The 119374-nt window shown below is 42.3% G+C and overlaps 3 protein-coding genes across 13 annotated transcripts; 2 read left to right on the forward strand and 1 right to left on the reverse strand.

The window, feature by feature from the left end:
- The first annotated feature begins 2681 nt into the window (after positions 1–2681).
- On the forward strand, positions 2682–50961 carry GOLGA3 (golgin A3). 7 transcript variants are annotated; one of them, XM_061602659.1, is made up of 25 exons: positions 2682–2703; positions 8608–8957; positions 11221–11493; positions 13759–13871; positions 14480–15174; positions 18198–18309; positions 19871–20177; positions 21466–21668; positions 22289–22426; positions 24486–24647; positions 27075–27443; positions 27617–27694; positions 27986–28249; positions 29160–29254; positions 32483–32699; positions 33274–33417; positions 36008–36205; positions 36821–36937; positions 37266–37405; positions 38186–38318; positions 39603–39725; positions 40331–40495; positions 41609–41772; positions 44076–50572; positions 50827–50961. In XM_061602659.1, the coding sequence occupies exons 2-24, from the start codon at positions 8825–8827 to the stop codon at positions 44281–44283; spliced, it is 4551 nt and encodes a 1516-aa protein (XP_061458643.1). In that variant the 5' UTR covers positions 2682–2703; positions 8608–8824; the 3' UTR covers positions 44284–50572; positions 50827–50961. The 7 variants fall into 7 exon arrangements, with proteins under 7 accessions (XP_061458643.1, XP_061458642.1, XP_061458644.1 ...); XM_061602658.1 differs by lacking the exon at positions 2682–2703 and adding an exon at positions 2718–2797; XM_061602660.1 differs by lacking the exon at positions 2682–2703 and adding an exon at positions 2882–2902.
- A 1205-nt stretch (positions 50962–52166) lies between these two features.
- ANKLE2 (ankyrin repeat and LEM domain containing 2) lies at positions 52167–80310 on the forward strand. Of its 3 annotated transcripts, none has more exons than XM_061603203.1 (13): positions 52167–52285; positions 60390–60836; positions 63733–63927; positions 64265–64458; positions 65894–66082; positions 67451–67573; positions 67811–67877; positions 68214–68395; positions 70188–70294; positions 71881–72074; positions 73593–74337; positions 75735–75866; positions 77858–80310. In XM_061603203.1, exons 2-13 carry the CDS (start codon positions 60401–60403, stop codon positions 78096–78098), a joined length of 2805 nt encoding a protein of 934 aa, XP_061459187.1. In that variant the 5' UTR covers positions 52167–52285; positions 60390–60400; the 3' UTR covers positions 78099–80310. The 3 variants fall into 3 exon arrangements, with proteins under 3 accessions (XP_061459187.1, XP_061459185.1, XP_061459186.1); XM_061603201.1 differs by lacking the exon at positions 52167–52285 and adding an exon at positions 52646–53610; XM_061603202.1 differs by lacking the exon at positions 52167–52285 and adding an exon at positions 52646–53260.
- A 1663-nt stretch (positions 80311–81973) lies between these two features.
- PGAM5 (PGAM family member 5, mitochondrial serine/threonine protein phosphatase) lies at positions 81974–104085 on the reverse strand. Of its 3 annotated transcripts, XM_061603207.1 has the most exons (7): positions 103589–104085; positions 95750–95928; positions 93512–93637; positions 89214–89302; positions 87967–88100; positions 84426–84525; positions 83219–83331 (listed from the first exon to the last, which is right to left on the reverse strand). In XM_061603207.1, the coding sequence occupies exons 1-7, from the start codon at positions 103858–103860 to the stop codon at positions 83311–83313; spliced, it is 921 nt and encodes a 306-aa protein (XP_061459191.1). In that variant the 5' UTR covers positions 103861–104085; the 3' UTR covers positions 83219–83310. The 3 variants fall into 3 exon arrangements, with proteins under 3 accessions (XP_061459188.1, XP_061459189.1, XP_061459191.1); XM_061603204.1 differs by lacking the exon at positions 84426–84525 and having other exon boundaries at positions 81974–83331; positions 103589–104083; XM_061603205.1 differs by lacking the exon at positions 84426–84525 and having other exon boundaries at positions 81974–83331; positions 87967–88097; positions 103589–104082.
- Between the last annotated feature and the right edge of the window lie 15289 nt (positions 104086–119374).

Raw genomic sequence — 119374 nt, forward strand, 5'->3', positions numbered from 1 at the left:
GCTTTTGGGACTTCTGGGGAGGCTTAATATTCTTCTGTTTTAAATGCCTCCTATTATGTATTGTTTGCTCTTATAATTTATATATTTCACTGTATTTTTGTATTGTATTCTGCCATATTTATTGTATGTACGTCGCCTAGAGTGGCCACTGGCCAGATAGGCGACACATAAATTAAATTTATTATTATTATTATAATAAATTTTTTGTATTGTAATGCAATGAGTTTCAAGCATTTGCTCTTCGTCAGAGGCAATGATATCCTCTAATTTTCAATATGAAATATGGTCATATTGAAAAGAGGTGCTTTCAGGGTAAAAGAACCTCCCATATTTAAAATGAGAAGATAATATTGCCTCTGATGCACAACAGTTATTCAAAATGGGTCATGCAGTACAACACATTTGCTGGAGTGTTTTTCAAATAAAACTAGTGTTCAGCATTTGAGGTTCTCTTCTTCTTCTTCTTTGGTGCCATGTTTCCCAGAAAAGAAAAGAAAAAGTCTGCAGGAGTTATAAACTCTAAAGCAATTTTTTGTATTAGTTTTCACTGTGCCCTTCAAAAGTTCAGGACACAAATTCAAGACATGCTGTCAGTTTTCTGTGCTGCCCTTGACAAAGGTTGCAATCCACTACATGTCCACGCAGAAGTAAGCTCCATTGGGTTCAACAGGACTTCTCCCAGGTTAAGTATGTATTGGATTGCAGCCAAAATCAGGATCTCCCCTAATAAACCTGCATGTCATTCATGGCTCTGTTGTGGTTTAGTTTTGCTTTGGCCTCTGAACTGCATCCCTAACTTGAAGCAGTCTCAGAACTTGAGGAAAGTTGCTTTGGGAAATATGGGTGAGGCTTATTGACTCTGCCTTCTCTCAGACAACATCACTTCAGCTATTTACATTACTATAGGAGGAAATGTAAAATTGGAACTGCTGTTAAATTACTTTTACATTGTGAGACATAGGAACAGAGGGAACTGCCTTACACCAGGTTTGACCATTGTTTCATCTAATTCAATACACTGACCAGTAGCAGCTTTCCATAAGTTCAGAGCTGGTTCCTCCCACCTGGAGATGTCAGTGATTCAATCACGGGTAGGGGTGGAACGTTCTGCCAGTTTTGGTTCTCTCAGTTTCCAGTCTTAAAATCAGTTTTCTGCATTTCTGCAGCAATTCATGATTTAAAAAAAAAACCCATGAAAATTATCCAGGATTATAGTGCAAATTTATCCTAATAAACACATTTTTGTAGGCAGTTTTGACTAATGCACACATTTTTGCAAGCAATTTCTCATCACGTAATGCATTTTTGCATGTTGTTTTCACTCATATATTCATTTTTATGCACTTTTCCCAACATATACATTTTTTGTAAACATTGGTTGGTGAATTGCATTGCAAAATTCGGGTAAGTGTGAATTTCAAAGGATGGCTGTTTCAGTTCTCATCGTTTCGGAAAGTGTAAATTTGATAGATACAGCTTGAAATGCAAACAAACTAATTCTCTCCCATCCCTAACCAGGGGCTGTCTGCATGCAAACCAGATGATCGATCACTGAGCTGTATGTTTCATCCTTCCTTCTTTGGGCACTCCTTTGTAGGCATACATCGATCTGAAACAAACTCCTACACACAGATTTCTAAGGACTCATGATGATACAGCTCTCTATAAATCTTTTTATTTGAAATGTTTATACTTCCTTTACTAGGGCTTACATTTAAAGCACGTCATTCCCCCAAGAATCCTGGGAACTGTAGTTTACCCTCACAGTGCTGCAATTCCCAGCACCTTTATTAACTGCAATTCCCAGAATTCTTTGGGGAAGTCATTCATTTTAAATGTATAGATTCCACTCTTCTCTATAGAAATCTCAGAGTACCTTGCCTTTCATCCAGATACCAATCAGATCCACTCCGGCTTTCAACAGTACACCAGCATTGAGTATGGAGGCCAGGTGTTTTTTTTAAAAAAAGGACGTGGCTCTTTCATCTTTAATAGTTGCGCAGAGGGAATTGTTATGTGCCTTCAAGTCGATTACGACTTATAGCGACCCTATGAATCAGTGACCTCCAAGAGCATCTGTCGTGAACCGCCCTGTTCAGATCTTTGTAAGTTCATGTCTGTAGCTTCCTTTATGGAATCAATCCATCTCGTTTGGCCTTCCTCTTTTTCTATTCCCTTCTGTTTTTCCCAGCACTATTGTCTTTTCTAGTGAATCATGTCTTCTCATGATGTGGAATACTAGTCATTCAAACTACACGTACTGAAATTCCCTTTTATACGCAACCATTAAAGACGCAGCAACCCTGTCCTATTTTGCATCTAAGTGCTTCCACGCTGCGATCCTAAAAAGTTTCATGAGCAATTATTTGGTTCCAGAGTGATAACAGTTAAATCCTAGAATGGAGGGGGGGGAGAGAAAAAAAACACGTCACAAAACCACCCAAAACAACTTCCCTCTCAGCAGGTCCTATTAAATAAACCGTCCGTTGAGAGGGAAACACCAATTCCCTTCTCTCGTTCCGCTCCCTGGACGGCCCCACACCTTGTTTTGTTCCTAGCTCACCCCACCCCCATCTTCTCCTCCAAGCTTAGTGCAGGGAGGGGTGGGGAGTGGGGAAGGGGTGGACAAGGGGTGGACATTCCCCCTCCCCGGAGGAGTGACGGTCAGACCCGGGAGACTTTTCCGACGGGGGAAGAAAAAAGGTGTTGCACCGCTTCGGCTTGGCTGAAGAAGCTGTAGCAGCGCCACGTCTCGGGCAGGAGGGAGGGGGGGAGAGAGAGTGTCAAGCTCGGACAGGTCAGTAGGGAGGGAATGGGGCCTGGCTGGGGAGGGGGCGAGGACTGGTGGGGTGGTTCCTTTGGCTGGTCGGTTCTGCCAGGAGAAGGGCAGTGACTGCTAGAGGTGGAAAGCTGGTGTTTGTTTTGATATGAAGGGGGGGTGGGGAGCGATCAGCTGAGTTGTAGAGGGAGGGTGTCCGTCTCCCTCTGTGGGTATATGTAGTGTGTGTATATCTGACCTGGGGTGGAGGAGAATGGATTACATATAATACAACATAATAGTGAACACAGTGTGCTTAAGGAGTTCACTGTATGATTATATTTTGGAGCCCAAGGTACTGATTAGCAGCCCAATCCTATGTGTGTCTCTGTGCATATATGTAGTGTGTGTGTATGTGTCTATGAGAGAGAATTTAATAGCGAAAACAGTGTATTTAAGGAAATATTTGGAATATTCAGTGGGATGATTATGTTTAGAATTCTGAGAAAATTACAGGACAATGCTGTGTGTGCCTACTCAGAAATAAGTCCTACTGAATTCATTGAGGCTTTCTCTGAGGTAGGTGGGCATAGGGTTGCAGCCTAAGAGCTATGTATCCTGGAACTTACATGTTTTCAAGGTTTTCTTAAATTTTTATATAAAAATCAATCAAATGCATAACACGTGTGTGTGTGAGAGAGAAGCATCCAGCTGAGTTAAAAAAAGGAGGATGGAGACTTGAGGAATGAGGGGGATATGGAGATCTATTTACCTCATTATTTATTAGTTTCCTGTCTCCTGTTTAGGAGTTCGGGACACTGAACATGGTCCTCCTCCCTTTTATCCTCACTGCAACCCTGTGAGGTAGGCGAGGTTGAAAGATAGTAGCTGGCCCAAGACCGCTCCGTTAGAAGGATTTGAACCCAGTCCTAATCCAACACTGTAACCACTACACTGAATTAACTGGGTTCTTAGGAGGAAGATGATTTTGGCTGAGTTTTGATCCTAGCTGGGGCATGGAGGCAGGTGGGAGGAATCCTGAATTCTTGGGGTGGAGGGGGATTGAATGTTTGGAGGTCTCTGTGTGTGGGAGGTGCATATATGTTGCTGGTTGTTCATAAGGCTTCTCTCCCAACTTTAATCATTCATGGAGCTCAAGGCAGTATTCATCAGGGTTCTTTGGTAATCCCCGATCTAGGAAAACTGCTCAGGTCTAGACCTGCTGCAGTTCAGACCAGAGCCTTAGGGTAGAGTGGATTATTGGGAGTCAGCAGTTGAGTAAAAGTTGAAGACGTATTCCTGTAGATTAAGGTTGTGAACACACCATAATTTAAAGCCCATGGCTTCCCCCAAAGCAAACTGGAACCTGTGGTTTACCTCTTGTTGTTATGTGCCTTCAAGTCGATTACGACGTATGGCGACCCTAGGAATCAGTCACCTCCAGTAGCATCTGTCATTAACCACCCTGTTCAGATCTTGTAAGTTCAGGTCTGTGGCTTCCTTTATGGAATCAATCCATCTCTTGTTTGGCCTTCCTCTTTTTCTATTCCCTTCTGTTTTCCCCAGCATTATTGTCTTCTCTAGTGAATCATGTCTTCTCATTATGTGTCCAAAATATGATAACCTCAGTTTCATCATTGTAGCTTCTAATGATAGTTCTGGTTTAATTTGTTCTAACACCCAGTTATTTGTCTTTTTCACAGTCCATGGTGTAATCTATATGAAGCACATGTTAATTATTATCTTGTTGCAATCCTTACAATAGCCCTGTGAGGTAGATTGGTATTGTTTCCTTATTACAGCTAAGGAATGGAGGGTGGGGAAGCTGAGTGTGTTAGGAAATGGGTTGTGTGAGGCTACCTAGTGACTTCATGGCAAAACCTAGATTCTTACTGGGGATTTCTGAAGGACCTAGGTTCAGTCCCCAGCAGCTCCAGGTAGGGCTGGGAATGTCCCCTGCCTGGTGAAACCCTGGTGAGCTGCTGCCAGTCAGTGTACAACTCCCAGCATCCCTCGTCATTGGCCACCTTTACTGGGGCTGATGGGAGTTGTAATTTAGCAACATTTGGAGGGCCAAATGTTCCCCATTCCAAAAATACTGAGCTAGAGGGACCAATGGTCTGTCCTTGTATAAGGCAGCTTCCAATGATTTTCAGCTTTATTCTGCCTATTAATTCTTATCCAAGCCATTTGAAAATGATGTACTGTTCTGCAGGATTCTCCCTGCCCCCCCCCACGATGTTAATCAAGATGATTAATTAACATGCGTTTGCTTACTTTGAAATAATTCTTAATTAACAATTCAAAGAAGCAATGATTTTGCTTATTTCTCTGGCTGCCTGGTTTGCACAGCATGATGACAGGCTCCTCTTGATACTACACGTGGGATAAGTAAACCTTGCGTTCTGGGGATTGCTCTTTTATCAGAAACATATTTATTTATTGGGAATATTATGTTACTAAATACAAGTGTAACAGCTGGTATAGCACAGTGGGGAGGAGAGCCTGGCTGGGAGTCCAGAGTCTGTGAGTTCAAATCCCCGCTCGTGTCTCCTGGGTGTCAAGGGCCAGCTAAAGATCACTCCCCCACAGTGAGTGGCTCAAGGGTTACATGCCCTGCCACCTGTACAGCCATGGGCAAGCTGCATAGTCCCAAGGAGCCCAGCTGCCCCCCAGCTGACAGTTGTGGACAAGGAAGGGGCTGACTTGTGCATCTGTGGCAAGCTGAGCAGGCCCTCACCAGCTGGGGAGGACTAGCCTCAGAGGGAGGCAATGGTAAACCCCCTCTGAATACCACTTTCCATGAAATCTCTATTCACAGAGTCACCATAAGTTGGGATCGACTTGAAGGTAGTCCATTTCCATTTCAAATACTAGTGTGCAAGCTATGACGTATTTGACATCCCCCAAAATTGGGGTTGGTTCTCTTTTTCTCATGGAGGAATTCTTTCTCAGTAGTAGAGTGCATGCTTTGCATTCAGAAAGTCCCAAGTTTGATCCCTAGCATCTCCGCTTAAAAAAGCCAGGTTGCACGTGATGGGCAAGAGTTCACCTTAAGACTCTGGAGAGCCACTACCAGTCAGATGAGGCTATGCTGGGTTAGATTTGTTCCTGTGGGGTGAGTTTTGGTTTATGAGGCCTTCGGATGTGGACAAGACACTTATCCATTGTGGCTTATCTAAGGTAGCCAGATGGGTTGACTGGATGGGTCTAGCGAGTGGTGAAGGCATTATTATGCCAGACGCTATTAAAAAAGTGGTTGTGTGAACACTTCTAAAGAAGGCTTCCCTGGACCCAGAGGTTTATAGTAACAATCACCCAGTCACAAATACTCTTCTTGGACCGAGATAGCCTAGCAATTGTGACATATGCACAATAACCTTACTGGTAACCCCATGACTGGATTACTGTAATGCACTCTATGTGGGTCTATCCTTGAGTTTGGTTTGGAAGCTGCAGCTAGCTTGCTCAGTTGGGTCTCTGCCGTGCATATACAACACCAATACACACTTACCTGGAAGTAAGTCCCATTGAACCTAATGGAGCTTACTTCTGAGTAGACATGTATTGGATTGCAGTATAAGTCAAGTTCAAGGTGTGGTGCTGTTGATTCTGGCTGCTGTACTTGCTGCAACAATGTTCTGCGATTATCTGGGTGTTACTGTTACATATTGTTTTTTATGGTTTTTGTGTGTATTGTGAACTGCTTTGAAAATCTGTAAATGAAAAGTGGTATACACAGTGTTTTAAACGCACACACAAGACAGTCCGACCTGGTATAAGACAGCTTCCTGCAATCTCATCCTGTTGACGTGTTGTGACCTAATACTGGGAAATTTGGATTGCAAGATTTAAGGTTAACAAGGAAAATGCCTGTTGTCATGTTGGGTTCCGTGGCTGGAGGGAAGGAAGACTTGTATATTGTAATGACCCCTGAAGTGCATCATATTTATTCTTTCCCCATGTGAGTGAATTCCCTTCCTCAAGAGGTAGTGATGGCTACCAGCTTTAAAAGAGGATTAAACAACGTTATGTAGTTATGTAGGATAAGGCTATCAATGGCTGCTAGCCACGATGGCTGGGTACGATCTATCCACTGTCTGAGGCAGTATGCCTGTGAATGCCAGTTGCTAAGAATCACACATGGGGAAAGTGTCATTATGCTCACGTTCTGCTTATAGGCTTCCCATGGGTATCCAGCTGGCCACTATGAGAACAGGATGGTAGACTAGATGGGCCACTGGCCTGATCCAGCAGGGCCGTTCTTATGAATGGCAGCTATTCACTTACAGGTGAGAAAGTAAAGTGTTGCACTGGGAGATATCACCAGCTTCCTGCTGATTTGGGTGTGGGCAAAGCAGCCTGGCTTTTAACGTTTGCACTTCTTTGGAGGGCCAGTGTGTGGTGTTGTGGCTGAAGTGTCAAACCTGGAATCGAGGAGATCTGGGTTTAAATCTCCGCTCAGCCTTCAGATTCACTGACTGACCTTGAGCCAGTCACTGTGTTTCAGCTCAGCCTACCTCACTGGCTGGTTGTGAAGACAACACAGGGTGGGGAGAGAGTGCCAGATATGCAGCCCTGAACTGCTTGGAGGGGTGGGGGCAGTATATAAAAGTAATAAATAAAATACATATCCATTTTAAGAATGTAAAAAGCGCCCTGGTGGATCAAATAAAAGGTCCAGCTAGTCCAGCATTGCCTATTCCACTGGCTCCCAAGCTTTTTTCTCCCATGGACCACTTGAAATTTACCCAGGCTATTGGCGGGCCACTTAATGATTTTTCCGCCTGTTGTAGCAATTGGGTCGTGCTGTGCTAGATGCTGTATGACTTTAATTGTATTTCTGTTGCTTCCTTTATTTCTTTTATATTCTGTTGAATTCTTATTTCCATAGAATTAAAATTGTACTACAATAAAATGCAATATAAGAAATAAAAGAAGCGACAGAAATACAATTAAAAGTTAGTATGAATAGCTAATGCGATTGATGTGCCACCTCCTGTCTTCAGCCACAAATCCACAGACTTGCTGCGGACCATCTGAATGAAGCTGGTGATCCATGGACCACAGTTTTGGAACCCCTGCCCTATCCCACAGTAGCAACAGCCTTCTCCTGTTGCTTTGCGAGTACCGCTTGCTGCGGACATATTCCTGTTGAAACATGAAGGCCCCACTTTGCTCTTGTAATTAATGGCCTTTGTTTGACCTCTCCTTTTCTGTGAATTTGTCGAATTCCCTCTTAAAGCCAATGGCCATCTCATCACCTTGCAGCAATGAATCCCAAATCTCCCTGCCTTTTCATTTGCATGTAGCCCTGCTGTGGATTCTGTCCCTTGGGCATGCTGGAGTGTGACAAGGAATGTTTGGAATTGAGTTTTCAGTGTAAAACAAGTGAGATCTGCAGCAGAACATTGCCGTGTGGAGTGCTCCTGTTCAGGGAGCCAGCCCGCCCATGCCCTTTTCAATGATGCTCCATTCCATTCCTCTTCCCTCTCCCAATATTTTTTCCCCTCATCCCCCCACAAACCAAACATGTTCTGTGGCTGCTATGCTCAGTCCCTCATTTGAGGTGTTGGGTTATCCTCTTCACCTTAGTTTTTTTCCCTAAAGTATTTTTTGTATTTCTGGACACATTTGGGTTCCCACAAGCCTGCTGAGACCTCCCTCCTGCACACCGATGGTGCCATTTTCCCTACAAAAGGATCCACATTCAAAGAATCAATTACTTATTGTGTGTGTGCCACCAATACATGTGATTGCTCCAACAAAACAGGGATAGTTTAAAAAACTAAAACTCCCTTTTGTCTCTAGAGAGTGATGCAACTTGGTAATTGCTTTTTCCCCTGCAGGCTGCTATAATGATCTCCAGGAAGTCCTGAGTTGCCTGCTGACTGGTCTTGGACTGAACTGAATTGCCTGCTGTAAAACTTCAGATGAGAGGCTTAGCATTGTGTGTTCTTGCGTTGCCTCCTTGCTGGCTGCCCTTCTGATGGATAGAACCAGGACTTGGTAGCTCTCTTGAAAAGTTGAGTTGTACAACTGGGGAAATATTTTCCCTGCATTCTAATGACATCCACCATGGACTCTTCAGTGATCCTGCTGGAGAAGCAAGCCAGCAATGGGCCCCCCTACAGTTCCCAGCAGAGTGTGGCGCTCAAGGCTGAATTGGAGCAGCCGGTGGAAGGGGACTGCATCAACGGTAAGCAATTTCTTCCAATCGGATCTTTTGTTGTTGTGAGGAATCATTTTGAAGGTAGCGCAGGCAGGTTAAAAACAAAAGAGCCGTGGTAGGATTATTTATTTATCTTATTTATATTCTGCCCTTCCTCCCTGTAGGAGGAGCTCAAATTGCTGGCTGGTACAGCATCCTGTTTCCCATGGTGGCTTAAGGAGAGAGGATGCAGCATGGGGATCGTTCCAAGGGTCAGATAGAGAGGCCAGGAGGGCAAAATTTGGCCCCAGGCCTGTGGTTCCCCACCCTGCTGCATCATGTCCCCTCTTATTTGTCTTATTTCTTTTTTGAAAACACACTTTAGCTTTTCCTCATAGGGAAGGTGCTCCATCTTCTTTGATAATTTTGGTTGCACTTTTATCCATCTTTTCCAGCTCCACAAATACTCTTTCAGGATCTCTTTGTGTTCCATATTTTGTTTTAAAGATTTTTATGCTGCTCTTCAGTTGAGAAAAGCTCCCAGAGTGACTTACAATGATCAGTAATAACATAGTCTTTGTGTCCTGGCATACTATCTAAAAGACAGCACAAAAGGAAAGGGTTTGGGAGGGAGAAGAAAAAGAGTAAACTCAGACACTATAGTTCTTAGTTGCAGAGTTCTGATAAGAGTTCTTTCTGGGTAGGACAGGCAGGCAAGCTCCCTGCAACTGCTCCTTTGGCTAATGAATGGGGTCAGGTTGGGCTCCCCCCACCCCAGCTGCCGTTATGTTCTTCTTGGAAGGCAGAGGATACAGTCTCCCAGTGGCCATTAGACCTCTGCCCAGTAGCACCTGCCCAGGGGAAGAAACCAGAATGTGCTGCCCTTCAGCTCTGCCCTCCTTGGGCAATAATATGATGTAGCAAGGTTAAGGCTTCAGAGGTTTGGAACAAGCTGATGATGGAGACTGTGGATTGACCTTCCTTAACGTTTTTTCAAGAAAAAGTTGCTGTCACAAGAGAGAGGTAGGTTGAGCGAGCGAATGGGTGGGCGGCCTGAAAGCTCCCTCCCTGCGATCCGCAGCAGAGGAACACTACTCTCCCACCCTAATGAGGGGCCCTTCAGGGGCCCCTTTGGGCCACAGGGTCCTCAGCCAGTGCCCGACCTGGCTGTCCTTTGGCGCTGGCCCTGGTGGGCAGGGCCAGAGGCAAAAGAGGACAGAGCAACAAATGTGAATTTGTACAGTAGGCTAGCTTCTACACACAGTCTCACACACTCCTCTCTATCCTCCATCCAGGCAAGCAAGAGGCATTATCAAACTTCAAGAACACATTCCAGCCAGGCAAAAACACTCAAGGAGGGTGTGAATCAGGGCCAGGGAGGGGTGTGGCCTGGGGAGAAGGGGTGTGGCCTAGGGAAAGTCTGGAAAGCCAGATAGGCCTGGAGGAACACATTTGTTCCCTGAGCCTGAGGTTTCCCATCTTTGGCCAGTTAAAAGGATCAGAGAGCAGACAATGTGAAAGATTTGTGCTTGAGACCCTGCAGAGCCACTGCCAGTCAAGAGGAGACAATAATGTCCTTGATGGGCTTGGTATAAGGGAGCTTCCTATGCTTTCTGTGCCCTACTACTGAACATCCAGAGGGACCACGCAAGCTTGGCTTAGTTGGACCTTGGTCTGATTCAGCTAAGCCCATTCTTACAGCAAGGATGGTTTCTAGCAAGTGTGGGGAACCAATAGCCCTCCTGATGTTGCTGAACAGTAATTCTTGTCATCCCAGGAACGATGGGAGTTAAAGCGCAGCAACATCTGAAGGGCCAAAGGTCCCCCACAACTGCTTTATACACTTAAGAGATGCTGTTACAGTAGGGCCCCGCTTTTCGGCACCCCACTTTTTGGCGTTCCGCTAATATCAGCTGTAGTGTGGGGTGCTCCAGCCGCCGTGCTGCAGCTGACAGTGATCAGCTGTAGCGCTGTGGCTGGAGCTCCCTCTGCTACAGCTGATCGTGCGCTACAGCTAATGAGCTGTAGTGCAGGGCGCTCATGCACTCCAACTGATTGCTGGAGCTTCCCACGCTGCAGCTGGTTGCGCGCTCCAGCTGATTGCTGTCAGCTGGAGCGCGGCAGCTGGAATACAGTAGGGCCCCACTTTCCAGCGGTTTTTGCTTTTTGGCAGGGGCCTGGAATGTAACCTGCTGTATGAGTGGGGCCCTACTGCATATTGGAAGGGGAACAGACTGGAGGCCCAGCATTTCATCCCTGCGTTTGCAACCGATGTTTTCCTAGTGCAACCCAATGTTCTGTTCTTTTCCAGTTACTAGTGTAAATGACAGCAAAGTGCCAACAGAAGGCGACTGCCTGGTGCCAAATAGCGGCGAGATCCCTTGTGTGAATGGGCCAGCATCTCACTACCCTGCCTCTTTTGACCACAACGGCAGTCCACGTGGGGAAGTGCCAGCTCCAGGTGTGCCCGGTTTCCATGACAGCCTAAAGTCGTCTCAGGGAGCTAGTGTGGAGGGCATAGTTCTTAGGAAGGAAGCGTTGCAGTCCCTCAAACTAAGCCTTCCCATGAAAGAAACTGAATTGTGTAAGCATCTTTATGGTAGAGCCCCCTGTTTTATCTCTTGCTCCAAAAACAAAAGGCTTCCCCCCCCTTCTATTACTGTCCAGGTCTTTGCAAACTCTCTCTCTCTCTTCTTCCAAAAAGCACTTTAAAAGCTTGAACTGATATGATTGTGCTCTGTGGCAATTGATGCTTGACTCTGTGTTTAACACACTTACTTACTCTACTTACCATTGTAGGATTGAATAGATGTTGCTGTTACAATTCTGTTAGAAACAAAGGATCCTTTATTTTTTGCATTCCTGTTAACAGATGTGTAGATGTAAAATAATTATAGTGTAGTTATCCAGCTTTGTAACAGCTTGCCAAAGGTGACCAGGAATGCCATGCAGGAGAGTGAACGTGTTGACAGAGCAGGGATGGATTGCCCTGTCACCAATCTGCTTGATAGAAACTTATCTTCTCCTTTGCCAGCCTGAAAAAACAGACTTCTTAACAGGCTAATATAATAACTTTTGTGGCACTTATTTACAAGGCTGTAACAAGCACAACATTGCTTTTTTAGATTAGCAACCAAAATACTTGTTGTTTAGCTATTTAATTATCTGTGGATATTTGTGTCTTGCTCTTAAAAAATGTTCCCAAAATACTAAAACTTAATACAATAAAACAACAATGAAACTAAAACCACCAGATAACAAGCAGAATTAAAAAAAACCCAGTAGGGATAAAAACTCACAATTAAAATGCCTGGGCTTGGAAATTATTTGCCTAGCATCGGGCAAGGCTTCCTTGGGGAGAGCTTTCCACAAATTGGATGCCACTACCGAGAGCGATTTTCCTTATAATCCATTTCCCAATGTGATAGCAAAACCATTGTTCAGTTAATTTGCCCTGTGGCCTTTTGCCAGTGCAAATATGGAAATTGGGCTTCTGCAATAGGTAGCACCCATAAAATGGAGGGAGCTGTTGACTTGTTGCTTGAAAGAGCCGTGGACCTTCAATTCCAAGTGAGTGAACTGTGTGCTCTAATATCAATGCTTACACAAGGTGTTGGGGTTTGGGGACACCCTTTGCAGCTGCATGTTTGCTTGGCCAAAACTGCATGTTTTGCTTATTTGCATGAATAATGTACGGAGTTCTGAGGGAGGGGTTAGGACAGGGATAGCCAATGTAGTTGCCTCTAGACGTTATTGGACTCTAGTGCCCATTGTCCAGACCATTGGCCATGGTGGCTGGAGCTGATGGAAGTTGGAGTCCAACAACATCTGGGACGCATCACATTGGTTGACTCCTGGATTATGGAAATGAGGCTGCCATTGCCCATCTCAGTTCCTGAAAACCTACACTGAGAGATAATGCATTTTGGTGGATAGTGGGTTGGACCAGGAGCCGGAGAATCTGCATCCAAACCTCTGCTCATCTCACAGTGGTCTGAGATTGTTGATGTATCAGTTCCTCATTTGTAAAGAGAGACGCTGGTGTGGGGAAAAACACTGGAGGATTTTATGTTGCCTTGCAGCTCGAGAGTACAAAATAAAGTAAGCAGAGTCTTCAGAGGTAACCAAATTATATGTAGAGATGGAACTTACTTGCTGGCTAGTTGAACCAATGCGTGGGAATTGTCATTGTTCCCTTGAGCTGCACCTTTTCAACAACTAATTGCTAATAGTTTCTCAGTGCATTGCAAAGTTCCTGTGTCTGCTTTTTGCTAGCCCACATCCGCACCATACACTTAAAGCACTGTTATCCCACTTTAACAGTCATGGCTTCCCTCAAAGCATCCAGGGAACTGTAGTTTGTTAAGGGAGCTGAGAGTTGCTAGTTGCTATTCCCTTCACAGAGCTGCAATTCCCAGAATGGTTTAACAATCAATCCCTCTTCCCATGGAAACCTGGGAATCGTAGCTCTGTGCAGGCTTCCCCAACAACCCTCAGCACCCTTAGCAAACTGCACCTTCCCAGGATGCTTTGGAGGAAGCTATGACTGTTAAAGTGGTATCATAGTGCTTCAAGTGTATGGTGTGAATGTGGCCTCAGAACTACTGGATCCCATTTTGAGCAGGGTAGAGGATGGGATCTGGCAATCCTTGGTAGATCCTACCCTCCATGGATGCTCCCCCCCACGCTAGTTTTAAGTCTAGTAACAAACTGTAGAACTTCCACTCTTCAGTCTCTCTTCTTTTTATCTCATCCCTAATTTTTTGCTAAGATGTAATATCCACTGTGTGTATCTATCAATTTCAATGATACACGTCGAAAAATGTAACATCTGTCTTTCCTCCTGCAGGTTCAGCAGATTCTTCTCTCCCATTGGAGAAGGAAGAACAAATCAGACTTCAGGCAAGAAGGCGCCTTGAAGAACAGCTCAAACAGTACCGTGTAAAAAGACAGCAGGAGAGAGTAAGAGCCAAGCAAGTGGTTTCTCGGGTGTTGTGACCTGAGTTCTAATGACTTGGGAAATCCTGTAAATCTGCTCCTTGATGGTGCAAATCAAAGGTTTGAGGTGATGCAAGTCAATCCATTATATTGATTCAGAAGCAGAATAACTGGGGAGGATTCACTCTCCTGTGCTAAGCTAAACCACGGTTTGACTTAGCATGACGTGCAAACCAAGCCAGTGTGAATCCATAGATCTTTCGCAAAACTGATGAGCCTTAAACTTACTTGTTCTTGTAGAACCATTTTCTAACTGTGTTACCTTTTATGATGTATTGGGGATGTTAGCTATCACTAAATCCAGTGAAGAAGGAAAAATAAGCTGAACTTTAAATGTTAAATTTGAAGTTCTCACACTGAAAGAGGGAGACTGACCTTTTCATTCAAAAGCTTCAGAAAGGAGCCTTGGTTGCTGTTCTTTGATTATTTTAATTTATTTATATGATCAGTGAAAAGTCAGGCAGTTAGTTGATAAAAAAAAAGTACTTTTGATTGGTTTCCTTTCCTGGGTTTTAAATGATCAGGAATTGAATTCCATTTATACTACATCTAGTCATCTTCTTTTTTTCTAGTCCAAGCAGTCTACAACTAAAAACCGCCCCTCCAGTACCCTCGATCCTGAGCTAATGTTAAATCCAGAAACCTTGCCAAGGGCCAGCACCGTAGCCATGACAAAAGAATACTCCTTCTTGCGAACCAGCATCCCGCGGGGTCCAAAAGTGGGAAGCCTGGGACTTCTAACACATTCGAAAGAAAGGAAAAGTTCCAAATCTAACAGGTCAAGTAGGATCCGGTCTCTGGCCGACTATAGAACTGAAGATGTAGAGGGAAACAGTGGCAGAAGTGTTCCAGCTGCCGATTCACCTGGTGGGTCGCTGAAGGAGAATCGAAGCAGCCTGACCTCGGTTGTGTCTGAGATCAGGCTAACCCCTGATCCGGAAGACCGGCTGGAGAATTCCTCCCTGGCTGGAGACAGCATATCTGATATTGACGGAAGTGAAGTAGGACTGAGGCTGGACGGCAACGAGAGTGATAGTTCTACCTACAGTAGTTTATCGGGGAGGGGACCCTATGGTGCATTACTTAGTGTGGATCGCAGGCAGGGTATTCCCTTTACTGTAAATGGCCAGGAGGTCCCTTTGGATGCGGTTGGACAGTTTCCTTCCATCAGGGAAGTGCTGCAGGCTGCTGCTGCAACAGAACATCATCCTGAAGATCAGGAAGTCAATGGGGAAGTGAGAAGCAGGAGGGACAGCATCTCCAGCAGGTAAGTACTGAGGCCATGTTGCAATGGCTTTTGAACCTTCAGGGAAAATGCTCCTGCCTTGACGTGTCTGATAAGGACCTCTTCTGGCTCTGTGGCAGAAGGTGCTGTGGTGTGATGCCCAGTCTGTAGCTCATAAAGAGCATTGGCTTGATCTGTTAGATGGAAGTGCCTTGCGCTGCATCGGTTTATTATTGGTCCATCAGGCTTAGTCCTGTCTACTCCAGGGATGGGGAATGTGTAGCCCTCCATCATAGGGACACAGGAAGCTGCCTTTATATCGAGTCAGACGCTCGGTCCTTCTAGCTCAGTGTTGTCTACACTGACTGGCAGCAGCTCTCCAGGATTTCAGACAGGATTCTCTCCTGGCCCTACCCAGAGATGCCGGGGATGGAACTTGGGACCTTCTGAGCAGTGGCCCTTCACCCTTGACAGATGCCCATGGGGCTGATGAGTTTTGGAGTCCAACAACATCTGGCGGGCCAAAGGCTCCCCCATCCCTTAGAGAGCAGTAGCTTTCTCAGTTAGAGCTGGAAAGACTGGGAAAAGCTGAGATGAAAGCACAAACAATAATTAGCCTCTGTCTGGCTCTGTCTTTCTCTCTCTTGGTGGTTGTTGTTGATTAAATGAGAAGCTTCAAGCAGAGGTGAGGTCTTCATGTTAAGAAGAACAGAACAGACCAAAAGGCCCATCTAGTTCCCATAGCAGCCAGTCAGGTGCCTCTTGGGAAGCCCAAAAGCTGGGCACGGGCACAATAGCTCTCTCTTGCTGTTACTCCCCAGTGACTGGTATTCAGAGGCATGCTGCATTTGATCCTGGAGGTAACGCATGGCTGTCATGACTGGTAGTCAGCAGCCTGGACTGGGAATGTAGGAGCATAGGAAGTTGCCTTCTACTGACTCAGACTATTGGTCCATGTAGCACAGTATTGTCCACCTTGACTTGGGACCGCCTCTCCATGGTTCCAGGCAGGGAGTCTTTCCCAGCCCTACCTGGAGATGCCGGGGACTGAACTTGGGACCTTCTGCATGCAAGGCAGATGCTCTCCCATTGCGCTTACAGTCCTCCCCAAAGCTACAGGACCCTCATGTACACTCCTTTGAGTTCCATCGTGAAAGAAAGGTGGGATATACATGTAATATCAAACTGCCTCAATGAGAGAGATGAGAAGCAGGGCTTGTTCTCCGTCAGCTGCATGGAAAGACCAGCTTCATCAGGCAGGGACCTTCTATCTCTGCATTGTTTCTATGCCAGCTGGTCATAAGAATGACTTGGTGCCGTAGTTTGCTTCCCCCCCCCCTTCCTTCCTTGTTTCTTTTTCCTTGTGTGATGTGTTTGTTTAGACAGTAAGTCTGCAGGCAGAGACTGCCTTGTTTTAATCAATTATAGGTAAGCCGCTTTAGGAGCCTTTTTGGCTGAAGAGTTGGGTACAAATCCTCAAAATAATAATAGTTGCCTGCACTATGACTTGACTACTTTCTGCATCAGATAATCCATTGAATCCCTTCCAGCTTTACGTTATGGTAGAGGACCTTCAGTGTGTTTTGCTGTCTCTCAACCTTCTGCTATCCTCCTCACAACCATTAAGCATTTAATCCACACACAGATCTTTCCAGCTTTTAGCACTTAATGAGATGTAAGGGTTCTTGCCCTAGTCGCTCTTTATCCACTTTAACCATTTAAGAATGGGATTATATGTTGGTTCTCAAAAGCTTACTTGTCCATGATAGTATAAGGAGATTTTGATGCCTATCTCTTTCAAACCAAGTATAGAATTAGCAAGTAGGCAATTGGTCAATATCATGGTGCTGGTTATTACAGCTGTTCTAACCTTTCTGTCTTCCTTATACATTGATCACCAGTTTTATTTACTTATTTATTGACATATTTTTAGTCTGCACTTGGATAACAATATATCAAGGTGGCATACATAATACAGAGTTAGAATAAAATCAGCAAAAGCATCCATAAAAACAGGGCTGTGGAGTCGGTACGCCAGACCTTCGACTCCAACTCCTCTATTTTTCTACTGTCCAACTCCGACTCCTTCATAAATGGCAAATGTATATTAACTAGTAATAAAAAATTTACTGTGGTAAAACGGTAGCACAAGGCATTTCATCACCACCACGTGAATCCAGAGCTTGGAAAAGTTACTTTTTTGAACTACAACTCCCATCACTGACGGCAGCAGCTCTCCAGGGTATCAGGCAGGAGTTCCTTCTAACCCTGCCTGGAAATGCCTTGGATTGAACCTGGAGCCTTCCGCGTGCAAAGCAGATTCTCAACTACTGAGCTATGGCTCTTCCCCTGTGAAAAGAGGGTAGCAGTACAGCCAGATTGCCTTGGCACTTAAGCTGCGAATATGAAGAGTGTATTGGGAAGGAGAACCCATTCTATGAGCTCTGCTGGAAGTCCAACTCCGTCACCCTTTTTCTGCCTCTGTACTGTTTCCATTCTAGCTGGGACGATTTCCATGAGAACTGCTATTTGCTTTAAGCAGTGTAGTGGTTAGAGAGTTGGACCTAGGACCTGGGAGACCAGGGTTCAGATCCCCGCTGAGCCATGAAGCTTGCTGGGTGATCTTGGGACAGTCACTGCCTCTCAGCCTAACCTACCCTATGGGGTTGTTGTGTGGATTAAATGAGGATACAGAGAACCACATACACCACATTGAGCTCTTTGGAGAAAAGGTGGGCTATAAATGTGGTGCGTCAATAAATGAATAAGAATTGGTGCCTGAGTTGGCTTTTCTTTTTTTCACCCTTCTTCTCTCCCTTCTCCTTTTTCCTTTTGTGTCGTGTCTTTTGGATTGTAAGTCTGTGGGCAGGGATATCTTGTTGTAATTTGCTATGTAAAGCTGCTCTGGGAGCCTTTTTGGATGAACAGCGGGGTCCAAATGCTCTAAATAATAGGGACCATGTCCTGGGCTGGCTGTTTCACCGGTAGAACGAATGCGAAATAGGGATGTCTGGAACTGGCACAATAGGCATATTAATAAAGTGGCTGTGTGCTTTTCTTTTCAGCATATCGATGGAGAGTTCTGTGGCAGGCACGCATGACGAAATGTTGCAGGTCCTCAAAGAGAAGATGCGGCTTGAAGGACAGCTGGAAGCACTGTTGTTGGAAGCCAGCGAGGTACAAATGATGTTGGACCTTCTCTGTTGAATACTGTTGAGGTTTCGTGAAGCAAGAGTGGGGAACCTCAGGGCCGGGGGCCAAATGCAGCCTTCCAAGCTGTTCTGTCTGGCCCTTGAGACTCTTCTTGGGCCTCACCTGTCACTGGCCCTGCATCACACCCTCTTTGAGTGCTTTTACCTGGTTGGTATGTGCCCTTGAACTCTGACAATGCCTCTTGTTTGCTTGCACAGAGCATAGAGAGGGGTATGTGTAGAAACTACCCTTCTGTACAAAGGTAAAACTTACGCTCCTTGCTCTACTTCCATTTGCCTCTGGTCCTGGCCGTTCCTGGTTTGTGGCCCCTGGAAGGCTGCTCTAGCCAACGACAGGGAGACTGAGGTGCTGAAACAGCAAACAGCCGAGTGTGAAAAATGAGGAATGTTTATTGAAGCCATTGGGCTGCAATAAACATTCCTCATTTTTACTCTCGGCTGTTTGCTGTTTTGGCACCTTGAGGGTCTCCCTCTCTTTGGAGCATCCACGGGTGCTTCCGACTTTGCTTTGTTGCTGCCCTGGAAGGTTGACCAGAAAGAAATCTGTCCTGTGAGGCTGAAAAAGGTTCCCTGCTCCTGCACAGTTACTTCTGCATGACCAGCACTTTTGGGCAGTTACCATGGCCCCAGTACCATGGTAGGGCCCTCTCTTCGTGCTTACCCTGGTCCTCTTTAATTCCCCCCCCCTGAGCTGTGAGAAGCAGCTGGATCTAGTTAATCTTTTTAATTTTCCCACAATGCCTCCAACCTAGTATCATTCTGAGGGCTTGCTGGAAATTTAAAGGGCAGCCACTCAGCACTACCTCCACAGACAGGTATGCTTGACGTGATCCACTGACTGTGGGAGGGGTCCACCAGAGTTTATTTTGGCAAGGGCCGGCTCAAAGCTGGAGCTAGACCTCACCATTTCACACAACCTGGTTGTATGGTTGACTTGGAGTTGCAGGTAGCATTTCATTCTGATGACTCTGTGTGAGATACATACATGTCCAAATTTGTCACATTCATATTGCACATTTTTAGATGTATGCTTCTGACATGTTACATGTGAGCTCCTACCGTGACGAAGGGCAGGATATAAATATAATTAATAATAATAATACAGCATTTACTTGCTGTAGTACCACATCACTATCCCTCTGGAATTTCTTAGAAACTTTTTGCTGTTTTTTAAAATTATTTGCTTATATTGCATCATGGGCGTATGTGGCACTTTGCAGCTTAAGCAAAATACAGGTCCCTGCCCCAAGTAGGTTACAAGCTATAGTTTATCCGTTATGATCTATGGTTTATAGTTTGTCAGTTACAATCTATGGTTTGACAGTGGGGGAAATAGAGGTTGTGGAGTGATCGGGGTAGGGGTTTTTTTTGCTGTTGTGGGTGGGTTGAAGAAGATGATGTAAAAAAAAGATGACTTAAGGAGGGATTTGGAGAACCATCTAAGCCTCAACGGATTTTCCCATGGTTCCTAATGCCATCGTTTAAAAATATTTTTCTTTCCTTAAAAAAATGTTGCTTTTGTTCAGGCTCTCAAGGAAAAGACAGAATTGCAAGCCCAGCTTGCTGCTTTGAACATGAAGCTTCAGTCCCAAATGGAGCATAGTCACAGCAGCCAGCAGAAACAGGACTCCCTGAACTCGGAGGTGGCCACTCTAAAGCAGTCTTGTTGGGACCTGGAACGAGCTATGGCGGAACTGCAGGCTGCCTTGGAGGCCAAGAATGCCAGCCTGGCTGCTTCCAACAATGACCTGCAGGTGGCAGAAGAGCAATACCAAAGACTGATGGGGAAAGTGGAGGAAATGCAGAAAAGTGTCCTTAGCAAGGATAGCACGGGTGCGTAGACGTCGCTTTTAAAAATAAAATAATTGTTACTTACTGATTTATTTTAAATATTTATAAACTTCGTGATCCGAATATGATCCTCTCTTCTTGTGAATGTAATTTGTTTTAAACTGGGTTTTAATAATGTGGTTTATATTGTGGTGGCCCGCTCTGGGACCTATTGGTGAAGGGCGCATCATAAATTTAGTAGTAGTAATAATAATGCATAAAACAGCTAAAATTCACAAACCAATCTAAAAAGAAATATAGAGAAAGCCATCATCGTTAAAGCCAGAGCTGGGGAACCTTTGGCTAGGCAGATGTTGCTGGGCTGCAACTCCCATCAGCCCCAGCAAGCATGGCCAATGGTCGGGGATGATGGGAGTTGTAGTCTAGTAATATCTGGGGGGGGGGGCGAGCAAAAGGTTCCCCACCCCTAGTTAAAACAAAGATAACATCGGTTAAAAAAAAGTTTAAAAACAAATATAGGTAACTAAATTATATGTCTGGGTAGGCTAAGAAGTTTTCAGCAGACATCTAAAACAATATAGTAAAGGCACCCATCTCTGTCATCTCTAAATCTATCACTGTTTCAGACCATAAGTCCTGTTCAGAAGCCCCATTTAAAGCACTAGTCCTGTGCTCTGAAAGCGGCTTTTCAGGCATCAAGGATAAGCAGAGCCTGTAAGGTCCTTTCAGCCAAGCCCTGCCCTCCCCTCCCCTCCACAGTTTTGGCTGAAATGGCCTCACAGGCCAAATGGGGAGGCTTGGAAGGCCTAATTAAGCCCATAGGCCAGAGGTTCCCATCCTACACCATTTATCTGATGCACCTCTCATGCCCTACTCAAGCCCTAAGATGGACAGAAAAAGCCTCTGCTCGGGCCCATCATTTACTAGGATTACATTGACAGACACTTGGGGCAGGGCCTTCTTAATGGTGGCACAGTATTTTTGTAACTATCTCTCTGGGGAAATCTGCCACCACCACTCTTTTTGATAGATAGGATTTGGAAACCATTAGTTGGGGTTTTAAAAATGATTTTAAATATATGTAAATTTATATTTGCTGGCACTTGAGTTTAGTTTTTTATGTTGATGTATATTTATATTTTTTGATAGCTGTCTAGTTTTCAAAAGTCGCTTGGATTATTCTGCTTCTGCTTTTTGTGTTAGCTTCCCTGGGGGTGGGTGGGTTGTTTTTAAAAGTGAGATTAAAAGTAAGATACTGGTTGCTTATTGTTGCTACAGGCAGAATCACATAATCTGACTTCCTTTTAAAACATTTCCTTGGGTTTTTTAGTTCATGGTCTCCGGCAGCAACTTTCCTCTTTACAAAGCCAGCTCCAGCAGGTGCAGCTGGACCGCACAACGTTAACCAATAAACTGAAGTCGTCTCAAGCAGAGATTGCATCGCTGCAGAAAGTGCGGCACTGGTACCAGCAGCAGCTGGCTGTGGCACAGGAGGCAAGGGTTAGGCTGCAGAGTGAGATGGCAAATATACAGGTAAACAGGACTTCCCTCTGTTTCTTTACAACTTTGGTAGCACTTTTCAGTGTATACTGTAGTGTCTTGTTGTATGTTAGGCCGAGAGAACAAGACTCATTTGTTGAGCTTTTAATCGCTGAGCAGCCCATCTGCACTATACATTTAAAGCACTATTATAGCACTTTAACCAGTCATGCCTTCTCCCACAGAATCCTGAGGACTGTATTTTGTTAATGAGTGTGCTGGGAGTTGTTAGGGAACCTCTGTTCCCCTCACAGAACTACAATTCCCAGAGTTGTTTAACAGTCAATCCATCTTCCCAGGGAAGTGTTTTCAGTTCCTGGGAAAAGACATTCGGAGAGGAAGCCTTGGTCAGGAGGGTATTCCAAGGCTGTGGAACCACCACAAAGAAAGCCCTGCCTCTCATTTCCATCTTTCAAAAATCTTGAGACGGCTCAAAGTAGGACCTTCAAAGTATGTCCAGTAAAATGAGATATCTGTACATTTCTTCAAAATGGAGGACATGAATCATAATCCCAGTGGTTGAGATATTTCCCTCCTTTTTGAATAACTGTTAACAAGCATTTTGAATATTTGTAGTAGTATGACTTTTTCCTCCCCTTTCCTTTCTTCTGAAGGCTGGTCAGATGACCCAGGTAGGCCTGTTGGAGCACCTCAAGTTGGAGAACGTAACTCTGTGCCATCAGTTAACGGAGACTCAGCACAGATCCATCAAAGAGAAGGAACGTATAGCTACACAGTTGCAAAATATTGAGGTAAAGTTTATAGGCATTTTTGGTGGACTCTGTTAGGACTTCCTGTGAGTGTAGGGAACCCCAAAACTTCTCAAAATGTTAATAGATTACCTCTTGAGATGGCTTAACCTATTATTTGTCTCTGTGTGTGCACATAAACCTAAAATACGAGCAAGTAAGAAGTGCTTGTTTGCATTCAATTATGTTGGTAAACACAGTGGAGAACTATGCCCACATATGGCAGCAAATCATAGAATAGTAGAGTTGGAAGGGGTCTACAAGGCCATCGAGTCCAACCGCCTGCTCAATGCAGATCTGATGCCAAAAAATGTGACAAATGGTCATACAATTTGTATTACAAATGGTCATACAAATTGCATCTGGGGACATAGGGGATTCTGAATACCAGTTGCAGGAGAAGCACACGTGCGGGGAGCACTGTTGTACTCGCGTCCTGCTTTCCATCTTCCCATGGGCTTTTGGCTGGCCATTGTGAGAACAGGATGCTGGGCTACATGGGCCTTTAGCTGGGATCTTCTGAGTTGCTGGGCCTTTTGGACCCAGTTTGGGTCTGCTGGCAGCTGATGTGGTAGTGTGGGGAGCCAAGTGCTAGTGCTACTCATCAACTATGTGGTGGAGGAGGCACCTCTTAAACTCCTAAGCCAAAGGCAAGTGGGCAGTTTTGCTGAGCTGATGCTGCCACTGCTGTGCACCATGTGCTGAACTGCAAGCTGAAACTGCAAATGCCCTTGAGAAGAAGGGAAACAACATTGTTTTTCTGCTTCCCAACGGCATTTGCGATCTCAGTGTGCAGTACAGCGTGTGGTGAGCCGCAATGGCAGCTCAGCTGCTGCCTTGACCTTTTGCTTAAATAAGTTTAAAGTGAAGGTGGGGGGGAAGACAACCTTTTTTAAAAAAAGGTCCTCCACACCACCCAGAAGGAATTGCAGTGTGTATTTGCTGTTAATTGAATTTAGAGTGAGGGGTAATGATGTGGTGGTAAATGAATGGCAATAATGGAAGAGAAATTTACTTTTGGGTGGAAAATTAACTTGGGGCAATGGGTAGATCAATTGAACTGGTCTGTATGATCTGGGGTGGGGTACAAATTAATTGGGGAAAACATTTGGGGTGATTTGGATGGGAAATCAGCATTCTTTTTGTGAAATGTAAATTCTAGTAATCATTTCCAAGTTTGCATAACATGTATATGCAAATTTTATGCAACTTTGGATCAAGCTGTCTGTGACCTGAATTTTTTAAGGTTTGGTAGGCCTTCACCTGGGACCGAGCCTTTAGTGTGTCAGGCCCTACCCTGTGGAACTTCCTACCTGTAGAAGTCCAGCAGAAACAATCTCTCCTTTCATATGTCTTTTGAAAACTATATTGATTAGGCAGGCCTTTGCAATTTCAATTTTCTTTTTTTTATCAGTCTGTATTTATTGACATTATTAATGTTTTTATTTTTGCTGGTTTTATTTTTATATGTTGTATACCATCATAATATATTCTTACGAAAGTGTGGATTATAAATACATAAATAAGTACATAAATATCTAGGAATGCCTCTCGTTGCATCCAAAGGTGTCTGCTGCAACCAGAAAAGCACTATCCCCTTAAATTCTAGCAATCCTCCTTCTTGATGCAGCTGCCTGTGCTCCATTCCAAGGCTTTTCCTGAGGATCCCTCTTTAGGATGCTCTTTTTTCAAGTGTGTGCGAGATCTTTCTCACACTTTTTTTTTTGGCAATGGCAAGGAAAGATGGATACGTGTGTGTATGTTTTCCATATTTACAACAAATGGACAGCTTGATCCTGTACATGTTTAGTAGGAAACAAGCCCCATCTGAGAACTGGAAGTATGCATGGGATTGCATATGAAGAGTAATAATTGGAATATCTACCATGTATAGGCTAAAGACTGCCCTAAACGGGCATTTCTTCAGACCTCTTGATAAGAGATGGATAACTTATTAAGATAAGAGTAATGGGCCAGATTGTTTGATTTCCAAAACTTCTACCTATATTGTATTGGCAGGTTCCTCTTTCACTCATCAAAATTGTCTGCTTCCTTCGAACAGGCCGACATGTTAGACCAGGAATCAGCCTTTCTGCAGATCCAAGAAGCTAAGACCATGGTGGAAGACGACTTGCAGAGAAAACTGGAGGAGTTTGAGGATGAGAAGGAACAACTTCAGAAAATGGCTGATTCTGCAGCGACACTGGAGCAGGAGCTGGAACAGGTAGATGCAATTGGTAGATCTCAGGACTTTAAAAAAATCTAATATTTCTTTATTGAGTTTAAAAGGAAACACATGAAAAACAGTAGAAGGGGACAAACAAGGACAGCATCAACCATGTACACTGGAATTGAAAAGACAAAAATCAGCCTTCAGAAAAATAAATAAACATTATCAATTCAAGATACAAATAAACACGTTAAAAATTCTCCCAACAGTACCAGTCATCTTAGGTGCCAATCAAGTCCCTCCAAAAATTAGTTTGTGGTGCAAGAGGTTGAATTGTGGAAAGCCCTTGACCTATAAACGCTATCAGAGGCCACCATATACCATCAAAACTATCTGGATCTGGTGTGTGAGTCATTCCATCAGCACCTGATACCATACCTTGCTTCACCAACCCACCATTGTAAAGGAAGACTTGGAGTGCTAGTGGTGAGCGATTTCTAATTCGGCTGCAACCAGTTAATACAAAATGAGATCTTTATAAGCCACCTTATGCATTCCAACTGGAAATAGAGCTATTAGTGCTAATTGGGGTCAGGGGAAATATGCTGTGACAGTATAGCTGAGATTTCCTGGAAAATACGAGTCCAGAAATCTGAGATCACAAATCTCAGGACTTTTCATAGAAAGTTTAATAAAATCTGCTCATCAGTTCATAGTTTGCATCTTATATTCCAAATGATTGGAGGGAATTAAAACCAGAAAGCTTGAGATGCAGTCATCTGAACAGCAGCTCTTTAAAATACACTTTTGGAAATTCTGGTGGATGTAAAATAATGAGAACGAGGACGCGGGTATGAGGGCAAGGTACAGGGCTGGCACCAAAGGGCGGCTAGGTCGAGCCCTGGCCAAGGGCCCCTGCAGCCCAGAGGGGCCCCTGAAGGGCCCCTCATTAGGGTGGAAGAGTATTGCTCTCCTTCTGCAATCTGTGGCAGGGTCGGAGCTTCTAGACCGTCCAGCCATTCACTCGCTCCACGCGCCTCTCTCCTGTTTGGTGCTGCTGCACGCATGGGGCTTCCATCAACCAAGATGGCGGTAGAGGCTTCTTTAAGGGGCTCATGCCCCTACCGTCATCTTGGTTGATGGCTGGCATGTGCATGCACATAGCATACCCTGCATGCGTGCCATCAATCAAGATGGCGGCAGGGGCATCAGACAAGCCTCTGCTGCCATCTTGGTTGATGGAAGCCCTGTACACGCAGTGCGCACAGCAGCAAAAGACAGGAGAGAGGCAGGTGGAATAGGCAGGAGCTGCAGGCTTGGGGTAGGCTGGTGCCCAAGGGCCCAGTTATGCCTGGTGCCAGCCCTGGTAAAGTGGCTGCCTCCGATCTTGATATTTTTATTTAAATACAGTTTTTCTCCCTACTTTTTCATGCCCACCCTGCTGCTGTCTAGAGTCCCCCATCCACTATACCTCTTGTTATTTGCCAACTATCAGCATTTAAACTCTCTGACCAAACGTATGGTGCAGGCAAATGTGTGGCATTCACACTGATGAAGGAATGTTTTTAACTGTGACTGTGTGTTAGAATGTTTTCAACTGATTTTAGAATGCTTTTCTTTTTCTTGTTCAGTTGTTTTTGTTTTGTTGTTTTTGCTCCTCTGGGCCGGTTATCAATTGTGAATAAATAAGATTATAGGAAGCTGCCTGACGTTGAATCAGACCATTGTCCCACCTTGCTTAGTATCGGGTACAGTGAACGGCAGCAGAACTGCAGAGTCTCTGGCACAGGCCATTGTAGTTTCTGTTCACCAGATGTCTGTTTAAAACAATGAGCATAATGCCTTTTGTATTTCAGCGAAGATACATGCAATTCCATACACCCCCCAGAAGCTTTTTCTAGAGCAGTGTTCTTCAACCTTGGGTCCCCAGATGTTGTTGGACTATAACTCCCATCAACCCTAGCCAGGCTCACCACTGGTCAGGGATGATGGGGTTTGTAGTCCAACAACATCTGGGAACCCAAGGCTGAAAAACAGTTTTCTAGAGCCTTGGGCAACCCCAGAAAAGGCTCGGTTACTTTCTGCCACTAACCTCATCCCTTGAGTCAGGGGAAACCAATATGATGTCTTCCAGTTATGCTGTTGGACTCCAACTCACATCAGCCCGTCAGCATGGCCAACAGTTGTGGATGATGGGAGCTGCAGTCTAGCAACATCTGGGGACACCAAGTTGGCTTCTCCTGCTGTAGGTGAGAATCCTCAGAGCAAAGCGCTGTCTATAGCTCAGGGATGGGAAACCTGTGCTCTCTAGATGATGTTGAATTCCAAATCCTTGCAGCTCCAGCCAGTATGGCTAAAGCTCAAGGATGATGGGGGCTGTAGTCTAGCAATATCGGGGGGAACACAGGTTCCCCACTCCTCCTATATAGACCTTAACGTGTGTGTGTGTGATCCTAATGTGTTTTTTCTCTCTCAATTCAGCTGAAATTGACTTTGCATCAGCGAGATCTTCAGGTTGAGGCTTTGCAGCAGGAGCAGCTGGATCTCATGAAGCAGTTGACTTCCACTCAAGAGACTTTACAGACCCGAGAGCAGTCGCTGGGTGACCTTCAGATGCGTTACGATGAGCTGGAGGCCAGGCTGACGGAGTTGCAGGGGGAAGCCACCTCAATGGACGACACCATCCAATATTTGCAGAACGAGAAGATTGTCTTGGAGGTAGCTCTGCAGGTAGCAAAAGCGGGCAAAGAAGGACTCAAAGAAGGAGTCCAATATTTAGGAGAGAGCACTGAGGTGGCATCAGAAGTTTTGAAGCAACTGAGACAAGAAATCATTATAAAGTCAAGTCAGGTAATACGCTCATTAATTCCTTTCCCTCTCTTTTATGCATTTACCATCAATACACCTGCTGTCAAGGGCCACCTATATTGAAAATGTTTATGAACCGTACAGGGGTATGATGCCCTCTAGATGTTGTTGGACTATATATAGTAATCTTGGGATTATTATTTTTCCCCCAATAGGTAGAAAATCTGCAACTTGAGAGTGCCAGTCTCAAAAAGCAGACACAGAAGGTCAAGGAACAGTTCCTTCAGCAAAAGGTGTGTATGCTTTCTATCCCTGGGATGACTATCCCCTAGTTTGGGGGGGGCTGATCTGGGCTCCCAAACCAATTTTTTCTGACACCAATTTTGGCAGCAGTGGCAAAAAGAGGAAAAGATAAAGTAGTGTCTTAATGGAGATGGAAAACACTCCTTTCTTGGTCATCAGATCAATTTTTGGATAAGCAGGCAGAGCTGCAACGGGTTCATCAATCCTGCTCTAGTGATATATGCTGTTACGGCTTTTAAAAAAAATGAACCAAAACCTGAGCATATCTATTTCTTATTTAGGTGATGGTGGAAGCTTACCGGAGAGATGCAAATTCAAAAGACCAGCTTATCAGTGAGCTAAAGTCTACCAAGAAGAGGCTGGACTCTGAAGTGAAAGAGTTAAGACGGGAGCTGATCCAGCTTCAGGGCGAAAAGAAATCGGTGGAGGCTGAAAACTCAAGACTGGGGAAAGCAGTGTGTCAAGTTCAGCAGCAGATGGAGGAACTGGATAACCAGTTGCAAGCAGTGCAGAAAGAGCGAGATGACATGGAGAGAGAGCTGCAGGTGTGGAGGAAGCGTAGCTCATTCTCAACTTTCATGATAATACTTCAGATCAGTCTGTTGGAAAGAGTAGCCTTCCACTCCAGCCTCCTGGAGACAGAAGCTATGTTTTGGACCTCATGATAAACTGTGATGGGATGAGTCTAGCCTCCCTACAAATTTTCATGATCTCCCACTTTCCCTGCAGCACTGCCACAAGGAGGAGATGAGAAGCTTTCACTTCCATTTTTGATTAATCATTGTTTCGTGTTTCTAACCTTAAACTCTGGTTTAAACTCTGGTTTAAGTATTAACAATGACTTATTTGAAGCAAGCCAACTTCATAAACTATGGCTTGAAGTTGGCTTATTTCAAATAAACCATGGTTAAGTTTAACCACAGTTTGTTAGATTCGGATGACGCAACAAGCTGTGGTTAATCAAAAATGGAAGTAAAACTTTTCTAATTCCTTGTGACTGCGCTGGAGCAGGAGGGAGGGGAAGGGTCGACCTTGTGAACCTGAGAAGGAGGCTAGGCTCATATCCATCACAATAAACTATGGTTTATAATGGCATTAACAGAGCCAGAACTTTGAACTGGATAGATGTTGGGATGATCAAGAAAATGTACTTTTCTTTTAGTGTGGTAGTTCCTACACTTAGGAACTCCCTCTTTATTGTCATCAGGTAGATGTAATTCTTGTCGGTGCCTGCTTAAAACGTTGTTTAGATAAGCTTATCCAGACACACAGATACTGATGCATTTTCATCCCTGTTTAATCTGTTTTTACGATTTAATTACTTGCTTTTAACTGTTTTTGTTGATAATTTTAATGTTTTTGTAAACGGCTTAGTATTACAGAATGATTACCTTATGTTCATTCTTTGTTCACTCTCTCTTTCCCCCACCCCAATGGCTCCCCCATGCGTTTCAGACTTTGCAGTTTGACAGAGAGCAAATGTCTGCCCTTGCTGAGATGAACGAAGCCTTAAAACAGCAGGTTGATGAAATGCAACAGGAAACCAAAGTGTGAGTATGATGGAGCAGGACTTGTCTAGCATAGCCACAGTAACTAGCATTCACTGCCTTTGTGTTCATCAGTGGGCTATAGGAAAACCAAACAAACTGCAATCCGCTGCTGGGGGGCATCTTGGAAGGAACCCTAGGGGCAGCCGCCAAAAAGGCCCTATCTCGCGTCCCCACCAATCGCACTTGTGACGGTGGTGGGACTGAGAGGAGGGCCTCTCCCGAAGATCTCAGGGCCCGGGTAGGTTCATATAGGGAGATACAGTCTGACAAATAGCCTGGGCCTAAGCTGTGTAGGGCTTTATAGGTCAAAACCAGCACTTTGGATTGTGCCTGGAAACAAACTGGCAGCCAGTGGAGCTGTTGCAACAAGAGAGTTGTATGATCCCTGTAGCCAGCACCAGTTAGTATCCCAGCTGCTGCTCGTTGTACTAATTGAAGTTTCCGAACAGTCTTCAAAGGCAGCCCCACGTAGAGCGCGTTACATCCCGTTTAGATTACTGTAACTAAGGCATGTATCACCATAGCCAGATCAGGCATCTCCAGGAACGGGCGCATTTGGCAAACTAGTCTTAACTGAGCAAAGGCACTCCTGGCCACCGCAGAAACCTGGGCCTCCAAGTTTAAAGCTGAGTCCAGGAGCACACCCAAACTGCGAACCTGTGTCTTCAGGGGGAGTGTAACTCCATCCGCACAGGCTGAATCCCTATTCCCTGATCTGCCCTTTGACTGACCAGGAGCACCTCTGTCTTGTCTGGATTGAGCTTCAATTTGTTCGCCCTCATCCAGCCCATCACTGATGCCAGGCACTGGTTCAGAACCAAGACAGTTTCCTTGGCATTAGGTGGAAAGGAGAAATAGAGTTGGGTGTCATCAGCATACTGATAGCACCGAACCCCAAACCCCCGGACAACCTCTCCCAGCGGTTTCATGTAGATGTTAAATAGCATGGGGGACAAAACTGAACCCTGAGGGACCTCACAGGCCAATAGCCAAGGAGTCGAGCAGGTCCCCCAGCGCCACCTTCTGGGTTCACCCCTCCAGGAAGGAACGGAGCCACTGTAAAACAGTGCCCCCAAGACCCATCCCAGCAAGGTGGCCCAGAAGGATACCATGGTCGATGATATCGAAAGCCACTGAGAGGTCCAGTAGAACCAACAGGGACACACTCCCCCTGTCCAGTTCTCTGCGTAGGTCATCCACCAAGGCGACCAAAGCCGTCTCTGTCCCATAGCCAGGCCTGAAACCAGACTGAAATGGGTCCAGATAATCCATTTCATCCAGGAATCTCTGGAGCTGGGAGGCCACCACACACTATTACCTTGCCCAGCAATGGAATATTAGACACTGGCCGATAATTACCCATTATAGAGGGATCCAGGGAGGGCTTTTTCAACAAAGGCCTTACAAGTGCCTCCTTCAGGCACCGTGGAACTCTGCCTTGATGTAAGGAGGCATTAACCACTCCCCTCACCCAATCAGCCATTCCCCCTCTCACACTTTTAATCAGCCAGGAAGGGCAAGGGTCTAGCAGACATGTGGTGGCTCTCACTTCTCCAAGGATCCTGTCTACATCCTGTGGCTGGATTAAATTTGAATTAAATTTTAATGCTCATGCTATCTGAGTTCTAGCCAATTTTTTAAGTAGGCATCTTTTCTCCTATTCCTAGGGGGCTAGCTCTATTTTAACATCTTCAAAGCAAAATGCATCCAGCTTTGGATTGATATTAAGCTAGCAGTTTGGAATTCAGACTGGTCTGACATAGGGGGTGTTAGTTCAGTGGGAAGTTCTGCTGGGCAAGAGCACTAGGACTTAACCCAGTTGTGCTTTAAATGAGGCTTGAGCAAGAGAACTTCCAGGTAGATTATTCCTCATCTTAAAACTTTTTTTTAATATCTTATGGCAGTAGTTCCCAAACTTTTTTCCCCACGGACCACTTGAAATTTGATGAGGGTCTTGGTGGACCATTTAATGATTTTTTTCTCCCTATTGTAGCAATTGTAATGCACTGTGCTAGCTGCTGTGTGATTTTTAATTGCATTTATTGCTTTTATTTCTCTTATTGAATTACAATTTGAATTTCATAAAATTCTATAGAATTAAAGCTATTAGTGTTCTTCAGACTCACTGCAGACCTCTTGAAGGAAGCTCGTGGACCATTGGTGGTCTGCAGAACAGAGTTTGGGACCCTTGTCTTACGGTTTTTCTTTTTAATAATAATAATAATAATAACTACTACTACTACTAGTAATGCTGGGAAAAACAGAAGGGAGTAGAAAAAGAGGAAGACCAAACAAGAGATGGATTGATTCCATAAAAGAAGCCACAAACCTGAACTTACAAGATCTGAACAGGGTGGTTCATGACAGATGCTGTTGGAGGTCGCTGATTCATAGGGTCTCCATAAGTCGTAATCGACTTGAAGGCACATAACAACAAAAACTACTAATAGTGCTAAAGTATCCCACTCTGGGATGCCTTCTTGGTCATGATGAGCAGGCTATAAATATTTTACATTATTGAATTTATTTTAAATTTTAAGTATTATAAATGGGTGAGAAGATGTGCCTTTCTTAGATTTTTTTTTACCTCTGGTGCTGAAATGTCCTGACGTCATTTGTAAATAAAATAAAGCAGTTTATCTGACATGATGATCTTCTGCTGGATGTACAGCTACGAAAGTGTCAGCAATTTCCTTATCGTGGGTAGCACTTTCCTTAGCTCTTAAGCTACAAATAGCACTCTTCAAATGTTGATTGAGGAGGGACTCTTTATCATAACTGAAGAGTAGACATTTGTGGGTTGATCTTGAAATTATTAAACAGTGAAGAGAATTGTTATTTATTTTTATGAAGCAGTTGGCTTTATTTATTTAATGGGATTTATGTACTGCTTAATCATCCATAACCTCTGTGGGGGCACAGTTTCCTCCCCACCCCTGCTGTAAACAAATAATGCAATGAAGACTGAGCATGCTCACCAGCCACGAAATCTTGCATTTCAGTTGGGAAGGAAAAAATGGGAAAGGCGGCGGGGGGGGATGGAATGGAGTATCCTGGAAGAGGGTATGACTGGCTGGAACTTTGAACAGGAAAACTTTAAGAACGTTTAGATATGATGCAATGCTTTGTTGCAGGTTTTGCTGGTTCATCTTAATGTGTAGCTTTTTCTGAGATTGTTCTGGTGTAACTTAATATATGTGTGTGTGTGTGTGTGTGTGTGTGTTTTAGGGCCTTTACTGAACAGAAGCAAAAAATGAAGCGGCTGGGCTCGGACTTGAACACTGCACAGAAGGAGATGAAAGCAAAACACAAAGCCTACGAGAACGCAGTTGGGATCCTTAGTCGCCGGCTGCAGGAAGCCCTTACCGCAAAGGAATCATTTGAAGCAGAGCTGACCACATTGAAAGCGCAAATCTCTGACAGTGGAAATAGCCAGGCTGGCCTAGTAAGCAAAATACCTGAGCAGACCTAACTTCATTCACTTAAAAACAGAGGAAGGGAACTAGATCTGGCTGGAGAGCCAGATTGTTACCTCTTCAGCCCCCACAGGCTAAATTTCACAGGTGGGCATGGGTACCAAGCCTTCAGTCACCTGATGCCATTGTGACATCAGTTGACACTTTTTTGCTTGCAAAGTTTTGAAATCAAACTGTGCGGCCAAATGCACAAACTGTAGTTTTGCAGCTGATGGTTGGGTTTAGCAGAGCCCTTTCTCTGGTCTTCTGGAGCCCATTGCAAGCTGCTAATTGTTGGGTCTTGCAGAACACTTCGCATGAGGAGATTGACAGTGCCTACAAACCCCTTTAAGCTGAGCCAAATTTTTATCTGCTCCACACCTGAAATTAGGTATAGAGGAGTTTGGTGTGACTTGGCCAAAAGTTGCCTTATGGGCCAAATGAGGAGGCCTGGTGGGCATCATTAGGCCCACAGGTCAGAAGTTCCCACCCCTGCTTTAAAACAATTGAGTTCCTGCTGTAAGTGAGATTACTAACTAGACTTACTATGTATTATACCTTCAGGAAAGGATTCGAGCTCTAGAGACGGAGCTGGAGGCTGTTGGCCACAGTAAGATGGTGCTAGAAAAGGAATTGCAAGAAGTGATCTCGCTCACCAGTCAGGAGCTGGAAGAGTACAGAGAGAAAGTCCTTGAACTAGAAGATGAGGTAACTGCATGGGCTTCTCATTATTGCATATCTGCTTGACGTGATGTTGCCCCAGCAGGCTGGATGCATGTAACCTATGGGGGACCTTTTTCAGGCCAGGGCCACAATTCCTTTCTGGGCAGCCTTCTGGGACCGCATGCCAGTGGTAGGTGGAGCCAGAGACAAAAGTAAGTGGAGCAACTAATGTATATTTAACCTATGTACAGCTAGTTTCTGTGCACACTCTCATGCCCCTGTCTGTCCTCCGTCCAGGCAAGCAAGAGGCATTATCAGAACTCAAGTGCACATTCCAAACACATTCCAAAAGCAGGGCCAATAGGAGCTGTGGCCTGGGGAGAGTCCTCAGGGCCAGAGAGAGAAAATTGGAAGGCCGCATTTGGCCCCTGGGCCTGAGGTTCCCCACCAGAGTGTTCCTGTTTCAAATGCCACCTCTGCTGTGGACTCACCAGGCCATGGCTGGCACCGGAGGTCTGCATGGTTGGGCACCTGCTAAGGCCCATGCCTCTCTAAGGGCCCCACTGCTGTTTCCTGGCTATGCTGGTGCTCTTTGTTTGCTGCTGTCAGTCTCACCTGCCCTCTCTGAGAGAGAGTGAGAGGAGCGATCAGAAAGAGCAGGAACCCTGTGTGCCTTATCCTCTCCCTTTGGGAGGAGGTGAGTATGCCCAAAGGAACTGGTACTGCCTTAGACAAACCGTAATCTGTAGGCTTTAAAACTCCCCATCTGCAGTACAGGGATGATGTTTTTCTATCTTCCACCAGTTAAATTAAAGCAAGTTAATGTATGTGAAGTGTTTTGAACACTCAAAAAAAGCTATCTAAGTGCTTGTCGTCGTTATGCCATGTGCGATGCTTATGATCAAGGCCTACCAGCTGATTCCTGGTTAAAACTGGACAACCTGCGCAACTTGAAGCAATACGACAGGACCCTTCTCTAGACTAGGCACTGACTTGTAGGTTTTGTCATGCAGAAAGCTCAACCGTGCACTGTGGAAGAACATAGGGTGCTATTCAGTGCTAGTACTACTCAGAGTAGACCCATTGAAGTTAATAGATATGACTAACGTAGGTTCATTCATTTCAGTGGGTCCACTCTGGGTAGGACTTAGTTGAATTCATGGAAATGAATGCAGATGACGTAAGGTGAGTGTGGGGAACCTTTGCCTCTCCAGATATTGCTGCACAACAATTCCCATCAACCTCAGCAAGCATGGCCAGTGGTGCACAGATGATATAAGGACATCATCCTAAGGTCCTCTGTAAGGTCCAGACAGAATTAGATTTGTGAGTGTACCAGCTGAAGTAAATCTGATGCAACAGCTGTACCTTACTTGTTTTGATCAGGATGCCTCCAGGGTTTACAGTTGTACACAACCCTTCTCAACTCCGCAGCTATGCAAATACACTAGTCATCTCACTTTCCTCCCTTCAGGGAGAAATGATTTCCTCCAACGCATGATCATTTTTGAGTTGAAAATACTCCCAGTTTCTGAAAGATCAGTGGTACTGGATATTTCCCCAGTCTATTAAAAAGTAGGGAATAGACCTCCGCAGATTTTGGACAATCCCCAAATCATCATTCAAATTTGTATTCACTCAAGCTTAAAACTTTGGTTGAAAAATCCAGTTAACTCTCTCTAAGTAGCTATGTGTATCTGGGAAAACAGGGCAATAGTGTTCTAAAGTGATACAAGGATGGTGCGGAAATACAGTTTGTTTCTTAGCTAGTTACAACAGGTTGTATCCAGTGTAGCACTGATTTAAAGTCACTTAGCGCTACACTTGTTCAGCTGGAAAATGTTTTGCACCGACAGAACGTTGTTACACAAGCAAATGCATAAGCAGGTTGCTGATAACTTTGTGCCATCTATGAGTTTCTGCTAGTGCAACTCTTGTATTGAATTCATTGTTGTGCAACATTAAAACTCACCTTGCTAGTGCAAGAGGTAGCGGACAGAGAATGTTGGATACAGCCCAGCATTTCTAAACCACCCTTTAGCCAAAAAAGTTCTCTGGACAGCTCACAAACAAAAGGCAAAACAATGAAGTATAAACCTAGAATGTAGACATGAGATTTGAAAGCAGAAAGCAGCATAAATAAATAAAACTAGCAAAAGAAATCAAGCAAATAACTTAAGTCCTTAAAACAGAAAGAAAAAAAGATTTTCATCTGGCACCGGGAAGATACTAAGTGATACTCTCCAGAGCAGCCTTTCCCAACCAGTGTGCCTCCAGATGTTGTTGGACTACAATTCCCATCTTTCCTGACCATTGGCAATGCTGGCTGAGGCTGATGGGAGTTGTGGTCCAACAACATCTGGAGGCACACTGGTTGGGAAAGGCTGCTCTAGACAGTGTATTTCACAACTAGGTGCCACCACTGAAAAGGTCCTCTTCTTAGTGGCCGTACATGGAGAAAGACCTCAGAAGATTATTTCAGAGTCTGGGCAGTTAAAACCAGTAATCCTCTGGTTTAGAAGCATTTGCTGCAAAAGGGTACTTTTCTGCCTTCTTCATTGTCTGTTACTCAGTAACTTTTAGTGAGCTAATTTAGTGGGATTGGTGACAGTACTTGTTCCCTTTGGTCGTTTAGCTTCAAGAAGCAAGGGGCTTCCGGAGAAAGATAAAGCGACTGGAAGAAATGAACAAGAAGCTTTCTCTTGAACTAGAACATGAACGTGGGAAGCTCACTGGTCTTGGCCAGTCCAACGCAGCTCTGCGAGAACACAATCGTATCCTTGAAGCAGCACTGGCCAAGAGAGAGGCAGATTTGGTGCAGCTGAATCTTCAGGTACTCAAACTTTCTTGCCTGGGTTGGTGCTAATAAACTGGTTCTGTTTCATGTGGTCAGCAGCCTATGCGTACTGTATGTGTTGCAGGAGGGATGCATGTGAGCACATGATCCGGTCTTCTCAGTCAAACTGCCTGACGTAAGATTGTGCCTCCTAATTGGCTGCAATCCTCTCCTAGGACTCAGGCAAAGGTCTGAGTCACGAGACCTTTTTACTGTAGCTCCCAAGGATTTAACCTGGGAGATGGGTACATTAAGTTGGGCCCCATCTGCACTATACATTTAAAGCAGTATTATACCACTTTAAATAGTCATGGCTTGCCCCCAAAGAATCTTGGAAACTGTAGTTTGTTAAGGGTGCAGAGTGTTGTTAGGAAGACACACACACCCAGTTTCCTCACAGAGCTACAAGTCCCAGAGTGATTTAACAATCAGTCCCTCTTCCCAGGGAGCTCTGAACAAGCCTGATGACACTAGCTTAACTGCTTTATGTCCTGAAGTTGGAGGGGTCCATAAAGCTCAGCTGAAGTAGAAAAGCTTCCCGATTTCACTACAGCGTCTGGCCTGGCTTAACCCATTCACTTGGTGTGTCTGTGTGCTTTTGTGATGCCCCAGGTCCAGGCAGTTCTGAAACGCAAAGAGGAAGAGGATCAGCAAATGAAACAACTAATTCAAGCCTTGCAGATGGCCTTAGAAAAAGAAAAGACAAAAGTCAATGACCTTAAAGAGCAGGTAAGAGCTTGGCTGCTGCTTGTCATCCTGAGCATGTATTTACTGCTGCTGCCCTGGTTCCATCAAGCATCCCATTGGCAATGACTCTGCATTAATTGTGTGGTACTTACAATAATTATAGTAATGTTGTCCAGAGAGAGAGAGAGAGAGAGAGAGAGAGAGAGAGAGAGAGCCCACGGGTGCCCACAAGAGATGAAGAATGGGCAGTCTCCAGCTGTTGGCTTGCAGTCTACGGAGAGATGCAACACACATGGGGAGAGGGGCAGGGAAATGTAAGACGTAGGATGATTGAGAGGTGGTAATACACTGACACAGCTTGCTGTTCCAGGTCACAACAGCCAAAGCTGAGGCAGCGCATAATCGCCGTCATTATAAAGCTGCTGCCCTTGAACTCGGCGAGGTTAAGCGAGAACTCCAGGCCAAAGAAGTCCTCATCCAAGCCCTTCAGGCTGAAGTGGACAAACTGCAGTGAGTATCACAATGAAAGCGAAACCTTGCATTTTGGGGGGGAAATATGCATAGTTCAGCTGTTTTTGATGAGGTTCCATGATTGCTTTTTAATACATCTTTTTAGGAGAGAAAGCAAGTCTATTCATAGGCTAACCACGAATGAAGGACAAATCCATGAATAAGGGGACTTCAGGCCACGCCACTGGCTCTGCCCCCAACATCCCATCTGGTTCCACCACCACCCCGATCTCCAAGAATTTGGGAGCCTTTATTAAGCAGGGAGGAGCACAGAGGAGCCTATGCACAAGTGCAGCTCACTCCCCCTTGAGAACTTCACCCAGCATGTGGGGAAGTCGGGGTGGAGCCATGTGGACGTGCAGAGGGCTGGCAACTGAAGGAAGCTGCGTGGATGGCTTTTTCTGCCTTTATCCTCAGGAGTGATTTCTTTGTCCTCTGTGAAGCGAGCTCTGAGTAAATTCTACCTGCTGATTGCTCTGTGCCACATTTTGCAAGAAACACTGCTGTTTTCCTATTTTGTAATCCTCTGGCTCCCCACTAGGTGGTGATACTGTCCCTCTTTCATTCTAGCATCACTGAATCTTGCTTGATAATGGGTTAGACTAAAACCACCTCTGAATACCACTTACCATGAAAACCCTATTCATAGGGTCGCCATAAGTCGGGATTGACTTGAAGGCAGTGCATTTCCATTTTCCAACTTTTGCGGGTGCTGTCTTTTTTTTATGCTCCTCAGTCTGAGAACTGTAGTATTCTCAAAGTCCCTTTTTGTTGTTTTAGAGTTGAAGATGGGAAGCATTCAACAGAAGTGTCCCAGTTCCAGCAAGAGCTGGCAGAAGCCCGGTCCCAGCTTCAGCTCCTGCAGAAGCAGTTGGATGAGCAGCTTAGCAAGCTGCCTGCAGAAAATCAAGAGGTGAAAAGACAACATCGTTTATTCACTACTTTCTTACTGAACATAGATCGGGGGCATTGTTAGTGGCCCCGTGTGATGTGGACCTTGAATCTTTCTTTTTTCTAAATTCCTTGGGTGTTTTTGAGCGGATAATGAATTGGTGGATGACTTGGGTTACTAGGTAAGGCACTAATTTGGGGTACAAATTTAATATAAGATAAGTGTTGTGGGGGAGAAATGAATGGGAGCAATTGAAGGGGAACTGAATTGATTTGGAACAGTTGGGAAATTAATTGAAGGGAAAAGGAATTTAAAATAACTGATTTGGAGTGATCTAGGGTGGGGTGCTGATTAATAATTTATCTGGAGTGAACCAGATGGGAATTAGCTGGTTTGCATCTATATGTATAAATTAGTACATGCAGATTTTATGCAAAATTGTTTCTATGGGCCCATGCCCTGAATCTTGTTAAGTGCCTGGCAATGCCCCTGCTGTAAATCATGGCTTCGGCAAGCTTCAGGGCCTCCCCCTGTATAACACTTTCGTGTGTGCATGTGCTAGTGGAAAGGGATTGAAATAGCACAGTGGTAGAGCACGTGTTTTGAATGTGGAAGGTCCCAGGTTCAATCCCTGGTATTGCCAATTGGGGGTGGGGGAAATCAGATACAGTTGATAAGAAAGATAGCCTGTCTAAGACCCCGAAGAGCTGCTGCTAGTCAGAGTAGACCATACTGGCCTAGGTGGACAAATAATCTGATCTGGTACAGGAACATGCTGCCTAAGATATTAGGCAGCTAGTATCTTAATTCTTCTATATAAATCATAGAATAGTAGAATTGGAAGGGCCTATAAGGCCATCTAGTCCAACTCCCTGCTCAGTGCAGTATCCAAATTAAAGCATATCCAGCAGGTGGCTGCCCAGCTGCCTCTTGAATGCCTCCAGTGTTGGAGAGCCCACCACCTCCTTAGGGAATTGGTTCCATTGTCATATGGCTCTAACAGTTAGGAAGTTTTTCCTGATGTTCAATCGAAATCTGGCTTCCTGCAGCTTGAGCCCATCGTTCTGTATTCTGCATTCTGGGAGGATTGAGAAGAGATCCTGGTCCTCCTCTGTATGGCAAACTTTCAGGTACTTGAAGAGTGCTATCATATCTCTCCTCAGTCTCCTCTTCTCCAGGCTAAACATGCCCAGTTCTTTCAATCTCTCTTCATAGGGCTTTGTTTCCTGTCCAGTTGCCTGCAGGATTGCACCTTAACATTTTTTTTAACGTGATCAGATTTTGAAACACTTTTTCTGTTTGTAGGTTGAAGACCTCAAGTGGGAAGTAGAGCAGAAAGAGCGAGAAATCCAAGCCCTGAAGCAGCAGTTGGACCTGACGGAGCAACGCAGCCAGAAAGAATGGGAAGGAGTGCAAGTTGTTTTGCAGGTATTTCACTTGACTATAGGCTAGTTATCTTAAGACCTCACCTATTAGGAGACTAAATAAGATGATGAAATAGAATTTTTCAGTGGCAGCTGGTGGCTGCATGTCAGAGGGGCAGTGGAATCTGGTTTGGGTTTTAGTCTGAACTTTCAAGGAAGCACCTTGGACAGCTCCCCACAGACATGAAGCCACCAGCAGCTGCTAGAATTTTATGAATGTTCCAAGCCTCTGTCCGATTTCGAATTGTGTAAGACGACAATGGGTTCTTTCCAGCATAGCACTAAGGAGGGTGTTCTGTCAGTGCAAGCATTTCTGCTTGTGTGATGGAACTATCTCTCCCCCCCCTCCCCAGGAGTTTTCTCAATCCTGGTGTGCTAATGGGAATCCTTGTGCTGGCTTCCACTTGCACAAGTTAGTTGAAAACAGCCCTAAGGCTGCAATCCTGTAACTGCATCTGGGAGTTACCCCCATTGAACTCAGTGGGACTTGTTCCTGAGACTAGATCTGTATAGGATTGCAACATAAAAGTAGTGACTTCTTTCCTTTTTGGAATGATCTTTGGCTACTGCAAAAGGTTTAATGTCTCTGATCATCTTTCCTCATTCTAGAATATCAAGACAGAGTTGGAGGTGGTACGGGATGATTTGTCCTTAACCCAAAAAGATAAATTCATGCTTCAGGCGAAAGTGACTGAACTCAAGAATAGCATGAAGACTCTACTACAGCAAAACCAGCAGCTGAAGCTAGATTTGAAGCATGGAAAAATGAAAAAGGTACTTTGTTTTATTTTTAGCAGAGCAAAAGGGATTTTCTTTTAGAATAAGTGGGCATAGAATAACTGGGCTCAAGAATATGTTTTTTTCTCATGCTAGTCCTACTTGGAGTAGACCCATTGAAATTAATGGACATGTTATTAATGTCTATTTAATTTCAGTGGGTCTACTCTGAATATGACTAGCATGGCATACAACACTTTGTGTTCTGCGCTGTTGGAACTGCACATAGAAATGGGTATTGAAGCATCTTGTGTCTAAGAGTACATCAAGATTATACTCAAGGTGGACCCTTTGAAATGAATGGACCTATGTTAGCCTTATCCACTAATTTCAATGGGTCTACTCTGAGTAAGCGGAACATTAGATACAACCCTATGCTTTTCATTTGAAAACATGTTGACTTTTGACTGTTGACTTTTCGCCGAGCCTTGAAGACCTGGCTCTTCAGGCAGGCCTATGGGATCTCTGGGTTGGGTTAGGTTTTACACTGTATTAATGTAAGATGGTCTTCAGATGCGATGTTATGATATTAATAATGTGATGATTATGTATATGAGCAGATTGTATTTTATATTGTATTTTATATTGTACGTCGCCCAGAGTGTCCGTTCAGTCGGACAGATGGGCGTCTGCTAAATAAAATTTTATTATTATTATTATTATTATGAACATTCTGGCCTTTATGGTTGTTAAATTTAGGCTTAAATGCCTGGTGAACTGTTAGAAACAGGCAACCGTGCTCAGTGCTGCCGTCCCTTTGTTAAAGAGGAAACAACATGAACTGAAACATGCTTTGTCGTATATCAGTCACAGACAGCAGCTTTTCTTGGTTCCTATAATTCTAATATGTTGGGTGCAAGGGCATTGTACACACAGGACAGGACACAGAGGTAAAGACAGGGTCGTGCCATTTTGCCTGGTTAAATCTTTGAATCTAATCTTTGGTCTAATGAGAGAGCAGTCAGTTAAAGCTATTCCTTTGGCTTCCCAAAATCTTTCGTTCTGCATTTTTTTCCCCGGTGGAAAGCATGACAAGAATTGTGTTTCACGTTTGAACACGATAAGCTGCTGCTTATTGTGCATGGATTTTGTTCTTGTTTGTTCAAAAAGAGAAAATCACTGAAGGGGGAGTCAAATTCTTCAAATCCTGTGACTCCAGTGAAGATTCCAGACTGCCCTGTGCCTGCAGCTTTGCTGGAAGAGCTGCTGAAACCTCCAACAGCTGTGAATAAAGAGCCTCTGAAAAACCTGAACAGCTGTCTCCAGCAACTCAAGTGAGTAAAATCCTGCTGGGTGTTTTTTAAACTGCATATTACTACTAATTAATGTTTTAGCAGTTTTATGAATGGTGACATTGACAGATAATGTTTGCTTTGCTGACTGAAATACCAAGGTCTTCTGCGTAGGAAATTGTATGCATTTTATACTTTTTATACCGTTCTCTTGGTGTACAAAATACCAACAAGATTGTGTGTCAAGGGAATAATTCTTTCCAGTCCAAAGCAGACAATAGGGGAGAGGGCATGGGGAACCTGTTGCCTTCCAGATGCTGCTGGCCTACAACTCCCATCATCCCTGACTGCTGGCCATGCTGGCTGGGGCTGATGGGAGTTAAGAGTCCAACAACATCTAGAGGGCAACAGGTTCCCCTATTCTCCTGCAATAGAGTGCTTTGTCTGTTGCATTTATATCCCACCTTTTCCAAAGAACTCAAGGTGGTTCTCTCCTCTGATTTTATCCTTGCAACACATTTGTGAGGTGGGTTAGGTTGGGTGAAAGTGACTGACCCAGGCTCACCCAGAGACCTTTGTGACAGCACTGACCACTATACCACACTGCTTCTCTAAAGTTGGTTTCCTCCCCGTGTTAATGCTGCCTGTAAAGTGATGTAGGCATGTTACCATTGTGGATTGTGTTACCTATATCCTTTGTTATAATACAGAAAAGGGCTATGTGGTATCTGGTGGTATTTCCACAAAGGGATAGGTTTTTAGTTCACATGAATTCACATTTGTCAAAGCTTTAGGAAGATGGCTGTATTGCTGTCACAGTGCAGAGTTAAGAGAGATTATAGATGATAAAGATCTATAATCTCTCAACTCTGCATTGTGACAGTCAGACCCGTCTTCTTGAAGCCTTGGCAAATGTGAACTCCAAATCTATTCTTGTGGAAATACTGACAGCTACCACTTAGCCTTCATTTGACTTGATTCTTTCATCCAAAGAAATTGATTGGCGGTAGGTTCAGGACAAACTAAGTAACACTCTCCTTCACACAACACATAACTTAAATGCTGCCTTACGTGTGATGATGGACACCATCTTAGATTGCTTTCCAGTGAGGATTGGACAAAGTCATAGAGGGTAGGTCTGTCAATGGCTGCCAGTGAAGACAAGAGAAACCCGTAACAACTGTGGAGTGTTCCTGTTCAGTGTTCCTGCTAGCCAGCTATGCCTTCTTCCAGAATACTCCATTTAATTCCCTCTTTTCTTGGTTTTCTGTCCCCCCCCCTGCCAAAAAATGGCATTCTGTGCTAATTGAACATGCTCAGTCCTCATTAGACAGTTTTGTTCCTCCCACCCCACCAAAGGTGCTTTATGCCGCTGCAAACTGTAATGTTCCCTGAAGCCTGCTGATACTTTTCTTGTGTGGATGGTTTCATTTTGGCTACATGAAAAGCAGTGCCACTTTGAGAGTTGCTATTGGTGTATATGATGATCACAAAATGGAACCATGTTCAGAGTCAGTATGCCAGAGTCCCGGTTGCTAAGGAGCAAGAGCAGGTGAGGGAGGCCGTCTTCATGTCCTGCTTCAGGGGGTCTGGGAGGCATCTGGTTGGCCACTGTGAGAAACAGGATGCTGCACTAGATGGAACTCTGGGCCACATCTACACCTTTCATTTAAAGCAGTATTTTACCACTTTAAACATTCATGGCTTCCCCCAAAGATCCTGGGAACTGTTGTTTGTTTTGGGTGCTGAGATTTGTTAGGAGACCCCTATTCCCCTCACAGAGCTACAATTCCCACAGTAGGTAGATTGATTGTTAAACCACTCTGGGGATTGCAGCTCTTGAAGGGAATAGGAGTCTCCTAACAAGATCCTCCGTGGCGCAGAGTGGTAAGCGGCGGTAACGCAGCCGATCACGGCCGGAGTTCAATTCCAATGGAAGGAGGAAGTCGAATCTCCGGAAAAAGGGGTCGAGGTCCACTCAGCCTTCCATCCATCCATGATCGGGAAAATGAGTACCTGGCATATGCTGGGGGGTAAAGAAAGGCCGGGGAAGGAACTGGCAATCCCACCCCATATATACGGTCTGCCTAGTAAACGTCGCAAGACGTCGCCCTAAGAGTTGGAAACGACTCGCACTATAAGTGCGGGAACACCTTTACCTTTAACAGATTTGAGCACCCGTAACAAACTGTAGTTCCCAGGATTCTTTGGGGGAAGCCACACCTGTTTAAAGTGACAGAATGAAATGTTTTAAATGTAAGGTGCAGGTGTGGCCTTGGTCTGATCTAGCAGGGCTCGTCTAACATTCTTATTCCCTCCACTTTGTTCCGTTCTGTTTTCCAAAGGCAAGAGATGGACAGCCTTCAGCGTCAGATGGAAGAGCACACAATAACCGTCCACGAATCAATGTCTTCATGGACTCAGATAGAAGGGCAGTTAGTGGACTTTACATCTAACTTCACTGCAACTGCATCAGGCAACCAGAACCTTTCCATTGTAGACCTAAAGGATAGTGGTCTAAGCGCTGGTGAAAACGAAGAGTTGATGCAGTGACCTCATAGCCTGTTGCTTCACTTCATGACTGCTTTAAGTATGTATCGCATCTTCATCAACACCGTTTGGTAACAGGTTTTAGAATGGGTGGAGATCTTCCTTCGAATGGGGGGGGGAATGTCGGAAGCAAAACATATGAAGATAACTAATGCTGTATTAAAATAATTTCTAATCTGTCTGCCTTACTTGAGGGGAGACAGCGATATGAGGGTAGAGCAGGGTAAAGAGGTGTGATGCACCAAGAAGTCTCTGAGAAGACTAAAGCCTTCTCATCCATTCATTCATAGCTTCAAAGGAAAACTGACTTCGTTATGCCATTTCCCACCATTGTTTTGATTAGACAGACAAGTTTAAGAGAGTCTATTTGGACATTCTGCTCACAGGTAAAACCTATACATGAGCAGGGTGAGCACACGAAGCTCCTCATCCCCACACCCCAGAGGAAAGGTCTGAAACGAGGAGTCTCCTCTACTTGTGGATTGCATAATCGGCACCAAAGTTTGGGGGTCTAAATTGAGTAGAGGAGGCTCACCGCTTCAGACTTTCACCCTTTATGAGTTGAAGGACAACGGGGGTAGGCAGAGCTTAACACACTCTCCCCTGCTTTCTGTGCTCACATGATACACTTTGCAAGCAAGCAGAGTGCTTAGATAGCGGAAGTGACTTAGTCTGCTGTAAACCTGGGAATGTGAACTAGAATTTTCACACCCACTAAACTGGTGACTGAATCTTTTTGTTTGTTTTGTTTGAGAGATGCCCTTGATTGATAGAGATGATCAGTGCAAACCAATAACTTCTCCGTGACCATGAATCTCAAAACCACCCACTCTGAAGTAGCTCTGTTGCATCAATTGGGTCTACTTCAAAGGAAATAGATTGAGGATCCACAACCAAAGGCCAGTGGAGAGCTTTGATTTCATGTTGGCAGATGCCTTTTGCACCTTTTTTGTTGTCGCTGTTCCATAGTCTTTGAGGACCTCTCCAGTGCAGGGTGTGTATAAATATTTCAACTCTGTTCTTGACCTGGAGCATCGGTTTTTTTAAACAGACTTATATTCTGCAGGTTCCGAATTTCCATGGTTTTGTTTTTGTTTTGTTAAATCTTGTTGCATCCTAAATTCTGGTTCGAAAATGTTGTTTATATGGGGCCGAGGAAAGCTAGCCCCTAAAAGCTGAGCTTTTTAGAAATGTAAATTCGTTTACTTATTCTGTCTTTCAAAGATGGATGTTATACTGTCTGTAAACATTTGTTTGGCTTTAACTCCCCCCCCCAATGCAGGGATGGGGAACCTGTGGTCCTCCAGATGCTGTTGGACTCCAGTGCCCACTCTCCCTGACTATTGGCCATGCTAGCTGGGGCTGATGGGAGTTAGAGTTCAATCCCATCTGGTGCAGGGCGCCACAGATTCCCCAACCCTGTTATGATACCAAGTTAGCCTTTGCAGATACACCCTGCTAAGCTTTAATTAGCAGGCAGAAACAACATGCCTTAGGGTTTTTTTTTCTTGTGTTGACAACCAAAAGCCATCATTGCTATATTTTAAAGCACAGGGACTTGGCTTAGCCTACTTTCTATTTTGAAGATTGCCCAGGATGTCTTACAGAAGAAGAGAATTAATGGACTGTCAGGTATGTAGGATGTACAATGCTCTTAGTTGAAAGATAGACAAGTCTGGGATGTAATAATCAGATTGCAGAGTCAAGAACTAGATGTTAAGGTGTACAGAAAGCTGTTATGAAAATGATAGCTATTTGTCTTGTCCCCACCACTGTTACCCTAGTCTTCTCCAACATCACGTTACGGTGTACACCTAGCTGCTGCTGAAAATGGAAGCTATAGATCTACCCCACACCCTAAGTTCCTGCAGAGTTGAGTACAACTCACCAGTGATACGTTGGTATGTTTTATTGACCATTGGTCTTCAGTGAGTGCGTTGGGAGCCGCCCACTGATCATGCCAATATCTTAAGGTGGGTCACAGCAGTGGTTGTCTTAAGGGGAGGCACAGAAAAGGCAAAATGGAGAAAAAGAAGGACATGCATGGTGATTGTGTTTTTTAAAAAACGTCCTATGATGCAAGCTGGGGTTAAAGGTGGGCCCCAGCTCTGAAAAAGTTGAAGACTACTGCTTTAGATGTTACAGTGGGGAAACACGGTACTAGATATATAGCTGCCACTTCCATAGGATTGTATCCAACTAAATCCTACTGAGGGTAGACCCACTGAAATCAATGGACCTATATTCCTCTGTTAATTTCAATGGGTCTTCTCTGAGTAGGACTTAGGTGGATACAACCCATAATATTTAGTTCTGACATGGCTTCAGGGTAGATCGGTAGCAAGTAAGAAAACTCTGGAGTAAGTGACTTTTGAGGGTCTTGGCCTTTGTGTTCTTAATCTGTATGTTAGGCTGGAGTTTAAACAGACTTATTGTAGGGAAGCAATAGCTTTTTTTTTATAAGGGTTCTTTTAATGTGGGTCTCCCCCCAGATAATATACAGAAGTGTTACTCTAATTTTGCGCTCTGGTCAAAGACCATTTTCCCTCAAGGGACAGGGTATGATGGCCCCATGCAACTTTGTTTTAAAAAACACACAAACCTTTATTTTGAAGATTTGATTTTCCATGGGTTGCATCCAGTGTTAATCATATTCAGAGTAGACCCATTGAAAGTAATGGACATAACTAAGGTCCATTTAATTTCAATAGGTCTATTCCTCCTAGAATTCACTTGGATACAAACCATAGTCTTTTTTTAATACTATGAACCATGATTTTGAAACTCCAGTAAGACATTTTAATCTTTGCATATAGTATATGAAGGAAAGGTACTTTTTAAATGTAAAGGTTTTTTCTGTTTCAGTTAATGTGATACTGACTGTCTATTTCATAAGACTAATCAAATTGTTTATTGAGACAAGGCATTGAAAGCTTTATTGATTAACCCAGATATGCTGATGGCTTTTACTAGTAAGTCTATTTTGCGGAGTAAATAGTAATGAGTGATTTTTTTTTGCTGCTGTTCACAATCCTGAAGCTTGTATACTTGCTAACTTAAACAGGAAGAAATACTGTAGTATTTAAACACCAAAGGTAATACTATGTAATGAATTAATATATATTCGGCTCCCAAATTTGCACCAGTGGGATGTTCATATTGCTGTTCTACTTAGTACATTGTGTTATTTACAGGAAAGATTCTGATATTTATAGATTTTGACAACTTTTATTTACCCATGTTTTAAAATACTAAATTTAAATAATGCACCTCTTTCAGGCCTTTACCAATTCCTTATCAGCTCTTTAAACCAGAACTAGACTGTATATTCACAAAGCAAGTATGTAGCCTTAAGTGCGTGTCTTTCTCCTTGGGGGAAAGGAAATCTTATTTACCCAGCTGAATATGCTTTTTTCCTTTCCATTATATTTCCCCCTTCTAGTTTTATCTACTGTTATCTTGACATTTTGACTAGAAAGGAAATGAGAGGTCTAAACTTGGGAGAAAGAGAGCGCACTTAACCAGCAACAAACTTCATTTAACTATCTACAAGTTTCATTTTACAGAACTTCCATCACTTTCTCCCTCTTTGGAGGCTTTGCTTTTTTAAAAAGGTGCTGTGTTTTAATCTGTAGTTCAAGGAATGGCTTTTTCTGAAATCTCCGATTAGCCAAGCGGACAGGTGTCTCAATTTTATTTTGGCATGCTCTTAGAGAGCAGAAGAATAATCTCAAGGAGATCTGCTGTGTATGGTTATTGGAAGGTACTTTTATGTCTGTTTGTTCATCCCCAGAGGTTAATACCTATTCAGGTATGTTTTAATGATAAAAGTGGGGGGAGAAAGCCCAAGAATGCTCTGTCTGAATATTGCAGAGAGATCTTAATGAAGAAAAGCATCAGTATTCCTTTATGAATTTAGAGGATTGTTTGAGGGCTTTTCTGCCATCTTGCACAGTGTTACAGTAAAAACAAAACAAAAGCCTTTGCTTGGGCAGATGCTTCTGTAAACTGAGTGTCTGCAGGATATGGGTGTTAATTCCACTGTCTTCCAAGTTGTTTGGAGACTTCGGTACTCTTGTTAACTCAGTTCTTCCTTTTCCTTGTATGCAGGCAGTTACATCCTACACATTGGCCAAGTTTTTTTTTTCCTTTCAGGAAAATGCTATTGTTGTTTTGAGAAAGGCAACTCGTTTTCCAGAATGATACATGCGTGCTGGGTGTTGTGTGCATTACTGCTGCTTTTGTATGTCAAATTCAGTACGGTGGGAGTTTCTGTAAGCAGCTGTATATTGATCAGCATGGGATCATTAAAGGTAGATAATTCTGATCATCATAGACCAAAATGTGTCAAACCATCTCTTGGTGTGACAGATGCACAATTAAAAATGGGGAATTCCTGTCATTCTGCATGCAAGAAGGATCTGTTCTAGCTTTTGTCAATCTGGTACCCTCCAGATGCTTTAGACCACAACTCCCATAAGCCTCAGCCAGCGTGTGTTTGAAACTTCTGGAGGGCACCAAGTTGACAAAGGCTGATCTATTTTATAATGGCATTTGTCTGATATAATTAAATGGTTTACCTCCCAGCAGCAGGTATCATTCTAGTCACTGGGATTCTTTTCTATGAAAACTTGCCTTGCCCTGAGTAGAGCTGCACAGAGTTATTTGACGAAATAATATCCAAATGTTCTCATGCATATTATGTCACATTTAAATATGTTTGCAACCAGTTGATTAGGAAAAGCATCACCTCCATAACATTTTTTTTTCATTTGGGAGTTCAGACAAGGGAAGAGTTATGAGGTATTTAAGGATTAGTGACTGTGACCTTTTAAAAAAGCATGTTAATTAAAAAAAGATTAAGACATTCTTGGTTTTGTGCAATAAACTATTTTTCATAAAAAAAGGTTTCCATTGTAAAATTCTGGGGCTTGTGGCTAATTCAAGACAAAAGCAAATTTGGAATGAAGAAGACTAGAAAAAATCTTAAAAGTGCATTTAAAGAAGAAAAAATGGGAAAGAAAACGTGCTGATCTTTATCATCTTTCACAAATGGGACAAGTGAAGAATGAAGAGTTGTCCAAGATCGAGCTGCAGATTGAAATGCAAGACTGAGAAGTTTGCCCTTTTCACTTTTTTTAAGAAGGAAAATGTTCAGTAGAAGCATGTTAATTGCATCCATCCTAGTTTTAGAAGCAGTATGTATTAAAAAAAACATGGTAGGCTGCAACTTCAACTTTCAATTCAAAAGTTCCCTTTTTAAAACAAGCCTTCCACATCATGTCACTGTGCGGTGGTTGCTCTTTTACCTTTTCCTTCTGTTGTAATGACTTTATGGCCTTTTCTTTCTTCGGGTCTGGTTGAGCCCAGTACCTATTCATGTATTGCTACCCTCTGTAGGATTGTACACTTTTATTGTACGTGTGTGTGTCTGTTGACTATTGTCACCAAACATAGTGAGATATTAAGGGAAGACAGCTTGGAAAAAATATTTACCAAGGCTTTCTGGGCTCAATTCAGTATTCAGATGATTTTAAAAGCCTTAGTTCCTTATTTAAAACTATGGATTCTTCCACACTTGTCAATTTGTGGGTGACTAGCAGCCTTCGGAATCAGTCTTCATCCACATATCGTTACTTTAAGCAATCCTCAATTTAAACAGCAAAGGGAAATCGATCGATTGCTCTAAACTTAGACCTAAACTTAGACCACAGGCCTTCAACCTATGGGTCGCAACCCCAAGGTGGGTCATGAGGCCATGCTAAGAGGGCCGCACAAAGCCTTACTTTCACCTCCTCCCCACCCCAAAGCTTCCCTGGCTCATCGCAGCAGTGGAGGAAGGAGGCAGCAGGGGTGGTGCAGGCAAGCAGTGGAGGAAAACTCATGAAGAGGCAGGGGCAGCTCCACAGCAACTGCCCTGCTCTGCTGCACTGCCACTGCCTGCTTCACTGATGCTGTTGCAGACTGTGGCAGAGGACGAGGAAGGAAGTGTCAGGTGGCAGGACTGTTGCTCAGGAGCTGCCCCGGCCTGTCCTGAGTTTTTCCTTGCGACTCACCTGGGCTATCCACCTCTGTCTCCCTCCTCTTCACGGGGTTGAGGGGGGGGCTTAGTGTGGTCTAAAGGTGGGGAAAACGGAGGCAGACTTAGCCAGGTCTAACCCCACTGCTAACATTTTTTGCTCCCACCCTGTGGTCCAGCTTTGATAGGTAGATGGTTCCTGTCAATCATGTGACATCACATCAAAAGTGAAAATGTAAAAGTGGGTCCCATGTTGCACGTTGGGAGTCAGAGGTGAGTCTCAGGTCTGGAACAGTGCTCTAAACAGAGTTGTTTTCAAAGGCATTTTCTCTTTTGGGGACTGCCTTCTGCTTCTGTTACTGTGAGTGATGTCTCAAAAGTAGTTTTAGAAATTGCCTTTGTGTAAGACTCAGGTTGAAGAACGTATTTTGGGTATCCTAAAAGGCATTGGATTGCTTAGGGCTGGGACTGTAGTTTTTTGTTTCATTCGTTTGCTATTTTAAATAAATTTATTCCTTTTGAAACAGAGTGGAGGAGGAAGCCAAATAAATATATTCAACAAGAGGCAGAATGGCATACCTTAGTTCCCAGCCTATCCCAAGCTGGGGAAGAAACTGGACAGACAGCATCTGTTTTCCTCTAAATCAGTGGTTCTTTGGTTCGCGGCGCACTGTAAAACATACAAAAATGTTCTGGTGCACTTCGTGTACAAAATTAAAAATATATTAATATATTTTAAACTATGAATAAAAATAACAAACTATAGAAAACTATTACCCTATACAAATGGGTTTCTTCTCATTTTTAAAATATACTTTCATAATATTTGAGGTACACCTAGCCACCTCTTAGGGCACACCAGTGTGCCTGGGCACACCGTTTGAGAATCACTGCTCTCTATATATACAAGTTTATGAAATTTGAAAATCTGTAAGATGTACTAGCGTGCTCTGAATATCTAGTGCCACCTAGCCATTTTTCACAGCAAATGATGCTCGAACAAGCTAGCAAAATTATTTGTGAATCGCCTTCCACATGTATGTCCCAAGGCAATTTAGAGTTTTCTTTAAAAGCAGCTGAACTAATTTTTAATTCTACAAGAACAATTGAGTATAGGTTTAAAAATAACAGAATGGGCACCTAGAAAGACCTTTTCATGTAGCTTGATGAAACACTTATAGTTAAAGCTTACAGAAAGTGTTTGGTAAAACATTGCAGTGAACTACTGTTTATTGTTTCATAGTAAAGGGTAAGAGAAAAACTACTTTTTAGAAAACCATCTGCATTTGCAGAGTTGGATATGCTTTAAATAGGGGTTCCCAAAGTGTGGTCTATGGACTCTCAGAGGTATACCAACTTCATTCAGATAGTCTGCAGAAGACTTACAGTGAATTCTCTAGAATTGCAATACAATGCAAGAAATAAAATGCAAAAATGCAATTAAAACCATGCATCATCTAGCCTAAGTGCATTACAGCTGCTAAAACGCAGAGAGAGAAAATCATGAAGTGCTCCATCAAGACCCTCAGCAGTTTTCAAGTGGTCCGTGGAGGGGAAAAATGGGAACCGCTGCTTTAAACTACACAATTGGGTCGGGGTTTTTTTGAGGGGTGTGTGTTATGGAATAAAGGCTGCAATCTTGAATTCACATTCTAAGGGCTACTGCACGCAGCGGGGCTGACTTCTGAGTAAGCACCCAAAAGATTGCAGTGTCTAACTGCAAGTAACTGGGTTTTGTTCTTTAAATAGAGCAGAATGGCAGCCCTAAGGGCAGGTTCCACCCATGTAGTTCCTCCTACGCATAGTCTAAATGCGGATTCCCCAATATAGCGGATGGATAATGGGTGTTGTAGTCCAGAAAATCTGGAGTACGCAAGATTCCACCTCCCTCTGCGCAACGTTTATTTCCGGTATTCGTTTGAACGCCGCTTATGCGGGTGTTTAGTAAAACGTTGCAGTGAACTGTTTATTGTTTCACAGTAAAAGGTAAGAAAAAAAGCTACTTTTTAGGTTTATGCTCTGTTCTCTCTTCCCCACCCTCTAATCTCTATGCGGCCTTTAGCCTGTTCAGTTGTGCTGTATGGGTTTTCCCTTCAGTATTTCAGTCCGGGGCCGGAAGTGTGGTTCCGATTTCCTTGAGCCCTTTGGGGAGCCTGCCTTCTGGTGCCGTAACCATAGCAACCAGGGGACTCGCGTTGCTCCCTGCTCACCTTCCCCCCCCATCACGCAGTTCGAGCCTTTCCTTTACTCCTCTCCCCACCTTTGGGTAACGGGGCGGGGCCTCGCTGTCGGCCGCTTTCAAATTCCTGAAAGAAATCTCCTTTCCTATCATGCAACGCGGCAATCTCCTGAAGTGACGCGTCATGCTGCGATTTGACAGCTCTCCTATTAAGCCCCTCTGTATCTATTTTCGTTTCGATTAAAAATTCCTGTCAGGAAACCCGGGTCGGCAAAGGAAACGACATGACATCGACCTCTTTCTACCTGCTCGCCAAACCCCTTACTTTTTTTTTTTAATCCTAGTTTAGTGTGCTTTTTGCCGCCGCCCCCCGTCTCCAGTCAAGTCACAAGAAGAGACAGCCTCCAAAAAAACCTGCGAGTGCCGTTCTAGGGTGTGCTAACAGTCGCGAAAGACGCTTGAGATTGGACTATAAGGCCTCGAAGCTGCTTGTGTCCAATCCCCCTCACGCTCCTTTTGAAAGCGTTTGTGTGTATATGTGGAGCGTTGGGTCTTGAATTTCTGTCAGGCACTACACTAGAGAGCCCTCCGCGGTGGGTTGGGACGGGAGGGGGACACTGCTCTGGTGGTGCAGCTGCCGCTGTTGCAGGGGTCCTCACGCGGGGAGTCTGCGCACTGTGGTGCTGCCGCCACACCGCCGCCACCGGGGAAGCGAGAGAGGTTGGAAAGAGGGAGGGACGAGGAAAAAAAAAAGAGACGGAAGCCGGGAGGCCGTTCCTGAGGTACTTAGTGTTGTCCCTAAAGGGCGTTTTTCACCCCTGTGGTATTCTACACGCGCGACCTGCTTCTCTGCGTCTGGTCGAAGGGACGGGAATGGAGCGTTGGGCGGCGGCCGCAGCGGCGGCGGCTGGCTGGTCGGGCTGGGGTGGGTTGTCGACGGCCGCCTGGGCCCGCTGGCCGGCCTGGGAGCTGTTGGCCGCCTGTGCGGTGATTGGCGCCTTGGGCTGGCTGCTGCGCTTGCTGGAGAGGAGACCGGGCGGACGCAGAGGACCTGGAGCGAGAGGGGCTGCTGTCTCGCCGCCGCCTCCTCTTGCCGGGGAGAAGCAGCGCTGCCGTGGGAGCCTCAGCCAAGGTGAGAGACAGAGACACAGATAGTGGCAGCACAGAGAGACCTCCTGACTTCCGTTTATATCTTGGCTATTTGTCATTATGATTCCATCAAGGAAGCCACAGACCTGAACTGACAAGATCTGAGCAGGGTGGTTCATGACAGATGCTCTTGGAGGTCGCTGATTCATAGGGTCGCCATAAGTCGTAGTCGACTTGAAGGCACATAACAACAACAATTTGTCATTAAGCGTCAAGTTTGGGAAGGATTTTTGGAATGGCACGATATATTTTGGCAAGCATTTTGGCTTTCCATCTTTTTTAATAAGCTGGTCCCTGGTATCTGACCTTTGTAGTAGCTAGTAACAAATACACTTATTTGTTTTTCTGTCCAGGGCTGTCCTAGATCTGCCTCCCTCTCCCCCTGGTTTTTTAAATAGAAAATTAAAATTAGTATGTTGTAAAAGCATAAGCATTGTTCTTAATATAGGATAGTGTGTGTGTGTGTATATATCTATCTTTATTTTTATTATTGAGCTATAGGATTGGGGGGGTTATTTAATTTGTAGGAAATGGAACCCTGGGTAAGTGCTGGAACCCCTGGAGTCTCTCTCTGCTCAGAGATTGGGGTGCACACATCATTTGATTAATTAAATGTATATCCTGCCCTTCATCCCAAAGGAGCCCAGGGCTCTTTTATGAAATACCTATAGACTGCCTTTTGACCTTAAGGCCTTGAAGCCGGTGTACAAAAGTATAAATATAGTTTGTGCCTGCAAAAAAGGCAAATGCTATTTTAGGTTGCATTAACAGAAATATAGTTTCCAAATCATGTGATGTACTAGTTCCCTTCTATTGGGTGCTGGTTAGGCCTCATCTTGAGTACTGTGTCCAGTTCTAAATGCCGCACTTTAAGAATGATGCACACAAACTGGAACAGGTTCAGAGGAGGGCAATGAGGATAGTCAGGGGAGCGGAAATAAAGCTATGAGGAGAGACTGGAAGAACTGGGCATGTTTAGCTTTTAGAAGAGAAGACTGAGGGGAATATGATAGCACTCTTCAAGTATTTGAAAGGTTACCACACAGCGGAGGGCCAGGATCTCTTCTCGATCATCCCAGAGTGGAGGACATGGAATGCTCAATTTGACAGGAAGCCAAATTTTGGCTGAACATCAGGAAAAACATCTTAACTGTTAGTGCAGTACGACAATTACCTAGAGTGGTGGTGGGCTCTCATACTGGAGGCATTCAAGAGGCAATTGGACAGCCACCTATTGGGTATGCTTTAAGTTGGTTTCCTGCATTGAGCAGGGGTTGGATTCAGTGGCCTTGTAGGCCCTTTCAAACTCTACTAATCTATATATATATATTTGGTTTGTTAGTCGTGTTGAATTCATTTTTGAAAATATAAATTGCTGTCTGATAAAGACATACAGAGTAGATCCATTGAAATCAATGAATTTAACTTACCCATCATTTACAATTGATTTCAATAGGTTTACTGCCAGTATGACATACTTAAATACAACCTGATAATAATGTCATGACGGAAGTAATCATGTAGGAGATCATTGTTGTTGTTTTTATGCACTGTTTGGCCAAGGTTGGATCCTAAAGCAGCGAACCAGTCTGGTGTAGTGGTTAGACTGTTGAACTAGGACTGGGAGATCAGGGTTCATATCCCCGGTCTTTCACAGGCTTTCAGCCTAACCTATCTCGCAGTTTTGTTCTGAGGATAAAATGGAGAGGGAAGGGAAAACTATGGATGCCACCTTGAACTCCTGGAAGGAAGGGTGGGATATAAATGTAGTAATAATAAATTATGTTCCCCCCCCCATTGCAGGGGTTCCTATACTGTGCTCCGTGGGACCACCAGGGATCTGCATGGTTCGCAGTATGTCTGCGAAGAACATTACAATTTTTATTATTTGGAACTCTATATGGAATTCAAATTGTAATACAGTAAAATACAATATATAAGAAATAAAAGAAACAATAAAAATACAATTACAAATCATACAGCATCTAGTACAGTGCATTACAATTGCTAAAACAGCGAGAAAATCATTATGGTCTGTCAAGAACCTCAGCAATTTTCAAGTGGTCTACAGGGGGAAGTTTGGGAACCACCTCCTTATAGTGCTGCCAAAAAGGAGGTTAAATGTGCAGGGGCATTTGACCATGCATATCCTACGCTCACCCTGCTGATGGCACTGAGAATTCAGAACTCGTTGAAGAGTGAGAGAGATAGAATAGAGAGAAGAGGAATATCCTCCTCATTCTGATCTAACAACTTGAAATCTCAAACTGTTTGGAGTTTCCCTCACTAAATTAGATGGGCATGTATAACTTGTTTTATAACAGCATGTATTCTTATCTTGATGTTCCATTTGATTTCTTTTTTTTCCAATCAAAATTGGTTTTTCGATGTTCCATTTGAATCTGACGTTCCATTTGACTTGCAGATATACATAGCGTAGTATATTTTAGGCACTTTTATAAATAAGCATTAATGATTCTTCCCCAAAATTGATGTTCGTTGATATGTAAAGAAGCCTGTAGTTATAAGCACACCTCTGTTAATACATCAGAACTGTCTCTACAAGCCTGCCTACTCCTGGAAACTTTGTGGAGAAATTGCGTACTCATTAAGGCAGTTATTAAGATAAATTCTAACTACCAGCACCGAGTTGCAATTTGGGAGTCTTTTCTATTGTACATGGAGCTCTTATTGTATCAGAGAATGACATGACTACATTCATGAAAACCTTGCTATGTAAACTGGGTGATCACAACATTATGAGAACCAGAAATGTTAGCTTAGATCTGAGCCTTCTCCTTTTTACCATATTTTTTCCCTGTGCATTGTAAAAAGTTTTTTTTTCTTGTATGGGGTATGCCATTTACCCTGTTTCAGTCAAATGCTGTCTTTAATTGACTCTCCCATAATACTTTATACTATTATAAAGGTGGCTATCTGCCAGATAGGCGACACACAAATTAAATATTATTATTATTATTATTATTATAGGGTCGCCATAAGTCGTAATCGACTTGAAGGCATATAACAACAAAGTGGGTGGCAAGTGAACAAAAGGCTCTTTTTAGCTCTCCCCCCCCCCCCGGAATACTTTCCCTAGGGGATTTGCCTGGCACTGAATCTTGAGATTTGCTAAAGCCTTTTTGCTTTTATTACATTGATGCTTATGAAACATTTTTACCACATTTTCTGCTGTTTTGCTTCTGTTTGAAATTTCATAAGGTTGTTTGAATTCGTTTAATTGTAAGCTCCACCAGAAGTTCATGGAAGCAAGGGTAGGGTGTTAAATTTGTTGCACACATATAGCCACTGTGCTTGCAGATTGGGGCAAGGCATCCTAGGGCACACTCAGGGTCATGTAAGGTGGCAGCCAGGCCTGTTGGACTTCAACATTGCCCAGAATGCAATGCTTGGAAATTCCCCGTGGCTTTGAATTTTTGAGGAAAGTTATCTGTCATGGAAGAAAGTCTACTGTGTGATTTTCCTCTCATCAGTGATAAACTTACAAGGATCCCAAGAGTTCCTCAAAATACATGTTGAGAGAATGACTGTTCTAAGATTATCCTATAAACACAACTTTTCTCTTGCCTTTCAAACTGTCTCACTGTCTTAGGCACTTCTTATCTCTAATCCACAGGGCTTTGATATGTCATAATAGCCAAGATTTTAGTTACTTTACTCTTTCAAGAACATTTTTAGACACTATTAGGAAACACTAAGTAAAAGTTGAACTTGCTTCTTGAAAGTTCCCAGAAACAATCTTATGCCAGGAGATCCAGTATACTTTGAATTTTAATATGTAACTAATCTGCTTGAAATTATTAACTGTGTTGAGAATGTGGGCGGTAAGTTTGTTGTGTCCTAAAAACGGGGGCAATAGGTTAAATTGTTGAGTATATTTGGTGTTCTTATTCCACTGAAATGTTTTATTTTTTCCATCTATTTAAAATCTTCTGTTCCAGTTTTCCTTTTATGGTCGAATTCTTGCATCTGATTCATTCTCATTTTAAACAGGGAAGCAGAAGTGGATCTAAAGTTTCCTTCCAGATGCTTAATGACTAAGAACTGAAATGGCACTCTGTATTCATGCTGCTAACACTAGTTGCTGTGCTAAGCTGGAAAGGGATTGGGGACATCAGTTATTGAGCTTGTCCAGTTTACTGTTTCATATAGCAGATAGAGGAAATTTGGTGTGTTAACTTGCTGCAGTGTGCATGTAAAATGAATCCTTTTGCTTTTCTCAGAAAGAGACTTTTCTTTGTGTCCAAATAGCTGAGTTCCTTCTTCAATACGTTAACATTTACTTAACAAATGCCTTGGGTTTTCTTGGTAGCTCAGATGCAGTCTTGACATTTGTTTAGGGAATATGGTTAAAGAAGTGTAGAAAGTGAACTTTCCCCCTTAGTTATGATTGCCTTGAAATAAAAATGTTTATACAGACTTGATCCCAAAGTGTCTTGTGTGTTGCCAAGAGGGTAACTTTTTTGGGCTCGAATCTTAAATCCACTTGCTTCCATGGAAGCATTCATATGACTGCATGGTTGTGCCTTTTATTTTTGAAGATAAGTTTTCTAAGAAGCTCTTGCTGAATCATAGATTTGAATTTTGTAGCTCATTCATAGAAGCTGTGTCAGAAAATACTTGAAATATGTAAATATTACTACTTAAAATATTTCACAGTATAATTTGAAATTATTAGAAAATACCACAAAAATGGGCAAGGGGTGCTAAACTTGGAACTAGTCCCATTAATACTGGGTTTTTCATCTTAGTGCTGTACTAAATTACTGTTAATCAGATGTTGGCCTTGTGATTAATTAATATTTCTAAACTTGAGAGCATACAATTTTAACATTACATATCGTGTTTAAATTTAGTTGTGCTGTGCAGATCTTCTTTCATACCCAGTATGTGATTAAAATTGATGTGTTTCAAAGTCATTTTCGTAATCTGAATCTTTGCACTCAGAATAGAATTACTAGTGCTTTGGCATGCTGAAAAATAATTATATTTATGGGTGCACTGTGTAGTCTTTGAGCCATATCTTTACTTACAGTCATATCACTGAGAGTATGAGATGACTGTAACTAGAGATGAGATATTAAGTGTAACTGAGTTGCATTCGTGGAGTAAGGGAGTGGTGCTCAGCAATTGATTTTGCATTCATGACTTTTATAAATCTGTTCAGAAAGATTGCTGATCTTAGAGGTTGAACTTTGTTTTGAATTTCTGGATTTATTGTTAAACTTCTTTTGTTGTATATGCATCTCTGATATGGTAACCCTTGCTCACTTCAGCACTCAGCCCATTAAAATAAGATTAATCATTTTGGTGATGGAGGTTGAAACTTGAAAATGCAGATGTTCTGGTCCTTATAGTAAAATGGTATGTGTGAATGTGATTTTCATGAAGAAAACACAAGTTACGACCAGAAGCAATTGCATGCAATAGCTCCCCATCACATAATATTTTTGTGACTTCTAATAGATAAATAAGCATGAATTGGTTCCCAGTAAGGAACTGTATTAAGTTATGCGTCTTGGCAACTGGTGCAGTTTTTTTTTTTACTTCATGACTTATAGATGACAAAAAATATTCTGAAGAATTGCTTTTAGCAATGCTTGTCTTCATGCCTGGCCTTATTAAGATACTTGAGCCGTCATATGGAGTCCCTATGCCAAGTGTAGGGAACCCTTGGTGCTCCAGATGTTGCTGAACTAGAACTCCCAATAGCCCCAGCAAGCATAGCCAATAGCCAGGGATGATGCGAGGTGTAGTTCAACAACTTCTGGAGGATCAAAGGTTCTCCACGCCTGATCTATACCATTTGTGCATGCCTAGGGGTTTTGCAAAAATGAGCCAAATTCCCAAAACAGTACAAGAGAGTGATGGAGTGGTTAAAATTCTTCCCTTGCACTTCTAGTTTGTGCATGTCTGGATCCGCCTAGTAGGTGGCTTATCAATCCCTCTCTTCCCAGTCAATACAACAAATGCATGCCCCCATTTCAGCTGAGAGTGACAAGTGGGCTGCTTTTAGGAGGAAGGACGGGATATAAATTTAATAAATAAATAAATGTTAGTAAGTTCTTGGAGACTTTGGTTTTCTGTGGACCATTTCTTTTCTTCCTTCTTTTTTTGGAAGTTTACTGCTGCATTTCAATCCAATATTTACATGGCAGCTTACAATAAATATTTAATCCAAACATTACAACCACTGTTATCAGATATAAACAGCAAGACCCTAGTAAACTCCAGAAGCAGTGAAAAAAAGAGAGCAATAAAATAAGACTACTTTTAAGTTAAAGCCTGGACAATTTTTTTTTTTTTAAAGGAACATTTTAACCTGGAGCCTGAAGCTAGTCAAAGTGAGTGCCAGGCAAAGCAACCCAGGGAAGAGGATTCAAGAATCAGGGCACTGGGCTCCTCTGAGGAAGATTTTAATGAGTAAACAGTTTCAAAAGCAAGCAGGTGATCTTCCTTTAGAGACTTAAGCTGCTATCCAATACACACTGAACTGAGCGTAAGTCTCATTGAGCCCAGTGGAGCTTACTTCTGAGTAGATATGGATTTTAGCCTTAAAAGCTTATGATGGGATCAAACAGCCCAAATCATCCCTTCACTTTTCACCTGCGTGTTCTAGGATAAAAGTAAACTGACTTTTTAAGAGAAATTACTCTTCAATATTGAACCCTCAAAACTAAAATGTGTTGAATTGTCCCTAGTATAGATGATTCACTTGGATTTTTTTTTCTTCCTCTCCAGGGACGGTAACAATGGATGACATATTATCACGATTAAAACAGCTAACCCCCGATGAGCTCAGAGAAGAAATTGTTAAAGCTGGACAGAAGTGTGGGCCTCTTACACTAACCACCAGATCAATTTTTGAAAAAAGATTGGCCCAGGCATTATTGCAACAGCAAGGAGAATTAGAGACAGAAACATCTCTTTTGAATGGTGTACTTGGGACTGCAGCAGCTGATGCTAGCCAACTGCAAGTAAAGAAACCTTCAAGGAATCAAAATGATCATGTAGGCTCCTCTGAGGATGGTGATTTTGGGTACAGTATGGGCTTGAACCCACCAGAAGAAGAAGCTCTAATGCAGAAGACAGATGTTGACTCTCCGATAAGTTCTCAGACACCATCTAAGGAGCCTCTGCTATACTATGGTGTATGTCCGGTTTACGATGATATATTGGCAAGAAATGGTAATTTATTTTCATTTCTGGCAATGTAGTGCAGTTATAGGTCATGTTAAGCAGGTATACTTTGCATGGGGAGAAAGTGCGAGCTGAGGAACTTGTATGTTTAGTAATTATAGTTAGTTTATTTAACAGGGTCTTTATTTCCCACCCTTTCATAAAATGTCCAGGATGACTAACATTTAAATCCAATAAAACAATACTAACCACAAAAATGCAAAAGAACCACCAAATTATATGTTCTTTCATATGGCCTTTTCTTGTATTTCCAGGTTTGGTTTGGAGACAATGTGCAATATTGGTATATAAGAGTTTACTGGTAACCTACAAATAAGCATTCTATTTGGAACAAAATTTAAACGAAATTCTTATAATTAAGTAGTTTTCAATAGGGACTGCAAACTTGAACTATAAAATCTAATGTTCTCTCCCTGAGGAAGTGTCCTTTTGTGAAACATAATCCCTTGACAACCAAGGATGGCATAACAGCGCTTCAGACACTCAGAATATTTTGAGACTGATTGCAATCCTACCTCTGCTTCATGTGGCATTAGATTTGAGATTTAGAACAGTAAGGCTATTTATGTAGTCAATGCTAGAATACACAAATACAATTTTTTTGAAAGCTGCAAGAATGCCAGAAGCATACAAATCTCTGAACTTTATCAAAGAATTAGCCTAGTTTGTCTTGGTTAATTTTTGACTGTTGTAGCAGAGGAGGCTCTGAAGGGGGGTCCTTTGGTAAACTGTTTCTTCCTGATTTCTTATACTCCTTTGATTCATCATGTAATTTACTCTTGTCCACATATTCCCATTTTAACTTTCATACTGAACTGGTGGGTAACGTTTACTCATAGGTGAAATGGTATTAAGACATCTTCCTTGTCTGATTGTATCCTTGTGGAAAGCAAACACGGGTAATCTTAGGTTGTCTTTGTTCACAAAGTGGTTTCTCTGGAAGAGTTGCTGGTGCTTCCTTAGCCTTAGTTGTATGGGAGAGCCAGCTAGACCAATGGTGTTCAGAGTGGGTGCATGTACAAATAGTAATCCTTTATTTGTTGTTTATCCCTCCTGGTGTTTTTCTTGGGCCAGGGAATGGCCAGTTTATTCCACCCTTTCGTGTTACCCAAGCGCTGATAACACAAACAGGTTTTGCTTCTTCCATTAGAGTTACTTTAAGCATTTAGTGGGCATTTTGGGCCTTATTAATTTATTTATATTAATTTATTTATATATTTATTTATTGCACTTGTATACCGCCCCATAGCTGAAGCTCTCTGGGCGGTTTACAGCAATCAAAAACTTTAAAACAAATACACAATTTAAAAACATATTTTAAAAACAATTTAAAACACAATTTTAAAATTCAAAACAATATAAAAACAATTTAAAAACACATGCTAAAATGCCTGGGAGAAGAGGAAAGTCTTGACCTGGTGCCGAAAAGATAACAGTGTTGGCGCCAGGCACACCTCGTCAGCAAAATCATTCCATAATCTGGGGGCCACCACTGAGAAGGCCCTCTCCCTTGTTGCCACCCTCCGAGCTTCCCTTGGAGTAGGCACCCGGAGGAGGGCCTTTGATCTTGAACGTAGTACTTATTCCTTTAATGTACCTGTAGTAAGGATAGGTAGGCAAAATAGCTTATTTTGTAATGTTTAAGCATCCTTGAACTAAAATAGCTTAAGTGAAAGTAGTAGCTGCAAAAACTACAAGCAACAGGATGCATCTTATTTTCATGCACGTTCTTTTTTTCCTATCTAAAGCATGCCTAGTTTCAGGATGCTAGAACTGGTTGAGAATAAATGTTTGCAGAAGGTAGACCTTCTAGTATTGAGGTAATAAATATTCAGCATAAAAATGGAACGGTTAATTTTTCACGGATTATTACTACTTGAGAGGGTACACTGCCTTTGAGCTTAAAACTTCTTGCACTAAATGGATTCTTGTTTTATTAACTATGCAATATATGTTTAATGGAGGGCCCTCTTTTCTCCTTAGTGTAAATTGGAATATGTTTGAGAATTCATAAGGAGCTAGAGTACTCAGGGTGTTTGACATAAACTTCCTGATCCATCAAAACTAAGGCTTTGGTCCATTAGGCCAGAGAAATGGCCATTAAGGGAAACCATATTTCCTGTGAATGATCTTGCATGCTCCCTTGTGTTGCAGTAAGGATATCAGAAGCTTCTGCTTCTGCTGCTGAACTAACAATAGTCCCCTGTTACATCCAGACTTGGGATACTGTCATTTGTTACGACAAGCTAGGATCAAACCATAGTTTCAAATTCTGAGTTGTTCTGAACCACAGTTCCCTGAGTTCAGATATAATGGGGAACTAAGGTTACTGCCAAAACAGAGGTGGATGCTTCCAATGTCCTCTCAGCTGTAGGAGGAGGGAGAATGTGCGAGTTTGTTCTCTTAGCAGGAAACCAAGCCTTAGCCTATGAGAAATGTGTTCAAGAAAGGTTTTTGACAGTGTCACAATGAAATAGTTTGGTAGGGAATTCTTCAAAGGCTTGTCCCTTGCCACAGTATGCGTGTTTGCTTGCTGATGAAAAAGGATTTAAGGTTGCATCACAATATTGATAGAAATTATTTGTAATAAGAACATAAGCCAGGTTTTTGGCAGTAAAGCAGTTCTCTGCAGCTCTTATCACTGTTGCTCTCTTCATGTGTAAGATCCTGAAAAATTTACAAATTTCTACAAATTTGTTATCATAAAAGTATAAAAAACTGAGCCTTTCATCTGAAAATAAAATTAACCAATTTGAACTGTTTTGAGCATTTTCTGCTGCAAACTACCACAGATAAGACACAGATAGGCCAGATTTGTTGAACTCATGTGGCCTTGACAACTGTAGGCACTGAAATAAGTTAATTTGATTTATTTCTGTTCCAGAGAGGGTGCATGTATATGAGGATAAAAAGGAAGCATTGCAAGCTGTTAAAATGATAAAAGGTTCACGATTTAAAGCATTCCCAAATAGAGAAGATGCTGAGAAATTTGCCAGAGGTATATGTGACTATTTCCCATCTCCAAACAAGTCCTCCTTATCTTTGTCTCCTGGGAAAGTTTGTTCAGTGTTCAATAGAGGTAAGTAGAGGCTTTTCAACGTGCTCCAATTCTTTAATTAAGTGGTTTTCAGATTGGGGCTATAGTAGTTCATACTTAAATCTGTCAGTGGTATTGTTTTTCTGCTGTTAGACAATAGTTCTGAGAACTTCATTATGCTAGGGATCGTGTGAATTCCTAAACAGGAGGAATATTCTTAAGTATTCTTGATTTTAAATTAATGCTGAAGTATCTGTTCTAAACTTTGCTGTCTAGAAGTTCTGAACAGTAGATATACAGAGTTTGCATGTAAAAGAACCTGACAGAAACTTTTATGAGCGAGGATCACAGTAGGTAAAATACTATTTCATTTTGATAGATGGTTTATGCTCTCCTGAGATGGAAACAGTTAGTAAAGAGAGAGCCAACAGTTATAAAAGTCCTCGTACACAGGATCTTACTGCCAAGCTTCGGAAAGCGATTGAGAAAGGAGATGAAACGGCATTCTTAGAACTTATCTGGAGTAATCCTCGCTATCTCATTGGCTCTGGAGATAACCCAACAATTGTACAGGTATGGGAATGGTTTGGCATTTGCCCAAATGTAGTTTGAACTAAACCCTTTTTCCAATTCACTAACCAAGAGAAATATCCAGAAAATTCAACTACAGCAGGGATAGGCATAGTATTCATTCCAGAGTATTTTTTGTGCAGCTTCTGGAGGCTTTCTGTCATGCTGAAATATCTTGGGCTTCACTTTAAAACACACACACACACCCTAATATTATGAGTGGTGGTATAGCTTGAAAATGAGATCAGTAAAAAGAAATCTAAACTCACTGACTGTTTTTGGCAAGTCTGTAACCAAGGGATGGCTAATTTCTGTGACCATGAGAGCTACATCACTACCTTCCATCCCCTCCAGGTGCCACATGCCAAAAAGTGTGTGTAGCCACCCTATAACTGGCATGTGCGTGCAGCCCCCCCATCACATACACAATACAGCATCGTCCCAAATGCACAGACACACGAGATGTAGATCTTCCCTCAATTTGTTCATGAGAGACAATATCATGGCACATGTTGTTAATAGGATCTGCAGCAAAACACTAGAAATCACCTCAGCTCCTTTTACAGTGGTGCAAATCCTGGCATCACGGGTTTTACCTATTACTTATTTCTATTATTTATTCATTTATTTGCATTTTTAGCCCACTCTTCAGCCAAAAAAGACTGTGAAATGTCACTGAAATGTCAGTGATAAGGCAAGACTCTAACTTTTAGTTTGACCCAGCCATGTTCTCCATACTGTTTGAAGATGGTTTACTATTTTTCTGTATTTTATTTAATATATGCTTGTAAGTCTTAAAACATACAGCACTGTGGTATTTGATGTGTTGAGTCATATAGAAATTCCTACAAATATATTAATTAATTAAAAGATATAACGCAAAAAGAAAAGGGATTGGGAGGGAGGACTTAATGTGTTCAGTCCAAAATTGTTTTCCGTAAAATTAATGGTTTATTTTTGTCTCTGTGTATAGGACAAACTTTTTTTTCATTCAACAAAGATTCAACATTCTGATAAAAAAGCAGCAGTCCATTTAAAGTGTGTTCTGTTTGTTTCATATAGCTTTGCTTCCCCCCCCCCCATGCTTGAGCTGTAGAAGCTGAACGCACAAGCTCAAAGGGGGTAGTTTGCAATCCAGTAGCAACAGTGCTACTCCTAACTGTGAGAGGAGTTTGACCAGATTGTTGTATCCTAAAGCATTCCATTTTTGTTTCCATGACACAGTGTTCGAAATACTTAGATTTCCCCTCTGATACCTAACACTATCAGCTTGCAAGTTGCCGGCTTAGACTGAAGGCTTTATAATGTTCTGTTTGCGTATCCTGACTTTCCCCCCCTTGTAATATCTGAAAAGACTTCAGCAGTAAGGGTATTCCGGTTTGGCAAATGTGAGCCAATCATTCAGATTTCATGTTTGGTGAATGTGTGTCTTTTTTAGGAAGGCTGTAGATACAATGTCATGCATGTTGCAGCTAAGGAGAACCAGCCTGGTGTCTGCCGGCTGTTGTTGGACACTTTGGAAAATCCTGAATTTATGCGGTTGATGTATCCTGATGATGACAACATAATGTTGCAGAAACGCATTGGATACATTGTTGACCTTTATCTTAACACGCCAGATAAAGTGGTGAGTTTTCAGTGTCTCATTTACCTTTTTTGTTATGAATGGTGAAATAGCCTATTACTTTCACTGAAGTACATACGGGAATGGATCCAGACTACCATTGGAATCCTATACATCTCTATTGAGAATTTAGCCCCATTGAGTTCAATGGGACATACCTCCAGGTAAGTGAATACTAGATTGCAGCGTAAGTTGGTGGTACTCGGGTCCCACTGAATCAATGTGAAGTTAGTCATGACTTAATTTGTCTCATTGAGACCTTAGTGCAACTAATTTAGACTGGATCCAACCCAGTGTATTCTAACAGTAGACTGCTATTCTGAATATACTTAATTAGAAGCATATTTATTAAAACCAGTGTGTCTTATTGCCGTATTAGCAGTTGCAGCAGCAGCAGTAATCTCTAAGTACTGGGAAGTGGCCATTATACATCATTTCCTCTCCCCCCCCCACCTCCAGCAGTCACCACTGCTTTTAACAACCTTTTTAAAAAAAATTATTGCTGTTGAACCCTCTTGGAAGCCTGTTGTCAAGCAAGATAGAAGGTTTTTGTAAATATAAATATTTTTAGGATCGGGGTAGAGTGGGGCTTGGACAATATGACAAGCCACAGCATGTGGTTTGTTACTTGCAGTGCATCCAGGAGCCAGGTAGGAGTGAGGCAGAGAGTTTTGAGCAGCCTGCTCCAACTCGTTGTACGTTCATTGTATGCTAATACAACCTCAATCTATTTTTCAACCTAATGAGTTATCAAACCACAGATTTTTTTAAAAACCAAAATACACATTCCAATATCTAAGAAATATATAGAACAAAATATTAACTCAATAGCAGAGGAACTAATGCAAACCAGATTAAACCCCATCACACTGCCTAAAAAGAAAAGTCTTAATAGTTCATCTGGATGGGACAAGCTGTTGAATCTGATGGATCTGAAGAAATAATAAATTGCAGAACTGTGAGAGGGCAATAGAGAATGCTGTAATGGTTGATGTCATTGTAGCCTGTGATAGAGGCAGCACCTACAGAAGAGATTCATTACTGGATCTCAGTGAACATTGGAGTAGGTGCTTCCTCTGGTGTCCTGGCCCCAGGCAGTTTGAGGCTTTAAAATTAAGAATCAGCACTTTGAAATTGACCTAGGAATTGGACAACCAGTGGAGGTCCTGCAGTATTGGTGTTAATATTTATGTGTATCCAAATTGTAATTATTTTTATTAACACACACATATCCCTTCAAATATCTAAAGTGAGCTTCAAAAAGATCTTGTTCACCCATTACAAATGAACAGGCTTTTCCAAGTGCACATTTATCTTTAGGTGGAAACAAGGCTCAAGAATATGAAATCATTACTATTTTTCTTTTTATAGGGATTTGATACACCACTGCATTTTGCTTGCAAATTTGGAAACCCAGATGTGGTTAGTGTGCTTGCTTCACACCCATATATTGTAAAGAACCCAAGGAACAAGTATAATCAAACTCCAGCAGAAGTAAGTTGTCCTTACAACACATTCTGTCTAACTTGATTTCATCTAAAAAGGATGGTCCTTTACCTTGGTGCCCTCTCAAATCATTTGTAGCTTGTATTGACTTGATAAAGCTATGATAATTAAGTTATGAGTTAAACCTATAATTCTTGGGATGGAAGCCTGTTCCAAATACATAGATAATACAAAATGTGAGACTTCTGTATTCTTTAACTAATGCCTCTATGCTTTTTCTAACAGGTAGTTTGTGAAAGAAACAAAAATAAATCTGCGGATCTGAAAGAGAAAATCAGGGAATATTTGGAAGGTTTGTATTTAGGACATTCAAATTTAATATTGGTTGTCTTTGAAGTTCTGCAGTAGAAATGCCTTATTCTTTAATTTAATTTTCCTTTAATTTCTTTTTATTGGATGATAATGCCATGAGCAAATGGCATGGTTTATTTTGGATAACTGGGGCATAAAATATAATTGATAGGGTGTTTGAAGTAAGAAGTGAATGACCCAATATCAAACTAACCATGTTTATGCAGTGAGTGGTTTTTTTTGTTTGGAATTTGGAAGCACAGGCATGGTTAATATTTAACAGCATGTTAAGTGTTCCTATAATCTTAACACCAATTTCAATTATTACTGAATTTAGGTCAGTGTTATGTGCCACTCTTCAGAGCAGAAGACAATGCATCACCACCTGTGATTGGAGCACCTTGGTCACCTGATCAGATGGATGATAGTCCACATGCTTCTTTACCCAGATATTTTGGCAGCCCCAAAGATCCTGTATTAACCATGAGGGCTTATGCAGGCCCAATGAGCCCTTCTAAGGTAATAGAAACCAATAAATTATTTGGTCCCGTTCTTCCCTTTTGATATTACTTGGGACCTATCAACAATCCTGTGTTGATAACCTGCATGGGTTAAACCAGGTACATTCATAAATTCAGTGTAGGAGTGCAAAAGTGCTTTGTAACTAGCTAGGGTGTTGGGATCAGGTTCATTCTACACGTTTGGGAACCCAGCTGAGATTAGCGTGCTTGCTTCACACCCAGGTATTGTAAAGGCGTCTGTAACATACAAATCCCTCCCATCCTCTCTGTGGGTTTCACATTATCTGTGAGGCTTCTCAATCTGGACTAAAACCAGCTTTGATGAAAATTGAGAATTCATTGTGAATATGTGAGCATACCTGGATTAATTTGAACTTGTATTGATGATGTTCATGTTCAGCAAAGCAGGTTAGGGGGCAGTGTGGTAAATTCATGTGCATGGATCAGGAATCTGCATGTGAATCCATTCCCAAAATCCTGGTTAGTTGCACATCTGTGTTTGAAAATCCAGATTAAAACTGTGTTCTCAGATTGAGTTTTGGCAGTGCACTGATTTTACTTTAACATGGTTGGCAACTGTCAAATAACACAGGAAGTTTGATGTGGGAGAGTGTGTGCAGGTTGTAGAGGCAGTGCAGTCTTGCCGCCCTTCTGGTTATAGATTTGTTTATGCATATCTTAAAGTGCATCAGAACTTTTTTTATGAAGGACTAAATTTCTAACATGGCATTCAGAGTACTCTTTGCAACTATCAAAACAATCATTCCCTAGAGCCCTCCATTTGATCTATGTAACCAAGCACCTTACTGGCTTGCAGAGGATTTAATTGCTCTTCAGTGTCATAGTGTAACTGCACACAAAAAAGACAGTTCATGAAAAATAATTGCTGACTTCAGATGCTAGCTGTGGAAAAAGCTGGAATGAATTAACCTTATTTTTTATTTCAAGCTAAAGGATAAATGACAATTTTATTTATTTTGTTGGGGCATTTATATCCTCACCTTCTAGTGTAAATATACAATTTAGGCTCATAACATGTACAATTGCAATTTCATTTGAAAACAAAACTAAAGTTACAAAAAAGAGATGTTTGGTGGAGAGTGTAATGTCTATATTGGTTGAAGAAACAACAACCCAGTTTTATGCTCTGATTTCTCAGTATAAAATACGTGTTTACTTCTGAAATCAGTTTGTTTACTTGGTGTTGCAGAGGTCTGATAAGAAATGTAAGATTCTGTAGTGTTTAAAAGTTGATATAAAGAATAAATGCTCCTTTTGAATATAATTTAATGAGACTTCCATAACAGAGAGAGTAACACCAATAATATTGTCTCGTTAAAATAGACTCAGTCTTTAGTGAAGATCCATATATCCTTAGTCCTGGTGAAGATCCATTATGTCCTCCTCAAAAGCAAAATAAAAGCAGCTTTAAGTTGGTCAAATAAATAAAACAGATGTTATGCTGGCTTTGTGTAATTGTTCTAATAGAGTCAATTAAAACGAAGAAAGGGAAGTTGCACTTCTGAAATCCTGTGTTGATAAAGTAATCCCCAGGACAGCACCACTGTTGGAAATAGCTACAGTGTGGACTTTACCCATGTAGCCCAAGGCTTCTGATACTAGTTTTGGTTTTAAGGTGAACATCAAAAATGGTCCTAAGCCCACTAGAGGTGTGTATGAAAGCTAAATGGTTCTGGAGGTTTAGGAAGATACTAATTTAAAATTGTTAGGAAGAGAGAAGATTTGTATGTTCTAAAATTATAACATTGAATACGTTTTTCCCTTTAAAGGCAGAAGACTTTCACAGGATTTGGAAGACTCCTCCTCGAGAGAGAGCTGGATTTTTTAACAATCTTAGAAAATCTGATCTGGAAAGAGGGGTTGAAAGAGTTGGAAGGTATTTCAGACTCAATGCATGAAACAATATAGCAGCAGGCAGAAAACGTATTTCATTTGTAGTAAATGACAAACTTGCAGATTGCTAAGGATAAATTGGGAGGCTTAGGTGGTTACTGAGGAAGCTTCCAGCTTCTCTTGCGCTCTCTCTGTGTTTTGGGATAGGAAGCAGAAGAGAGAGTGTCAGTCTCTTCCAGTGAGGTGATACTGTGCTCTGTTAACTTAATTGATAATACAGGGAGTATTAATGTGAGCATTTCTTTTATATAAGCTTTTTAAAGAGTTCATTCTGAAAGATGACAAAGCATACTCTGGGTCTGTGTAAAGGGAAACGTGCTTGATCAAACTCCTCTTTCATCTTAAAATGCATTTAAGACCACTCAGTGAGGATCATTTGATGATTACCTGCATACTTACTTTCAAGGGTCTTGGGCCTCTGTAATCTTCATTAGTTTGTTGCTTTCCATGCTTTCTGTCATTCCATCCTCTTTGATTGTACCTCCATGACAACTTTATCCTTGGCAGCTACTCATCTCTCTCACTCCTTTAGGGTCCAGAATGTTTCAAAAAATAAAACTCCTATGTCCACCCTTTGCTGAAATTGTTGGCCCGTATTCTGATCCCCACAGTTATCCAGGATTGTGAAAACACCATGCTTAAACTTAAACTAGTGTGCCAATAAAAGCTAAATTCTGCAACCATGTGCAGAATGAACTATGAACCAAGAATCTTGAGATTCTCAGAATGTTACATTCTGCACCATAATATTTAATTCTTTCTGTGCTTGCACAGTGTTCAACCTACTCCATTGAAATCTCTTCCTCGTTTGTTTCTTCTGTCTTAAGTGCAGAAATTACTGTGCCAATTTTTTTGTCCCAGCTCCATGCTTTCAACATAAGTGTCATGCTTCTAGTCTACCCACAATTAAGGTGCTTTCTTTAATCCCCTTCCTGCTCTTCCTTCACTTGCAGGTTCATGCTTTCTGCCATATTGGAATTCTTCCCCCCCCCCCATTTTTCAAGACCTCATTTTCTCTACAGCCGCTTTTCTGGAACCACCATTTCCTCTTCTCATTTGCATTTTCACTGCCATCTGACCCTGTTTGCATGATCTGTGTTTTGTAAGTGGCAATATTGTGTTACAGAAGCAATAGCAATGCTAGCAAGCATGACAGTGCAATGCATACATCTATATATTCTCTAGCTCGGTCTTTAAATATATTTGTTAAGGTTTTATTTCTTACTATTACTTCCTCTCATACAGTACTAAATTCATTTTGCACGAATAGTATTTTATGTGCTAGATACAGCTTTCCCTTTAAAGGTTTCATTTGGTAAAAATAGAATTTTTAGTGAGATTGCTGATGGAAATTCTACTGAATGGTGGTGTTTTTGTTTTTTTTTGGTATGTGGATATTATACCTAAAAACACCTGAATCTGGTAAAGGCTTGTGGTCATGCCTGATGCATAATTCAGTTATTAAAAGCATTTTTATAGTCTTGGGGCTGGCTGATTCAACATGTGTTTTAGTAAACTTGTCAAATTTAATGTCTTCACAAATTATTCATTCTATCTTGTTTATTGCAGGGAGTTAGCTCATGAACTGGGGTTCCCGTGGGTTGAATACTGGGAATTTCTGGGCTGTTTTGTTGATCTGTCTTCCCAGGAGGGGTTACAAAAGCTAGAAGAATACCTGAGTCAACAGGAAATGAGCGATAAGGCTCAGCAAGAAAAAGGGGAGAATGAAACCCACAACAGACATAAAACTCCACAGCCTTCTGGTAAGAGCAAAGCATCTTTTTAAAGATGAAATTTGAATATGATGTTTGATTACTGAATGGGTTACTTTTCAGAAGGCTAGTCATTTAGCACAGGACAGTTTAGAACAGAGGTTTTTAACCTGTGGTCTCTAGGGGCTGCATGGGTGGGCTTCACAGAGCCTGTGCACCAGGCACACACATACACAAAAATGAATTTTTAATGCAATAAAATAAATTGTATGTAAAATTGTGTGTCTATATGTTTATGGACATTGGGGGGGGGGTCCATAGCCTTCATCAGATTCTCAAAGGGGTTTGTAACCCCAAAAAAGGTTTAGAACAACTGGTTTAGAAGCATGAGTTGGAGCAGTGTTGACACCAGGTTTTGGGTAATACATTCTCTGTGGGACCTCCCTCCCTCAGTGTATGTATTTCCTCGCAGCAGCAAGTCTCTGGGGATCTTGCTGAGATGTAGACTCTTGGCAGATTCCTAACCATGCCAACCCTTGATGCCAGCTTTTAGTTGGAGTGCCACTGCTTGTTTGCATTTTTGTGAATACCAAGAACTCTGCCCCAACTTGGGACATCATAACAGCATGATAAGGGGTCAGAAAAACTGCCACACTGGATGAGGAATATCAGTGCTGAGCAAAGGGGTTAAGCAGCACAGATGAAGAGAGAGGCAGAAAACACACCTCAATGTTATGCTAAATGCACATTTTGCCACTACTGAATCGGCTGTACGCACTGTGGATGGAGATGGGGCGATGCTGCTGCCAGTTGCACATGCTGGGTGGGTGGAAGACTTGGCATAATGGGTTATATCTAGTTAAGTCATACTCAGAGTAGACCCATTGAAAACAATGGCTGTTAAGTAGCTCAAGTCCAATAATTTCAATGGATCTCACTCTGAGTTGGACATCCAGCAGTTTCTGGTTAGAAATGTTCCCCCAAAACTTTCCCAATCAGGGCTTTTTTCAGTTTGCTCAGAGACTGTACAGCTAACTCATCCCAAAATAGAGGAGTTTTCTCAGACTTGTTCTAAAGGGCTCCTTAAGGGATTGGAAAGCTGCTTGTACAAGGCAGCCTTAATTAGTTTTTCATATAACCTGGCTACTCTTTGACTGCAAGTTCTCATACATCTTTTAGCAGAGTCAGCACCAGTCCTGGCATTATTTTGCTTGGAAATTCGAAGTCAGCAGCCCTTACCTTTCAGGCAGGAGTATCTGCCCTGTCTTGCAGTGGCAATCTGCTGTAGGAAATGGCAAGGTGTGGGGGTAGGAAGAATTAAGCCAAGGCACAGACACGGGGCGACAAATGGCAATCCCTAATTTAGAACAATCAAACAAACTCTGATTTCCAGTATTGATGGGAATATCTTGTTTGTATTGCAGTGCAGTATGGATGACTTGTAGCATTGTTTGTTTGAATCTGACTCTGAGACCGTTGGAAAAAATGGAATAGAAAGTTTGTTATTAAAAAATAACTAGTCAGCCAGTGTGATGTCAGAGATCAAAATTCTGTTATTTTGCTTTATAGGCAGAAGTAAAAAAAGCTGCAATTCTATCTCTGTTGGGGCATTTCTAGATGATGATGATATCAGTTTGGAAGAAGTAAAGAACAGGCAGAATGCTGCCAGAAATTACAGCCGAACTGTTCCACCCAGTGAACCAACCATCAGTGGCATCGGAATCTCGGAGTGTGATATCCTGTCCATTGAACGTACTGAGAGCATAATACCTACAGCAGAAATGTCTGATAGGCACTCGGAAAAAGGAATTCCTGCCAGTAAAAATGGATTTTGTAGCCCTGTGACCATTGATAGGACAGTAAACCCTCAGCGGAGGCATCCAAGTAGAGGAGAAGAGTGCCTCCAGACACCAGTCTCCAATTTAATGGAAGAATTTGATGAACTGGCTTTTCAGGACCAGACAGTGGTGGGTGAATGTTCATCAGAGAAGCCAAGCCAAACTGCCACAAAAAGAGAGTGCAAGAACGCTCAAGTGGAAAGTACAAGGCAGCTTAGGAAACCTAAGGACCATCTGACTAAAACATATTCACCGCTTCTCAAGGCAGGTGCAGCTGCTGGAAAGAGTGAGGATACAAAAATAAGGACAGAAGAAAAAACACAAGTAGAAGCTGGGAGGCCATCAACAGAAACTGATGTCTGGGAAGGGGAGACAAAACAGTCTTGCAATTCTGAATTGCAGTCTGAGATGTCCCCACAAAGCCTCCTAAAAGTCCCATCCTCGAATGAAAAAGCCAAGCAGCTATTTCTCATAGGGTACGAGATGGATGGTTGCTTAACAAACTGATGTTTTGTAGGCATCACAGTAGAAAGTGTTTTTTTAAAATTCATATTCTAGGGTGTTAGGTTACTAGTTAAATGGGCAGTGTTTTTAAGATGATGATGACAAATTCAAATGAAATTATTTTACAGCACTCAACATGTCTTAAGTTTTATACATAATAATTTCTAATTTGGATATAATTTGCATGTAAGCAAACCACAAGCACACACACCATTTGCATCAAAATCAAAATGATAAGCACAATGCATGTGATGTGCACACAGTTTCCTCCATGGCACAGTTAGCTGTAGAGGAAAACTTCATACATGAAGTGTCCTAAGATAAATTTAGATATTGTGAAGAATGCTATTTGAACCTCTGGGTACATGTGTGTTGAAGAGTGTACATGTTCTATGTTAGTTCTTCATGCAGCATGGATTACTACATTGAATTGAATTAAGAGATGGGGTAAATCAATTAGACCTTCCTGTGACTTTTAGATTTACATCTTGAACATTATTAGCAGGTTCATTAGGGAGAGAGGCCTCTGGAAGCTCCTCAGCGGTAACATCAGTCGTAGCAAGCTCCTATCAAGAGTAACCCATTGAAACGCTGTGGAAGGATAGTTTGCATGTATATGTTCATTACTTGATAACTGCAGCTGTAGGCAATGACATTATTGCAGATCAGAGACCATAGACAGAACTTGCATGTCAGCTCACTACTCAGACCTGGTACTCTTGCAGTGAATGCAATTAACATTGTTATCTGTCTGCTGAGTGAGAACAAGTGAAGTAGTTTTAAGTGTTAATTTTGTCCTCAGTCACTGGAGTTTATTAGTTGTTTGCATGCTGCATTCCAGTCTTCAGGCAAGCCATTTCTCTATTGTGATTCTAACTGACAGAAACTGCAAAGTGTATATCATGTGTGAGGATGTTTTTTACAGTTGCCTACATCTGTGTGAGCGAGTAGTCTTCTTTTGGTGATAGGCCCATTGCCCCCATCCCTCATTGCCAGTCCTTGCTGCAGTCTATGCATTGGGGCAGAATGTCTGCAGTAGGGAATCTTTTCTATCCGTCTAGACTCTCTATGCAATTTGGAACCTTTCTGCTGCAGGATTATAAATCACACGGTAAGCATACACAAGTACAGCAGTCTCCGTGTTGCAGACATTCATCTCCCAACCCACTGATGTGCAGGAGAAGCCCAGGTGGAGGGGCTTATCTATTAATATGCCATTGGCCATCAGGCAAAAGTTCCTATAATAATTGTACTCTCTCAGTGCATGGACACCATATTTGAAAAACCTGCAGTCCTCATTCGGGATTGTGGGAGTGAGGCATTGCCAGATCCTGTTTTCCTAATCTAGTTCCTTTTCTCTTCTGTCTAGTGCGCAGCCAACAAAGCTAGACAATGATGTGGTAACTGCATTACATGGGATAGAAATTGACTTACAAAGATTCCCTGCTGTTTACAAGTGGAAGATATCTGTAGAGTCCTACTCTTCTTCTGTACGGCAAAGGTACACTCAGATTCAATAAAAGTTGAAAACAAGACCGTCAAATCCACTGAATGTTCTATACTGTGCTATGTGGGTATGACTTGCTAAAAGGAACAAGTCTTCTCTGTGTGTATGCTTTATAGTTTTACAGTGTGGCACAGCTGAAAGTGGTATGGCATAATGTTAGCTGACAAAGTGCCTGGCCAGCATGTTCGGCTAAATAGATTTAAATCTCCTCCCTCCCACCATTTCCCAATAGCTAGACAGTTCTTACTGGCAGGGTAGCTAAAATTGTTTGTGAGAAGTGGTGTTTTTAGGTCACTCAGCTAGGATTCTAAGAAGCATATTTACTATTCTGCTTCAATAGCCATAGTTACTGGAAACCACCCAGAGAGCTTCGGCTATGGGGCGGTATACTAGTATAATAAAATAAATAAATAAAATAGCTGTTAATTATGCTTCTTGTGAAAACAACCCCGTACCCTCCTCTAGCTCAGATCTGGCTAGGCACTCAGCGCACCTGTTTTGCACAGAGACAAACCCCCATGCCTCTCTATGCCTTTTCCTTCCAGGCAGAGGCATATTGGCTTCTTCTGCACTTGGCAGGCAGTCAGAAAGCCTGTCATGTATATGCAAAGACAAGTTGACGTGTTTACTTCCAGCTGGGAGACAGAGGCTTACTAAGGCTCTGTGTTGGCTGGTTACAAGCACAGAGACAAAAACAAAATGTTGGGCTGGATTAGGTGGGGTAGGTTGAGGAGTCCACCCTCCCAACTGCCACATTTCCAGAGGAATGCTCCACTTGTCTCAACTGCCAGAACCTGGCTGACCTCTAGACTGGGGGAACAAGCAAGATTGTCAAGTCCTGGCTTGAATTACACAACTAAACTTTGTTCTGGTCAGGTGTTCAAAACATAATCTCCTGGCCATTCTTAGAAGGCAGCAGGCAATTTGCTTACAAATGATATTAAATGAAAAATGTAAATGCTTCCTGTGGAAAAACTCTGTATCTGTGTGTATATTTATGCTTTGGACAAAAAAAAAGGTTCTGTGACTATCCTGGGGCCTTGTATTGGTATGTTACAAACCTGCCTAGTAGTAGCTGCTGATTATGAGAGAGACACGATCACTTTGAGAATGTATTAGATGGGGCTTGGATCAGGTAAATTCATTCTGATTGTTCTGGGGGACAGCAGACTCTGATTGGCAGGAGGTTCCAACCAGTTGGGAGTCAACTGTCAGTAAGGGAGTCAGGAGTCTGGTGGTGGCGGTCAGTTAGGAGAGGTGGGATTTGGGGAGATAGGGAGTTGGTTGATAAGGGCAGTGTGAGGAATAAGTCCAGAGAATTAGCAGAGGGAAAAACGGAGGCCTGGATATCAATACCCAGTGTGTTGGTAATACCTGTCTGGGGAAGATCAGGATAAGGGAGCCTGTCACTGAGTTGTTCTGAGATGCTGCCCTGCAAAAAGGTCTTACCAGAGGAAGGTGACACAAGTGGGTTTTTAAGGTTGACTTAGCTATCCAAGCAGCAAGGAGGGCATCCAGAGGAGCTTTGGGATACAGAGGCAGATTGTCCGCAGTAGCTGGACTGTGTTGAGGGGGTATTTGGCTATGGTAGAGGTTTAGGAAATTTGGTCTGTAGTAAAAGCCATTTAGAGACTGGTGTTTCCTAGGTCTTTAGAAACTCAGCAAGCACTCAGCAAGTCCCAATATCTGTATTGCCTTATGTGAATAGTACCCTTTTAATAAACCAGCAATCTTAGTTTAAGGTTTATCCCGTCTCTAGTGTTGGTGTCCGTTGGCTGAGGCATTAATTGCAGCCTGCATTGAAAATAGCATTGAATATGAGGGACCTGGAGAAGATCCCTGGCACTCCCATTTAAGTCTAACCCTTCAACTATTTATGGATGTTAATATTAACATCCATCTAGCACAAAGCTTCTCACAGCAGCTCAATTTATTTCTCATTTGTTTTATACTTTCCTGCTAAAAACCATTGTCTCTTCTTGCAGTTGGTCAAGTCCATCACTAAAAGGAAGATTCAAGTCTCCAACAACTTTGAGCCCTTCAAGTGGTCCAGCATACTGCATCCCAGGAAAAAATAGCCCAGTATTCAGTAGTCCCGGGAAGTACAATATGGCTGCTGTCAGCTTCTCACCAGATCTTGGGAGCCCTGGACGGTACAACTCAGCATATGTGAACCACATTATGTTGTCTAAGCGGCATCTCTTCTCAGGACCACCTGCCCATTAGAATGTGACTTTTTAAAATGGCAGTTAAGTATTTTAAGGTGGAAAGGGGGAACTAGGGTGTTGAAACACAAAAGTGTGTCCCAGACTTCTTTTATTTATTCTTGGGAAATGGGCTCCTTGCAGTGAATGTCTTCGTTCCATTTACCAGATTATTGGTGATTTGTAGATTAGTAACAGTTACATTAGAGCACCTGAGGAGTTGACCTAAAACATTTCCTAAAGTGACTGTGGATAGAAATTACCTTTCTTGCACACATTCATCCATGCCCATTTTGCCATCACAGTGCTGCTCCTCACTGGCAGCCCTTTCACTGTAGCAGCTGTAGACTAAAGGGAATGCAAGACAAGTTTTTAAGCCACAAGTCTTCCAGTTGAGCTGAAAGTTGTTTTGTTTCAAGGTACGTGGGCTGCACATTTGTGGATTGCTATTTTATCTAATTAGAGCTGGTTTAAAAGAACAGCAAGTGAACACTTTACTGTCCATTACTGAGATGTTAACAAAAGCTAATGATAGAAATCAGTGTTTGTTTTGTATTTGAACAATTTCTCTACCCCCATCCCACTTATCATGGGCAGATTTGGCAGTTCTTCAGAAAAAAAAGAGCACATTAAAAATAAAGTTAACACTGGCCTTTCATTTAAAAGTCCAGTTAATTCGCTTATGGGAACAAACAAGTTGGAAAGTTACTTCTGTGTTTGAAACTTCTAGAACAGATTCTGGCAGTTGCATTAAAATGTAGCACTCCTTAAAATGTCTACCTTCTGGCAACCGAAGTTCTGACATTATTTTGGAATGGCTCCTTCAGACTTTATCCAAGTCTACATTATTAGTGGGTATATTCACTGCAAGCCTTTTTAGTAGCCTGGTACACTACTGCACATACAGACAACATCTAGAATGGAAAAGACAAAATTAGGCATATTTATCATGCTGGAAGTAGATGGTAGTTTTCATCATAGAGCTTTGGTGGCTTCCTTATACCAGGTGTGAGCATTTTTGTATACTGTTTCTGGGTATGATGTTTTGGTACAAAATTCCAGAGCTGCACTTAAGATTCTTCCAATTTTATTAGTGCCTTTTAAAACATTTTTATGTTTAATATTTTTATCTTGCTTTTTAATAGGTGCTGGTGTCTTATATAAGCACTAACCGAGTTTTAACTTTCCAACACTTTTGGATTTTTTTTAAGCTGTCTTTTATAATTTAAAAATTTGAAGGGATGCTGTAACCATCCATTTATTATTTTGTACATTTAATGTAGGTGGTCTAAATGTAAATTACAGAATAAATATTTGCAGACAGGATGGTTCTTTATCCTTATTATACCATTGTTTGAATGGGTTTTTAAATATACAGCCTTTCTTGGATACAGCTCAATTCTCTTATGACATTAGTCTCCATTACCCATATAATTTTCTAATAAATACAAAACAGAGTATGGTTCAATAGATATACATATTGAAGCTGGCTTCTTCTAATACAGGCATCTGTAACTGAGACTTCGTGGAGACTCCTCTGTTGCTTCTGAAGGGTATTTCTTTAGTTTTGTGGTGGGATCTTTATAGGTGCCTATTTTAGCTGTTGGCTTCTAAAATCCCTCACTGTGGTATGTGGGTTATCTAGGAAGTCCAAACTGACTCCACATAGCACGCTAAAAACGCTATATACACCTCACACCGTTCTGTGTGTCTAAGGTACAAAGCCTTCCATAATATTGAAAATAAGCTCTCAGCGCTCGATGACCTTAAAACTAGAAGCTATGCCACCAACCCAAGGCACAGTCCCCTCATGTAACGCTTTCTCTATGGCAGCTAAAGAGTATTAGTGCTTAGCATCTTCAGATATTTGGTTTTGAGAAAACCCAACTTTAAACAATTTACATTTTGTTATGTCTCCTTTGCTTTATGCTTGTTCTGCCTTTTAGTATGAGAGTGTAGGTTGTAGTCACCAAGTTCTACTCAGTATAAACCCGCTGAAGTTAATTCTGTCCATTAATTTCAGTGGGTATATTCTGAGTATGATTAACATTGGATACAATCCCGTGTTGCTAGAGCACAAACTTGCCAGTTTGTAACACTTGTGTTGTGGTGGGGGAGGTAGGGGTCTAAAGGGTTGGTGTTAGAAATATTAATGTCTATAATTCACATTTGAGTCTTCTTTGTCAATGTGTTCAAGTGTTTTTTTAATAATCTTATTAAATTTGTTTAAAATATTTTTGCTTCTAAGTAGTACTTGTGTATTGCACCAGCAGTGGTAGTAGAAATATACTCTTTTGCATGTTGAACGTCATTCTCACACCCAGCCCCTGAACAAGCAACATTATGGACAACATGGTAGATTTAGGTTCTAAAAATATTAAATATGCATTAAATTCATATGAGGGTAAGACTCACTGACTACTAGTCAAGATGATGACTGGATACAGTATACCTTGAATAGCACCAGTTGGTGGTTAACATGAGTGGAAGAGGGCTCTTGCCTGCATGACGTGTTTTTGAGCTTTCCATATGCACCTGGCTGGCCCTCGTGAGAACACAGTGTCACACTAGTTTGTTCAGATGCAGCAGTTCTTACGACAGAACCTTGTGAACAAGTGGCAGCTGTGAATTTAGTGCAGATTTAATCATAGTTCCTTAGATGGTATTTGTCTGCCTATTCGTACATTAAAAAGTGAACTGGCAGTGGGTTGGACCTCTGAAAGTTGAAAAAAAACCTCACATTATAAGACATTCCTAATGTAAGGTACATAAATAGTCTACTGTAGTGGAATTGTTTTGTTTAAGCAAAAAAAGGAAAACCATACCTCACTTATGGTATTGACTTAGAAAACACAAGGAAACGCTGTAAGCAGGTTTAGGTCCAAGACCATCCAGTGATGGCTCTTGTGCTAGGCTGTATTCATTTAAGTCCTATAATTCATGTAAATTAATGAACTTAAGTTGGTCATGTCCACTAGCTTCAACATTAGTCCTAGCCAGAGAAGACCCACTGAATACCACCCACTGCTATTATACTTTTTCCTTCTGCTGTGTTCTAAGATTCGCTAGAATCAAGCCTGAGACCTTTGAAAAGCAGCAGGAATTATTATACAGCCATCTCTCGGGTTCCCTGTTCTAGCCACCTTCCCCCTACACCCAAAAAAATAAAAACTCTGCATAAGATATGTAGGCACAGCCTCCTGTTTGTAAAGCACACAATGGCTAAAGCATGATATATACATAATAAAGATTAGAATAGCTTCCTTACTTTTTTTTCACTCTAGCCATGTTTAAGCTCCTTGCTCATCTCCATAAAATAGAAATAAAGTTCTACTCATTCATACACACATGCCACAATTTCTTCACTTTTAGTTCTAAGAGTGGTTTGAATTTCTACTATAAAGATACAAAGCCTACCTTACTGCTGTAATTACCTAAAGTCTTATAGCATTTTAAAGTGTGGACTGCTCCATATTGGAGTTGCAGCTACTCCAGATCACTCACTCAGTGCTTGAGCCTAGTTCTAAGCACTATCCCTCTAGTTTCCATTTTTACAGTCAATTGCCAGGCTAGACAGGGAGAAAGGCTTCATAGGTGAAAACATGCTGAAAGTTTCTTGACCAGTAGTTAGACTGAAGATGGGGTCTGACCGATTAGCTAGTTGGGAAGTAGCACCCTGCAATAGTACAGAGAAAGTCTCTACTGTGCCTAATCTGTTGAATTTCACCCCTGCCATAAATGTACAATGCAGGCTTAAAACTACTCATTCCCATTAGCAAAATCATGTAGCTGGAACACCATAAACAGACTAAAAATCACTATATATGGTAAGGGGTCAATTGTTGGAACAGCTACGTGGGGACAGAACACACACTGCTATTTCTGAAACTCTTTCAGTGAAGTTAATAAAAATCTATATTTGCAGATATTTTACAAAGATAAGTTAAATTTCTTGCATTGATTGAAAAACAGTCCACCACCATGGCCCATGAGTACAGAATGCCTTTTCCCAGAAGCATTTCACCAGCAGTAGATTCTTCAATTTCAAAAAGTAGCTTTGATACATCATGAAATAGACAACTAAGCAAGCTGAAGATACAGAATGGGCTATGCTTGGGGAGATGGGAAAAATGAGTCTCAGTTCTAGATTTAGTTTAGCACCTGTGCCTCCAGATGTGCTTTTCTTCAGTGCCAAATGACCAGTAAACAGTGAAGTGGTACAGACCTTTGAGATTGGTTCAATGTAGGCTTTTACATTAGTTGTGAGAAAGGGATGTTTTTAAGACAAATGAGAAGAGCCCACTTTTATAAAAAAACAAGCTAAGTGAATGATGTTGGAGTAAGAAGAACAGAGTAAGTTCTGTCTCCTTTAAGACAGTCTATCTTCACCTTGGATACCACTGAGAAGGGTTGTTACATCAGCTGTCTCCATATGATGTTCCACTACCTTTTGTTCTCACCAAAATGAGGGGGGGTTCCAATACATGCCTTTTGCACACTTTCAGTTTCCATCCTTTGCTCTAAGTAACACTTTCAGAAGTGTAACAGAGTTGAACTCTTATGTTACTAAAGCTCAGTCACATTGCAGTTGTTGAAAGCACTTGTGCCCGAACTCTTGCTGGTCCAGCAAAAATAAGCTTCTAGATTACCAGTGCTATAAAGAAGGGCTTTCAATGTTTGCTGTACTTCATTTTCCACAGTAAAGGGGGAGTGGGAAATCCTCTCTACATAGAGGTATATACTTCGATTAGAAGTCAGGGCCCTTTTCCTAGTGCAACCAGGCAAGTATCACCCTCATGTGAATAAACCGCTCACTTTAGGTTCTTCATTCCATCGAGTACCACTGTCTCCATTCATTTTAACCGTGAAGGAGATTGCATTGCAGATGCTGCATAGGAGACGTCCATAGTGGAATGTGCCAAGTGCACCATGAACTCTATGCTGAACAGCCCTCCTATTGACATATAAATGAAGTGGGGGGGAGGGACAGAGGAGGCATTTGTTGAGCACCGCTGTGAAACTCAATATCCTACTGAGCCATAGCCTTGTACCACAGCTGCACTGGTGCAGAGAAAGTCCAAAAATAATGCCAGAAAAGGCTCACTCAGTAGCGTGTGATTTTCTCAGGAGGCATAAATCCTGTGTCGCCAAGCATTCGAAGCGCCACTTTGCCACTAGGACGGATTACCAAGTGGGTGATGCTGCCATTATTGAGGGATATCCGAAGCCAACCTTCAGGAGGAAATTGTAATGCTCTGCAAAAAAATTAAAAGGGGGGGGGGGAAAGCAGTCACTTCAGCGTTTTGAAACAAGCCAGTCCATCCATGTTCTGTTCACTGTTTTCTCCACCCCAGGCCATAAAGCACATTGGCATTTCTGATGCAATACGTACAAGACAGCAAATTCACAACAGAACCCCTCCCCCCACCTCCACTTCATTATTGGGAAATAAATAGACCACTATAACCTTTGACAGAAGTGAATGAAATCTGCAGGAACAGTAGCCTTTCTAGAATGGATGAAGCCTGCTAAATTGCAGACTAATAGGTCTAGGGGCTTTATTAGGCACCTCTACAATTTGATTTTGGGGTAGGAAGAACTAAAAGACTGACTTTTCGGATAAAATCCTTCAAATTACAAGTTTGCACTGTCAGTCGCAATGGAGCGCTACTGCCCCCTCAGCCTGGCATTTCACTTCCAGCAAACGTGTATCAGCTGCTTGCTTCCAATATCTGAAGTGCTACAGTGCTTCAAGACACGTTGCTTTGCCTCAAGATTCATTCAAAACTGATGAACACTCCTACTGTTCACCACAACACTCTGCAAGTTTCAGGTACTTTGGGAATGGTATTCCTGCAAGAACAAGCGCCTACTTCTTCATCGTTGTGTGACAGGACAGTTCCGTCATGCAGCGATGACAAAAAAAACCTGGGTCTGCTTGCTCTTTCTGCATATGCAGTAAAAGCAAGCAGACTCAGTTGTTTTGGAAGCCTGCCCCTCGCTGATCCTTTCAGCCTCCAAACTGGAGGTTGAAAGAATCAATGCAGGATAAGCTTTGCAAACGGCAAGGGGTTTTGATGGGCGGGCAGGGCAATTCAGCTGCCACTCGTATGACATGATAGTGACATGTAAATGAAAGCTGGTTTGCCCCACCCACCTGTCAAAGTTGGCCAGCAGTGCGGAGGCCGGTAAAAATCTCCCACCCACCCACCCACCTCCAGCCAAAACGATTCTTCATCCCTGGTATAACAGGCAACTTAATGCAACCTGCTCTGCCCCTCCCCCCGGATTCTATAGTACGGAGCTCAAGACCATCTACTGATCTGTACTTCCATGTCAGGTGTCCCACCTTCAAACTGAGGCTTCCAGTGGCAATGAGGAACTTCTTAATCGTCAGCCAGTTCTTGATCTTTTTTGCTTCCATTTTGGGGTTTACTGCGGGATTTAAACTTTACCCCAAAGGACATGTAGATAAGTGCTTGGTAAGTTTCCAGAAGCAACACACAAAGAGGTGGAGCCAGCTTACTTATGCCCTACCCTCAGGATTAGTCCTCCCATCCCTCCCATCCAGTCACTCAACCCCAATTCATCAAGCAAATATATTCCAAGGAGAAGGACCTTTTGGCTCTTTAGACTGTTCTGGGTTATCACTTCTAGAAAGAAAGAAGGGACAGCTGTTGGAAGGAACAAATCACCATAATAATCTGGGAGACTGATCCGAGACAGTAGGAATCAGCTCCTACTAGGATTTATAGGCACAAAATATGTAATGAAGTGTCTACGCATGCATGCACACACAGAAAAAGAATATAGGCTAAGCTATTTTGTCTATCCATTGTGAATTTAAGAGAAATTGACTAAGGGAGATAAGTCATGATTTTGCAATGAAAAGCCAGAAAAACTAAAAGTTAATTGACCTTTTTGTAAAACAGTGACAAAGGATTGCTCCATTAGATTAAACAAATAAAACACTGACAGGATAATACATTATGGCTAACCAAAAAGTTACAATGTAGTCAGCAAGCTTTGTTATATGAAACATTAATATCAGAAAGGAGGGAGGTGTTTGGGACCACAGTAGAAAAGTCCCACTGTGGGCCAAGGTGTAATTTCAGAAATGTAGAAAATGGAATTTCATTGTGTCCATATAATAAAATTTGTTGCTGCTGAATTTCATAATTAAAACAGCAGCTTACTCCATAACTGATCAGACTGAAGGAATGTGATGCTTGTCTTACATGTTTGCACTGAGCCCTACAAAGCGAGGAGAAAGACCAAGTCTGACTGCTTCAAAAGTACAGTGGTATTCAACGCTAGTTTTACTCAGAGTAGACCCATTGCCATTAATAGACATAAGTAACTTCGGTTCATTCATTTCAATGGCTCTACTTTGAGTAGGATTTAGCTGAATACAATCCACAGACTACAAGTACTTGGAGACCTGTCTCCTTCCTCAAAATCAGACAGAACTTGATGATTTCTCCTCTGGCCTGGATTCCAAAGAGAGATACACTAGCTTCTAGGACTACTGTTCAACCTAAAGTAAACTGTCCTTTTAAGTTAGTGTAATACTATGCAATTAACTCAAATGTCTCATCCCAGTAGTTCACAGTTTGCAAGAGTCAGTTACTACTATGGTTTCAAGTTCTGATCACTGTCAAAAAAAGAAACATGAACTGCAGTTAGCATCGCTCGATACTTAAAGGTTCAGGAGAAAGACATCAGTACAATTCTGTGAAATTGTACAGGGAGCTCAACATACTGAAAGATGATTCACACATAACTACCCATTGCTGCTTGCACTGTTAATCTAGTTATCCAGCACAAGCACAGATGCCACCCTATATTAGAAGTGTCATGTAACGGATGGGAATTAATACAGATGTTAAGGGGAAGTAAGCTGAGCGATACATAATCTCCAACTGACTCGCCACAGGCCAGCAAGACACTTTCTCTGTGGTCCTTTTTTTCCTGCTGGGTAAACCTTCCTCAGCTGATTAAATCTTCCCTCCCCTACAATTGCCATAATGATTGACCCCATGCTGCTATCAAGCCTTTCCTATGCTTAAGAGCACCATGAGACGGGGGCAATTTCCATCAGAATCGTGGGAGGGAAGGTTTAAAACTTTTCCTGCAATCCCCCATGGGCTGTTCAGCTGACTGGGGAACAGCTGAGAGTGGTAAAAGTGGGGCTGGACTGCAAGAAAAGTGTATCTTTACCTGGAGTCCCCCCTCCTTCCTGTTGCTTGGCTGATCAGTGTCTGTGTGTATGGGTATGTTGTGGCCCATGTAATATTAGGCAGTGGGCCATAAGCAGTGCAGGGTGCACAGATTGCACACCTCTGAACAGGAAAAATGTAGGTTGCTTGAAGATTATGCATACTGACTGGAGAATGTGCATATTGGTCAGAGAATGTACAAAATGCAGTCTATATACCAATATGTATATTGACTGGTAAATGTGTACAGTTCCTTCAAGGAAGGATAATGTGCACATTCTCCAGGAGACCTGGTGAATGTACACAATGGCCGCTTGTTATCTATATTGACCACTCAACTAGCATTCCCCTTAATATAGACAGGATTTTAAATATTGAAGCAAAGATATACACAGGTTGCTAGGATGGTATAATCTAGCAAAAGGACAGGTAACATCCTAGATTTGAATATGCAACAAAGAAGGCTTTTAATCCCTTCATGAGACAACAGTCACACTACAGTGTGAAAGGCTAACAAGAACAGCATCAGCCTCTTATCAAGTCTGCACTATATGATGTGGCATTCCTTAACCTTCAACTGGATCCCCACCCAAAAGAAAGCCATCTTACTAGCTGTAATGGTCAATAAGGCCATCTTATCAGCTTTTGAGAGTATAGGTCTCATTTGCACTGTAATGTTGACTGCCAACTCATCTCTTGCCTCTGTGAAGTCCCTTGTTCACCACTTAAACAAAAGCAGATAGTGACTTGGAACATAAATAGTCTAGGTCAAAGAGCTGACCTTTGATATATGAGCCTAGTACTAGCTATTCCTACCCAATGTCTCCTGCCCTGGCTCTCACAATAACGCAACTCTAAACATAATTAATGTTCAATTATTCTAATATATGGATGGCATGCTAGGCTTTCAGTCACAGAAGTGTTTAAGCCACCCTGAAAATATCTGTCACATTTTCAATCACTCCTCCTGGATAGAGACCCATTCAGAGAACCTGTGAATAATTATGGATCGGGAAACCTACATGCTCTCTTTTCATGCTGAACTTCCAAAACACAAGTGCTAAACTGAATTTAGCATTACTTTACCTCTGCCCAATCAAATCTCCAGCAGTTCCAATACACCACAGTCATGCAAGATGCAAGAGTTGAGCAGGATGCAACATCAGAGACAACTGTACACTTCTCTAAAGACTTTTCTGAACCCAGAAAGCAAGCCCAGTTACAGAGCTAGAGGGTAACACACCCGACAGACAGTTATTTCAGATTTGAGGTGCTCGAGTCTACCCTAGCAATCATTTACTGAGATAACCAAAATTTTGACAAAGGATTTGGAAATTCTGCAAGTAGAGCACTAGATAAGTTGTGTTCTAATTTTTTTCCCCATTTCTAAACTTCACAATACATTTAGTATGGACAGCCTGTTGATTTAAAAATCCCCTACTCAAAAATAGAGATTAAAGCAAAGCTTTAAGTTATTCCTGCAATCATATGTTCTCTGGACAGCTGGTCATTTTACTGGGCACACATTCTCCCCGCATACCTCAGAACAGCTCAATGCATTTGATTGCTCAAGATAAGGGTTAGTACACTGTTGTGTTATCTATTAAGAGCTAGCTAAACTCTTTCCGGAGGTTCCTCACATCCACCAGATTGTTTCAGAGCCATAGTTACCTGCAAACTATGTAACGGATGACATTGGCATGACAGACAAAGATTTCATAGCTATCCTCTTCCTGCTTTACATCAGCCCTATGAATGTAGTTTCGGAAGGCAGCTTCAATGCGAGCCCCATCTTCATAATACTGCTAAAGGCAGATAATTGGTTATTGATGTAGATACTTAAAACATGCACAAGCTTTTCATCTTTACCTTATAATGAGAGTCAGTGACTGAAAAGGATGTTGACATTTCTGATCAAGATATAGAGCCCGTTATCCAACATCAGTAACCTCATGCTGGGATTACTGCTCTACTGAAGGCTCTTTTTCTCCACTGTCTGAAGCCCATCTATCAGCAGGGATGGACTGAATACACCTTCTGGCCCCAGCTGAGTGTGCTAGGTCTTGCCTTTAAAACCCTAAATTGCCTGGGCCCTGTATAACTTATGGGAGGTGGTACAACCTATGTATCACCCTGTTCCCTTAGGTCATTATTCAGGGCTTTGATCTGTGTCCCCTCATTCATCAAGATGTGAACTATTAAATAAGAAAGCTGGAGCTTTTTCTATCGTGGGTCCCAGTCTCTGCAATTCTCTCCCGAGATATATACTTCAAATTCAGATTTGTTTTGCTTTGGAAGAAAATATCTCGTTGAATAAGGCATTCTGCTAATCAGCATGTACTTATTTTAAGCAGAAACTTCATTGTAGCCTACTAGTTTTTATGGTTTTGTTTTACAAAGTTTCTTAACATTTTTATTGGACATCACATTTTATACTTTAACTAAAATTGCACAATCTGGTAAGCTTTCTAGATCAGCAACAAAATAAAAAGGATACTACTTCCAAACAGACCATGAGAAGCAGGGAACTTAATGGGTTGTATTTGATGTAGCGCTAAGTTAAAGTCATTTAATGGTATACGTGATCTGTTGGCTTAATGTTTTGCACCAGCCAAATATGGTTGCACAACAGAACACATAAGGAGGTTGCTGGGAACAGCTTGTTCAATCTGTTGCATGAGCTTCTACTAGTGCAACTGTTGCATTGGATTCCTCTGTTGTGCAATGTTAAAACTGACCCATTTGCTGGCATAAAAGCCCTTGTGCTAGCAGACAGAGAAGTTGGTTTCAGCCAAATGTTACCAGAATACACTTTGGGTGGATTAGCACACAAGAGAAACCTGAGGAAACTGATCTAAATTGTTACAAGTAGAACCAAAGATTACAACATTAAGGCAACTGCCCATACAAAGTCTTACCACAACTTCTGGCTTCCAGTGAGAGCCAGGAGGATTTGGCTCAACTGGAGATCCCTCACGCAGCAGGTCAGTGCTCGATTTCTTCACCCCTGTGGGAAAAAATGCATTCATTCCAAAGCCTTTTCTTCAATCACTTCAGATTATCATCACTCCTATAGGTGAACACATTTCATTTTCCACAAAGGCTACTTTGACAGACTTTGGGTTCTATGGATTTTATAGGGATCTTGTTACTCCCCTTGATCCCATCCTCAGTGTCAAGAAAGCTCATTTAGTTTAACCATCACTGTATCATGAACAACTTACCTCTCCCGTCAACAATTTCCCATCTCAGAACCCCACCTTTGAATGACTCCTTAAGTGCTCTTCTCTTTTGCTTTGAAAAAATTACTATCACATCTAGCAAGGACTCCTCCTTTCTGCCAACCTGACTCCTAAAGTGGCAAAGTTGGTTTTCCTCCAGGGTTTACCAAAGCCTATAGCTGTTCCATTCCTGGAGCCCTTTGAGAGGGTCTGAAAATCTGAATGGGCTAACCCAGCAAAAACAAGGACTGTTCAGAGTTTTGTCTGCTTTGTTCAGCATGAGATGGAGGGACTGCTTATTCTTTTCTGCTCAGCCTGGGAGTCTGATGGCCCCTCTCCCTGGAGAGTCAGAAGTTTGACTGGCCCTGCCTCCAGAGGAAGGCACCGTATAGAGCAGTGGTTCCCAACCTGGGGGCCGGGACCCCCAGGGAGGCCGCAAAGTAATCCAGAGGGGGCCATGAACAGTAAAGAAATGAATTATTAATTTTTTAAAAAAAGTCTTCACTCCCTCGACACTGTCTGCTTTCCACTGGCGCTGCAGATGACACCTCCCCCTTGCTCCCCTTGCTGAAGTGCCAGAGCGTCTTTCAGGCACACTAAGGGCAGGCATCTGCCTATAAAATACATGGCAGATGCCAAAGGAGGCTGAGGGTGGGGCTACCAGGAAGAAGAGGGGATTACTATCACTGATGCCCGTCTCCTTGCACTGCCGCTACTGACAACACCCTTACTTAGGATGAGAGGAGAGAGGTTTTTGTGAAGCAAAAAGAAGCAAGGCTGCAAAGAAAGGCTGCTTTCCTCCTTCCTTCCTGGCAGCCAGCCTGCCTCCCTGGGGGGAGGGGGTCACAAAAAAAATTCAGCTTATAAAGGGAGTCCCGTGCTTATAAAGGTTGGGAACCACTGGTATAGAGGATCAAGTCCTGAGAAAGCTGTCTGAGAAAGGAAGTTCAGGATAAGAAAAGTTCCATTTTTTAATCCTTGGTCTCCTCCTTGCGGTAACACTATTCCCTGGGTATTTTCATGGTTTGTGCTAGTGATCTTTTGTTTCTTCCCTTCTGCATTCAGATCATTACCACCAGCTTGTTTCTCAAGGCCCACAAACATGTAAGACAAAATTCCTAATTTTTGAGTCAACATGGTAACACACGGTGCTGTCACTACTTGAGATAATGATATCTCCCTTCTCCAAAGCTTGACTGTTAGGAGCATTTCAAAACCTTAATTTAGAGGACCTTTTTAGGCAGTTGCTCCTTGCTGGCCTCCTTGCTACAGAGTGCATTGCATCGTTACTTGTGTCCAAGGACTATTTTACATGGCTTTTGAGAAGTTGGCCAAGGCCAGTGTTAGTTTGGGCTTATGCTCCTCCTATCAAGCTTTTCTCATAAATGCCCCAAGCGTTTCTGGAAAGGTAATGAATTCAAAAGATATTGAAATGGAGTGCCCTGGGTTACTGAGAATAATGTAAGATGATCTTACCTGAAGATTATTTTTTTTGGGGGGGCAGGTTGGTAATGGTGACTGAACTGATTTAGAACAGGATTTATTGGGAGATAAATGAAGAGGAACTGATTTGGGGTGGAATGCAAATTAACTGAAAAAATATTTGGAGTGATTTGGATGGCTCGCCTTCTGTGACATTAAAGTCTAGATCTGTATCTATACAAAATAAATTAGGATATCCACGTTTTATGCAAATTTGCATCTATGGGCCTGTGCTGTAAATCTTTTAATAGCCCTGCTTGATGGGAATTGTAAGCCAGACCAAACCAGTGCTATGACAAGAGAGAATAGCACATGTTCTGTGCTAGAATGTACCCTTCATGTGGTACCCAACACAAAATATCTTGGTTTCTCCTGCTGAAGGAGGGGAAGAGAGTGGAGCTGAGCAAATTCAAAGAAAGAATTTATATAGTAATAATTTAATTTAACATAGCTAAGGGGTATATTCACTAATAGACCAAAAAAACCTTGTGGTTTAAGAACATACCTATAGCCAACAGAAATTTCTATCGAACTTTTAAAAGCAGGGAAATTGGGCAGCTATAGTGAACGCACCAGGGGAGGAGACAAATTTGTAAAAATGCAAACACAATTTGGGTTGGTCTTTCACAGTCCAATCCACTTCTGTGTAGGCTGGAAGAATATGGTAACATCTGCCTTTGAGCATACGATGAGTGGCCTATTGATACTTCTCTCTCATGTGTGGATTACATGTTTCAGCTACAGGACAATCTACACTTTCATATACAGGATGAATCAGTTACATTATGCTTAAATAAAAATGTACTCCTCATTCATTTGGTCAGCAGATTTAAGCATATTTGTATAAAAGCTAGAGACATTACTCTTCCTGTCTTTCAGGAAGAAATGCCTGTTCTAAGATAATATCTGCTGTGATAGACACATGCATCATCTAAAGACCATGAATGTTTTTTTCTCTTTAGAATAATATGTTTCTCAAATACAAATTTATTTTATTTATTTATTTATGAGATCTGTTAGACGCCCATCTGGCAGAGGTTAATCTGCCACATCTGGGCGACTTATAATCAAACACAAGTACATTTCATATAAACATAATCAAAATCCTAAAAATTAGAAATTAAAAATTAAAATTTAAGCAGATTTAATCAACTGACTGAAACTCAGGATTAGTTGAGGGTGATTTTTTTGACTGGGTGAAAGCTTTAGGTATTTGCTTTATTATTGCCAATTTGTAACAAGGGTTTGTATTATTGTAGTCGTTTTAGACTTTGAACTCTGGATTCTCTAAATGTATTATGTATTGCCATTAAAATTTAGAGGGTTGCTTTGTAAGACCTTATTTTGAAATGAGCTTACGGGAAGCAGGAGAATGGCATGAGGGCTATTTTCGATTTAACATGACGGAATGTGAAAAATCCGTGCTGGCTATAGTATACAGTCATTCTCATGGCTGTATAATTAAGTATTGGGAGAGCTGCATTTGGAATGTATTCATCACCACGTGCTACATCATGCTTGACCAGTATCTTCCCCTCCTGAAAGATATAAAAGCTGTAACGAATATTCTTACAATTGTGAAATGATTCAGTAAACAAAGTCCAGTAAAATTGCAGACTGTGCACTAATGGACAAATTCATCCCATAGTAATAAGAAGGGGGCCCATGTATGTGAACATATATTTTGGACCCACGCCAGTCAGGTCATCATCTTATTTTTCTCACTTGTTACACCAGAGACATTACAAACATCTCTTGCAGAGGAAGCCTCCTTCCTGTTACTTATTAAAGCCAATCACTGGTCTGGCTTTTAGTCAAGATTTGCCAAATCAATTAGCTAACTGGCAACTTGCTAAACACATGTCAAAAGTGGCCTGCAGTAAGGTGGTCCACTTTCGCATTCAGCCCACCGGACCAAAGTGGTTCCCCACCTCGATGCAGAGGAAGACATTTTGGCAGGCGGACCTTTTCAAACCTCTGCACCACCTGCACTAACACTCTCTTAACATAGCACTACGTGTTATTTCCTGCTTTTCAGTCAAGATTGATCTTCAAAGAGGCACACAATTAAAACCCATAGGGAGCACAATCTATTAGGGATATGTGGGATTTATCTATTCATTTAGAGTATTTAACCGCCCTTCATCAAAAGATTTTAGGGCACTGTATGAAAGCATGCAAACAATTCACATATCTATGTAAAACTTAGTTGGATACAATCCACAAAGTATATTTTTTAAAAATGAAATAAAGGCAGGCTGGAGACAGAAAACTAAGGAACAGAACGATCATTTCGACTAAAATTCCCAACTAAAATGCAAAGAGAAATATCTTAATCTGGTACCAAAAATATTATAATGTTGGGAGTTACTTCTAGTCACTAGCAGCTGATGCCAGAGCCCAGATCAAAGAACACACCCAGCTTAATTAGTCTGCACAGCCCACTATATGTTCATTAAAGCCACATAAAGTCTGTTTAGCACAAATTCTGTTCCACAATTTACTTCACTCACCAGGAAGATGTTTGCTGATGATGTTGGTTGTTTCAGTTGCTCTGGGCATAGAAGAATGGACAATTTTATCAAATTTTAGTCCCAAGCTTGCAAGCCTTTCCCCTGTCAACTCAGCTTGCTCACGACCTGAAAAGTAAGGCTAGGTATAAATTGCTAATATTTCTGCAATGTGTCTCTGAGAAGAGGAAAAAAAGCAGATATTTTGTCCCAGCACAGCAATACACAATGCTCCCAGACAAATTGTTCCTGCTGCCATTGTTCATACTTACATCTTCATGCAAACAGATAAAAGACTTTTTGAATCTGTTCAAATCTAAGCAAATTCCCATATGGCTCTTTCTTGCTAATCAATAGCTTCTTTAACCAGGAAGAGTGCTGCATTCTTTGCGGGGGTTTTTTTAGTTATTATTAGTGTAATATTATTATTAATAATTCTATAGTACCACTAACATGCATGGTGCTCCCGGCTCCAAAGACCTTATAATCTAAAATTCAATATAGGAGAAATAAGCGGGAGGGTAGGGTAGCAGAGGCAGGAGTAAATAGAGAAAGTATATGTAATTGCTTCAGTTACACATGCTTAGATTTGGTTCCAGGATTTGTTGCTAGGAGATGGGAACCAGGGTGCTGAGCCAAAGGCTTCATGGAAATGGCAGGTTTTGAGGAAGGATCTTAAGGAAGAGATAAGTGTCATGATACAGGTATCATGTGCTTTGAACTGCCTCCCACTACTCAGCGAAGGTGGTCTTTGCAGGAGACCTTCGGAAAGCTGAAGGTGACCAAGTAAAGTTCATGGGCAAATAAGAGCAGAGAGAAGAGGACTTCAAACAGAGCTCCCACCCTACAGCTAAGGCCTCACTTTCCAGCAATTTTCACTTTTCGGCGGGGGCCTGGAACGGAACCTGCCATATGAGTGGGGCCCTACTGTACTCAGAATGAGTTTGCTTTTGATATAAAATGAATCAGTTAAATACATTACACTTAAATAAAAATGTACTGATTAATTTGATCAGCACTTTTAAATATGCATGCATAAAAGCTGAACAGGAGACATTAGTCCTCCCCTCTTTCAGGAGGGAATGTCTGTTCTAAGACAATATCTGCTATGATAGACACATGCATCTAAAGACCATGTATGCTTTTTCATTTAGAACTATATGTTTCTCAAATGCAAATTTAAGCAGATTTAATCAACTGACTAAAACTCAGGATTAGTCAACAATGATTTCTTTGACCGTGTGAAAGCTTTAGATATTTGCTATATTATAGAGAGCCTGTGTGGTGTAGTGGTTAATGTGTTGGACTATGACCTGGGAGACCAGGATTCAAATCCCCACACAGCCATGAAGCTCACTGGGTGACCTTGGGCCAGTCACTGCCTCTCAGCCTCAGAGGAAGACAATGGTAAGCCGCCTCTGAATACCCTTACCATGAAAACCCTATTCATAGGATCGCCATAAGTCTAGATCGACTTGAAGGCAGGCCATTTCCGTATTGTTGCCAATTTGCAAAATGCGTCAATACCTGAGAGAAGCCAAAATACAATCCTTCTGCGTGTCATTAACATGGAAATATGAACACTTGAGACACAAACTGCCCATGTGGTGGCCACAGAACCATGCAGACAGCTTCTAAGGTATTATTCCATATTTAGAGACTAGCTAGGAAGTTGCATGTTGCTAATTCTGCTTCTTCTCCAGTAGCCTTGGAAAAGGGGGTTTAGCTCCCCATAGTTCAGCTCCATACAGCAATAAAAAGCTGAGCCGCAAAGACTGCTGACACAATCAATTCTCTTTTCTAGCACTGCAGAGTTGGCACTGGGGGCAGGATGGGATGGAGTTGGGCAAGCAGAATTGGTGATGGGAGGAGACAACTACGTCACATCAATTTTTTTTACACTGCTCACCTAACAAACAAGTCTGTAATGCCTAAATATCAACTGACAACAGCAGCATGGGAATAATCCTCGTTAAGAAGAACAGTCTGGTCTCCATCACCAGCCTGAGTACCAAGGAATGTCTGGGTAGCTTTTTTGCATTTTTAATGCGTTAAAAGCCATCTTGAAGAGCACTTGATTCAGAGGCAATGAAATCAGTAAATAAGTAAACTCATTTCCAGCACAGGTGTTAAAAGAATTTATATGTTTCAGAAGTAAACTGGCAAGTTCTATACAAATACAAACCAAATCTCCCCCAGATATGAAGTGTACAAACCCAGCTGACAGCTAGCCATACATACCCAACTTGGTCAGAATTTTCTCTTTATCACAGCGCCCAGCTGAGTTGTACTGAGAATGACGTACAAGGAATATGTGCCTGGTAGCTTTTGCTTTGTAACGGGCTAGACGAGACAAGTCCTCCTCTTCCCCAGTCTCTTCATTTTTCTTCTTCAAGTTCATTAGAGCCAGTGGTTCTCTCCTGAAAGAAATTTCAAAGTTTATCTTTGTGTCAAGAAAAAATATAGGGCAGGGGTAGCCAATGCGGTGCTCACCACACTTGGGACTACAACTCCCATCATTCTTGATCACTGGTCATCCTGGCTGGGGCTAATAGGAGCTGGGAGTTCAACAGCATATAGAGGGCACCATGCTGAGTACCCGTGCAGTAAGGTAACTGGACATGAAAAATAAATGACCCAGCTCCATCCTTTTTAGCACCAAGTGTTCTTTTGACAGTCAACCTCTGTTCTAACAATTCTGACAACATATCCCCCATACAAGCCTTTGTTAAGAAGTGCAACATATCTACAATATCTCCTTTCCAAGTGTTGAACAATGATGGAGAAGAACAAGCTGGTAGCAGTTTGCAAAGCCAGAGAGAAAAGCCAACATGCTTAAAAAACAATGCTAAGTTTGTGGAGAGGGGTCTAGTTCAATGAGGAACTTAGAGGTATGGCTCTCTACTATGGTCGGTGCCCAGAGACATACTTTTAGACATGCTAAAGTCTTAGGCATGAGCAGAGTTGTGTGTTTTTTAATCTTCTCCCCTTTGGACAGCAATGCTTCCATGTAAAATCGCAAATAGAGCCCTATGGAAATTTCTGTGTCTAGAATTATTACCCAGTACATTCTTACTGGTCCATTAATACAACAATTTAGCCAGTATCTTTGGATATATCCAACAAGGTACAAAATGGTAGGTTCTTCCATCATTATCCATCTAGAACATTTTCCCATTCTTTGCTTTAGGCATGCTTGACTTGTGTCTCATTGCTGTTTCAACTTTTAGCAATGCAGGACAATTCTTGGCACTACATTTCAGATCATATATTCAAATATTTATTAAGTATTGAAATATTATAAAAGAGTCACAAATTTTAATTTCCGGAACATGATCTAATGTACAAGACAGACTATAAAAGAGCTTATCACATAAAACATGTCCAACATTGTACATCTGATGCTGTTTCTGGTATTAGTATACGTCCCAAAAGCAATACAACAGTACCAAGTATTTCTCTTCTCACATATTTTGTAGGGGTGTGCACCAACCACCAGATTCGGTTTTGACCCTGATTTGGTGCTTCAGAAAATAGCTTGATTCAGTTATGACCAATTTGGAGGCTGCCCAATTCAAGTCCAAATACTGATTTGGGAAAACCGAAACTTCAGTGAAATTTGCAGGCATGGTAGCCTCTTCTGAGGAGATGGATATGGTCTGATTTCAGAAGGACAGCTGCAGGGGTTTTCCTACAATGGTAGCCTTTCCAGTGTTGGAGTTGTTGAAAAAAGGATTCAGTTAATCTCTCCTATTGTTTTGTGATCAGTTTGTAAGAGAACGCAGAGGTGCCCAAAAGTAGGAAACCTGCCAAATTTCAGAAGGATATATGTAAGGCATTATGCTAGGCGCTTTTAAAGTCAATTGGGAGAAGGTAACACTAAAAACGATTCACTTCCCACGTTGTGGTTTTGTGGGCCCCTAGAAATGTTCCTAGGAAAACAGTCTGCAAAATTTCAGAAGGATAGGTGTTGTATTAAGGAGCTAAGATGAATGAAACGCTGCTTTCAGGGTCATGTTCTGGTCAATTGCACCAAAAGTCACAGAACCTAAGTGCAAAGCTGATTTGACAGAAGTGGATGTGGCAGAGGTAAAAGGACATGAACATCCAGCATTTTCCAAGGAAGTAGAACTAGCAGAGAGTGCATAAGAAATAAGAACAAGATGGTACATGACTTCAACATTCCTCTCCCAAAACACTGTGATTAGAGAGCCCTGAAAAAATTAGAAGCTAGTGTTGTCAATTAGAAGAGAGCACTTCTTCCCGCTTCTCCCCACACGAATGTTTTCTATATATAGCAAGCTTGGGGAGAAATATTTACAATTTTTGTAGACACCCTGTCTGCACTGTTTATTCAGTGTCTGAATCTTCAAAATGCTCCAAATCACTTCAAGATGTCCCTCCTTTGTTTCAGGTTGCTTCAGAGACATCCTGCTTCAATTTTGTCAAGTCCCAAATCTTTCCGAAGCGAGTGTCTCAGGATCTATCTGAATCTGATGCTCACCCCTAATAATTTACCTTCTACTTGATGCTTCACTACAATGAAAAACTGAACATGCCAGCGAGACTTAAAGATTATACATCGAACCAATATCATATCCATAGGTGCTGGACATGAATGGCAATTTTATCCATAGCCTTTCAGTTTCTAGTTATGTACAATCTATGTTCTCTTGAAGTTCACATCAATGCTCCCACTTGTTTTAAAGTTATGACTGCACAGGGTGTTTGTTTTTTAAGCAAATGATAAATAAGTTACGTGGAAGTTGCTAGGATATGAACTCATTCCCAAGATACCAATAACATGACTGCAAATGCATGCACCTCTTAACGCAATTGTAAACTTTAGGTATTTGAAATAAGCCTGAACTGTTCCCACCTCACATATTTTCCTTCAATTTATTTACAGACAGTCTTATGTCCCAATCAAGGCAGAAGTTATCTTCATACTTATCTTCATACTTATCAGTTTAAACAGAACCTTAAGATAACACATATGAACCACAGAACAGGAAGGAGATATGAAGTTTGGCCTTCAAAACTTTGTTTAAAATTTTAAGTTAAGGGTGCCAGTAACCCCAACTTTAAATTTAAGAAAAAGGCAGGGACAGCAACCAATAGCCCCTGACAATATTATACTTTCAAGTTTGCTAGATCATACCATCCCCTTGAATACTATCGATATTTAAGCTTACCATCTCTGTTCAATAGTGTTTCATCATTTCCACACAGTTATCCACTTTTCTCTTGCATACATAGGAGCAGCCATCCTCTCATATTTCTTCTGGACCAAACTATTCTCCTCTCATCAAACTAAGAGGCGTTTCCCCATATTCCATAAGTTATGCTCAAACACCATGAACCATTTCGTTTAACGGTCCTCAGTAGCAGCCTTTCCTCTACCATCTCAGAACTAACAGCACTTCCAGAGTTATACTGTTCCTGCTCTTCCAAGCCTTGGGTGCCTCCAGTAGTTGGACTCATCCACCTCAAAAGCATACAACTTTTCATCACATTCAGCATTTGGTCTAGGGTCTAGTACCCAATCTGATAATTTAGATAAATGAATACATAATCAGTTTTGATAAGCCAAGGTAAAGATTAATTTTAGTATGATTTTATAACAATAGAATTTTTTTTTTGGTGAAGATTAGTTCCCTGTATTTCTCTCTCTAAACACAAGAGATTTGGGAGGATGAGACTACCACCACATCTGTTTATTGTTAAATGTGGGAGTAAGCCACACTGATAAAATGGGTATGGGATTGCATCAGAGTCCTATTCTGCAACTGAAGTATAGAAAGTCTTCCTATATGTGATCACCATCCTATAGCCAGGATGGCCAATTATCTCCTCATATTTTTTCACATTTCTAAGTTTTGCAGAATTTTTTTTTAATATTAACAAAGAATTGAAAGCTTGAAGGAGTTTTAAAGTGAAAAAAAAATTGGCCTGGCAAGCAACATAACTAATTGTTCAAAGCTGCCACAATGTCAACAGAATATAGAATAAAGACAGTGTATAGAGCATGGTCTACAGGTCCAAGGAACATCTGTGCAAAGTTCTCAGGGACCTAAAGAACCCATTTGCATTTGATAAAATTATATACACTAAAAAATAAAACATGCCAGCAAGGCACAATTTTAAATACCAAGGTTGAAATTTCCAGCACACAAATTCACACACAACAGTGTGCCTGTTTTCAGCGAATTCACAGATTCACTGCTCTCAGAACTACTCTGAAGTAGAATAAATTTGATACAGAGAAGTATTCTTTTCACTGTGGGCATAATTGAGAAACTGCAGCGATGTGCCATGGAAGGGAATAAATAGAGATATAATTTGACCAGATGTCACCACATAAAATGCCTGTAATAAGCCTCTCAATTCACTGGTGCACACATGTGAAATGTGCAGTGGTGCCAAGTCATTATAAAATTAAAAGGTGGAAGGACTTTTGCTCAGATTTAGTGTTACTAAATCAGAGACAGATGCTATCCAGGGAGGAATTAATAAAAATCTAAGCTTGGTACCTCTCTCCAACTCAGCCTTCCCCAATCTGGTGCCCTCCAAATGTTTTGGACTACAGGTCGCATCAGCCCAGCCAGCAAGACCAATCATCAGGGATGAAGGGAGCTGTAGTCCAAAATATCTGGACAGACCCAGATTACAAAAGGTTGCTCTAAACTGAAGATAATTAACATCAAAAAGTAATTCCAACTGTTTTCCAAAGTTCTGTGTGTTTATCGCTGGAAAACAGGACTCTAATTTTATGTCCAAGCAATACCACCATATCATTGTTTGAATAAAAATAGCTTCTCAATAAACAGGTAAGCCAGCTTTGTAAATAAGCCCACAAACATTACCAGCCTGCAATTTTTATTATTTATTTATTACATTTATACCCTGCCTTTCTTTTTTCATGAAACCCAAGGCGGCTTACATATGGTTCCCAGGCAGTCTCCCATCCAGGCACTGACCAGACCTGACCCTTCAGCAGGGAGCTGGCCTTATGTGCCTTCAGACCATAGCCTGGGACTAAATGAGGGATGCCTCCCTTCTACATCCAGTACTGAAACACAGGATACAAGTCTTTTAGCCAGCTATTTAAAAAATGCCTTCTAGAAAACAGGCTGGTGAAGGAGGAACAGAGACGGATGGGCTTCTCTTCCTCCACACCAGTGCTGAAACCAAACAGACCATTGACTTGCCTTCATGGAATTCCAGGCCATCTATGGCTAATGGAATTGTTCCAAGACACAGCTTGAGTAACAAATACAAATATCTAATCAGGATTAGAGACAAGATACACTCTGGAAATCTTTCAAAAAATGTGTACCCCACCTCATCAGGGAACTTTGATATTATCTGAGACTTTCCAAAGGTTATGGCATGCTTATGTAATGGTTCTTTAATCCCAATTATTAAACTGCTGTTTCATGTCTAATATCGGGGTCCAAGGTTCTCTAAACTGCCAGGAATCAGCAGAATCATCCAAAATGTGTTAAGTAGGAAATTATATGTGCACCACTATACCTTAGTAAAGACACTGAGGGATTATTTGCTAATGACATCTGTGTTGGGTTTACATAATTCTGGCTCAACGCCAACCTAAATCACCTTGGAGATTAAGAGAATGAATCCACATCCTGCTGAAAATTGCTGTATATGCTACCCAGTTTCCATCCTGCACCCGAGGCACAGCTATACAGCAAACAAGGCTAAAGCATAAACAAAGGGAAAAGCGACATCCATTAGGGTTTGTTCATATTAAGCTTTCATAAATTCAGCAGACTGAAATGCTACTTCTCCTATTAAGTTTCTTTATGTTTCTTAAAATGAAGATAGGGAAGTATCAAGAAATATAACTGTCATTTTTGGATATATGTTCAGCAACCACGTCTCAAGAGATTCTCCAGAAGTCTATCTAACCCATGTCTTCTTCCCAGTTCCACATGCATGTTTCAACAATGCCTGTAATTAAAAGCTGTTAGAGAAGCCACTGAGCAGTCAGTACAAGTCACAACTAGGAATGGATTTCAACCTGTGGCAGAAAGAGTTGAAGATATACAACTGCTTACTGGACAGGGGCAAGGCCCAGAGGAAGGAATTGGGGGGGGGGGAGAAGGGCTGAGTACAAGAGTGACCATCAAGTTTCTGAGCATCCTGAACCTCCAGACAGAGCAGAACAAAAGTTTGACAACACAAACATAGGATCACATTTACCTCTTGTATCCTAAGGCGTTGGTCAATAAACAGCAGTACAACCATTTGGTGCTATAGTGAAATGCTAATGCAATTAGAATCAGAGCCTGGAAAAGTTACTTTTTTGAACTACAACTCCCATCAGCCCAATCCAGTGGCCATGCTGGCTGGAGCTGATGGGAGTTGTAGGTTTAAAAAAGTAACTTTTCCAAGCTCTGATTAGAATGTATACGTCAACCATGACTGAGCATTGAAATGACGGAAGAAAAGCCTGACTGTCAAAACGACAAGCTTTGAATCTGGGGCATTTTAATGTTTTGCATTCACTGCATTGTTAGGGAATCTCTGTTCAATGTGGGCCTTGTAATCAATGTTTTGAGGTAACAAGTAGAGAGTCAAGCATGGTAGGTACTCTAATGCAAAGTATGGGAGAGATCTTGTGCATGGGCTGTGTAACCCTGCTGGGAATAGGGGCAGGCCTTCCATTCTAGGACTGCAATCCAATTATTCAGTGAGGTTACTAAAAGCGTTTTGATTAAGAGTGGGCCTCCATTTAATCAGGTCCCAGATATTTTAAGAATTGTATATTTTTAAAATGTATTAACAGCACCTGCTGCAACACGTTTAGGCACTTAACTAGAATACTTTCTCCTGCAGAGTTGTGTTTATTCATTTAATCAAGTAAAACCTATTCAAAAGGGTAGGTTCTATTTAACCTGACTCCTAGTTCATACAAAACAAGGACCCCACACAACCTTCATTTGTGCCAGGGCCCAGCCCTTGCACCTGTTATTAATGCCAGGCCTCCATAATGGTGACTACACAACACATAATTTATTAAATTAACTGCCACAGGATGTACTGATGGCCAGCAACTTAGATGGCTTTCAACAGGAATGAGACAAATATATGGAGGCTAAGTCTATCAATGGCTCTTAGCCATGACGGCCACATAGAATCTACCCATTCCAAGGTAGTATTCCTGTCAATAGCAGAAGCATTAGGAACAACAGAACAGTAATCCATTACCTTTGTGCTTTGCTTTGTAAGTTCCTAGAGACATCTGGTCGGCTGCTGCTGGATGTAGGATGTTGGACTAACCCTTTTTTATTGGATTAATATTTCGGTTTTCGACTAAGATCTCAAGTTTCCACTCACAAAAGGCTCCCAATATCCCCCTATTGCATGCCAGGGACCTCTTGCCATATTCTGAACTAGCTGTTGTATGAAATGGCAACAAAAATCAATCAAGGATAGTACTAATGTTATTACAAAGCACCTCTAAGAATACATAGCGTACACATTTCACCCACTCCAGGCCCTCAAATGCCTGCAATTAAGAGACAGCAGCTTCTAAAGGAGAGGCAAGTTAAATTTCTTGGGGGGAAAACCCACCACTGTGAACAGAGCTTTCAGACATTACAAATTATCTAGATGGTACTCTTTCAACAATCTTGTCAGGAGAATCAGGATAAAGTTTATCTGCTGTTATTTTCAGTGTTGCTTTTAAAAGTTTTAAAGCTGCTTTTACTGCATTTTGGGATATGTGGGTGGAAGACAATTAATAAAAAATCGTAGTAGTAAATTTATTTTTTATAAAGGGAGGCAGATCCTAGATATAAAAAACCCTAAATAAAACAATCAAGTCCAATCGGGCTGCCGACAGACAGCAACCTGGCCAGCTCCTGCGCATTCTAAGCCAACATTCAGCTCAACCAAGTTGCCAACTGATGGCAGCCTGGCCTGCTCCTATGCTTTGTGGAAACTAAGAATTCCACGAACTCGCACACTACCCCCTACATGGAGAAATTATGTCCCGCAAGCGGAGGGGGGGAAGCCACTACCCTCCCCCATCCCCCTTTGCCTTCGCTTTACCTGTCCCAGTTGCTGTCCCAGTATCCGCAGCCATTGGGCTTCTCGAGCCAGCCGGGCGCCGTGGCAGGGCAGGAGGCAGCCGCCGAAGGCTGCTGGAGCAGCAGCCCTGGCGGAGGAGCCGAAGACGACGACAGGGTCTCCAGAGCGTCCCCGGCGCCGGTCTTAGCTACTTGCTCCTGCTTCCCCACTGGCACGGCGGAGAAGAAGACAGAGCCGCCCGCCAACCCGCAAGCGGCGGCGGCAGCCACCGTGACGACCCGCCTGAACGCCATGGAGGTCGGAGACAAGGAAGCAAAACCCGGAGCGAAAGCGGCGCCCGGGCCTTATAAACTGAGGAAGGGAAGGAGGAGGCGGAGGCAGCGGCAGCAGCCGGCAGCGAGCGCCGCACCCCCTCACAGCGCCGCCCTGCCGAAGCAAGGCGGCTGACTCCCGCCTTGGACGGAGTCCGGCGTGGGACAAGATTCCTCCGCCCCTGAGGCGAGAGCGTTTCTGAAGGAAGAAGGGGAGGGGCGAGCCTGAGGGAAGGCGGGATGCTTTGTTGTGTACTATGTGATTGTGAGCCGCCCTGAGCGCCCTGTTGTAGGGTAGAAGGGCAGGACAAAATTATTATTGTTATTATTGTTGTTGTTAATATTATTATTAATAATAATAAGTGCATGCTATGCACTTGTTTTTGCATACGTGTTTGGTAACACGTTTGCTTTGTAATATGCGTTTGTCTTTCCCTCATAATGCGAGTTCTCCTGGCGGCGTACAACTCTGAGGTTCAAAACTAAACACGCGCATGCGCACACACACACCCATGTTGTTGTCTCCCAAATGCGTTAGTTGCCCGGTGCGCAGTACAGGCAAATGACCACACCCAGGTTGAAGGGTCCAACAAGCTTTATTTCATTCTGGCCGGAAGAGGTGCAAGGCGATAATTTGCAAAACAAGCACACCCCTTATGGGGGTGCTACACTTTTATACATTGCAAGCAAAAATTCATGGCACATTCTAATTGCCCCCCTAATGCCATCCATTCCTGCCACCTTTCCATTGGTCCATCTTCTAACTTATGCATGCCCATCATTTCTTATGCACCCGGCACATTAATATCTCCACCCATATCTGCATTCCAAATTAGCCGTCACACAACAGCTTCCCAGCACGTATTTTACTGATAAGCTTCAGCAAGGCATGTAACTCCTCTAGGCCTAAACTTAGTTTCTTTTTCTTAAAAACGCTGGCTCTGAGTCATCAATGTCACAGTGCAAAGCAAATATTAAAATCTTACAGAGAGCAAAAGCAGTAGAACCAGGGGGAAACAGTCTGCTCGTATAAGCTCAAAATATTATTACTCATATAAGCCGTAACTGAATTGTTGTCATCTAATATAATTGAATTATGATTTTTCTGCTCACTGGGTCAGAATATTACACTGTATTATACCACAGCTGACAGAATGGCGCTGGCTGCCAATTCTGGCTTAGCTGCAGGGCGGCTAAGGTTAAGCTGCTGGTTCTGGTATACACAAAGCCCAATCCAGCTTGGGACCAGGATGCCTAAAAGATGGTCTCATCTGCCATATATTTTGGAAAGTTGTTGCTGTGCAATTGGACAACTCTTAAGATAACATATCCAAACGCTTGATTGTTTCTGAGATAAAAAAAATGGAAAATGGACTGCCTTCAAGTTGATCCTGACTTATGGCGACCCCATGAATAGGGATTTCATAGTAAGCGGTATTCAGAAAAGGTTTACCATTGCCTCCCTCTGAGCCTAGTCCTCCCCAGCTGGCTAGGGCCATAGCTGCACAAGGCAGCCCCTTCCTTGGCCGCAACTGGGCTCCTTGGGACTATGCAACTTGCCCACGGCTGCACAGGTGGCAGGGCACATAACCTCTGAGCCACTCGTTGTGGGGGTGATCTTTAGCTGGCCCTTGACACCAAGGAGACATGAGCGGGGATTTTAAGTCACAGACTCTGGACTCCCAGCCAGGCTCTCTTCCCCACTGTGCTTTTTAAAGCCCCTGTTGAAGCTGCCCCCACCATCTATGAGTGGGTGTAGGAACCTATTCCTATTCTTTCCATGTTATTCCTACATCTGGTACCAAAGTTTTTGTTAAAGAAGTAATGTCCAGGAAGGCATCTACTTTGTTAACTGAGGTATTACTGTAGTTACTTCGCGCTGACAATCAATTTATGTCTACAGTTTAGTCATCACTTGGCACTGGACTTAACAATACTAGCACTTTGTATTGGGCCCGGAAATTAGCTAGAAACCAGCACAGATGGCAAGGACTGGTGTAATTTGATCATCATATCTATGAGTTCCAGTTAACGATCTTGCCACCCTATTTTGATCTAGCTAAAGTTTCTGGATCGTTTTCAGTTAGCTCCACATATAATCCATTGCAGTAATCCAACTGGGAGTTTACCTGAGCTTGAATACACTGTAGCATTTACTATATTGATGTTAATAGACTACTGTGGTTAGCATGAGTTCTTGATTTTATATTGCAGACCACTTTGTGCATGAATATTGCAAAATGGTATATGAATACTGTATGTGAACAAACAGAAGGGTGATGTGACATTCATCTTATTCTATAATTTCTCACTCTTTTATTACCACAAATTATCACAACTTGCCTACCCTCTCCCTCCTTGAGTGAAATAATTTCTGTTTTTACGAACATGGGATTGCTCACGTGTAATAGAGAGAAGTGAAGAGCTGGTGGTTATTTTCTGTTCCTCTTTTTTTTCCTTCTGTGGCCAGAGTTATGGTTCCTCTCAAAGCTCACAAAAGGTTAGAAACAAGAGATAGATTGATTCCATAAAGGAAGCCACAGACCTGAACTTACAAGATCTGAACAGGGTGGTTCATGACAGATGCTGTTGGAGGTCGCTGATTCATAGGGTCGCCATAAGTCATAATCGACTTGAAGTCACATAACAACAACAACAAAGTTAAAATATACACTAAAACAAGCCAATTAAGAAGCAGAACAATTTAAACAGTTTAAAACACTTAAAGCAATAAAACCAGAAATTAATGTTGAGGGGAGTGCTTGCCGAAATAGGCGTGTCTTCAAGAATCAGCAGAATGCCAATACTGATGGAGCCTCTCAGATTTCAGCAGGGAGAACATTCCACAACTCTGGTGCCACCGGTGAAAATGCCCTGCTTCTGTGTTACCATAAGCCAATAATCATCAGATGAAAAAGAAATATCCTAAATAATAAATAATATAATTATTTCAATAAAACCACTTCCTTGGTATGCTTAGCTGTATGAAGTATGTCCATGGTAAGGTTCTGAAGTGATAGTTTGTTCTCTCTCCTTAAGTTTCTACCACAGGGGGTCCCAAACGATGGTGTATGGACCACCAGTGGTCGACAAGCTTCATTCAGGTGGTCCACAGCATATCTATGAATTTGTGGTTAAAGACAGGAAATGGCACATCCATTGTATTAAATATTCATATTGATTTTAATTGTATTTTTATTGCTTTTATTTTTCACATTGTATTTGCTTCTTATATTTTACAATTGTAAAATACTTGATATAAAGAAATAAAAGAAGTAATAAAAATGCAATTAAAAATCATACAGCATCTACCACAGCACATTACAACTGCTACAACAGGTAGAAAACTGTGAAGTGTTGGTCTGCCAAGGCCTTCAGCAATTTTCAAGTGGTCTGTGAGGAAAGGAAGTTGGGGGACCACTCTCCTACCACAATCCTTCTGCTGCATATGTCATTCCAGACTTCGTTCTAGATGAGTAGGGGCTAGTTATGATATTGTGGTGACATCTGCACTTGAGAGTCTTGTGACATCTGTGCTTGAGGACAGCTGAAAGATTTCTAAGCAGCAGGCCTGATATATTTGATGGTAACAGCTACAATACTGAATTAGGTAGTGTTAAGACTAGGACCTGGGTTCAAATCCCCACACAACATGAAGTTCTTCTGTTCTTAAGTTCATGGAGAGACTTTGGGCCACACACTCTGTCTGATGTTTTGCACCAATGGGATGTTGCTGTGGAAAAGAATATATAAGCAGGTTGCTGGTAACTTTGTTGCACACTAGATTGTGCAATCTGTTGCTCAACGGGTTTTCTGCTAGTGCCGCTGTTGTGTTGGTTTCCTCTGTTGGGCAACATTAACACTTGCCAGTTGGCTAGTGCAAGAACCCTTGCGCTAGCAGACAGAGAAAGTTGACTGCAGCCCCAAAATACTAACTGTAGCATAATAAAGGTGCACAATACTTTAAAAAGTGCAAGATGACAGCTCTGTCCTACAGAATTTACAGTCTAAAATTTGATACAGGGGGCATAGCAATGAAAGGGGAGGGAGGCAGAGGCAATGGGAGAATTGTTGCTTTTATGTGCCTTCAAGTCAATTCCGACTTACAGTGACCCTATGAATCAGCGACCTCCAAGAGCATCTGTCATGAACCGCCCTGTTCAGATCTTGTAAGTTCAGGTCTGTGGCTTTCTTTATGGAATCAATCCATCTTTTGTTTGGCCTTCCTCTTTTTCTATTCCCTTCTGTTTTCCCCAGCATTATTGTCTTCTCTAGTGAATCATGTCTTCTCATGATGTGTCCAAAGTATGATAACCTCAGTTTCATCATTTTAGCTTCTAGTGATAGTTCTGGTTTAATTTGTTCTAACACCCAATTATTGGTCTTTTCCGCAGTCCATGGTATGCGCAAAGCTCTCCTCCAACACCACATTTCAAAGGAGTTGATTTTTCTCTTATCCGCTTTTTTCACTGTCCAACTTTCACATCCATACATAGAGATCAGGAATACCATGGTCTGAATGATCCTGACTTTAGTGTTCAGTGATACATCTTTGAACGGGAGAATATGCTGCACTTATTTTAAGGAGGAGATGTGGGGTCTAAAGGGTTATGCTTCAAGGCACATAATCTCTCTTGCAGGGCTGATACACCCGAATAATAGCGCAAACGTATTTTTTTGAAAAGGTTTTAGGAAATCTCAACCCACACATAAAAGCTTTGAATCACCGGATAAAGGACTGGTTCGTTTTTTGTTTTTTTAATCGCTCAAGTGCAAGGATAATCTAACATCCAGCTTTCTCAAGCTATGCCAATTTTCTATGTAATCAGATACGATGAATACATGAGACACGCAGAGAGAGAAACCTCCCCACTCTCAGAAGAGCTGTTCAGATTGGACTCCTTTCAAATGTTTAAACAGATTTGGGGAATGCTGGCAAGAGATAATTTCCAGACGCAAACTCATTTAAACCTTTTATAGCTGGTTCTCTTCCAATTGTAAAGGATTTAAATTGTACAAATGCTGATATTTCAATATGAAAGGCAAGTGTGTTTCATAGAATCAGACAGTGCATAATTGGAGCCCTAGTAAAAAATAGATCTGCCAGACGTGTGAAAGCCATTTCATTAATAGCAATTTCTAAATGTCCTTGTCCAAATATTTTTTTAAAGAAACTGACATTGATTGGCATTCAGTGGAGCTAGACCATATTGTGTTTTATGCAAATGTCTCGGGGTGGCGGGGAAATAATTGTAGATTTTCACATATATTTTTTGAAATGTACAAATATTAAGGCAATGGGCAATGTTCAGTTTGGATGAGCATTGATGTTGCCACTTTTCTAACATTTTCCTTACGGATATTTCCCCCCCCCCCTTGAAGCCGCTACTGTCCAAATCCATGACAACAAAGTGGCAGTGCTTTCTAAAGGTTGGACCTGTGAGTGCCGCCTTATACCAGGAATAGTCTATGTGGTGTCCTCCAGATATTGCTGGACTACCACTCCCATCAGCCCCAGCAAGCATGGCCAGTGATCACGGATGGGCGCTGTAGTTCAACACCTGGAGGGCACTGTGTTGGCTAGGCCTGCCTTTCCTTCTTGCTGGGTGGATGTGTACGGAAGACTCCATGGCACCCATATCAGTGGAGAAATCACAGATTTGAATGTGGCTAGGGTGGGGCACAAGTATGTCTACCTCAGACCTCTCCCCACCCCCAAATAATTGGATTAAAATTAAAAGGGGGGCAAGACAATGAGGACTGATCATGCTCAGTGGGCATGGAAAGCTGACTGAGCTTTGGAGGAGGTGAGGGGTGAGAAACCAAAGGGGAGGGGGAATGGAATAGAAAGACTGGAACCCTGAAAAAAGTATTCCACATTGCAACAATTACAAACCCAAGGCTACATCCAATGTTCTCTGTCCACTAGTGCAAGTGCTCCTACACTAGAGGATGGTTGAGTTTTAATGTTGTGCAACAGAGGAATCCAACCAACAGTTGTGCTAGCAGCCTTTCCAAACCTCTGGGTCCCCAGATGTTGCTGGACTACCACTCCCATCAGCCCCAGCCAGCATGGCCAATGGTCAGGAATTATGGGAACTGTAGTTCAGCAACATCTGGGGACACAAAGGTTAGAACAGGCTGTGCTAGTGGAAACTTGTTGCACAACAGATTGCACAACCTACTGTGTTTCAAAGTTGCAGTAATCTGCTGCCGCATTCTCTTGTGGCACAAAACATTTCTCCTGCGGAACAGTAGATCACTGTGTGACTTTAACTTAGCGCTACATTGGATACAACACCCAGTCTTATAGTATTTATCAAAGCTTGCTGGTGATGACGGAAAGCAACACAGGTCACATCCACACTGTACATTTAAAGCACCCTGATACCACTTTAGCAGTCAGAATTGTGTACATATATTTGGTTGAAGTCCTCTCTCCCTCTTTTGCTTTTGTTGCTGTGTTTTCTTTGCTGATGTACCAAAACCAGGTTGGGAGAATTACATACATACATACATACTTATTGGTATAAGAGTGCTTTAAATGTATGATGTGGATGTGACATTGTTTTAATTTGGTGCAAGGACCCCCAAAGCTCTTGTCTTACTGATTCCGTGCCTCTCTTTCGGTATTAATCAGGACATGATGTGCGGCTGCAGTCGCACTGCGCCTATTCCCAAAGAGTGCTCCACCCATTCCATTATGTTCTTGACTGCCGTGAAGGGCATCTCTCACACAGATGCTAACAATAGTATCAAACAGCACCAAAGAAATAATGTGTCCGCAGGGATTAGCATAAGAGTGTGTGCGCGCACGTTTAAGGCTGCTTCCAGACAGAGGGTTTCTTTTGATGTCTTCTCATTTTAAGATATATATATATATTTGGTGCTTGGCTGTCCCTATGCTGGTTGCTAACATCCAAAGCAGCATGGTGAACGTGGGTGGCTAGAATGGCTCAAAGGTTGACCATTGCATAATATCCTTGAATTGGTACCACTAAGAACATGAGAAGAGCCCCAGTGGATCAGGCCAATGTAGCATCTAATGCAGCATCCTGTGGCTAACCAGATGCCTATGGGAAGCCTGAAAGGACTGAGGCTAGCAACTGGCATTCAGAGGCATAGCACCTCCGACAGTAAAGGCAGAACATAGCCACTGATCGCCATTGATAGCCTTACCCTCCATGAATTTGTCTAATCCCCTTAAGAACATAAGCTCTGCTGGATCAGGCCAATTGCCCATCAAGTCCAGCAAACTGTTCTCACAGTGGCCAACCAGATATCCGTAGGAAGCCTGCAAGCAGGAACTGAGTGCAACAGCACGCTCCATTCCTATGCCTTATCTGAAATAAAATATCCCTGAAAATCTTGTGCATGTTCACAGGTACTATGTGTCATGGGCCCCAAGGAGAATCTCTGGCAAGGTTGGAAGAATGGATAAAGGGCTGCCAACATTGGAGAGTACATGGCCAGCACTGATGAAGGGAATTGGGGGGTTACAGGGGATGTGTCTCCAGAAGCCTCGAAGCCAGAGTTATTGAGGAAGGCTCAGACAGCCATTCCTTGTCTCAACTGGCCGGGGAGGACTCTCTGCAGGCACCAAGGCCAAATGCAATCACAGAAGAGATAAATGCTGACAAAAACGTTGGAACGTCTCAGGCAGGGGAAATGAAAGTGACTCAGTGGAGTCAGAAACTGGCATGTCTCCAAGGTAGTGGAGGATAGAGACAAAACAGTTACAAGTAGGTCACGGAACTGAAACAGCCTTGGTCGCTCTGGTTGATGATTTGAGGAGGGCATTAGATAGGGGAGAATCTACCTTTCTTGTCCTCCTCGATCTCTGAGCGGCTTTTGATACTGTTGACCACAGTATCCTTCTGCTTCGCCTGGAGGGATTGGGAATTGGAGGCACTGTATTACAGTGGTTCCATTCCTTTCTCTCCGACAGGTACCAACAGGTAGCGTTGGGGGAGGAGGTATCAGACCCTTGGCCTCTCAATTGTGGTGTGCCACAGGGCTCTATCCTCTCTCCCATGCTATTTAACATCTATATGAAGCCGCTGGGAGCAATCATCAGGAGATTTGGGCTGCAGTGTCATCAATATGCGGATGACACTCAGCTCTATCTCTCGTTTAAATCTTCACCAGAGTTGGCTGTGGAGACCTTGTCCAGCTGCCTGGAATCCGTGAGTGGATGGATGGGAAGGAACAAGCTGAAGTTGAACCCTGATAAAACCGAGGTACTACTTGTGGGGGACAAGAGAAGGTTGGGTGACATTGACCTGAAGTTCAATGGGGTGAGTTTACCCCTAAAGGACCAGGTCCGCAGCCTTGGGGTTGTGCTTGATTCCAGGCTGTCCATGGAGGCTCAGATTTCGGCAGTGAGCCGGGCAGCCTGGTACCAACTACACCTCATACGAAGGCTGCAACCCTACCTTCCTGTTCATCAGCTCCCACTGGTGGTACACGCCCTGATCACCTCTCGTTTGGACTACTGTAATGCGCTCTACGTGGGGTTACCCTTGAAAACGGTCCGGAAATTACAACTGATACAAAATGCGGCGGCTCGACTACTTACGAATAGTTGCTGCCGAGATCACATCACACCAGTGTTGTTCGACCTACACTGGCTTCCAGTTGTTTTCCGAGCCCAATTCAAGGTGTTGGTATTGACCTTTAAATCCCTATACGGTTTCGGCCCAGTTTATCTCACGGAATGCCTTCAACGGCACCAATTATGCCGCCCGACAAGATCGGCCACACAGGGCCTTCTCTCAATCCCGCCAACAAAAACAGCCAGATTGGCGGGTTCAAGAGAGAGGGCATTCTCAGTGGCGGCCCCCACTCTTTGGAACTCCCTCCCACAAGATCTCCGGCATGCCTCTTCCCTAAATGTATTTCGGAAAGCCTTAAAGACCTGGCTTTTTCAGCAGGCCTTCGGGGTATCCGGGGAGGGTTAATCGATATAATTGTAATGCCTCCTACCCAGTTTTAATATTGTTGTTGTAGATCTATTGTTTTTATTGTATTACTGTATTTTATTAATTGTATTTTAATAATTTTGTAAGTCGCCTAGAGTGGCCATTGGCCAGATAGGCGACGAAGAAATTAAATTATTATTATTATTATTATTATTTCATTCAGCCCACCCCATTGTAGCCCCCGCCTTGCAGCTTGTGCTGAAAAGAGCCTGAATTAATAGTGTTAAGCGCCCTCCCTATCTACGAAGTAGCACTGCTTGTATTTGCTGTTGAGACCACACATCTGCTGTTGCTTCCAACGTCTAGTATGCCTGTTCCGGCTTGGATCCCGGTTGAGGCCTAGCATGAAATGCTAGATCTGATCTCTGGAATAAAGCGTTATGCAGAAAAGTCCAGCCTCTGAGTCCCGAGTCTGTTTCTCTGGTTGGGAGCCAGGACATTATGCACCTTGGCTGAATTCAGGGACAGCATGGGCTGCTTTTGTTCAGGCAGCAAAATGTCTTGAACCAACCCTGATTGTGATGTTGGAAATGCCACCCCCACTCACATGATGGATGAAGGGACGAGAAAGCATACGACTTAGGCTTTGCCGATTATAATTTGTTCCTGGTTGATTGGATGTACTGGCAGCAGGTGAAAAGAGATAGGAGCTCTGTCAGGTGCCAAGGTGGGCTTTTGAACCCATAGTGTACCTGTTAACCACAGCCAGATTAATATAAACAAACCAGTGGAGGAATAAACATAAATCAAAGAAAAAAGGGGGGAGTTGTATAAAAGTTTGAGTTGTACCCAACCAAGTTGTCTCATTCACGCAAGGACCTCTGCTTGCACAATAAAACTTCCCCTCCCTCTCTTCCCTTTGTTATTGTTGTTGTTATGTGCATTCAAGTCGATTACAACTTACAGCGACCCTATGAATCAGCCCCCCCCCTAAAATCTGTTCTGGGGGTTCTTCCAACTCTCCAGAGGAGAGAGCACAGGGGGCATGTGGGGAGGGAAGAGGAAGGGGATGCTCCATTGGACAAGTAGAAGTCCCTTTGCAAATAAGACAAAAGCACCATTATATCGCTTTAAACAGTCATGGCTGTTGAAAGCTTGTCAACTACAATTCCTGGAATGGTTTAACAATCAATCCCCCTGGGAACTCTGGGACTTGTAGTTCTGTGAGGGGAATAGGGGTCTCCTAACAACTCTCAGCACCCTTAGCAAACTACTGTTCCCAGGATTCTTTGGGGGAAGCCATGGCTGTTTAAAGTGGTCTGATAGTGTTTTAAACGGGTGGTGCAGATGGAGTCTTTGTTTAATACAACCCTATAGCTCTAGTGAAATTAGTTGCATACCCTCCTCCCCAATGTCTTTTTAAACTACAATTTTGGTAGTCTGGGGTCTTGATGATTAATTATATAACCAATGTACCCTGAACTAATACAAAGAAGAGTTGTTTTTGTTTCTGCCAATTTGTTTTATAGTGTAATCTGGTGTATATACCCAGAAGGAAGTCTCTCTGTGTTCAACTAGGGTTATTCACAGGTAAGCCTGCATAGTACTCCACATAATTATTTATTTACATTATTTTTATGCACCCTCTAACAAAAAGGCTCTCTGGATGGCTCACAGAATAACAATGAGGTTAAAAACAATACGATCAAGACACAGTAATATTCAAAGCAGCATCTTCTTTAAAAATGCTCAGGCTGCAACCTTATACTCACTTGCCTGGAAATGTTCCATTCAACTCAACGGAGCTTACTTGCGAGCAGGCATCTATAGGATTGCAGTGTTAATCTACCAGAACGTTTTTGTCGTTTTGCCTGAAATTATTATTTTTTCTGCCGGCTTTGCAGTTAGTTTCCCCTCGCCTTCAGCTGCTGCATTTTGTTAAATATGTAACAAAAATGAGAAAAGTGATTTAAACTGACGGGACTGCTACATGTGCAGATTTCATCCACTTGCATCAAAAGGAAAGAAAAAGTCATAGCTGATTTTTTGAATCCCCGTCACAGCAAAAAGCGTAATCATGTCTAAATTTGCATTTATACATATGTATTAGCTTATGCAAATCTGTGCCCTGTTTCGTGGGGGTATGTGTTTGTTGGTGACATGTAAGTGGCAGCTCAAGAGCCACTACTCATTAGAGAGATTATATAAGAAGACCCTGCTGGTCCAAGCCAAAGGCTCATTTGATCCAGCATCCTGTTCTCACAGGGGCCAACCAGATGCCCATTAGAAGCCAGCAAGGAGGACCTGAGCGCAACAGCACTCTCCTAATCTGCTATTCCCGACAGCTGGTATTCAAATGCATGCTGCCTTGGACAATGGAGGTAGAACACAGCCACCATGGCTAGTAGCCACTGAGAGCCTTATCCTCCACGAATTTATCTAATCCTCTTTTAAAGCCATCCAAGTTAGTGGCCATCACTGCCTCTTGTGAGAGGACATTTCAGAGTTTAGCTATGGGCTGTTTGAAAAGTACTTTCTTTCACCGGTCCTGAACCTTCCAACGGCCATCATTTTGTGGTACTATGGTTGATGGTTCTGTAGTGCCACCGTGTGGGTGATGCCATGATGTACTGCAATAAAATGAGAAGAGCCCCGCTGGACCAGGCCAGTGGCCCAACTAGTCCAGCATCCTGATCTCACAGTGGCTAATCAGATACGTATGGGAAGTCCGCAAGAAGGATCTGGGCGCAACAGCGCTCTCCCCGGTTGTGATTCCCACAACTGGCATTCAGAGGCGCATTGCCTCCGACAGTGGAGGTAGAACAGTGGAATGGAGACAGTAATGGGCTCTATTCAGGAGTGGTCCAATTAAGTATAAGGCAGCTCCTCATATCCTGTATTAAATTTTGATCATCTCCCTGGCGTGCCTTTGTACCTCTTTTCCAGAACTCATCACGTTAGCAAGTCAAAACGCTGGAATGTTACAACTTGAACACCCCCGCTCCAACAGAATAAACAAAGCAAAACACATTAACGCAAAAAGCTGAAAAATATATACATATGTATTGAGAGCCACAGAAATCAGAATTACAGACGGAGCTCCACAAAGCCTGCACAAATACATTCCAAAAAGTCAAGGTTGTAGAACAGGTGAAATACAGACTGTTAAAGAGATCTCAACAACAAGGTCCTCAAACCATGCACTTGAAAGCAACATTGCCTCCGATCTTTCAGTCAGTTTTGTCTCTTATCCTTTAGGCTCTGGTGTAGATTGCTCCAAACTTTGCAAGGGATACCATTTGGGTCAGGAATGGGGAACCTGTGGACTCCAGCTCCCATCAGCCTCAGTCATCACGGCCAGTGGTTAGGAATGATGGTGGATAGGCCACAGAATCCCCATATCCAATTCAGGGTGTTCTTGCAGGCATGTAGTCCTCACTTACAGAGGCTCCCTTGTAGTCCCAATAACATAGTAAACCTGGGCAAATATTTACACAGCTCAGGGTTTGCTCTCCGCCTCAGCAAGCCAACTTTGCTGCATATCGGATTTTCAACATTAAAGCATACATCTGCATAGTTTTTTGTGTGTAGGTATGTGTGTGGGTTGTCATTTTTTTTACAGTTGAGGTTATCTACCAAGAGAAAGATTATTTAATTAAACTTTATGTATATATATTTACAAAATAATAAAGGCCTTGGGAACCTCTTTGATACCTCTACATTTGTTGAAAGCTTGTCAGCCATTCCCATGAAAAATATATATCCCTAAGGAATTATCTCTGTTCTCCCACCCTTAACATTGCAAAAGCCCTTTTTTTTGTTCTCACCAACCAGGTTTTTTAAAATCAGGGTAAATCGTGGTCCGAGCAGAAACACAGCACACGGAGTCTCTCATAAATGGCTCTCCATTGCTGATTCAGACAAAGAAGTAAAATGTTAAGGCTTCATGATAAATATATATATATATATATTTAAAAAAATCAAAACTCGCTCCTCTTCAGTCTCTCTCTTTTTGCAAATATAAAGCCCACATATTGCCAGAAATCTCAACATCTTTTTTCATGTAGCTGAATTCAGGGTACAATACTGTAGTTTTCCCAAGATAAAGTCAAGCGATCCCATTCAAATGAAATGGAATGACAGTCACGGGGAGGGGACAACTACTGCTGTTTCTTAAGATGTAGACTTCAACACAAAAGTTCCTACCTGAATATGAACCACATTTAAGAACATGAAAAGAGCCCTGCTGGATCAGCTCAAAGGCTTATCTAGCAGGGCTGTGGAGTCGGTACGCCAAACCTTCGACTCCACAGCTCTGTTATCTAGTCCAACATAGTGTTCTCATTGTGGCCACCCTGATGCCTATGGAAAGCCCACAAGCAGGACCCAAGGGTAACAATCCTCTCCCGACTTGGGGTCCCCAGAATCTGGTATTTAGAGGCATACGGCATCCATTCCTGGAGGTAGTACGCAACCACCATGGCTACTAGCCATGGATAGCCTGATCCTCCATTAATTTGTCTGATCCCCTTTTAAAGCTATCCAAGTTGGTGACCATTGCTACATCTTGCGATAGCAAATTCCATATTTAACTTGCCCTGTGTGAAGAAGTATTTCCTTTTGCCTGTCCTGAATCTCCCACCAGGTGTGTTGGAAAGGGCTTAAGAGTGTTTGAAGCACAGGAAACAAAAGAGGCTTTGACAAAACAAGATTGATCTGTAGTGGATTCTTTATGATGATCTTACTCTGCCTTGATCATAACAAAGGATCCATGGCAGATTGGGGGGTGGGGGAGAGAAAGGGGAATACAGTTGCACCTTTGGCATATTGTGTTATTGTTGATATACGGGTGAATAAGTGACTCCATCTAATTTAACCAACCCAAACAATCTGAGTGACAGTTACACATCTATTCACAAGTAAATCCAGCAGAGCTCAATGGGGCTTATTCCCAAGAATTGGATTACAGCCACATTGTTGTTTTACCCAGGAGCTTGAAAGATAAGGACTGGGTGCCCAACTCCCTGTTAGTTAAGTTTTATCTAGGATCCAGGATGAGTATGAAATCAGTGTATATATGCCCTGACCTTCAAAATACTGAATACTCTTTGCTTCAGCAATTGCTGAGAAAATGGGTAATCAAAAGGTAGAGAATAATGGAAAAGAAACATCCCTTTCCATTCCATTCCAGTTTCTATTATTGCCTTCTCCCTAAATTCCATTTGTTTTAGTTCAACAGGCTGTTTTCAGTGAAGAGCCTTTTCAGTGGTGGCTTCCTGTTTGTGGAATGCTCTCCCCAGGGAAACACATCTGGCATTTTCATTGTCAGTTTTTAGGCACCGGGCTAAGACATTTCTGTTTACCCAGGTTTTTGATGGTTAAATTGTTTGAGTCCATACTTACATATGATTTCAACCTCTTTTGTGGGTGCCCATCTTTTTCATGGGGAGGGGTAGGACTTGTCCTTTTTATTGTATTGCTGGATGAGCACAGAAGGTATTTTTTGTTCTGTACATTGTTCTCTTTTTTATTTGGCTTTTGATTTATTTTACCTGTTGATAGTTTATCTTGTTAAATCACTTTGAGACTTTTTTATAAGGTGACAAACAAATGCAATAAATAATATTAATAATAAAAAGAGACCAAATTGGTACACAGAGAAGCAACCCATCCAGGTCTTCAAAGCACCTTGGTCAGGACAAACCTGATTAGATCAAAGCCTGTGTGCGAATCAAAATTGGCACCTTTGAATTGTAAACTTTTATGGGATGCAATAGCCCTGTTTATAGGAGGTGCAATGTGCTGGTTGTTGCTCCAGTGATGTCTGTGAACAAACCAGGTTTTATAAACATGCTGTAAACCCTAAGCCTTGCAGCCACAAGGGACCCAAAGCTTAGGCAATGATCTAAAGGTAGAGTTGCCAGGCTGTAAGCTGGAGATTCCTCCCAGCTGTAAATCTACTGCTGAATCAGGAGACAATTGTGTCTGTCCACACCTATGTATTTTTTATTTGTTCTAGTTCTGTATTAAATGTGCATTCTTGTTATGCTTTTGCGCATTTAACCATATGCATTTGTGGTCAATTGACTATAAATAAAAAACGATTGACTGTCCACCCTCTTCCACCTTTTCCCATTCCCTCCCCCCCTATCCTAACCATGCACACACCAAAGTTGTGCCTTTCTCCCCATTAGATGTATTTAGGATCACAGCATTAGACAGAAATAGGGCAGAACTAGATGTGTCTGCCACTCCCAGGTTATGTTAATCTGTAGATGCAGCCTTCCAGGAAGATTTCAATAATTAACTGTCGTCTCTGGGCCATTCAGGCTATTTTAAATGCAAACTTCAAAGAAGAGGGAAATAAAATCTGGGACTATCATAAGCCTATTAATATGAAATGTGTCTTCTCATCCCAGAGGAATCTCGTGTCTGGATTTAACAAGCTACCCTTTGTCATTTGTGCACGAGCACAGATCCACCCTACACCTTCACATAATGATATGCATCCCCAGCGCATTCAGTTTTCACCCTCTAGCACTAGAATTAATTCAGCTCTGCAATAAATGGTTTGG

The sequence above is a fragment of the Rhineura floridana genome, chromosome 19 (assembly GCF_030035675.1).
Source record: "Rhineura floridana isolate rRhiFlo1 chromosome 19, rRhiFlo1.hap2, whole genome shotgun sequence".
Taxonomy (NCBI): Eukaryota; Metazoa; Chordata; class Lepidosauria; order Squamata; family Rhineuridae; genus Rhineura; species Rhineura floridana.

Excerpts from the sequence above, each read along its gene's own strand:
- GOLGA3 (XM_061602659.1), top strand. The coding sequence starts at position 8,825 with ATGACATCCACCATGGACTCTTCAGTGATCCTGCTGGAGAAGCAAGCC. Across the intron at positions 15,175-18,197 it reads AGGGACAGCATCTCCAGCAG|CATATCGATGGAGAGTTCTG; the intron begins GTAAGTACTGAG and ends TTTTCTTTTCAG. Across the intron at positions 40,496-41,608 it reads AGCATGGAAAAATGAAAAAG|AGAAAATCACTGAAGGGGGA; the intron begins GTACTTTGTTTT and ends TTGTTCAAAAAG.
- PGAM5 (XM_061603204.1), bottom strand. The coding sequence starts at position 103,860 with ATGGCGTTCAGGCGGGTCGTCACGGTGGCTGCCGCCGCCGCTTGCGGG. Across the intron at positions 95,929-103,588 it reads TGGGACAGCAACTGGGACAG|GAGAGAACCACTGGCTCTAA; the intron begins GTAAAGCGAAGG and ends AATTTCTTTCAG. Across the intron at positions 88,101-89,213 it reads ACTGGAAGCCAGAAGTTGTG|CAGTATTATGAAGATGGGGC; the intron begins GTAAGACTTTGT and ends ATCTGCCTTTAG.
- ANKLE2 (XM_061603201.1), top strand. The coding sequence starts at position 53,352 with ATGGAGCGTTGGGCGGCGGCCGCAGCGGCGGCGGCTGGCTGGTCGGGC. Across the intron at positions 60,837-63,732 it reads TGATATATTGGCAAGAAATG|AGAGGGTGCATGTATATGAG; the intron begins GTAATTTATTTT and ends TTTCTGTTCCAG. Across the intron at positions 67,574-67,810 it reads ATAATCAAACTCCAGCAGAA|GTAGTTTGTGAAAGAAACAA; the intron begins GTAAGTTGTCCT and ends TTTTTCTAACAG.